The sequence below is a fragment of the Ursus arctos genome, unplaced genomic scaffold, assembly GCF_023065955.2.
Source record: "Ursus arctos isolate Adak ecotype North America unplaced genomic scaffold, UrsArc2.0 scaffold_25, whole genome shotgun sequence".
NCBI lineage: Eukaryota > Metazoa > Chordata > Mammalia > Carnivora > Ursidae > Ursus > Ursus arctos.
Genome location: NW_026622930.1, coordinates 24,236,926 through 24,377,520, shown reverse-complemented (window position 1 = coordinate 24,377,520; position 140,595 = coordinate 24,236,926). Strand labels below are relative to the sequence as shown.

The 140,595-nt window shown below is 51.8% G+C and overlaps 3 protein-coding genes and 2 long non-coding RNA genes across 8 annotated transcripts in view; 2 read left to right on the top strand and 3 right to left on the bottom strand.

Moving 5' to 3' along the window:
• The window catches only part of IRF2BPL (interferon regulatory factor 2 binding protein like), a 52,976-nt gene extending 8,945 nt beyond the window's left edge, over positions 1–44,031 (bottom strand). Inside the window, exons 1-3 of one of the 4 annotated variants that reach the window (XM_057318580.1) lie at positions 38,821–44,031; positions 7,789–8,053; positions 1,772–2,568 (exon numbers count right to left, since the gene is read on the bottom strand). In XM_057318580.1, the coding sequence (XP_057174563.1) occupies positions 40,711–43,083 (2,373 nt within the window). In that variant the 5' untranslated portion in view covers positions 43,084–44,031 and the 3' untranslated portion in view covers positions 1,772–2,568; positions 7,789–8,053; positions 38,821–40,710. Of the gene's footprint in view, positions 1–1,771; positions 2,569–7,788; positions 8,054–38,820 lie in introns of those variants that run through there. The other 3 variants (XM_057318582.1, XM_057318581.1, XM_057318583.1) reach the window with 3 other exon arrangements.
• A 27,397-nt stretch (positions 44,032–71,428) lies between these two features.
• On the top strand, positions 71,429–78,018 carry LOC130544806 (uncharacterized). Its single transcript, XR_008961423.1, has 4 exons — positions 71,429–71,626; positions 72,056–72,245; positions 73,379–77,141; positions 77,724–78,018. It is a non-coding gene; the product is annotated as an uncharacterized LOC130544806 (long non-coding RNA).
• LOC113270300 (uncharacterized) lies at positions 75,300–85,312 on the bottom strand. Its single transcript, XR_008961422.1, has 6 exons — positions 85,189–85,312; positions 79,215–79,356; positions 78,152–78,423; positions 77,610–77,783; positions 77,038–77,232; positions 75,300–76,296 (listed from the first exon to the last, which is right to left on the bottom strand). It is a non-coding gene; the product is annotated as an uncharacterized LOC113270300 (long non-coding RNA).
• A 12,596-nt stretch (positions 85,313–97,908) lies between these two features.
• On the top strand, positions 97,909–117,885 carry CIPC (CLOCK interacting pacemaker). The gene is made up of 4 exons (XM_026519443.3): positions 97,909–98,063; positions 104,476–104,663; positions 111,091–111,260; positions 114,288–117,885. The coding sequence occupies exons 2-4, from the start codon at positions 104,528–104,530 to the stop codon at positions 115,179–115,181; spliced, it is 1,200 nt and encodes a 399-aa protein (XP_026375228.2). The 5' UTR covers positions 97,909–98,063; positions 104,476–104,527; the 3' UTR covers positions 115,182–117,885.
• A 16,329-nt stretch (positions 117,886–134,214) lies between these two features.
• Positions 134,215–140,202, bottom strand: ZDHHC22 (zinc finger DHHC-type palmitoyltransferase 22). Its single transcript, XM_026519442.2, has 2 exons — positions 139,677–140,202; positions 134,215–134,480 (listed from the first exon to the last, which is right to left on the bottom strand). Exons 1-2 carry the CDS (start codon positions 140,200–140,202, stop codon positions 134,215–134,217), a joined length of 792 nt encoding a protein of 263 aa, XP_026375227.1.
• Positions 140,203–140,595: the final 393 nt, after the last annotated feature.

Genomic DNA, 140,595 nt, shown 5'->3' with positions numbered 1-140,595 from the left:
AGCTCAGGGCTGGTGAGCCGTGGGGCAGGGAGGGGGTCGGCTGGGGCCGGCGGGGCCAGTTAAACGCCTCACCCGCCTCACCCGCGGCACTACCCCGCCCGGCCGGCTCCCAGGTGGGGCTGCGGGGCCCGGAGGCAATGAGGGGATGCGGGAAAATCCCTCGGTGGCCTCTTGTCACTGAAGCCCTTCCCATGCCACCTGCCACGGCCCCCGAAAGGGTGGCAGCCCTCGCTGGTGTCCCTTCTCCCCTGTTGCAGGTTGCTGCCAGAAATCACTCCCTTCCCCCCACCCCCTTATCTCAGCTGGAAAACGGGAACCTGGAGGCTGTTAGGACCCCCACCGAACTGCATCGTGCTTAAGCTCTGGTCACATGCCCCATACAGCTTGGGAAATGCAATCCAAAGGGTTTGTAAGATTTAGTGCCCATGAGGGTGGGAGGAGGAGGGGGCTCCGGGGGGACGGCGGTGCTTTCGCTGGGGACAGTTGTATATGACCCAGCCCACTTAGGAATGCGCATACTTCCAGAACTAACCATCCCACTTTTCGGACGGTATCCTACAGAAATACTCGAACAAGTGTGCTGTCGGCAGGCAGCATTCCCGTAATGGTTAAGGGCCGTGAAATTCTGGGCAGCTGTCAAAGGGAATGAAGTAACCCCGACTTAGGAGCAGGCGCAGAGACGCCCGTGGTAGACTGATGCAAAGACACGCTACAAAGCAGTATGTAGAGACAACCCAAGGGTATTAAAAACACGATAAAAACAATGTGTATGGAAACATGTATATATAGAAAATGGTCTGAGAGGATATATACCGAAATGACAATAGTGGGAAGCAGAATTAGAGAGGAAATGGGAGGAGAGCGAGAACTTTTCGTTTTTATCTTATATTTCAATATTGTCCATATTTTATAAGAATATTTCAGTTTTGTAATTACACTGAAAAAATTAATAACAATACATGACCCTTTCGTGGCCCATGCAGCAGCTTGCCAACTGTCCCTACTCCCTTATCTGTCCCTCCTTTCCACACGCAGTCTTGTCTGCTCCTTCGACCATTTGCTATCTTTGGACTTCAGACTCCTGAGCTGACTGCAAGACCCCAGAGCCCCTCCAAACCACACGCACTAATCCCTGCCTAATCTCGGCTCCCCAGCAGCTCAAACCAGCTGCCGTCTCCTACAGGAGATGGGCAGGAGTCCTTTGGTTGATGCCCATCATAAAAAGAAGAGCAGAAAAAAAAAAAAAGAGAGAGAGAGAGAGAGAATGAGAGAGAGAGGAGCAGCTGTGGCCTTGTGGATGCTCAGAGCTCCAGGACATGGGCCCCAGCTTCTCCCTAAAAGATGTATTTCTTCCTCTCCTTCCTGACACCCACAGTGCTATCAGAGCTTCTTCTAAGAATTATGTGGGACTCGAAGACGGGTTGACCAACACTCTCACCTGACAGGCGAGGATGCTGCCTCCAGGCCAAGCCTTTGCCACCTTCTTCTCTCCAAGTGGGGTCCCTTAACAGTGTCAGAGTCCGCAGACTCACTTCGTTAACTGCTCAGTAAAGGGGTTGCAGCAGACAAGCCGCTGTCTACACCCGTGGTTCTCAGGCGTGACGGCACGCTGGAATCATGGTGGACGGGGGATTTGCAATCTACTGACATCTGGGTCCTACCCCTAGAGGTGATTTTTTTATTTTAACTGGAAGGTGGCCTCAGCCCTGGGATTTTATTATTCCCCAGGTGTTCCCAATGTGCAACCATAGCTGAGAACCGCTAGTTAATGTGATGTGATGTGGTGTGTGTGTGTGTGTGTGTGTGTGTGTGTGTGTGTACGCCTACTGTATGCATATGTAACCCATGCGTGGAAACCTAGACACACACACAAAATGAAAAATTGGATTTCCTGATACACAAAGTAACATGTGCTGCTGACATCACCAGCAAAGCAAGACACCCCCAAAAAGGTGTGATATTTAAAAAATGAAAAGGTCATCATGGGAAAGATCAGAATCTTTATTGGGCTTTCTAACTTCTCAATGTGGTTTTTCTTGTATTACACGTGCGGGAAAGGGGCCCTTACAATCCTTTCCCAGCTGAGCCCTGATCTGGCCCCACACATCCACAAAGAGGGCTCTTTGCCCAGGATTGTGCTCAGGTTTTTTGGTAGAAGCGTCCAGTCCCTCTGAGGGAAGGATAGAGCAGATTGTCACCTGATTCCCCCCAGAGCCCTGGCACGGGGCTGAGGGTCAGAGGAGCCCAGGGGAGCTGTGTTCCCAGTCCTCCGGGAGCTCCGGGCCCTGCCTCCCCCCTTACAGGAATGGTGTGACAGAAGGCAGTGCGCCCCTACATGTGCAGGTAACCCCAGGTATTTGGGGTTCTGGCCGCAGGCTGAGGTGCCCACCTCTATGACATGTCCGTGTGCGTCTGCTTGAAGCAGATGAGAGTTGGTCAACTTCCAGGTCATTTCCAAATCTAAGTTCGATGAGTCAGGTACACAAAGAGAATCCAGAGGAAGACCTTGTGAAAGTCCTATGAGGAATTGGTTAGTTGATTTTGATCCGGGCAATCAGGGAAGTCTTCCTGGAAGAGATAAAATTTGAATTGTACCTTTAAAGATGAGCAGGATTTAAGAGGGAAAGGAGAGAAAGAAGCTAGGGCTGTTCCATTTCTTCTCTCCTCCACCTTCTCCTCCTAGACCTCAAAGAACTGGGGTCTGACCCAGGAGCCTTCTGCAGGCTTGAGGGGACAGAGGGCTCTGGGAATGGCCTGGAAAGAAGGCAGAGGATCCCTCACTCTCACTGAGCTCCTTGTGTGACTATCAGCCCCACAACTGAGTGCACATATCTGGACCAGCTGGGCTCAGTCTTATCTCCTCTGACCTGGCTTTGAAGCCCTCCATGTTCTTCCGAAGCCCCCAGGCCCACCCCTCAGTGCATCAGAGCTCTAAGTCATAGCACGGAGAAATGCACTTAGGTCTTCCCTGCAGGTCTTGCAGCCAGAATCTCAACCTGCCTCAGAGAGACTTGGAGAGCTTTAAAATATCCAGAGGCCAGGACCCTAGTCCACACCTGTGGAATGTGACTATCCTGGGATGGGGTAGACGCTTCATGAAGGTTCTTCCAGGGCTGCCAGTGGCCAGCCAGGATTGAGAGCTGTGGCCAGTGCCAAAAGGTAGGGGAGAGAGGAAGGAAGACAAGATGGAAGGGAGGGGTGGGGAGGGGCAGCTGCCCAGGGGAAAGGCTCAGAGGCTCTGAGACAGGTGGAGGACACGGCCCAGCAGGGAGGGGCTTTCTAGTAAACACATGTGCAGTAGGGCAGCCCCTGAATTCTGCCTCTGCTCCCCAGGCTCTCAGGGCAGGACAAGGGACAACTGCTCACCAGCATCCGAGAGATACAAAGGCTCCCAAACAGGGCCTCCTATTTTCTGTAGTCAGTGCCTCCAAGAGAGCAAAGACTACGTCCTTTGGTCACTACCGTCACCCCAGCGCCCGGCCCATAGCAGATGCTCAATGAACCCGATGAGTCAGGTACACAAAGTATGGATGAGCTTGAAACACCAGCCCTTTTCCTGTGTCAGGAGGGGCGCAGTTTTCTCAGTCTGTGGCTTTCTTTAACAGAAGAGGGTCAGAATCGCGGCACTGAGGGGAGCTTTGGGAAAGCAGGACGGTTGCGCTCTCTATCCTCCCACTGACTCCACCTCCTTGGGGTTTGGGATTCAGGACGTAAGTTGGGGAGGGGAAAGCTGCCCATGGTTGCCCTTCCAAACCAGAAGGCTGGAGGTTGGAGGAGAGGGGAAAAGAAGGGCTGGGTGGGGAGAGGCGCAAGCAGAGAAGAGGAGCGTGCTGGGAGCATGCAGGGGCTGCCGGCACCCTGAAAGTTGTTTGATTGTCCAGAGAGAAAGGGGGAGAGCCCAGGGGAGGCCCCGCCTGGTCGCTGAGCTCCCGGGGACCTTGTTCCAGAGCTTTGGTGGAGAGGACCCAAAGCCCTATCACTCAGCATCCCACACCTGTGCGGGGAACCCCCCAGGCGCATCTCCTCGGGCCTGGAAACACTTCCCTACAGATGGCAGGAGCACAGGGTCAGCCTGTCCCAGCCTCAGGGGTCTGCCATTCCCACACACCCTGACCTCCTGACCTCAGCCTCCAGCCATGGCCCATCCTGCCCTAACAGCACACCACAGCCACCACCACCACCACCCGTGTCCTGCCCAGAGGGGGCCCACTGCCTCAAGGAAGGGAGCAACTCAGGGCTGAGAGGGGCTCTGCCAGCGGCAAGCCTCCAGGCCCGCGGTGGTGAAGGGACCACCGTGGAGAACGTGCCGGAGCTGGCAGTTCTGGGCCCCAGAGCCTCTCCTGGGAAGGGGCAGCGTCCTGGGGAGGGGAGCCGGCTGCCCGCTGCTCCAACATGTGGCCAGGGCCACTGGGATGTGGGCACAGACTGCTGGCATTGCAAAGGCCCCAAATTTCACAGCCAGAGAAACGGAGGTCTCGGGAGACTTGGCTGGAGCCCCATAGCTGGTGAGCGCAGAGCTGGGGCTCAGACCCAGCTGCCCACCTTCTGGAGCAGGGCTCCGGCACCAGCCCAGAGCCTTCGGCCTGGAGCCCGAGGGACTACCAGGTACCTGGCTGGGCCTATGAGTTGCTAGACCAGTTTTCTGTCTTTTTTTTTTTTTTTTTTTAAAGCGAGTGAGGGAGCTCTCTGACCTCTTTTTTTTTTTTTTTAAGATTTTATTTATTTATTTGACAGAGAGAGACAGCCAGCGAGAGAGGGAACACAAGCAGGGGGAGTGGGAGAGGAAGAAGCAGACTCCCAGCAGAGAAGCCCCATGTGGGGCTTGATCCCAGGACTCTGGGATCACGCCCTGCACTGAAGGCAGACACTTAACGACTGAGCCACCCAGGCACCCCTCTGTCTTTTTTTTAATATAAAGATTTTATTTATTTATTTGAGAGAGAGACAAGAGAGAGCATGGGCAGGGGGAGGGGCAGAGGGAGAGGGACAAGCAGACTCCCTGCTGAGTATGGAGCTAGAAGCTGCTGGATCCCAGGACCTTGAGATCATGACCTAAGATCATGGCCTAAGTCAGATGCTTAACCGACAGAGCCACCCACGTGCCCCTAGAACAGTTTTCTGGAACGTTATATAAATCAATTAACAGGGCCTCCAGTGCCCCCACCCAGCCTGATGCACGCGTAGGACTGAGTCACAGCTCCCCCTCCCCTCCTCAAAGTCTCTCTGCATCAAAATCCTTGGGCTGCTTGATTTTTTTTTTTTTTAAGATTTTTTTATTTATTCGTTTGACAGAGAGAGAGAGCGCACAAGCAGGGGGAGCAGCAGAGGGAGAGGGAAAAGCAGGCTCCCCGCTGAGCAGGGAGCCCAACACGGGCTCGATCCCAGGGTCCTAGGATCATGACCTGAGCTGAAGGCAGACGCTCAACCTACTGAGCCACCCAGGCCTCCTGAGGCTGCTTGAGTTTTTTAGAAAAGATTTATTTATTTTAGAGAGAGGTGGGGGAAGGGAGGGCCAGAGGGAGAGAGAGAAACCTGAGACCATGATCTGAGCGGAAGTCAAGAGCTGGCCACTCAACAGACTGAGTCACCCAGGTGCCCCTGGGCTGCTTGATTAAAATGCAGATTCCTGAACCCCATCCCAAAGTTCCAGACCGGAATGTCTGAGGCTGGAGGACCCCTCCTGCACCTCCACAACTACCCTCAACCAGCTCCCCAAATTTGGCCAATATGGGTGTCTAAAATACACATCCAGGGGCGCCTGGGTGGCTCAGTTGTTAAGCATCTGCTTTTGGCTCAAGTCATGATCCCAGGGTCCTGGGATCGAGGCCCGCATCGGGCTCCCTGCTCAGGGGGAAGCCTGCTTCTCCCTTTCCCACTCCCCCTGCTTGTGTTCCCTCTCTCACTCCGTCTGGCAAATAAATCAATAGAATCTTTAAAAAAATTTTTTTAAATAAAACACACATCCAGACCCATCCTCCAGCAATCCTGCTTCATTCAGTATGGTGGAGGTTGGGCCTGGGAACCTGCATTTTCACAAGCTTGGTCGGGAACCACTGGAAGACACTTCACCATTTGGGGCAAGGTTTGTAATGCAGAATCCCAGAAAGGGCTCGCAGCTGGGCCTGGGCCATGGTACCTGATGACTGTGTAGGCCTATGTTCCTGGGCCCATGGCTTTTGCAAATTCCTCAAAGTGGTCTTTGACCCCAAATAGGTTAAGAACAAGGAACCTTTGTTCTAGAGGGATGTATGAAGAAGAGGGAGCCCTGAGGGGATGTCCCTTTGGGTCAGATATGACTGGAGGCCTGGTTCAAATGTTCCCCTCAACGACTGCCAACAGCCGAGGCCTGCCTGAGGCCTGAGCTGAGGCCTGGCCTCCCACAGCCTTTGCATCCTCCCTGTCTCCCATCTTCCCACTCCTCGCCTCTCCTGAGCTGCCCCTCTCCTCCCCACCCCTAGCAGTTCCTTAGGATGCAGCCATGGGACCAGTGGGGATTTCAGAGGCAAAGCCAGGCCTGTGCTGTGATCACTGCGAGCTTTGGTCTTGGGCGCCCAGCCCTCCTTGCCCCTGGAAGGGAGCCGTATGTAAGTCTGTGGGGACAGGAGGGAGGCTACGCTCTGGTATCTCTGGAGACTCAGACCCAGTTAGGTTAACCCTTTCCTGTGAAGAGCCAGCCTCTGTCTCCCTGCACAGCCCTACTGCTCCAGCCGCCATGCTCCCTGTGGGAGTGGCCTTCCGAGGGGGGCCAGGGACGTGTGCAGAGACAGTGAGGAAGAAAGGAAAGCCTCACTCTGAGTGCTACCGGCCATTTCTCTCCCTGGTGTCTCCACCCCAAGAGGAGATGACCTTGTGATAACGATGCGATGCTCTTTCTGTGGCTGTGGGTGCCTACTTTGGAGAGCTGGCTGGGTGGAGGGGCTCAGCTGTGTGTGTGTGTGAGGGGGGTACAAATGCAGATGCGAACATGGATTGGACGTGCTCCCAGGGGCAGGCGGTGCAGCCCCTGAGAATGCAGCACGGGGGAGCCCAGGCCTGGGAGCAGAGAAGCTCTCTTCGTGCTTAACAGGGTGCACAGTGGGGCCAGGCCCTCCCGAGTTTGTTTGAAAGCCATCTTGAAGGAGCACACTGTCCTTCCGGTAGCCTCAGCTCCCCAGGAAGAGCAAGTGGAGGCGCTGCCCTTGACATTTTATCACACCTGGAACCCCAGCCCTGTCTGAACACAGGAGGTGTTTTGAAGTTCCCTGCGGCCGCTCTCATCTGTGAGGATCTGGTTGCAGGCCAAGGTGTGCCTGGCCTCCTGGTGAACTCGGGGCTGGCCCTGGGGCAGCGAGGAGAGGAGAAGGCAGGCTGGAGGTGGTTCTGACTGGAGGCTACCCAGGACTGCCCCTCCCTGCCCAGGGCTGGACCCTGGATTCTGCCGGGCCAGGGACCCGCACCAACCCCCCCTTCAGCCAGCTACTACACCTTCTCCCAAGACTCAATGTAGGAGTGAAAGGCATTACTTGTTCTCTTCCTGCCAATTCTTCCAACCCTTGGCTTACCAGAGGGATAGCCTCCAAATCACAGACCCCAGATACCCCAGTCAACAAGCTGGGCCCGTTGCCAGGCAGCGATGGGCATGGCTTCATTGCTGGACACCCTGCCTCACTCACCCCACGGGGCCCTCCCGGCCTGTCGGATGGCCAGCATGTTCCAGTCCCCAGCACAGGGACTGCCCGGGCACCATCACCAGGCCTGGAGGCTCCATAAGGAGAATGGCCCTTTTGAACCACCACCAGGTCCTTTTACCCAAGATTCAGACTCCGCAGGTGCCGCGGGCTCCTGAAAGCATCCAGGTTGGTCCACGGCCGCTGGGCCTATCTGCCTGGGCGCTGAGGTGCTGGTGTTCCCAGGCTTTCCTCCTGGATGTGTGCCTTCCAGAAAAGGATAGATAGCCAAGAATGGAATTTCAGGTAGTGGTGTGCGGTGGCTATGAACCTGAACTCAGGGAGATCCAGTTCCGGATCTTGAGCCGGGTCAGGTGCCTAAGCTCCTGGTGCCTCCGCGTCCTCACCTGTGAAAGGGGAAGATAATAATGCCCAGCTGGAACCTCGCAGAGCTGCCGCGAGAACGAAGGGAGTACCTGGCCCTGATGTCTGCGAGCGGAAGTACCGGGAGCCACTATTACAATCTGTGCTGTTCCCAGGACCAGATCTGTTGAGAAAGGATCCTGTCTTGACACAGCCAGTTCACAGGGAAATAGGGGGAGAGGCCATGCCCCTGGGAAGAGGGCAGGAAAGCCCTAGGGTTGTGGGGGGAGGGGGAGGGGGGAGGAGGCTGGTCATCAAACAGCTATGGGGAGAGCTGAAGAAATCTGGGATGTACCAAGCCCAATCCCACCCTTGTGCAGATGGAAAAACGGGGGGCCTTACCCACTGGTGAGTATTTACATCTTCTGAGACTCAGTTTCCCTAATTTCAAACTGAACGTGTAGCCTCTTCTCTGCCCAGTGCTCTCTGCCCTAGGAGGCACCATGGGGGTGGGGGGCAGGGCTAGTCAGGCAGAGCTGGGGTGGGGGGCCCGGCCAGTTGGCTTACCGCTGTCGCAGACCTCTGGCTGGCCCTCGCATGAGGAGGGGGAACAGTCCAGGCCAACCCTGTGGGACTATGGCAAAGGATGAACTGAGGGCAGTGGCCCCCCAAAGGAGCCCTGGGGGCTGGTTTCGCATCACCAGCCCCTGTTCTGGGTCCTCTCCTGGGTCATATTTGTGCTGCCCTAATTTCTAAGAGTTTAGACGCTCCTGTGGGGACACCAAACTCATCAGGGGAATAAAAATTCAATTCAGTTCTCACTAAAACCATTTCCTCTGTTGAAACACTTTGCACAGACATCGGAATCTAACAAATCCAGGTTTGAACCCCCATCCCACCACTTACTGGTGGAAAAACATGGAACAAACCTGGGTTCTTGGAGCTTCAGCTTCCCCATCGACAAAGTTGGGAGAGTCATCTCTGCCTTGCAGGCTTGTTGAGAAGATTAAATTAATTCAGTGATTTATCTCAACAAATCTGTACTGAGCATCTGTGGTGGGCTAGGCCTTGAGGATACAGCTAAGAATACAAGACAGACACACAGGGGCATGTGCTCATGGGGCCTTCTGACAAGTATTACCCAATTGAGACCCCAATATCAATGTTACCAGTTGTATTGAGTGCTATGGAGAAATAGTAGTCATGAGGAAGTAGTGTGAGCTCAGTTTTGAAGGTTAACTGGGTGTGTTCTATTTCACTGAGTCCAATACACTATTGATTGATGACATACTTTTATTTTGGGTAACAGGGAGAAAGTAAATGTGTGCCAATTAACCATGACATGGAACATTCTTACCCCTAGAAATGTTCTTTTGTGCTTACTGAGAACTAAAGGAACTGAAAGTTCTTTTAGACTTTCCTTCAGTCCCAGAAGGGTTTCCAATCTCCCACCCAATTTAAAACAAAAGGGTAGGGCACCTGGGTGGCTCAGTTGGTTAAGCGTCTGCCTTTGGCTCAGGTCAGGGTCTCAGGGTCCTGGGATCGAATCCCACATCGGGCTCAGTGGGGAATCTGCTTCTCCCTCTGCCTGTCATTCCCCCTGCTTGTGCTCCTTCTTTGTCTCTCTCTGACAAATAAATAAGTAAAATCTTTAAAAATAATAAATAAATAAAATAAAACGAAAGGGTAACGTCAGAAATCAGTGTGGGGTAAAATCTAAGAGAAAGGCACCGTGCTCTGCAGCAAGTTTCCCTGGTATAAAACCCCTGAGTCGGTAGCAGACAGGCTCCCAGGGGCAGGTTCCACGGAAAGCGGGCAGACAGGACAAGGGGGCTGTGGGGAGTCAGCACAGAGAAGGGCAGGAAGGGTGAGGACGGGGTCCTGGCTGTGTGCTGCTCCCTGCTGGACTCCGCTTTGGTCGAAATAGAAGAGTGGCGGAAGGAAAAAAGCCAAATGCCAAACCGAGGGAGTCGACAACATGCATCCTGCTGTCAGAGAGTTAAAAGATTCATCTTCCCCAGAAACACAGAGCACCCCCAGTTCCCAGATCTTGGTTTCTAAATACCATTCTCCACTGGGGGGAACAAACAAACAAACAACAACAACAACAACAAAAAACCAGGTCACTTTGGGGAGCCAATTCCAGGGCTGGCTCAGGGAAAGTACGAGATGACCCTGGAACATCTTGTCGTGGTAGAATGTGACGGTGTGCTAAAAAAAAATAATGAGGACATGTCAATAGGGATGGAAGCCAGGGCAAAAGGGTTTCTACTTTGGCATCATTTGAGCACTGAACTAAGTAATAAGCATTATAGATGGTAAGCCAGAGAATAAAATAACAATCCATGAGTCCATCTGATATAAAGAAATAAATGAATAAACAAATGAATGGGGGAGAAAAGAACGCCCTTCCTTAACAAAGAATGCTAAGAAACAAATGTAGGAAAAAATGATGGAATTACGAAATTATCATCTGCCAATCACCATGATATTCATTGTTTCAGGCAAGAATGATAAATGGAGAGGCGCCTGGGTGGCTCAGCTGGTTAAGTGTCTGCCTTTGGCTCAGGTCGTGATCCCGGGGTCCTGGGATCGAGCCCCACGTCAGGCTCCCTGCTCAGCGAGGAGCCTGCTTCTCCCTCTCCCTCTGCTGCTGCCCTTGCTCGTGTTTGCTTGCTCTCTGTCAAATAAATAAATAAAATCTTAAAAAAAAAAGAATCATGAATGGATGCTACCAGTAGAGGATATATTTCCACACATACACAGAGCAGAAAATTCTTCTTCTGCTATAAAGACATTAGTAGGACAGCTGGGGATGTTTGAATAAGGTATGTAGATGAGACAATAGAACTGTATCCATAAAAATTTCCTGATTTTGGTAAATGTACTGTTATATTATTATTATATAATAAATATATATAATATATATTTATATATATAATATTATTATATTATCTCATTATATGAGAATGTCCCTTTTTTTAAGAAATACAGGCTGGGGGCACCTGGGTGGCTCAGTTGGTTGAGCGTCTGACTCTTGGTTTTGGCTCAGGTCGTGATCTCAGGGTCGTGAGATCGAGCCCGGCATGAGAATCTGTGCTCTGTGTGGTGTCTGCTTAGGACTCTCTTCCCCTAACCCCGCCGCTCCACGTGCTCTCTCTCTCTCTAAAAATAAATAACTAAATCAAGAAAGAAAGAAAGAAAGAAAGAAAGAAAGAAAGAAAGAAAGAAAGAAAGAAAGAAAGAAAGAAAAGAAACACATGCTGAAGTATTTAGGGATGAAGAGGCATGGCTGTCACCTGCCCATGAGCAGTTCAGAAACAAAGTGTATCACACACACACACACACACACACACCCCACGCGCGCGCACACACACACACACAGAGGAAAAAGATATTGATAAAACGGTGACATGGTAGTAAATGGAAAACATTTTCCAGGGAAAAAAAGCCCAACTACCAATTTCCATGGTGTAAATACTGTGCCTCCGTGGCCGATTTCCAGCGACCCACAGGAAGTCACAGAATAGGAAGTCGGGAGCAAAGTCACACGAGTGGCTCTAGCATCCAGCACGCCTGTATGACAGTCAACACGGTCAAACGCTAACATTTGGGGAAACTGAGTGCAGGGGATATGGGAAGATGGGTGCTCTTTTTCTGCAACTTTTAGGTAGTCTGAAATCATTTCTGAGTCAAATGCTGGCTTTTGAAAATGCGGCTCGTACAACTGATCGTATCCAGTAAATGAATTGTGGAAAGACGGCCAAGGAGCATCCAAGTAGAGGAGCTGAGTATGTAAAGCCCGGAGGCTGGAAAGGCGCAATTCATTTGAAAACCCAAACCGAAGAAAGCCTGAGTGCTGGGGGCAGAGGAGCTGAGCGATGGGCTGGGGTTTGCAGGCCCTTTTTAGAGTTTGGGTCTTGGGATGGACAGCAGGGAGAAGTCACCCAAGCACTCTGAGCAGTGGGTGGGGGGAATGCGGCCTTAGTTGCTTTTATCACTCTGGCCCCTGGCTGACCCTCAATAAATGGTGGCCATTAATACTGCTCCGCGCTCTGCTGTCACTTCCCCTAGGGGCCTTTTTGCTCAATTGGAGTTGACAGCAGGCGGGCCCATCCGCAGGCAGGGGCTGCCGGACCCAGCCCCACCTTACCCCCTCGGACCCAGTCAGACCTGCTTTCTGTGCACACTGGCCCTCCCCCTTCTCCATCAGCTTCCTTCTGTCTGTCTGCGCTTCTAGTCTGGGAGTCCCAGAGCCCAGGGGGCCTGGAGAGGTTTGAGTTCAAGGTGGAATGAATGGGCTGTTTGATGGGAATCTCCCAGGGCAACCTCCAGGCTTGGTACAGTGTGAGTGGCTGTGGGCTTCCTTTTTTCCCGATGAATCACTGCTCTGTACGCCTGTGATTCTGTGTGCCCTCCCCCTGATGTGCCCTGGGGCCCTGCAGTAACCGGAGCTCCATCTGGGGTTGTGAGCCGAGCAGCTCCTCTTGTGACCAGCATGGACTGGCAGCGTGCTCCGTGCCCAGTATCCTGCTAGGCATTCCTGTGCAATTCCTCATCCGCTCTGCCGGCAGTGCTGCGAGGGCGCACCTTATTACGTCCATTTTGCAGGGCAGCAAACTGAGGCTTGGAAGGTTTGCTGGACTGTTCAAGCTCACACAGCTGACCCAAAGATTCCAGCTAGGCCATCTGACCCCTAAAGCCTGCACTTTCTGCCCAGAGTCCCTAGGCTGTGTCTCTCACCTGGGCATCGGTGCTGTGGGCATCCAGGCCACGTGCACAGGCAAGCTGGCAGTGACCAAGGGCTCTGCTGGGCCAGGAAGGGCTTCACTGGGACGCCCTCCGCAAGCTCTGGTTTGGCAAGGCCGGTTGCCATGGCAATAGCCGGGTTTGGGGGAGTTGGAGGCCAGCACGGCAGGATCTTCTGAATCACTGGATGTTTATTCTGTGGTGAACCCTTCCAGAGCCCTCTGGGACTGCACGTGGCCACCAGGAGTGGCTCGCAGGGCCAGGCTAAAGCATGGGTTCTCGGGGCCTTGGCGAGGGTGCCCCTCACCCGCTCCACTCTCACCAGCCCCTGCCCTGGGATCCTTTCTCACCAGGAAGACCCCAGGCTTTTGCTTTCAGCTCCCGGATCCCCAGACTGGGTTGAACCCAGGCAAGAACACAGATTTGAGGCCAGAGGGAGTTAATCCATCCTGGAGTTATTCATTCTTTTACCAGCTACTGATTGCTTGCCCACCATCCACCGGTCACTGCACCTGGTGCTGTGACCTGGGGTCAGCTTCTGGAAGCCAGACCGGCTCTGCACTCCTGCAGCTCCTCTTCCCTGGGGCTGGAAGACCCCACCCATGCTTTCTGGGTCACCTTGGGCAAGTCCCTGTCCCTCTCTGAGCTCATCTGCAAAATGGGGTCCGTCATGCCCACATTGCAGGAATGCTGGTGTGGATGAGACCCTATATTTGAAGCATTTACCAGGGTGCCCAGTGCATAGTGGGGCTAAATATACAGTTACGACACAAACGTCTGCAGGCTGCTCACCTTCCCCTCCAGCCTCAGAGGGAGCCAGGTGATGATAAAATTCACAAATGTGAGCCCTAGGCTCTGGACCCTGAGTCTCCTGAGCCAAAATCTCACTACTGACCCAGTTCAAGAGACCGGCTCCTCCACCATCAGGCATGTGACCTTGGCTTCAGTTTGCCCGTTTGTAATGCGGGGCTGTTCCGCCAGCCTTTACAGGAGGGCGGGGACGTGAGCTGATGGGCAGTACCGCAGTGGACACTTGACCATTCTGTTCGACCTCCCGGTCACCCCTGGGAGAGCCTCAGGCCACTTCTCCCAGGCCTGATAAGACTCCACCCTGGCCTCCCTCTCCAACCCAACTAACTTTTTCCCTACAATGTGGGTTTTAGCAGTTATCTGTTGATCTGATTCCAATTTGATTTTCTATGCTGGGTTACCCTAGCCAAGGGGAACGGTCCCTCCCAATACCTACTCAGGACCCTGTCCCCTCCGCTCCCCATTTTTCTCATCTCCCGTCAGCCCCGAGCTGGAGTGTAGAGGCAATAGAGGCAAGAACCAGATCATGTGACCCATCCAAGGCTGCACACCAGGCCTGTTGTCACAGAAGGGACCCTGAGGTCCTCAAGGTCAGCCTGAGAACTGCCGTCCGCAGCCTCAGCACAGGGCAGGCCTGCTGGGGACAGGAAGGTCAGCGAGGCTGATGACAGGAGCAACGTGTGCACAAAACCCACACTTAGGGAACCAGCAAAGAAGGAGAAAAACATTTCAGAATATCGTGTTTGGTATTTTGGAAATACGAAACTACGAAGCAATCATCACGGGAAAACTCAAAATGTCAGATTGCTTCCTCACACCTCCGTTGTGGCTTCGTGCTGATATTATTTTATACCGCTCCTGGCGGTGGGGATGGCCTCCTCGGTTTGGAGTTTGGGGCCTATAGAAGTCTTAATCAAGGCCTGGGAAATGGAAGTGGGCGCACAGTCTGTGGGATCCCCGTCTGTGGGAGAGAGAGGGAAAATGTCTTCCTCTAGCTTCTGTCAGACAGCAAAGGAGGCGAGCTGAAGCCTGGCTGGAGGTGGTGCTAATGAGTTATCCAGGATTTTCTTCTCTCCACTCTTGGATTTCCTGCTCCTCGGGCTGAGTGTCTGTCAGGACGGGGCCAACAGGGCAGCTGACGGCTGTCATTGTGACTGAGAGGTTGGTGGGCTGGGAGGAAGCTGTTGGGGGCGCCTGGAAGGATGACAGAGGAATGGCAGAGATGAAGAAGCTCCCAGCCAGCCCAGTCCCTGAGCTGGAAAATCTTGAACAAAGGATCCAGGCGAACCATAAAAGCAGAGGACTGGCAGACAGACAGGCCTAGCAAACACATCTCCCGTGAGGAGGTCGGAAAAGGCTTGGACCGCAGAAGGAAAGGATGCAGATGGCCAGGGAGGAGCAGGGAGCCCGGAGAGAAGGTCTGAGGACTTCTGTTCTGTTCTCTGCTTTTTTTCTCTTTCCTTTACCCTTCCTCCCTCCCTCCCTCCCTCCCTTCTTTCCTTCCTTCCTTTTTAAATAGACGTTATTTTTTAGAGCGTTTTTAAGTTCACAGCACAACTGAGCAGAAAGTACACAATTCTCACATACCCTGGCCCCACTCAGTCTCCCCCACCATCAACATCCCCACCAGAGCGGTACACTCCTTACAGTCCATGAGCTTAAGTTGACACATCATTACCCCCCAAGTACATGGTTTACATTAGGGGTCACGCTTAGTGTTGTTGCTATAAACATCTGTGTACAGGTGTTTGTGCGGACATAAGTTTCAGCTCCTTTGGGTGATACCAACGAGTGCGATGGTTGGACGGTATAGGAAAGTGTGTTTACCTTTGTAAGAAACCACCAAACTGTCTTCCAAAGTCGCCATACTATGTTGCATTCCCATCACTAATGAGCAAGAGTTCTTTTATCTTCAAACTTCTTCTTTTTTTTTTTTAATGCAAGCTCTACACCCAGTGTGGGGCTTGAACTCATGACCCCAAGATCAAGAGTCACATGCTCTACGGACTGAGCCAGGCAGGCGCCCCGAGGGAGGGGTCTTGTTGCTCCACTTCCTTACCAGCGTTTGGTGTCATGGGTGTTCCAGAACGTGGCCTTTCTCATAGTGTGTGCTCGTATCTCACTGCTGTTTGGTTCTGCAGCTCCCTCATGCCGTGGGATGGGGAGCAGCTTTTCAGATGCCTGTTGGCCACTTGCATATCTTCTTTGGGGAAGCATCTGTTCAGGTGCTTGGCCCATTTTAAAAATTGGGCTGGTTGGTTTCTTATTGCTGAGTTTTAAGAGTTTTTTGTATATTTTGGATAACAATTCTTTCTCAGATCTGTCTTTTGCAAATATTTTCTCCCAGTCTGCGGCTTGCCTTCTCATGCTCTTAAACCCCAGCTTTTGAGCTGACGGTTTCAGCCCTTGACCAAGCCAGATGTGGTACAGGGTTTAGCCTTTGCCACCCAATTCAGGACTCCCCCAATGGGCAGTCACCCAGTTGCTCTGGGTGCCCCAGGGGTTGGACGGTATAGGAACAGGGGGCTGGCGGAGACCTTGTCAGATCTGCACGTGGTCTGTCTGATGGCCCTGCCCAATCCTTCATAGGGGCTGCTCCCAATAACACCCCCTGTGCAGACCTAACTCTCAGGCTCTGCTTCAGACCCAACTGACGAGTATTGGGGAGAAAAGAAGTCAGAGCAATGGACCAGAGAGACTGGAGGCGCCAATTTTTTTTTTAAGTGTATTTATTCATTTAACCCCTACACCCAATGTGGGGCTCAAACTCCATGACACCAAGATCAAGAGTCGTATGCTTTTCCAACTGAGCCAGCCAGGAGCCCCTGGAGGTACCGATTTAAATTGGGAAGTCAGAGACGGCCCCACAGATAATGTCACCATGCGGGGCTGTAACCTGGAGCCAGGACAGCATCGTGCAGCAGAGGGGTCCAGGAGAGGGAAGGTCAAGTGTAAAGGCTCTTGCCTATGTGGCTGAGGCACAAGGGGCCAGAGGAGTGGGAGGAGATGAGGCCACGAAGTTTCAAAGCCTGGAGAGGAGGTAGGCCAGCGTCAGAAGTTTGGATTTATTCCAGATGCAGTGGGAAGCCACTGGAGGGTTTTCAGCCTAGACATGATATGGTCTGATTTGCATTTTTAAAAGCTTGCTCTGGCTGCTAGGTAGAGGGGGGATTACAAAGAAGCAAGAGGGGAAGCAGGGAGACCAGTTGGGCATTTTACTGCTTTGGTTAATATAAATATCCCAGCCGAACAGCGTCTCCCCTGCAAACAATCATGAGGGCCAGTTGCACAGAATCCCAGGCACACTCACTGCAAACCCACACACACCTCAGGTCCCCCACACTCCCAAACACCCACAGCCTGTCCTGGACACGCGTGCACACGCATGCATTCACGTTTCCCCGCACGCACAGAGGCAGAGAAAGCTCTTGCGCGTACAGGGCCATGCACAGCCCCAGCAGAGACGTTGTCACGCACAGACAAGTACACACACTCCCATTTCTGCACTTCCTTACACATGTATGAGCTACTTTCCTACACACACACACACACACACACACAGAGCTACACACATTTCTGCACAGCTACCCATATACACCATTTCCCATTTTCCAAAGAGAAGCATGTCTGTGCAGGGGAAGCGGCTGGGAAAAAGGTGTGAGGGGTTTTATGAGAGGAGGAGGTCATTGCAAACCTACTTAGTCATTGGAGAAAGAAAATGCTCCAACGCCTGCTTTACCCTAAATTGCACCTGATGGCTGGGTCAGCCAGTTAGTAGCAAGACTGCATTAAAGCCTTCATTCATCAGGTTGGGGGGCCCCCCCATCCCTACTTTGCAGTTCCTCCTCCTGAAGCCACTGTGGCCCAGCTGCCCACCCACCCCTGACTTTCAGCAGCTCTCACTGCACTTCTAGTGACTCACAGGGCCTGGGGGGTGGGTTAGGGGTGGGGGAGGAGGGCGTCTGCCCCCTGAGGCCTGAGAAGCCCTGCAGCGCCCGAGAGGTTTCTTTTCAGGGCCTCATGAGTCATGATAGGCAGAAGACAGACAGACAGACAGGGGTGAGGGTGGGGTGGGAGGGTGGTGGTGGTAGTGAGGTGGGTGGAGTAGAAGCTGCTTTGGGAACATCTGGACTCCTCAGAAAGACCTTTTCAAGACCCCATAGGACCCCACCACCCTCCCCCCCAATTCCATTCCAGCACTGCCGGGTTCTAGCTCTGAGACCCAGCCACAGTGGCCTGCTAGCAACCAGCAGTTCTTCCAACACACACCTTCGGATCTTTGCTTATGCTGTTCCCACGACCACGGGGAACAGCTTCCTTATCCTTCCAGACTCAGCTTAGAAGTCACCTCCTCAGGAAAGTCTTCCCTGATTGTCCCACCATGTTCTTGCAAGTAGACGCCCCTCCTGTGCTCCTCTCCGTACTAGCACCCACTGCACGGCCCAGCACCCACAGGGTTACGCTTGTCTGCTTCCCCATCAGGGCAAAGAGCGTGCCTGCTTGATGCGCTGCTGCCTGGCACATAGTAGGTGCTGAACAAATATTTCTTGAACAGATAAACTGAAGTTGCTCCTATGTGCCAGTGAAACTAGAAAGGAGATTATTTCTGGAAAAGATTCCTTGTTCCTTCTGCCTTTTTTGCTAGTCCAAGAACCACCCGGTGACCACTAAGTCTCCTGTTCACAGCATAGGATTCCTGTGGCCATGATTCTCTTCTACTTCTTGTATCCTCAACCAGCTCTGGTGTGTGTTGCTGGGGTAATGCCAGGCCCCCTGGGTTGGGGTGGGAGGTAACAGGGAGGGGGAGATTTGGAAAGTGGGGTGACGTAGGATGGAGAAATTCAAGTGAAATGTATATAATTCCCTGTAAAATTCTACGGGGAGAAGGTGGTGGACACAGGGGTGTGTGTTATCTGTTGGCAGGGAGAATTAGGCAGGGCATTTGGGGATGAAAAGAGCAAGAGAAGGTCCCCAGAGAAAGAAGACCTTCAACAACCTAGACGGGGCTGAGCGGTTTGCTGCTTGAAGGAAAAGGCTGGCCAGAGCACCTGCCCTGCTGAGAAATCTGGGCTTTTCCAGGAGAGGTGGCTCAGTGACTCAGGACCTGGGCTGTGCTGGCCATCTGACAGGATCCTGGCCTTTGCGACCCCAACAGAATCCCACTTCCCTCCCCAAGGAGTGAAGAAATATAAAACCTGACAGCCATCATTTAGTGAGTGTTTGTGACAGAGAAGGCAAGTGCATCCTACTGCCACTTTCCAGACCTCGCCCTGACAGACATTACTAATCAATCGTGAGTGCACTCATCACCTCCAGGCTGGGATGAGATGTCAGAATTGCTCACACAGTGCTCCGAGGAGCCCTTACCCATCAGTGGGAGCTGACACATAAGGGGGACCTCTTTTGGCCATTACTGGCCTCCTGAGTGCTTAAGTGCTTAAAAATTTATTTCATTCAATTCTCACAAGAAATCTATGAGATAAATATTAACTCTTATTTCCCAGATGAAGAACAAAGAAGGGTCAGCATGGTTAAGGAACTTGACAGAGTTCACACAGGTACTGAGAGTAAGGCTGAAAATTCAGACCCTAGTAGGTCTGTGTCCAAAGTCCAGGCTCTTGCCACCGCCTCCCCGGGGGCCTCTGCACTACGACGTGGTGGGCATTTGCTGGGCTCTGTTGCCTCCCAATTTCCAACTTCCTGTACCATGTGAGGTGCCAGCAGGAAAGAGGCGTTACCCTCAAACAGGGCATTTGAGGAGTCTTTCAGAAAGGGACTATTTGCCAAGGGCAAAAGAGGAGTACTGAAGGCCCTGGTGGGACAGGGAGGGATATGACTAGAATCTGAAGAGAGCCAGAGCTGCAAAGGAAAGAAACAAGGGGGGAAAATAGCCCCATCTCTCTCCTCCCACCTTCCCAGTCTCGTCCGGCGGGAGACCCTGGAAGCCAGAGGCAAGGGAGTTCAGCTGATGCAGCCCACACAGGTCAGCATCCTGGAATTCAGAGTATGGGGGAAAGATAGAAGGATGGAGGTCTGGAGGAACACACTGGGAAGGCCATCTAGAATGTTCCTTTCCTGTCTGGGGGGTTGGGGTGGGAGTTTCGCATCCTGAGGAGTATTTATGGGCCAGTAGTGGAAGTTTCAGTCTGAATCCAGAGACCTGGAGGACCACGAAAGCCAATGGGGTAAGTTCCAGTCCAAGGGCAGGAGGAGACTGATTTCCCTGCTCAACAGTCAGGCAGACGGAAAATTCTCCCTTCTTCTACCTTTCTAGTTCTATTCAAGCCCACCTGCATTTGGGAGGGCAATCTGCTTTACTCAGCCTAAGGATTCAAATGTGAACCTTCTCCAAAGACACCCTCACAGAAACACCTGCAGAATGATGTTTGACCAAATATCGGCATCCCGTGGTCCAGTCAAGTTGACACATCAAATTACCCGTCATCACACCACGGATGGTAGAGGGCTGCTAACAGCAAAGGCATCCGAGGCAGACTGCCCTATGGTGTGACTCTGGCAATGACGCTGACTGCCTGGCATCCCTTGGATCCTGCCCATCTTCCCAGCTCGGATTCCCACCTTCCTGCTGATGCTGTGAGCAGCCCTAAATCTCTGCTTAAGAACGTCAGCGTCCAGGGGCGCCTGGGTGGCTCAGTTGGTTAAGCATCCGAGTCTTCATTTCTGCTCAGGTCATGATCTCAGGGTCGTGAGAACAAGCCCCGAGTGGGGCTCTGCACTCAGCGGGGAGTCTGCTTAAGACTTCCTTTCTCTCTCCCACCGCCCTCCACCCCTCCCACCCCCACCCCGCTCACATGCACGCATGTGCTCTCCCTCTCTCAGTGGGAGGGGGGGAAACGTCAGTGTCCATTTCTGCTGCTTGCAATCAGCCAACCCAGGCAGGGCAGTGTGATGATACGTATAGTGGTGACCCCCTAACAGGTGCGGCAGGGGTGCAGCAGGTGGGGAGACATCCTCAGAACCTCCAGGCTCCCCTCCTAAATGTAGCGAAATCAGGCAAGCTTGCTTTGAGGTCATTTGTGTTTTCAGCTGAGCTGCGTCTGGGACACCGCAGGGATTTAATTCTACCCTGTATGCCCCACTCCCAGACATGCTTTGCTTTCAGAGGCTGAGGGAGAAGAGACCACCCTGGCCCCAAGAAAAGACCCCACCACAACCCAACTGTGGCCACTTTGGAGGTCCATAGTCGTAGGACAGAGCCTCCTCCCTGAAGGAATCCTCTAAGGGAAGGGCCCCTCTCTGCCCACTGGGCTAACACCCCCACCCCCTCAGCAGCCTCCCTCTGCCAGGGCCCCGGGGCTGAGCTTGATCTTGACTGAGCTGCCCCATGAAGGAGCAGCTGTGTTACCCCCCGCCCCCATGCCTAGGATTCGGATGTCTCTCTGGATGTTCAATATTTGCTCAGGGAATTAGAAGAAAAGCAAAGAGAAGCCATGGAGGTGACAGGCTGGTGCCTGTGGTAACTGGGCCACACCAGCCCCGGGGGTTCCAGGGAAGGCGGGAGGGGCCAGGGGCAGGGTGGCAGAGAGACCCTCAGCCCCAGGGACAGCCTGAAGACTAACAGGAGGGAACCAAGCGGGGTTCAGAGACCCGGCTGGCTCTGCTCCCCCCGCACACACTCCCTCCCAGGGCTCCAGTCTGTGGGGCATGCGTAGCTGTCGGCACACGGGTTCCCCCCCCCCCCCCCGTTCTGTAGAACTGATGCACCAAGCCCGGGGCCTGGTGCGGTGAGGGTGGTGTGTCCATGTGTCCTGCCCCCGGGAAGCCTAGGGCTTGGGGGGGACACAGCTTGGGGGGGACACAGTGCTCTTGTGAGCAACCGCAGGGAAGCACAGGCGGCTTGCAGGGGTGCCTTGAACCATCTCCTCCCCCCAGACCCCGGACCCTCCAGTCCCATGGGTTCTGAGGACAAGCCTTGGCCGGGCTCTCAAACGTCTTCCTGCACCTCTTCCATCTGCCCTTACAACAGGGTTGGAGTCCTGGGAGGGGACCTGGGGAGACCAGGACGCCTCCTTCTTGACCTCTCACTGCTCCAAATACACTGTCTATCTCTTCCCTGGGGTGTCCCTGTCCTGGCCAACAGCCTCCGGGTTCTTGGAGAATGTTACCGCTTCCCAGACCAACAGGGTGTGTGCTCTCTCCTGGGAGGTGGGGGGCGACCATTAGCCCCCGCCGTAGAGCACAGCTTTGCGGCGTATGCTGACGGGGCCCAGAGCAAGACCCCTGCCCAGAAAGGAGACCGGGGATTAGAGAACCACTGGCCCATGCTTCAGGGACCTCATCACACTTGAGCCCGTCTGTGTCTGGGCCTGTCGGCCCCCCCTTGTCTGAGGCAGCTGAGCAAAGCCCCCCCCCCCAGGCCTGCCCCTCTGCCCACCCTGCGCTCCCTGCCTCACTGGTCTTCCCGACCTTCCCAGCTGCCTCCTCAGAACTCAGCCCCAGGCTGCCCAGGACAAGGGGGTGTCTAAGCACTTGTGAGCCTCTCTCTCCCCTGGGCTCTGTGGGTCGGGAGGGAGGGACTGGGGGTGGGGGACCCAGCTGGGGTGGGGGGCAGGCTGGGGGGGCACCAGTGCGGGAGAGTCGGCCTTTCATCCTGGCTCCGTAAAGCGAAGCCCCCGGCCCGGAGCAGGCTGGCATTGGCACGCACCGTAAATCTCCAGGACGTCGCAGCTGTGACTGGATTATTTATAGTTCCCGTCTTACATTCCGAGCGCGAAAATATCACACAAAGGGAAAGGTAATGAAATCTCACCTCTCCTGCAGGTCCCTCTCTCCAAACTGCAGGGCTTTCCAGAAGCCCTCGTGGCTGAAGGAGGGATGAGAGAGGCCCGCCGCCCGCACCCCTGTCTCCTTCCCTCCCTCCTTCTGTCAGTCGCACACATTTCCCCTCACCCGCCCCTCCACTCGCTCTCAGACACACTCTCTCACGTTTTCCCTCTCTCACACATACACTTCCTCCCAGATGCAGACAGTTCTGTTCTCTTGCTCCCTGTGCGCTCTCCCTGCCGGAGCCCTTCCTGTGCCCCAGACACACCCCACACAGCCTTGCCCTTTGCCTTCCACCACCGCTGTCTCCCTGTGTGACGAACGCCCTTAGCTGGTGTATTTGCTTTTTTGCTTTGTCAAGGAAGACGCTGGCACATTAATTACCAGGCCTGTCCTGTGTGAGGCATGTCAGCCCCATGTCAATAGCGGGTGGACGTGAGAGCTTACATTCATCTTGCTCTGCCTCTAAAAGTCCCCTGGGCATCACCTCCCCCGGGAGACCTGTTCTGTGGCACGTGGCCGTGAGGACAGCGGTTCCTGGGCTTGACATACACGGACATACAGAAAACAAGGGCCACAGAACACGCCTCTCACCCCGCAGGAGGGCCCGTGTAAGGATGTGCTCTGCAAATTAAATGCTGGGCCTGGGGCGGGGGGGTGGGGATGGATTTTCCAGTTCGGAGCATGAGAAGGGCCTCCTTCTGCCTCCTGCCTTACTGTCTTGGTGTTAAGTAGGATGAGCCTGGTGTGACATTGTCCCACAGGCACAAACCGGAAGCTCTCGGAGCCCTGGGCAGGCTCTGATGGAGAGCCAAGGCCCCACCCCTTCCCTGCCTGGCACTCCCCTACCCCTTACCCAGGCCTGAAGAAGAATGAGAAAGAGACACTTCCTACTGCCTCCCAGCCTGACATGGTTCATGACTCACTTCTGTCCAGACAGTCACAGTGACTGGGGACTCCGTGTGTGTGTGTGTGTGTGTGTGTGTGTGTGTGTGTGTATGCATGCATGGGCACACACACACTTGTGCTGAGATGAGGGGCAGTCACAGATGAGGACAGTTCACCCTGGGCTGGGGGCTAGGGGTAGGGGGCCTGGGGACAGAAACCCTGCAACCCACCAACAGGGTGGCATTTCTTGGAAGCCTCCTTTTTCATCTTAAAAATTCACCTGGCTTTTTGCATTATTCACAGTCACATACGGCTGCATAAAAATGTCTTAAATGACTTAAAGTTTAATTTTTTTCTGAAATGTTTGCTTACTGTTGACCTTTCTGGAAGTCGAATCTCAAAAACACTTTGGCTTATCCCAGAGACTCTGAGGGCACAAACACTCCAGTGGAAAGATCAAGGGGACCAGTCTAGGGGGGTAAGGATAAGGAGTATAAATCTCTGGGGTAAGGATACGAACAGGGGCTCTTGGGTTTACATCTTGGCTCTGCCAAGTATTAGCCACGTTGACCGTAGCTGAATCACTTCAGGTCTCCATGCTTCAGAAACTTGGCCTGTAAAATGGGTGCGATAATAACACCTGTCACCTAGGACTTTGACGAAGATTAAATGCATTAATGTATGCAACGTGCTTAGGACAGCAGCTGACATGATACAGATGTTTGCAATTATTTTTCTGTCGAAGACCAACCCAGAGCCACCAAATCAACTGCAGGGGCTGGAATTAGAGATCACTCCTGCCTCCTTCCTGGGATGTGCTTCTGCCCTCGGCCTGTGCTGCACACCCAGCCCCAGGCCTCTGCTCGTGCATTCTGTCTGCAAGGTGCTCAGTCCACCAACGCTCTCCTCTGTCCCAAGCAATGTTCCTGGACTGGCACTCTGTATTACGAAAGACCTTCTAGAGGGGGAGACAGGAACACGCAAACAGCGTATGGACTGTGTTCAGAACAGAAGGTCCAACATGAGTAAATGTCATTCCTTCTTTCAAAGAGTTACTGCTTAGCTACAGGCAGCCAGAGGCAGACAGGTTAAAGTGGGGAGTAGGGTACAGTGTGATTATGATGACATTGTCTAGTGGCCTGGAACACTCCTGCCTCGTGTCTACATCAAGTCTCTTCTTTGACATCACCTCACCTGCAGGGCCTTCTAGAACCCCCTGTATAAAATGACAACACTCTTCCCCAACCTGTCAATCACTCCCCCTGCCTCCTCTATCCATCTTCTTGGTGCTTACCCCACCTGACATATTTGGACATATTTATTTGTCGTCGGTCTGCCCACCAGAATATGAGCTTCCTGAGGATGGGACCTCTGTTTTGCTTCCTCCCGAATCCCCCGTGCTTGGACCAGAAATTGGCAGGTATTCGTAGTCCTTAGGGATCTGTTAAATACAGGCACTGTGAGCAAATCACTCTTCAGTGTCTTGCCTTTCCCTTTGGAGAAGCAGGTAATGAAGCCCCACTCTTCCTTGCCACCTGTGGAAACGCTAACTCGAAAAGAGCTAAGACACAGGGGCGCCTGGCTGGCTCAGGGGTAGAGCACACGGCTCTTGATCTTGGGGTCGTGAGTTCAAGCTCCAGGTTGGGCATAGAGCCTGCTTAAAAATAATAATAATAAATTTTATATATATGCATAATATATACATATACATATCGAGGGAGAGAGGTAAAAGAGGGAAACACGATAACTGGATATGCCCTTAATTCACTGAAAAAATTCAGCTGAGACCAAACCCTTGCATGGCTTTGCATTCCCTGCTGTTTAACTAACGAGGAGCTGTGGCCACAAAAAGACCAGGTGTGCCTGCTGCCCGGGCTCTGCGCTGCTGCTGGCTCATCTGGTCCTGGAAGGGATGAACCCAGGCTCTGCCATGTGCCTGTGGGCACACAGCTGGTCTGGGACTGGGACTGCCGTGGTTCACGAAGACTTACTGAGAGTCCCTAAGGGGGTTGCAGAATCAATCAGGTTGTTTGTACGAGCTCAGGACCTAGGGAATGAGGAAAGATGGCCATGTAGGAGTCTGGGTTCTGAACCACTGAGCCGAGCAAGAGAACTAGAATGGCAGGTCAGGCTTCAGCTGGGCTGTTTCGGGACCGGGCAAGAGCAGGGTAAGAGGGATGAAGGTGCCCGGCAGGTGCGGTCAGGGTCTCCCATCTGAGCATTCACTCTCTGCAGCACCACTAGAATGTCCTCCCTTGACCTCTGCACCCCAGCTATGGAGGCACTGGATGGCTTCTGTGGAGAGAAAAATTTGGCTGGGGCCAAATTTTCTTCAGCTGAGCCCAGGGAAATGCTAGAGGCCTGACCCGTGCGGCAGAGGTCAACATTGCGGTATCGGAGAGATTCACCATCAGACCCAGAATGGCTTCATTCCTGAGTCATGCTTTCCCGCCAACTTAGAGCCCCTCCCAGCACTCTGGTATTCTGCACAAGGGTGGCTTCTTAAGCGTTGGACAAGTAAGACCTGGAATGTCCCCCATCCCTGCTCATTGAACTCCTACTCACTTGTCAAAACCCAAGCCAAAGTGCCCAACCTAAAACAGTGGACCCTCCACTACCAAGTTGTGTGTTTCTGGAACTCTTCCCCGATAGGCTGAGCCTCTCGACACCCATGTCGTTGGCTTATTTGTGACCACATGCCGAAAGCTGAATAAATGAAAACTGACTAGAAGACCCAGTAAAGCAAGGATAGGCCATGCTTCCTGACTCTGAGAACGTGATTACATCTCTCATTCCTCCCAAATAACCCGAGCATCTGCTCAGCGGAGGGGGGCAGGACGTTCCTGTTTGTCAGGGACCGTTCCATTTTGATGACCTGCCTCAACCAGATTGGTATCTCCTTCTGGTTATCATTCGTGCGTCCTCTGCAGGGGGCTGAGGTCAACGGTAACATAATTCCTCCTCCTCCAGCCCCGGATCCCTGGCTCCGTTTAGACACGTTCCTTATATCCTCCAATTGCCCCACAGCTACCAGGCTCATTGGAAACAAAAACCCTTGACACATGCAGCCAGTCAGCCTTCCAGACAGGTCAGAGAGCCCCTCTTTGGGGGGACTCTTGGGGTGGAATCCATTGGGAAGGGAATGTCATTGCTCCTGTCTGGCAGTAGGCCCTCGGGCCCTGCACTCTGGAAGGGTCCCTTGGTGCATTTCAGCCTGGGGCAGTGTGAGCACCTGCTCCCTTCCTCGGCAACCCAGGCAAAGTGAGCTTCTTGCTACCCCACTCCCCCAGGGCACAGGGGACAGCTCCCAGGTAAGGCAAAGACCTGGTCCATCTGCAGCCTTCTTCCTGTCGCCCAGCATCTCAGGGCTCTGGGACACAATCCACTGTATCAACAGCCTCTCAGCCTTCAGCTTGTCACTCCCCCAACTACCTTCCCTAACCCCCACACTGAGCTCTTCCTTTAGGACGATAATAACACCCACGCTCACGATCAACAGTCAGAGAGGGCTTCATAGTTAGTTCACAATCATTTGCTATCTCATTTGATTCCCTTCCTCGTGCTTTGAAGGAAGCACAATTCTTTCTGCTTCACGGAACAGAAATTCAAAGCTCTGAGTGACTTCTCCGAGATCACTAACACAGAAGAACTTCGAACCCCTTTCTGTCTAATCCCAAAGCCTGAGTGAATTCTTTCCAAACACCCCATCTCTGTACTTTACGGCTTTTTCTGGGGGGAGCCCTGAGGGAGGAAGGAAACATACAACCTAATCGATCCCCCGGAGCAATGGGGACAACGCTTGAACTCCAAAAAAGGGCAAGAGAGCAAAAGACACACATGTCAAGCTGCACCCTTAGCCCGTATCTGCCATTCCTCCTTGCCAAGCCTTTCACCACAGTGGCCATCTGTCAACACCAGCTTCAGAAGGAGGACCCGCAGCCCCTGACCTCCCTGGGGAGACTCGGAGCTGTTGGCCTGAAACCCACCGGCCACGATGGCAGGCCAGGGGAGGAGGGGCTGGAGGTGTGGGGCAGGGCTCGGCTTGCGCCCCCTGGGTTCAAATTCCAGGTCCACTTCTTCTAGTTGGGAGTCCCTGTGCCTCAGTTTCTCCCTCTATGAAAAGGCGGGATCGCAGTAGCCGTGGGCGCCATGCAGGTGAAAGGAGACCATGCAGCCCGCTCACTTCAGGCCGTGGCCTTGAAGCGGGTCCGGAAGGTGGCAGCGCTGCAAAAGCAAGGACACCGGGCGGGGGGGGGGGGGGGCGGGGACACATGCTCCGGCGCCCAACATGCCTGCGGGGAGACCTTGAGCCTGTGAGTTGACACTCTGGCTCCGAGCTTGTCTCTGGGATAGAGCTACTCACAAGGGGCTGTTCTAAGGCTCAGAGTCGGGTAGGGGAAATGCCCTGCACCTGTAAAGTCTCCAAATCCACTCATTTCTTTCCTTCTCTCCCCTGGAATGTGAAATTTCCCGCAGAAAACATTGAACTTCTGGCTTTGGTTTATTACCGAGAAGAATCCGTGGCTTCGTACAGGCCTGGACACTCAATGAATGTTCCCTTGGTGAGGTGAGGGAGGACAAGCTGGATGGGTGCGGGGTGCTGAGTGGGTGGGGGCCAGCTGAGCAAGAGAGCAGTCGGGGGAGCAGGCAGGGGATGCAGGGTGCCCCTGACTTCGTTGGGGAGTGCTGTGGAGGAGCAGACAGGAGGTAGGGGACCATCCTTTTGCCTCACTCGGGGAGAAGGGAGGCTTGACACACCTGCCATTTGTCTGCTTGTCACCATGTGGAAACTGCCTGCCCTTCTCTTTCTAGGCCTGTTTTCTCTCTGCAGAATGAAACGCTCTGAAAGGTCCCACCCACTTAGAATTTTCTAGGATGCTCATCAGCCTCTCTCTCGGGGGGTGCTCCTGATTGTGCTTAAGGAGGCCTGGTCTTCCCGCCCATGCATAGCTTTCCGCCTGCCTCCTCTACCTCCCACCACTGCACCCTCCTTGTCAGACATGTGGGGTTCAGTTTTCACCAGGGTTTACAAGCAGGATCTGGAAGAGCCAGTCTGCAGAAGAAGTCCTGGCACTTGCTGGCTCCCGCCCCAACAGGGAGGGCAAGTGGCTTGGGGCTGGGAGACCTGCCTGACAGGTGTGGCGTGCAGGGCAGCAGGCCTGGGGACTAACACAGCCCAGCCGTCCTTGGCCAGCTGGAGGGCTGGCCAGGGGCCCGGGCTGGCCCTGGCGGCTCTAGTGGGGAGGAGAGGGTGTACCCGTGGCCCGGGCGGAAGTGGAACCTTCTGGGCTTTCCTGACGTCACCTCCCCAGCAGCGACTGATTGGCCCGGGCTTCCCTCTCCCTGGGGGGTAAGGGGGGAGGGGGGAGTCTCTGGGCAGAGTGACCCAATGCCCCAGTCCTCTGTCCGGCTCTGGCACAGGGGAGGGGGCAGGCGAGGCCAGGTTGCCCAACAGACAGATTAAGCATGTGCTTACGCACCGGCAGTAAAAGGGCACCAACAGTGCTCTGGTTTGGTTTGGTTTTTTTAAAGGGCTGATTCCTAGTATTTCAAAAATAGCAAGGAAGTAGTCATCCTGGGAAAAAAATCAGAAGTCTGTTGGACTTCCTCACACTGATTTTAAGGTTTAGAGTGATTTTTCTTTTGAGTTAGTATGTAGATGGGTTGCGGGCAGGGGAGGAAGGTACACCTCAACCTCTCAGCTCTCAGGGCTGCTTAAAGGTCTTAATCCAGCTCAGGGTAAATCAAGGATCAGAAAAGGGGTGGGGACACCAGGGGGTTGAAACGGGGGCAGCATGTGACCTCAGCCCATAGCTCTGTCCCCTAGAGGGGGAGGCCCTCCGGAGAGAAGGGAAAGCTGGGCTAGCCCCGCCACTGTGCACGGAGCGAGGTCTATGTTAGAGCAGACAGGGTCTTGGGAAACTAGGGTGTGGAATGGTGGGGGGAGCAAGGGGTGGGGTCCCGCAGGGCCCCAGAACTAGGTCTGGCAGCCTGAAATTCCAACCACTGGACCAGAGGGGGGATTTGTTCTCCCTCTGCTCACTCTGGAAATGGCAAAGCTCTTGGCCAGAAGTGGCCAAAGATGGTGGAGGGGGAGCTGGCCACCCATTTCTTGGAAGGTGGTTCCCAAGATGACAGAGAGGGGCCTCCGGCCTCTTCTCTCACAGACTGCATGTTACTCCCAATCCAAATAGCCTTCTACCCCAACCACGCACTTGACAGCAAACATTTGCTAAACACCAACTGCAAACCAGGTACTTTCCTTACAGTAGCTGATTGAACGCTCGTACCGCCCTGTGATGTGGTCACTCCATCCCTCTGCTACAGATGATGGCCATTACCCGCTCAGAGCACACGGCTGGCTGGTGGCAGCGTGAGGATGAAAACCCCACTGTCCGGCATGCTTTACTCAATACTAGAGGTCTCACCCCAGCTCTGGACCTCTGGAGGGCCAAAGCCACAAACTGCCTCCCCCACCCCCTCTGGCCAGGCCATGCTGCTCTCAGCTTCTGCCACATGAAGATGTGGGCCCTCCGATACTCATTACAGGCAAGGATACAGACAACCACCCCAAGCCCGAGAACCAGGACGTGCGACCTAATTAGCAGGCCCAAGCAAAATGAAAATGTGGGGCCCCTTGTTCAAAATTATTAAGAATTTCAAGATGGCAAGAGCAAAGCATTAAACCATCCCTTTCTAAAGTGGGGCTTGGCGTCACTGCTCAGGTCCATGCCCATGAGGCCAGTCCTGCGCAGAACCCACGTTATCCCCCCGAACAAACTCCTCCCTTAACTGGGGAAATCACATTGTCAAGTCAAGTGGGTTTGATTTCAAGGGGCCATAAGAGTACAGGCCTTGGAAAGCAGACCCTCCACTGGCCTGGAGGCCCAGCCAGTCACCCCCAGGGACTCACCACCCTAGACTCTTATCTTGCAGGTCACATGACCACACAACCAGGGATCTGCCATCAACCCAGAGCGAGTGCTGTCCTAGATGGGGTGAGGCAAGTGGCCCCCGAGGACACCTGATGGTCCACGTTATGGAGCGAAGGGGAGAGGGGGCTCTACCCTCATTCTTCTTCTGACTAATTAATCTCAGCACCTCCCCCCTTCACCTGTTCCTCAGTCCTTCATGGAGACACCCTCTCTCCTCACCTGAGTGACATTTAGTGAGCATCTAGGCCCTCTGCTGAGGCGTCAAGAAAAATACTACTAATTTCACTCTGGAACAGTCCTGGCCCCTGCTCCATCCATGTCTGTACAGGTGGTAGAGGGGGCTTCTGTCGGATGTGGTAGCAGGTGGGTGTCACGGCCTCTTCTGGCCTGGGAGGAGGCTGAGGCTCACGGTGACACGAAGAAGGTCCCATAGTGACTGAGCAGAGCAAAGAAGTCCCGATGAGTGCTTCAACTCTAGCACAAGCAGCCCCCAAACCTGCTTCCGAGAAGCCCCGTCGGACCCAGGAAAGGGCCCATAGATAGAAAAACACTATACAAAAAGCCCTCCGTCAGCCCCATGCTGGCTTCCTCCCGCTGCACCCGGTTCTGTCCCAGGGGAGTCCCTCCACCTTGTGCTTTCTCTGGCCCAAGCCCTGCTCTGAGTGTTTTGTGGGCTTTTACACATTTAATCCACCCAACAGCACTATGAATTAGGTATGATTCTCATGCCCATTTTCCTGGTGGGGAAACCAAGGGACAGAGAGGTGAAGCAAGTAAGTGGAGGAGTTGGGATACAAATCCAGGCTGTCCTGCTCCAGAATCCATGCTCTTGACCACAACACGGTTCTGAAGGCACCGTGCCTGGGTTCGAGTCCTGGCATACCAGCGGCATCACATGCTAGGTTTGTAATCTTGGGCAAGCTACTTAACCTTTCTATGTCTGGATCCTTCTTCTGTAAAATGTGGATAATAACAGCCCCCACTTTGTAGGGTTATCGTGTGGACTAAGCAGGTTAGCGTATGGCAAGCACTTCGAACAGTGCCTGGCACGTAGTAAGTGCTATGTAAATGGCGACTCCTAGTTTGACTTTTCAGAGCCCCATACTGCTTCTCCTGGACGGCTCCTCTCTTGGGGTCTGTCACTCATTAATTACCATGCCCCTCCTGGTATATTCAACCCCTCCTTCTCCACTAGCCTTCCCTATAGACATGCTTCTGTCTCAGCATCAGAGAGACTCCTCCCACCTGCCCCCTGGCTGCCAAGTTCTCTGCTTCCCTTCAGAGCCAAGACTCTGGGGCAAGCTGGGTCTTCTGCTGCCCCTGCACGGCCCACCATCGCCATCCTGCACATTCTGCGCTGGCCGGGGTCTCCAGCAACCGCCCTGCTGCCTAATCTTCCTCCTTCTCAGCCAACACCCAGCCCTTTCCCCAACTCCATCCTGCAGCATCTTCTTCGGCCGGCGGGATGCTACTTCCTGTGGCTGTCCTCCCACCTCTCCCGCTACTCACCTCCTCCCCCAGTCCTGGAAGGTGAGGGTCCCCAGTATTCCACAGACCTGTCATTCTGCCCCCTTTCCCTCAGGGACCTCATCCAAGCTCACACCTCCGATACCACCCACAAGGAACACAGCCCCTCTCAACTCCTGCCCGGACCTGTCTGCAGACTCCAGACGGGCATGTCCACCTACTCACCTGGCATCTCCCCCCAGTTGGCCCATGGCACCTCAGGCCAGTGTCCAAAAGGGACCAGACCTCTTACCCTAAACCTGCTTCCATGCTGCATGCCCTGGGCACCCAAGCTGAGGGTTAGCCCTGCCTCCTTCCTCCCTGTCTGTCCCTCCTGTACCAGAGCTCGTCTCAGCAGGAGAGCCTGCCTTCTTTCCTCCTAACACCTCTGCACCCCTCCCTACACCACAGCCCTTCCTTACTTCGGCTACATCACCTCCTGCCTGGGTCCAGCGATTGCCTTCTAGCTGGTTCCCCAGCCGTGGTTCTGTTTCCGGGCTAATCTAGTCCTCACGCTACTGCCAGAAAGATCTTTTCAAACGGCAAATCAGAAGGCATCCCTGTGCTCACATTTTTCAAAGGCCCTTTAAGATTAATTCCAAGCTCCTCAGCTTAGCTCAGGAGGCCTTGCTTGCTGGTCCCGCCTCCCCTCTCCCCACACACCAGAGAAACCAAGCCAACTCTTCGCCCTTCTCCGGTGGAACCATCATCTCCTGCCTCCTAGCCCCTCCATCCCCTTTCTCTCCTTCCTTTATAGTCCCAACCTTCTGGAAGGGGTCTTTCTCAGTGCCCCAGATGGGACAGGCCCCGTCTACGCTCCTGTGGCCCCGTGGTCAGAGCATATATTCATCCCCTCCCCCTCCCAGCAGAGGGGTGGAGGCATGAAGGGGAGAAGGCACCTAAGCCAAGCAAGTATAAGGGTAGCACCAACGCCAACATTCACTGAGAGCCTTGCCGACCTGCATTATTTGTTTTCACAGAGGGGCTGGGGGGCCAAAAGAAGAGGGTTCAACCTTTCAGACAAGCAACAACCTGGGCTCTAGGTGTCTCCTCCTCTGCCATCCTGAGGCAACAGGAACTCTGCTGCAGGAACTTGGCCTCAGTGGGGAGGAGAGAGAGCCCTGGGAAGAAGCCACTGGCAGGTGGGACGGGAGATGAAGGGATATAAGGAGGCTGCAGGCTCTGACTCAGCGGCTTCCCAGGGGGAAGGGCTTGACCTGAACCATATGGGATTAAGAAAGTTGGTGCAGGCTGTCAGAGGCCCTCCCTTTCCCCAGGGTGCTGGAGGCAGCGGACTTGGCTGGCAGACACCTGCTGACCCCTTCTGCCTCTGCGGGGGAGGGGCAAGGCTGAGCACAGGTAGGAGTCAGTTATAGGGCATGGGCTGTGCCCAAGGCTGATGAGGATGCCAGCTCCCTGAGCCTCGCTAGGGCTGGCCTTGCCTGCCCCAGCCCCAGCTGAGTTGTCCCGTTCACCCAAGTGGCATGGAGACCCTTCTGGGGCAGAACCAGGCTGAAGCCCGAGATGCTGCCTGTTGGCAGCTGGGCTGGCCCGGCAGTTTAATCCCAGGTAAGGGGGGAACTCCACGGCAGCTCTTGCTCTGGGGTCCCCAGTTCTACCCCTTTCTGCCCTATCCTGAGAAGCTCCCAGGGGCCTCTCTCTCGCCCACCCCTAAAGTGATCCTAATTCCAGGGGGCTCCCTTGCCCCTAGCTAATTGGGCATGCTTGCAACTCCGTGAGTCAGGAACGGGTGGCCTGGCCCTAGCCAGACAGAGTACTGCGGGCCTGCGGCTCCGAGCAGACGAGCAGGGGCGGGCGGTGGGGTGGGGGGGTAGTTTGTAAGAGGTGGTCACGTGACCGTCTGGGCCGAGACCCAGGGGCGCAGAGTTAATTCCTCCGCGTTCACGTGGCCGGCATTCCACAGCTGCCTCTGGCTGGGTGCTGACCGCCAGCGTCGCCCCGGCGCCCCCAGCAACCCGAACCTGTTCTCGGAGGCGGCCGGACTAACCCGGGGCCCCCGGATTTCAGAGGCCCGCCCCTCACTCCTCGCAACAAAACCCAGGTCTCCCTGGAAGGGTTTGCAGAGGGAGGTGTGGGAGCCGGGTTGGGGGTGGGGGGGGTTGGGGAGCCAGTGCGGCACCTGCAGGCATGAGAGGAGGAGGGAGGCCAGGCAGGGGCGAGGTATTTACTGCTCTCTGCTTTGGTTATCTTGTCTGGGAAATGGGGGCAATAACAGTACCTCCTATGGGTATTTTCCTGTCACGGGAGAGTGATAGCAACAAGCAGCCATCATAAAAGAGAAATAGTGTATGACAATGCCTGACCCACTGTCGGCTCCAGAGGTTACACTCGATAATGTTCCTCCCCTGCTCTTTCCTTTAGTCACAGGTTCCTGGTCTGTCACCTGGGGAAGCAATTCTGCCGGCTTCACCCAGCTGTCTGTCGTGGATCCTGGGAGAGGAAGGGGACACAGCTATTGAGGAGAAAGGCTCTGGACACTGCTGTGGATACCTGGGCTTTGTGGTCACTGCCCTGCCTCTCCCCACCCCCATTCCCTCCAGAGAACCCCCCTAAACCTCACAGGGGCTCACTTAAGGAGCCCAACATACCACAGTGATGCAGGTGCACTGTGTGAGGGCCAAAGACACACACACACACACCCTTTGTCCAGAAGCCTATGAAGAATTACAGCTAGTCCCTAGCTATGGGGTTAGGAGATACCCCAGACCCAGATTGGGGCTCTGACCCAAGTCCAGTTCCTTGCCTTGGACCTTCCTTCTTATCCTTGGCTTGTCCCAGGATCTATTCCCAGGGGATATATATTATAAACCTAAGCTGCTTTGTGCATCTAATACTAAAATATACCCCAGATAACTGCCAGCAGTTCTCCCCTTGGGAAAGGAGGACTGAAGGCCTGGAAGTGGAAGGAGACTGACCAGATTTTCACTATCTTTTCATGTGCTTTGATTATCTTTTTTTTTTTTTTAAACCATGTATATGTAATATCTTTTTTTTTTTAAGATTTATTTTATTTATCTGAGAGAGAGCACTAGAGAGAGAGAGAGAGAGCAAGCACAAATGGGGGTCAGAGGGAAAGGGAGAAGCAGGCTCTCCGTTGAGCAGAGCGCCCGATGGGGGGCTCGATCCCGGGCTCGATCCCAGGCCCCTGGGACCATGACCTGAGCTGAAGGCAGACACTTAACCAAATGAGCCACCCAGGCGTCCCTGTAATATCTTTTTAAAGATTAAAATACCCTACCGTCAGCAGAGGGAAACGGTAGAGTCAAGGATTTGGACTTTATCCTGTAGGGTAACAGGGAGCCAAGGGAGGTCTCTAAGCAAAGATGTGACCTCCTCAGATGTGCAAAAGAACTAACTGCTACGGAGCCATGGCCTGGAGCAAGAAGGGTCTGCAGGCAACAGGAGACCTGCTGGGAGGCTGGGAGACTTCTCTTGAGTCTAGCCTGGACGGGGGGCCCAACCACTGGGGGTCCACATTATGGTGCTCACAGAGAGCTAAGTGTTCCTGGACCAAACCCCAAAACTAAACACAGACTGCATACAGACTGCACAGTCTCTTATATGGGGTGGATGCACATCTGGGACCCCAACGAGACAGGACAGCCAGGCCAGGCTCAAGGGTTCATTGCCACTTCTTTTCCTCTAAAACAAGCAAGACTAACAGAGAACACAGTGGCCCATGAGGCTGATGTGCCCCAGTGGGGCAATGTGCCTGAGAAGTGAGAACCCGCGTTTGCTTCCTGCCCACCTCTCTGTCCGGTCAAAGCTGAGACAGAGGTGGGCTCATTCTTTTTTTGTTGAAGATTTAATTAATTTATTTAGAGAGGGAGAGTCTGAGGGGGGGACAGAGGGAGAGAGAGAGACAGACTCCGTGCGCTCAGCGCAGAGCCCCTCTCCTAGGGATTTCTCAACAGCCCCTCCTGTGCACATCCTTGCTCACGGGCACTGGCCAGGCTCACAGAGAGGCTCTGGAAGATGAAAGAGGGCTGAGGGTTGAGAAGTAAGCTCTGAGCCTGGATTTCCTGGGCCCTAAGGGTTGGAAGTCAGAAGCCTTTTGCATGAAACAACCCAGGAATCAAGGGATAGAGTCCAGGCTCCAGGCTGCCCTGGACTTGAATTACACAACAGGGATGGCCTCGTGTATTTAACCTCTCTGAGCTCAGTTGGCGCATCTGTAAAATGGGAGTGATCACGCCTTCCTCCTAGGCCGAGTGTGCATCTACCCCGCAGGTGGGGTGCCTCTTGTCTCCTTCGGTTCCCTCTTTGTCAGCAGGGAGAGAGGGCCGGGCAGAGCAGAGTGACAGGGAGAGAGGAGAGAAGCCCCAAACTCGCTCAAGGGAAGGCAGGAGGAGTCCTGGTTGATCTTTCTCTCTCCTATTTACTTCTGTACCCAGATGGTTGCTTCTCTGTCTAAATTATCAGAAGTTTCTGATCAGCAAGGGGGGAGGTGGCGTGAAGATCCACATCTTAAAGGTTAAGACTTCACTGGTTCAGATTCCCCTCACGTTTACAGCCAGAAACCTAGAAACTTCTGAACATCCCCATCCCCATCCCCAAGTGAAATGGCTACAAGAGACCAAGGGACAAATGCTTGTTCCTAGTCCCCCAAGAATTAGTGAAAACACTGAGCCCTCCCCCGCCAGGTGCTCACACTCCTTCGCCCATCTCATCATCACTTTTCTCATACACTGTTGGAGTAAGCCAAGTGTCCTTAATTTTTTTTTTAATAGAAAAGTCCATTAGAGCTGTTCCATAACAGGGACCTAGTCCAGGTTCTGCCACTGCGTGACCATAGGCAATTTACTCCTGCTCTCCATTCTTTGGCAGCCTCGACTTCACGAGGTGGACAGACTAGACCTAAGTTCTGAACTCAGGTTCTGTGGCTGGGCTTTAGATGTGCACAGACTCCTTTAAAAATCGAGTAACACTGGTGGCATCGCAGAAGGGAACTGGGTGGCAGAGGGGCCAATGGCACCAAAAAGTCTTTACAGGGCTCTATTCGCCTTTGCACCTTCTGAATTTTGAAGCAAAGAAATGTTTATCTATTAAAAGAAATACATAAAATGGATATTAAAAAGGAAAGAAAATGTATGCAAATCCATGTGTTTGAGGGCACCTGCACTTTCTGGGGAAGGGTCCATAATGTTTATCCGATTTTTCTACCGCGTCTCTGACCTCAGAAAGGTTTAGAAAGCACTTCACTAGATGACCGTAAGGGCATTTCCAGTTCTTGTTTCCTTGATTTGATCAAGTCTGAGAGAAAACAAAAGTGAATTTCAGTAGTCATTGTATCAGCAGGCTGGGCTGGATGCACGTGAAAATGCACCCACAAATCTTACACTTGGTAACGTGGACATGCACGCCCACGGGAGCAGAGCGGGTTCATATGCTAATGCGGGACACAGTGGCCCTCTCCTATGGCGTAGTCTTCAGAGATCAAGGTCAAAAAATGACCCCCATCTGCCCATTCTCTCAAAACTCTCCTTGCCTGATCCCGGTGCCACTAAAAGAAATATCCAGCTTGGATTAGTCGTACAAACAATACATATAAGTAAATACAATATAGATTATTAAATGTTGGCCACCTCGGGTCTGTGGGGGAAGGGACTGGGATGGATGGGAAATGGAGGACTTGGGGAGATCCATCCAGGGGCGATGAAGAAACCTAGGGTCATCCAGAGATCTCCGTCTGAATCTCTGAATCCATAAGCATCCTCACGTACAGAAGAAAAAAATGCTTCCTAGGCGTGCAATGTGGAAAGCCTTGGGGAAGGGGGAATCTAGCTTGGGGATCAAAGCAAGAGCGGTATGACAACCAGACTAGCGGCTGAATGGGTCAGAGCAGAGAGAAAGGTCACATGGTTCCAAAAAAGAGAAGGGAGAGCCGCCATTTAACAAATGGCCCCCGGCTATGGTAAACTTTAATTAACTGTGCCATTATAATTCACTTCCAGCCTGAGTTCCACCCAACCCTCGCTCTCCCTCCCACTCCCTCCCTCCTCTCCCCCAGGCCTCATCGGCGCCTTTGCTGGATGCCTCATTATTACAGCTACTGGTCTCCTGCTAATGCATCCAGCAACAAGAAGGGCTGTTCTCAGCTTCTAATGACAGGCCCCTTTCCTACCTCTGTGCACTAACGCAAGGGTCTTGTAATCCTAAAAGTTCTTGAACACAACACCACAGCAATGAAGACACGGTGGCAGGCCGCCAGCCGCGGAGGGGCCCCCAGAGACAGGTAACAGGACCAACTCCCACCCGGAGCCACCGGACTGGATTCGCAGGGTCGGCATCCGGACAGGTAATCCACACATCGAAGTTCACATGCGCAGTTCCGTGCTGTGGCGGCACCCAGGCTCCTTCGTTCAATGGTGGTTAAATTACACCCGTGACACTCTATCTCTGTATTCTCAGGCTGCTGAGCTTTACCCATTTTCAGAGTGTGTGTGCTGGGAGTGGGGGTTGGGAGCACCTCAGAGGATCTTCCAGGCGAAACATGCTTGGTTTTTATTAATGAGCTTATGAGAAAAGCCAACCCAGACCTTTAAGTGAAACGCGTGATTGGTAGCCAGGCAAGGATGGGTTTTAGAATTAACTCTTCCTACAGTCTGCTATGCATTATCACCCCCAAGTTAATTACCCCTGAGGATGAAAATAGGTTTCATGACTCATAAGCACCAATACACTTGGCAGCCGATGAAAATGCATGGACACATTTGCAGGAAGCTGACACGCATATCTATTTATATGTGGGGAGATTCTTAAAGAGGTGAGACAGGCACCTCCCATGTACCAGGATTAAGAGGCTGCAGCAGATCCATCAATTGCCAGTTATCCACACCCCCAAAACACACACACACACACACACATACACAGTCATGGTTTCCACTACTTCAATGATGGTGGTGGCGAAGCAGGAACAGAAACTAAAAGGGTGTTATTAACAGCGAGTCCCAACACCAACCCAACCTCCACACCGGTGTTCTGGGCTAACCAGTGATTTGCTTTTCCCCAAACATGCCTGCACCCATACCCACCTCCCTACCCTCCTGCTCCTGCGCCCTCTTTGATGGGAGCAGGGTGAGGCACCAAGTCTCTCCCCTTATTCGCTTAATCCTCACCTGGATGGGGACTGTCCTGGCCCAGCATGCCCCCGTCCCGGGAGTCCAGGTGTGACCAGGAATGAATTTCAGATAGGTTTTGTTTTGCTACCTTCCTCCTGTTTTCTACTGTCTTCCACTTGCCACGCACAAAGTACAAGGTCCAAGCCAGGTTTGTTTGCCTTGCCCTAGCTCTGGGAGAGCTCCAGTGTGGTTTCAGCCAAGGGGGCTCAAAGCTCTAAAGGACTATTCCAGTCCTGGTCCCCTTCCCTACCCCTCTGGACCTCACAAATGCCGCCAAAAAGTTGATTAGACAAATACTTGAATTTCTTCACCAGTGAGAAATGGGTTTTATTTGGTGTCATAAGTGACCTTTGCCTCAGGAACTGGGTTTGGCTTATTTCTCTCTTCCCCCGTTCCCCACAATCATCTTCCAACCAGCGAAGTGTCCTGCCTTAAGAAATACTTATCATAAAGGAGTGTGGGGGGTGAGTGATGAATGAGGTGGCACTGCTTTTCCAATGCATCAGCTGGAAGCTGCTGGCAACTCTCCTGGCTCAGTACATGCATTTGTTTCCCTGGTGCCCACACCCCGCCTGCCTCCACTGACAGCTCCCAGCTCTGTGGCATTTTTGCTTTATATGTGCAGTAAGTGTTATTTCTGCCACATCCAAGAGGCAAAGCATCCTAGTTTTTTTGTTTTTTGTTTTTCCCACTTGCACAAGTCACAGCTGCACTGGGGATCAGCACATACTGGAGGCCACAGGGCGAGTTCCTGACAATGCCATTTGCAGCTGGGGCGCTCAACGGGGAAAACAGAGATGCAGAAGAGTAAACAGAAATTGCTTAGTCAGCAACTGTCCCGCCCCCAAGAGGTGAATGTAAATAGCCTGGTACTGGGCGGGGGGGCAGTCAGCCAGCCCAGGGCCTTCTACAGATGCCACCTCCTCAAAGGGTTTGCAAAGGCACCAGCATTTGTGTTCTATGCTGGTAGGGAAGGTGTCCCCTGTGTTGGCACTTTGTGGCCTTCGCTCTAGAAAAACACACTTGCTGACTCGGGGCAGAATTAATATCAATTGAATTTATTACAAGTTACTAAGCTCCAAGGCACATTACAGTGTTCTGTTAACTACAGAAATGTATAAAGGACAAACAGAGCAGATTCCCCATGTCTAGCATTTCGCTCTACTGTTCAAAAGCATCCGTGCATCAATAAAGCAAAAACAAAACAACACGTGAAGATCCAACACATTCAGGTCAGTAGAAACAAACCAAAACATTTTCCCTCACAAACTTGCAACAAAAAACACCCCGCCCCCCCAACACCCCCCCTTACCATTTTGCAAACAAAACAGAAAAACAAAAAACAAAACAGAACAAAATGGAACAAAATAAAGTGAAGACTTCAACTCTTGGGGCTGTTTAGAAAGAAGCTTTCACCGTTTTATAGCATCTTTTTTTTTTTTAGGCAGCAACACTGGCCTTGGCAAAAAAAAAAAAAAAAAAAAGTCATTTTCTTTTGTGTTTTCTTTTCCTTTCAGAGAGTGCATAACATTTACAAAAATACACACCAGCAGCAGTCGTTGCTAAGGGCTATTAATTCTGTACCTAGGCAAACACTCTGCCACCAAATAAATGCTAACGAAATGATGCAAATGACCAACCAATAGTATACTGCTTAACACAAACCAGCTTATCCTTCAAATGAAGAAGTTACATACCTTTTGTTTCAAAATATAGAAACATACGACGAAAATAATGTCTATACATAAGACTAACTTTTTGCAGTTTGTTATATTCACAATTCTACATCTCGGGGGGGAGGGGAGGGAGGGTCGCTGTGGGTGGGGGTGGGGCCCTCTGGATCGGAGAGGAGCTGGTCAGGGGCAGAGAAGGTGGCTGTCTCCTGGTTCAAGGGTCTCTCTCCTTTTTCACTTTAACATCTCCAGCTAAGATCGTCGCGATTTCGCCCTGCATGAAGGCCCAAGGTACATTCGACCCAACCAGGGGGCATTTCTCTCCGCTGGGGCAGTACACCTCGCCGGTGGCCCCCTGGGCCTTGATACTCTCTCTAGAGCAAGGGAAACAGAATTTGTGGCTGGGGACGGATGGGCACTGAACGAAATGCGTGTCCTCCAAACGTTCGTGGCAAATGGTACAGCAGAGGGGCCCGCTGTTGGCCATAGGGGAATCCGGAATGTTTTGGGGGTGCACTTGGTCCATGCCCGGGTGGGTGCTAGGCGGCGGGGGCGCCACCTGTAAATTCAGGTCCCCGTTCCGTGATGCCAAGCGGCGCTGCCCAGGCACGGAGGCCGGTGACACCGGGCTGCTGCTGTTGCGCCTCGCGGACGCAGTGGTGGAGTGCACGGAACTGCCGTCCTTGGGCGAGTGCGCCGTGCCCAGAGTGTCTGCCACCGACATGAGGGCGGCCATGGGGGACGGACCGTTCTGAGGGGCTGACTCGGGCGGGGTGGTCCGGTTGGAATGGGGTCCCAGGGGCGGAGGCGGCGGGGGCGGACCCCCGGCGGCATGCCCCGGCGCCGCAAAGCCCCCGGCCGACATGGTGAGCTTTAGTGCCTCGCTCTGGTTCGCCATCCACTGCTGCCTCTGCTGCTCCTCGCCCAGTTTGAGGGCGCCCTCGGCGGAGTCCGGGGGCTCGGGGGACGCCTTCCTCTTGCGAAGACTGGCGGCTGTGCCCCGGCCCGAAGGGGTGGCCGGCGGCAGGGCCCCGGTGCCCGGGGGGGCGCTGGGGGCGCGGCTTAGACTCACCAGCGCCGTGGGCAACATGGGGCAGCTGGCGTCCAGGTAGGGCTGGGGCAGCATGTCGGCGCCGGGCACGCCCTCCTTGAAGAAGCGCACGGCCTCGGGCAGCAGGTCTCCAAGGAGGCGCCAGTCCCCAGAGCCGTGCTTCTTCTCGTACTCCAGATACTTGAAGCCGGAGGAGAGACCCCGACCGAAGTCCTTCATACAGTCCTGGTACATCTGCTTGGCCACACCAGATGCGCTGGAGTACACGTTGCCTGAGCCCGTGGGGTACTCAATGAACAGCTTCAACTCGTAGTCCATGCCGGGCTTGGAGACAGCATCGAAGGCGAAGACGCGGCCCAGCAGCGAGTGGTCCTTCTTGAAACGCACCTCGTAGGGCGTGCAGCCAGCCAGCGTGAGCAGCGTGTCGCGGACCATCTTGGGCTTGTTGGCCCACTCCTCCGCGCGGTTGCGCAGGCTCTCGCTCAGCTCGGCCAGGGCCTCGGCGTTCCGCTGCTTCTCCTTCAGCTCGCGCTCCTGGTCTGTGCTCGAGACCGAGCCGGGCCTTTTGCCGCCAGCACCCACTCCCACCTCCGCCACTGACGACGAGGTCGAAGACGACGCAGAGGACGACGCGGTTGATACGCCCGGGGCGCCCCCAAGACAAGCGGGGCCCCCGGGTGCCCCTGGGGGCGCGGGCGTCGGGGGCCCACGGCTGCCTAGGCCGTGGGGCGGCGGTGGGGGCAGCACGGCGGCACTGGCCGGGCCGTTAAGTAGCGTCTGCGGCAGCAGGTTGGGGGGCACCGTGAGCTGGGGGCCTCCACCACCCCCCGGGTTGGGCAGCCCCGTCACTAGCCCACCGTGCGTCCCGCGCCGAGACGCCACCGACGCCGCGGCTGAAGATGAGTTGGGGCTCTGGCGGTTCAGCTCCGGGGGTCCCTCTTCCTGTGTCGGCTTCGGGAAGCCATTGGGGCCCCCCAGGCCGTTGGGTAGCCGCGCGGCGTGACTGCTGCTTCCCAGGCTCACCGGCGGTGGCGGGTACTCGAAGCGGCTGCGCTGCTCCACCGCGGCGGCGGCAGCGGCGGCGGCAGCGGCGGCAGCGCTCAGGCCATAGCGCTCCAGGCCGGACGGGGCCGCCAGCACAGCAGGCTTGCTGGAACCATCGACGTGGTTGAGCTGTTGTTGTTGCTGCTGCTGCTGCTGCTGCTGTTGCTGCTGCTGCTGCTGTTGTTGCTGCTGCTGTGCGGCGGCGGCTGCCGCCGCTGCTGCAGCCGCCGCCTCCTTAGCCGACAGGGCCACCGTCTTGACCCCGACGGGCGGCGGCGGCCCGGGGGAGCGGCCGTCTTGAAAGCAGCCGTGCGCCCGCTTCAGCTGGCGCGCGGTCTCGATCACGAACTCGATGCGATCGGCGCCCTCGTAGTTGACGCAACCGCGGCATACGGGTTCCGAGAAGTCCCAGATCATGGCCCAGGGCATGCGGGGCAGGTCGCACAGGTAGCAAGACTGTCTCCGGGACGAGGACACCTGCGCCGCCGACATGATGCCGGCCCTGGGGAAGGTAGGCCCCCGCCCAGGCTGTCTCCGCGGCGCCTTCTCCTCCGGGAGGACTGGCCGGCTGGGGAGGGAGTCCGGCTGCGGGGGAGGAAGGGGGGGCGAGAAAGTTCTGCCCCAGAGGCTGGAGGGAGCGCGAGTCTCCACCGCCGGCGCAGCGCCTCTCCGCGGGGGCTCCACCGCCGGGGCGGCGGACGAGTTCAGCCCGCTCCTCGCCCCCACCTCCTACTGCGGCTGTGTCGTCGGGAGGGGAGCTCAGGCGCCTTCTTCCTGGTGCCGCGGACCTGGGCTGGAAGCTCCGGGCCCGAGGGGAGGGGGCGAGGGTGCCGGGTGCTGGCCGCCGTTGGCTCTTGGCCCCCTCCCCGAAGTGGCTGGTGCTTGGAAGCTCGAAAGGGGCTGTCTCTTCCTCTCCCCTGGGGGCCCCCCTACGAGCTGCGTCCTCTCCCCGCCAGGCTCCCTGGGGCGAAGGCTAGAGGGTTCAGTGCCACCCGGTGCCCAGGTCCAATCTTGCTGAAGTCGCCGCTTCCCCGGAGGGCCGGGGGTTGGGAGGGGGTGGCAGCCGAGAGGAGCTTCTGCCCTCCGCAGCGTCGGCCGTTCCGCTGGCGGCGGCTGGGTTTGCACGGCCGGAGGGAGCCGCCGCGACCACTGCTTCCAGGACGCACGAGAGCAGAGCAGAGGAGCGCACGCACGCAGGCTCCCGCCGCCCCCAGGCCTGGCCGGCGCCCGGGCCGCCGCGGCTGGCGGCGCTCACGTTGGCTGCAGGGCGCTCGCGCGGCGCCTCGGCCCGGGTCGCATCCCTTCCCGCTCGCACTCGCCCGGAATGTGGGGTTGTGATTGTTACTCTACGTTCCGGAGGCGCGTCTCGGCGCTCCCGCTCGCGCTGCGGCTCGCGCTGTCCCCGGCTTGGCCGCGCGGGATGCCGCCCGGGCGGAGCGCTGACGTCACCGCCATGCTCTGCACCAGTTCTCCCCCCTCCCTCCCCTTTACACTTCCTCTGTCTGTGGAGCCCACTTGTTGCTCGGGAAAGGCGCATGCGCGGCAGGGCGCCCAGATTCCTCCCAGTCGGCCCCGCCTCCGCGCCTCCGCCTTCCCCTCCCCCCTCACCGTGTGTGTACAACAGCTGAGGCCCGGCGAGCTAATGCTGGACGTCCTGGGCTGGGGGGTGGAAATTAAACAGACGATGACCTTTCCTTTCCCCGCCCGGTTTTCCCAAGTAAAAACGCATTTAAAAACCACAAGCGTCATTTCCGATCTCGCTCCCCACCCCACCCCAAGCAGTACATTTAAATGTCCAGTTTCAAGATTTTCGTTGCGAATTTCATAGAGGGAATTACTCATTTCGTCTGTAATCAAACCTCCTCCCTCCCTGCCCCCCGCCCCCCGGTATGGATGTTGCATTCCTTGCTACCACTGATGCCAGAGCACCTGCAAAATTAGCTGTTTTCCATTTGCCCAGAAACTGCCTTTTCGATTTGTTTTTGTGCTCTGGTCTAGGAACCTGAGTTTCAACGACAGAGCTAAATGAATTCAGGGTGAGCTACTCCTCCCCCCAGTCGCACTCTAAAAATTTTGGCTGCATGTCTAAAGAAGCTACGAGCACCCGGAGGCCTTTAAGGAAAAACAGTCTACTGGCTGCGCACAGCTGCAGTTGGGGGCAGGGAGGGAGAAGGTGCTGGAGAGGCCAAACAGGTGAGTGGTTTTTCCGGGTTTGATAAAAGAAGGTGGGGCAGCATTTAATGATATTGCTATCTCTTTATAAAGCTGGGTGGCAGCTTTCAAAAATTATTCCTCACGTGCTGTGATTTCATTCCGTGGTGCCCCAGAAGGCTGAGCAAGGCCATGATTTCTTTTCCGTTAGGGGACCACAGCTAATCATATTGCTTATGGTGGAACAGATACGCTGGTCATAGCTGTAGTAACGGCAGTTCGACTGATTCTTGTATGTACTGGGTCTCCTCCCCCCACCGCCATGAAAATTGAGATAATGCTGGGGAAGGCTGGAGGAGGGGAAGCAATATAATCGCATTTCAGGTTCTGGAGTTTGGTGGACCAGGTTGGAATATCTTCTCTATCACTTACCGGCTTTGTGACCTCGATGTAGTTACTTTCTTTCGCATTCTCTCTGTTCTCCATCTGTAAAATGGGATCATATCTCGCAACTTACTAGAATTGTTTGAGATTTCACTTTGTTTCTTGTCATAATAGGAGGTAACTCACCGAACTGCAGTGAGCCAGACACTACTAGGTGATTTTCTTGCATCATCATTAAACTCTCAATATTATCTACAAGGTAGATTCTATCATGAACTCTGTTTTACAGGCTCACAAAATAGAGGTTAAATAACTTGCCCAAGGTCACATGGCCATTAGAGATGGAGCTGGGATCTGAATGCAGTAAATCTGGTTTGAGAGGTAGCTGTGACAAGCTCAGGTTCTCAAAGGTAGTTCGTAGTGCTCAAAATTTCCATCAGTCCCCCCATTCTTCTGTTACATACAATCTCATGTAAAGTGCTATGCAAATACGCCTTTAGAACCATCCCCCATCCTTCCCTTTCCAAACAGGTTGTGCCAGTGGGTTCTTACACATACAGAAGTTTTGGATCTGTCACTGCCACAGACTAAAACAAATACAGCGTGGGGTGTGTGGAGCATACTGTCAGGCCCACAGGAAGAGGACAGTAAGTGTTGGTTATTATAAGTATTGATATTAACGTTGGTACTGTTGCTAGTTAAGGTGTGAAACTCCCTTGTAAATTGCATAAAATGTAAATTGCATAAAATGTAAGGATCGGCACTCTCATCACTATTACCTACTAATTGTAATAAAGTTCAGTTGAAAAAACAAGAAGTATTTCTTTTCATTTTGACACTTGACCTTCAGAGCCTGTTCTCCCATCCAGCACTCCTCAGCACGCGGTTCTCCCACTCATTCTGGGGTCATAGGTGCAGAGGAAAGGGAGGTTTAAGGATAGGGAGAGAGGGGGAAGGAAGAGCCCTAGGGAGCCCCTCTTTCATCTCAGAGCAGCCAGATTTCTGTTATTGCAAAAAAGTGAGCTCACTGTGCACCCCCCAACAATAATAAACTTTCCCTGGCCGACTGGCTCCCAGCAGTGATTGCTCTGTAAAGAGCTGCCTGGAGCATTGCCTCACCCTTCCAAACGTCAGCCCTCCCCACACCACAGCTACCCTGGAGTGAGTCAAAACAGAGGGCTGGGAAATGGAGTGACATCCCCACCAGCCCATGGCTCCAGGCTCATTAGCTTTGGCTAGGCTGCTTCACCCATTTCTTTACATTAATATTTATTCAGCCCATCCCTTTATTAAACCAAAAATACTGAGGAACAGCAGCCTATTCCCAACCATCTAGCCAGGCTGCTAGAGAAAGCAAGTTGGGAGTCTATGTCACAGTGTTATGTTTGGTATGCGCGCACATATGTCTCCATCTCCCTGTCTGTCTCTGTCTTCGCTGTTACTAAAGGAGAGATATATATACACATACATGCCGGGTGTCTTCAGACACACTGAGTTAGAAATAAACATGCATTTAAACAAACTTCCATTACGGTCTCATAATACTTTTAAAAAGCATAGCTCTCTTGATTCCCTTCCCCCCTCCAAGAATCACCATCGTTTATGGTGATCAGTTTTGTCCTAACTGCTTGTCTGAGATGTCGGCGTTTGGGGATGTCAGGGACTGTGAGAGGCAAGAACATCAATGTTTTGGAGGTAGATTTTCCCCTCAAGGCGAATCTCATATGACAATACCGTGTCCACAATATGAGAAGGAAGGAAGTGGGGAGTGTTCAGCCTAAGGCATCAGGTGGAGAGCTTCTGCTTCTTCTTCGAGGTGGGGTCTGGGAGACAAGCAAAGCCCGAGGTTCAACCAGGTTCAAGGGGGAATCGCCTCAAGTCCTCCCAAAATGCCCTTCCTGAGGTGATGTCTCCCTCCAGCTTGCCATCTGAGCTGGCACCCTCAGAGAACCCGTCCACCCCCCCAAACTGGAGCAAAAGGTCAGCTCTCCTCTTGGCCTTTCCAGAGGCTACAGCACAACCCTAAGGGTGAGAAGGTCGCACGCAGGGTGTCCACGCACTTCTAAGCTCCTGCAGTCTCCCTTCTGATCCCCGAGCCGGTTTGTGGCAGAGATGGGTCGGGCTGGGGGCTCTTCGGCCAGGCATCCCTGCAGCCAACTAGCTCGGCCTTCGAAGAGGCCCCGGCTGAACCTCGCGTCACCCCTGCTGCAGAAGCCGCACGGCCAAGCGCTCTGGCAGGAGAAAGGCCTTTTTTGGTAACGCTGCGCCTGGCGGTAAGCAGGACCCCGTGAAAACAAACGTCTGGGTTGGGCCCTCCTCCGGCCTCTCCAAGGTCCCCCATCCCCGCGAGCCAGGATCCCCCCCGCCTCGCCCGCCCCGGGCTCTAAGGGTGGGAGAATCGGTCGGCACGGTAATTTACACATTTGCTCCCGGGCGGGTTCTGTGGCGGAAGTATTGGCCTTTTCCTAAAGTATTAATTCTGGTATTTAAAAAAAAAAAGTATTAACTTAGGCCAGGGCGTAGGGTTACGCAAGAGCCACTCGAGCGTGAAAGCCCAGGAACAACGTGATTCGCTGAGAACCCCTGGGGAGGGGAGGCTGCGCCGCCAGCCAGGACCTGCCCAGCCTGCGGCGCGCGGGCAGCCCGAGCAAAACTGGGTGGAAGGAAAAGGAGGACGTAGTGGTTGGTGCTGGCACAGCGGCCACAGCGAGCGATCAGATCTCTGACTGCTTTCTTCCTGAAGGGGCGGGGAGCAGGGAAGGGAAGAAAGGCAGAGGGAGTCGCGTCTGGTTCCTGCCTCCTCCCCGCTTCCTCTTTGCCAGCGTGCCAGGGCACGGGGGAGCCTAGCGCTGTCCTCAGCAAAAGCTGGTGTGTGTGTGTATGTGTGTGTGTGTGTGTTTAGGTCCAAAAATAAAGAAACCCTGGAATGAGCCTCCTAGGGACCTGGCCCAGAGGGGAAAAAAGGGGAAGCGCCAGACAAGGGTGCTATTCACTGACCCGCTTGAGTTAAACGCCCGCACCCCAAGAAGGGGAGTAGCTGAGAATGAGGGCTTGGAGAGCGAGGGTGAGCGGAGAGCTCGGCGGGGCAGCTGCCAAGGCCACGGGCGCGCAGATCCTGGACCCTCCACCCGGCCCCGGGTGCGCATGGGCCTCAGCAGGGAGCAGGAGCGCCAGTGGGTTCCCACCCGCCCGCACCCGGGCTGGGGATTTCCACTGCCCGGCTTCGGAGACCCGTCGCCGCCGCCGCTTTCCTGCTGGGGGCCGCCAGTAGGCGGGGCCTCAGAGCGGGAAGCCCTCCCTGAGGCCTCCCAGTCCCACGGTCAAGTCTGGTTCAGACAGGCAGCCATCGCTGCTGTCACGGGTTGGGCTGGATGGCCACGATCTGCAAATATGTTGACTTGCCTGAGCGGGGCGGTCAAACCCTAACTCGGGAGAGGGAGGGGAAAGAGGGCGCTTACATTGCACATATTTACATTATGTTGTTCAACTTGGACTTGGCTGACCCTAAATAGCTGTCTGACCTTGAGCAAATCACTTGAACTTCGGTTTCTTAGTCTGTAAAATGGGAGTAATTTCACTGCCTCCTTTGCCCGCCTCCTCGGTGGTATGGAAAATGCAGTATTATAATGGGCTTCATAAAATGTAAGAGATACGAACAATAAAATGACCAACATTTGTCTGGGGCCCTGAAGTGCATTCCCAGACATTATCTCACCGATCCCCACAGCGGCCCCAGGAGGTAGGTGTTACTTTCATCACCCTCCTGTATAGGTGAGGACAGCAGGCCCAGAGCTAGTTCGGAATTACTGGAAACCAGGTTCTCTTGGCTTTAAACCCAGCATTCCTTATTCTGTCCCACCAGTTGCTAGCTTTTTTGGGGGGTGTGGGGGTGTGGGGGGAGTCCCCAGATGCCTCTAAGAAACTGCAAGAAAGTAAAATGCCTCTCCCCGCAGGACTTTGCAGGTTAAGAATGTCACTGCTGTCCCCATAGATGCAAAATGATGCACAAATTAATACCACTAATTTGGGAGGTAAAATCAGTCGCTGGTCAGCTTTGAGCAAAATGGTGTAACCATGCTTCCTGGCATCCCCTGAGACTTTTTTTTCTCTCTCTCTTTCTCTCTCTGGGTTTTCTAGGCAGGGGTGATGGAGGAGAATGTGAAGCTCTAAAACACAACGAAGTGTTAGGAACCTTACTGAATATTCCTTACCTACCGTTACAAGGAGGACAGCTGCGTTGTAAGTGTCCACCGCTGAGAGGGACCCCAGGCTGAGTAATGAAGGGGAAGGAGGAGACTGGAGAGGGTGATTTTATGGTGGAAGGAACCTCCTTCCAGACCCACAAGCCATCTCATACAAGAAACAACCCTTTATTCTCACCTAATTCAGGTAACACTGACTGTGCACACCCACCCAACCTGTACTGTCCTATCTTTGGGCTAGAGGTTGCTTCATGATTCTGGCTGCTGCCCTCAAAACACGTCTGGCCCGGGGGCGCCTGGGTGACTCAGTCGGGTTAAGTGTCCTACTCTTGATTTCAGCTTGCGTCGTGTTCCTGGGGTCATGATCTTGGGATCATGTGGGATCGAGCCCCTGGAGGGGGGCGCTCTGCGCTCAACAGCGATTCCGCTTAGGATTCTCTCTTTTCCTACCCCACTCCTAGTAAGTAAATAAATCTTAATACAAAAACAAAAAACAAACAACCGACAACAAAAAGAACCCCACCTCTAGCCCAGGAGAGGTCTACACCCCTTGACAACCAAACCTGGCCTAGGCATCACTGGAGACAGAAATCGAGGGAGCGAGGGGTCCCCCCAACCCTGATCCATCTAGAGGACCACCGTACTCTCATGCTTGAATTTCCCTCTCTGGCCAGACCCAGAGGATCCCAGCCTGACACGTCCCCAGCGGGTGTGACACTATTCTCATCACTTACTTTTGTTTCAAAGCTGAAACTGGGCCACCAGATGGCCTGGTGGGCTCCCATTCTCCAGCTCCTTGCGCCCTTCCATTTGCCGTTAGTTCCGTTATTCAACTATTCTGTTAGAGCTCACTTTCTCTCTCAGTCCTGGGGATCTAATGATGATCCAAGTCCGATTGGCTCCAGCCCCAAATCTAGAAACCTCCATTTCCTCCAAGATGTCCTGGTTTCCTGAGGTCATAGCGTAAAAGTCCTCAGAGGCAGTGCTTGTACACCACTGCCCCGGCCTCATGACTGACTTAGAGCATTCTATTTCTTCTTTCTGGGCCTCAGGGGCCTCACCCATTGAGTGTGAGTGTTGATGTTAAAATTTGTTCTCCCTGCTTCAGGGGCTCCCTATGAAATTCTGTATGTTAAGGCATAGGGCTATAGAAAGGTGAGTCGTTGTCCCCAATCTCTTTTCCAGCTCTAAGCCCTTCTCAGAAAAATAGCTGGAAATCAATGGAGGCCTGATGCTAAGGTCTGCCCACCCTCTTCACCCTGGCCCTGGAAGATTTCCTTCTGGGGTGGCCAGCCTGGCATCTCTGTTCTTCGGGCAGACATTAAGCAGTGACTGCCCCTCTAAGAGCCAGAGTGAGAAAGCAGGAGGTCAGGCTGTCTTCTCTCATCTTTCCTAGAGGGACGCGGATCTCCCATCCCCAAATCCCTGGTGTGCTGAAGCTTGGAGCGGTTGGATTTATTTGGGGTTTTTACTTTTTTGTTTTGGTCAATTTGGAAAGAAAAGAGGCAATGACCTCTTCTTTAAAAAACAAAACTAGGCAGGAAGTGTGCTGGGCCTGAGTGGCAGGGACTAAGGGTGTAATTACAGGGTTTTGTTCAGCATTTTCGTGTAATTAAATCCAAAGGAAAGCGAGCCTGGCCCAGGCTTCTTGGATGCAGGGTGGACAAGAGGGGTGTGTGTGTGTGGGGGGGGGGTGCCTGCGCAAGTGCGCGTCTGTGTTGGGGTGGGGAGGAGAGGCAGGAGGTGAGAGGTAGAGTTGTTTTTCAAGCTGAACAGAAGGGGGTTTCTTGCCTTTATTAATATTTTTACATTTCTTTCCAAAATGCAGCCGATTATTCACCTTGTATTCGGTGCCACCGCACTCTCCTTAGTGACATTTCCCAGCCGTGCACAGCCTTCTCGGCACCGATTTCTCTTCACCCGGAGACTCTCCCCCATCCCCACTTTCTCATATTGCTGCTTTCTGCCTGGATGCCCACACCATAAACCCACTGCAAAATCCACGGCCAGCTTTCTTGCCTACAGTTTCGGTACCAGCGACCTCCGATGCAGGCAAATCATCCTTCCTTTTGTTTTGAACATCTTCTGGCTTTCCCTATTCCACTTTGCAATACTTCCTACCACCACGGGCTCCGCCCAGCCTTCCCGGCGGCTGCCTCGGTTTCCCCTGGCCAGACGCACAAGAGCCCGTGGTCTGCAACGCCCCGGGCACCCTCCCCTGGCCTCCTGCTCCCTGAGGCCTCGGTGTCCCTCCGACATTTCCTGGACATTGTGAACTGGCAGCAAGAATGGATTCACTGTCTGCTCACATTCTTAAGGGCAGGAAACCTGACCCACCCCAAAACCACGCGCTCCAGAGGAAGGGCACTTGCGTTTTCCGGGAGGGCGGGCCTCTTCGAGAGTTAGCTAGGCTGGCCTCTGCACCCCCTCCTCTCCTCCACGCCCCCCTCACCTCCCCCCGCCCCCGCGGCCACCACGCCCCAAGATTACCCCCTCAATTTACGCCCCCTTCACCTACTCTTCCCAGGAACAGATTGTTTATCAGAATGGGCAGCCAAGAAACCTACTCCTGTTTCTGGCCTCTGCCAGAGATTAATCACACTTGGGAAAGGCACAAAACTTGACTGTGTTGGAGCCGGGGTGTGTGTGTGTGTGTGTGTGTGTGTGTGTGTGTGTGTGTGTAGGGGTGGGGGGGCGGTAGTTAAAAGAAAAGACCAATAATTTTGATATTTGACAAGCCGATCAAATGGGTGCTACCTTTCCCCTGCTTTCTTTTAGGAAGTCAGTACAGAGGACTGAATTGCATTTCAGCCCCACCCCTTCTACACCCCCCCCCACCCTCGCCCCCTATATTCCCCCTCCTCTAAGTCTTGGTGTTTGATGCTTTAATAGTACTGACTGGCTTTTAATTCTGATTAACATTCTCAGCTGGTGTGTGTGTGTGTGTGTGTGTGTGTGTGTGTGTGTGTGTGTGTCGGGGGCTGGAAAGACACATTCACAAACCTGACCGCCTGACAAATCCCCCCTTTTCATCCTTCTCTTTGAAATGACATCAAGATGGACTGGGGAGGGGGGATGCAGAGAGGAGGCACGGAAAAAAAGAGGGAGGGGGAAGCAATTTATGTGCTTTTCTAAGGCAGCTAGTAAAATTCCTAAGGGAGAACAAATGCCAAAATTGACTGTCTTGGTGTATTTTAGACCCACTCGTTGGGGTGAATCATGTCAGGGCTTTGCACTGGACCTGGAAGCCTGCGACAGGCACACAGAACATCCGGTGGCCCGGAGGTGCCCTTCTGAAAGAAGCAAGAGATAGGTATTTGCTCTCGCCAGATTCCTTTCCATCAGGATTTTTTTTTTCTCTAATTCACTGCAAGATGGATTTAAAAAAAACTGGGGCTGATAAAGAAAAACCAAGGATAGAAAACGCCCCATAAAACATGGCCCCCAAAGGGAAGGTGCAAAACCCATTTGATCCAAGATATAGATATCTCCACCCTGGATTTTTTTCCCTTTGCTTTACAACTCTGCAGACATCAGGTTAGCAAAAGGTAATAAATAGTCCTTGCACAGCAGGGTCTGGACTAGTGAAAACAGTTTACTGAAATTAATGGGCCTCGCTTGAACCAAAACCTCCACTTTGGAATTAATGCCAGACATAGTTTTCCTGAACTCTATCCAACCGCCTAAGCGGCAGACAATTTTCGTTCTATTTGTACTGGAAAATAAAGCCCGGGCCCTTGATCTCAGTGTAGATTATAATTAAAAAAAAAATATTCAGCACAGTGAACACTATGCCAATTTCCAGTTTCTGCTAGCAGAAGCCCTTGTGTTCTGCGTGACGGTCAGAAGTTATCTGGTAAACTTTCCATTGAAAACCACCTCCGAACTCCCTCCCCATCGGTGGCCTCAGAGCTTTCACCGTGACACCCGAGAGATTCAAGGAAAGCTCCAGAAACAGGCTCAGTTCTCAATAACAACCCTCTTCCCCAGGGCTCTTGGAAAGGCTGGATCTGAACAACGCTGCCTGCATGACCTCCATTTTCCACCCTAAACGAAGCTCCAAAGCACCCAACCGAAACCCACCCCTACACCCCCCCCCTGCTCAGGGTGTCTACCATGCTGAAGCTGCTTTTATTTTTATTTTCATTAATGTATTTTTAAGGGTGAAAGGCGCGGGCGCACGCGCGCGCACACATACACCACCCCCACCCCCCCACAGGCTCACACCCAGTGGTTATGGCAGGTACAGCGGAGACAGGGTGCCCCGACTGTCAGTGTCTGATCCCGACCTGCCTCATTCCCCGCACCCCCCTTATTAATAGAAGCCCGGTCGTAGGCAGCCCGCGTTCTGGTTTTCATTGTACAGCCTGCACTGGTGACACAGGACATGTGGAAAATTTTGAGAGCACTGCGGTGAATGGCGTGGAGGGGGGAGTGTGAGCAGGGGGAGGGGAGGAGGGAGGAGGGAGGGGAGCGAGTTACTTTTTAGCTTCCGCTAAGTACTTGGCAGCGCGCCAGGCCCGGAGGATTCTGGGAAGCGAAAGCCTCCCCAGTATAAACTGCCAGCTTTAAGCAGCCCTGACAGTTCTGCTCCTTCCAAACTTGGCAGCCGTTCAAAGTGCTCTTTCATTTGAAATGCTGGAAGCCTGCCATGTGCAATGCAGATTTGCTGTGCCTGTGCGCAGAAGGAACTGATAAATGCCGTTGCAGTTGCCATGGGGACAGGAGGCTATCAGAATGGCCTTGTGATCCGCAGCCTCTCAGCGCGGCAGGCTCTCGCTCTGCCTCCTGCCCCTCCTCCCTCTAGTCAGTGAGATGGTGAAATAAATGTTCTGGAAAAAGGTTAACCCTGGCTGCTCTGGTTCCAAAGCCGAGAGAAGGTTCACCTCGAAGCACTTCCCGGGCCCTAAGTGGCAGCCGGACCGCCGGCCTCAGCGCGGTCCTAGGCGGGTCACACACACACACACACACACACACACACACACACACACACACCCCGCTCCTAGGATCCCACACACCCCGGCCCTGCTTCCTGCTCCCTGGGGGCTTTCACAAAGCTGTGTTTTTAATAGAGCTTTTCAGCAAGCCCTAGTGTAAGTCTTTGAGTCATCAAAACCCGGATGTAAACACAGCAGCCTTACATTCTGCACGGTTTGCGTGTATTTTATCTTTTTAATAATATTTTGCTGGCAACTTAAAACTGCAAGGATGCCAGACAGTTAGCCAGCAGCTTACATCATGCAGCATCCATCTTAGGGAGAGTGGCTGCCTGCCCTGTCCTGCTCGCTCTCTCGCTCTCTCTCTCGCTCTCTCCCCCTACCTTGAGACGGCAGGAAATGTGGGTCTTTCTGAAGCCATTTTATTGCAGGAGAGGCACAACCGAGTCCCCGAGAACCCCGGGTTTAAGAACGATCATGACATCACCTTGGGCAACAATAACCGTCGCTGTGTTCCTGTCAGGGACGAGACACTGAGGTGAAACCGATCTGTCATTGACACTGAGTGAGGGCGCACCGGTCCGGATGCCCCCCCCTCCCCATTTTGCACAAGCTGCTCTTTGAAACACGGCCTGATTCAATGTACAGAAACAAAATAGCACATTCAGATTTGGTACATGTTCAGGTCTCTAATGCCAACTCTCCGGGTGGCCTGTTTAATGGGGGAAAAAATGAAATACTCCATTCCAGCCAAGGCCCAGGAAGGCCAAAGAGGTTTAGGGATTTATTTACATTGAACGGTATTCCTCCTCAACCCAACTTGCTCCTTCCTGAAGGTTTCCTGAACCTAAACCTTTCGTTACCATCCCAGGACGAGAACATATTTTTCCTGTGGGTTTCAATATTTTCTGCTAAATATATTTCAACCCACTGTTTATCTAGGGTTTCAGCTTTCAGACCTTTATGTACTTTTGACACCTTGAGGCTGTTCCGCTGAAAAATGGTGTATGTTTATTAAAGAGGACTTTATGTGCTGGGCGTTAGGGCGGGGGCGGGGGTGTGAGGGGGGATTTTCTGTTTGGGTCCGTCTGTATAAGGAAGGCTTCAGGATGAGATCCAAGTCAGAGGCCTGTTTGGTTTATGAAGCCCTTTGGACAAAGCGGGCCCTACATAGCTCACACAAACCCTGAATACCGCAGAATGTTGAGCCAAAGGAACCATTTCTTCATAAGCGCTCAGCTGACACGGAGGCCGGGACAGGGGAAAAGACGAAAAATCCAAGTTCCTGGAGCTTAGCCGCAGTTTCTTTTAACCCACCTCTCTCTGGGTGTCTGCTCGTGATTGTCACAGCGATTTGGGCCAGGGCAACGCACTCTGTCTCGCTGGAATCTCCTGACTTCAAAGTAGCCCCTTCCAAATAAATAAATTAATCAATAAGAGCCATCTGCTTCACCTTGACAGCGGGCTCAGAGCTTGCAGGGGTAGTGTTAAACACGATTTTTAGGAGCAGTTGGCCCTCGAGACATTTCGAGGTGGGCTTTGGGTTGGAATTAAACAGGAGGTAGGGTTCGGATCAGGTGATTCAGAAAGCCCCTCTTTCTCTCCCTCTCCCCGCCCCCCACCCCAGCCACCACCTTCCCCAGACAATCCAGGCAGCTGGGTTTTTGGCTCTGGCAGCTGCTAAGCTTTGGCAAGCCAAAAGCACATTTCGTGGCGGTGATTCCTTTCCCAAGTTGACGGACATGTTTCTGCACTGAGTGCAAGGGATGTTTCCTGACTGTGCGCATGAATCAGAGGCTGCATTTTTCATCCAGGGCTTCTGGTGACAGTTTTAAGCTGGAAGAACAAAGCAGATTACGATGAGCCTCTATCATCAGGGTCCAGGAATAAAGAATCCACCCAAAAAGCTAGCCACATATAGCTTGGATGTTATGATTTTTTAGGCTTCAAACATGCCCAGAGCAGCCCATTCCCCCGGAAGGCGAGGCCCCCTTCCACGATTTCAGACACTGCCCTTCCTCTTTCTCTCCATGTCCTTGTGGTGCTTGCTGATTTGTTGGCTTCAAAAGTTCTTCCTTTTTTTCAGCCTTCCTCTCTTCCAAATGGGAAGATTTGCAAAAGCCATCTTGTGGCCCTAGAGTGCCTTCCCAGATGGAGGCCAGCTCCGAGATCCCAAACAGCCTGGCCACCGCCCGTGTCCTGCTCTGTGACAGCAGGGTGACGACAGGGGGACTCGGTGGTGCAGCCCCTCTGTACCAGGGCCCAAGGAGCCAGCTTCCCAGAAGTCCATGGATTAGGAAGGTCTGTCGGGGCTGCTTCAGGAGCTGCTGGGGAACAACTCCCTTTTGTTTTGCTGTCTAGCATGTGACCAGAATGCTGCCAGCTAATTTTAACCCCACCAAAGTACTGCTGGAAAAAACCCCAAAAAACAAACAAATAAAAAAACCTATCTTACATCTGGAGAGAGGAACGCGGTGGGCTGGAGAAAAGCTTTTTCAGCCTGTGTTCCTTCCTGTTTCAGTTTCCAGACTTGCATTATCGGTAACCTGAAAAATGATGAGTTTCACCAAATTCCTGGATATTGCACAAGAGGACAATGAGTCTATTTCGGGTGCTGTGATTGTGTCTGGCACAGACCCTGGAAGCCATTGTTTTCGGGAGGGAGACCGCTTTGGGGTTTCCTGGTGCTTTCCTTCTAGGGTCTCAAAGCCCCACATGGTATGGGGGGTGGGGCGCTCTCCATGGCAACCATGCCGGCTGCTCTCTAAAAGGACTTGGAGTAGAAGTGGGTGGTTAGGTCAATGGGGTGGGGGCGGTGGCCTTGGTGGCCCTGGAGGTGTTAAAAAGGTGGATCCCAGGGAGTGTTTGAAGTGGGACCGCAGGAGCAGGAAGAAGGGAGAGGGTTCTTTCACAATAGCTGGGTGGCCCCCTGGGACCCGGGCCACCAGCTCTCCAGCTCAATTTCCATATCCGCTTTCAGCACCAGGAATTAATGGAGGACTTCATGGGGTTCCTCAGCCTGGATGCTGGATTCTCAAAGCATTCCCACGGCGCTTAATTGTTGCTGTCCGGCTGGGTGGCGGCTGGTGACGCTAGTGAAAAGGTACAGAATCTCAGGAGCCGGGAAATGAAGCGGTTTGGGCAGGACAGCGGGTAGCCAGGTAGGCAGCTGCTGCCAGCCGTACTGAGATGGTGTCATTAACCCGAGGGTCTACAGTGTAGCCCCCGTAGGTCACATGATGGCGACAAGCCTGAGCCAGGGGAGAGGCCCCGGAGGCTGGTGCACACTCCCGGCCGCCACGAGCGCGTGGTGGCAGTTGTTCTGACAGCTGCTGAGGGCTTCAACTGCCTGCAAAGCCATTTGCTCAGGCCTGCCCTGTCTGGCCAACTTCTATGGATTTAAAGGATCCTCGCTGGTCTCTGAGCGCCCCCCCTCCATCTCCATCTGAATGGTCAGGGGCAGACACCCTCTCTGGGAGGGCAGGGAGCCTCCCGGAGACTTTTAGTCCCTCCTCTGCCTCCCCACGGCTGCCGTAACCTGCCCGCAGTCCTCGAGATCGGCTGGCAAATTCCTAAATTAAGGTTCTGTTTACTCTGCTGTTCCAAAGGCTTGTTTTGAGCAAGATGTTGTGCTTTAATTAAAAAGACGAGAGCTCATGAGTAAGTGAAAATATTTTTGAATCTTCACAGAAATGTCTGAATTTGGTGTCTTGTGTTTCACAGTGAGGGGGGTCAGGCTGGTCAGCACTTTTATCTGAGGGACCACTGAAAACTCTTGCTGCAGGGGCGCCTGGGTGGCACAGCGGTTAAGCGTCTGCCTTCAGCTCAGGGCGTGATCCCGGCGTTCTGGGATCGAGCCCCACATCAGGCTCCTCCGCTATGAGCCTGCTTCTTCCTCTCCCACTCCCCCTGCTTGTGTTCCCTCTCTCGCTGGCTGTCTCTATCTCTGTCAAATAAATAAAATCTTAAAAAAAAAAAAAGAAAAAGAAAAAGAAAACTCTTGCTGCAAGCTGACAGCCCGCTCTTCTGCACCGTGGACTTAGGAAGGGGACCCCAAGTCAAAAAAATGCGTTCCTGCTGCTTCTGTCTGCAGGGTTAACCGGCACACAGGTGTCATTAGGACACATTCCCCATGTACCTTTCCAGCCAGAGGCTTCCGAAATGTTTCATAATAGCTCCGCAGCTGGAATGCAGCTGCTGCTGGGTGGAGCAAACATGACTCCTTCTGGGTCAGCAGGGTGAGGGAGGGCAGGGAATCTTGGAAGGTTGGGGAAAGTCCTTCTTTCTGAAGCCAGAGCTCAGGAATGAGTGGGGCCTCTGGTGTGAAAACTTTCCAGATGGGGGAAGGAAGGGTAAGTTTTTGCCCTCTGGGTAGATTCCAAAAAATCGCTTTGGGGAGGCCAACTATTTTGAAATTGCCTTTAAAGCAAACAGCACACAAATGTTTAAATTGACCTGGAAAACCCTTCCTTTTTCCTTTCCCTACAATCCAAGTCTGTTCCCTTGAACATTAATCAACAGGAGCGTTTGCCCAAGCTTCTCTCCTCCCCCTACCTCCTTTATTATTATTATTATTATTATTATTATCATCATCATCGTTGGTTCGGAAAACTTTTGGAAGTTTTCCCAGGCTGGAGCTATAGAATGTTTCCAGGAAAACGCATAAGGAGTGTCTGTGTTTTGAGTTTCTCTGGAGGGGACTGAACATGCTTTTTAGAGAGACTGAACTGGGGGCAGCCAGGTCTTATACAAGAGTCCAGCCAAGCAAAGGGGCAGACGGTGGGGAAAGATCTGCACGCGTCCGAAAGTGCCACAACAAAGGTGTGGTTTAGCTGGCCTGCCTGTGCTCGACTTCTCCCAGCCTCTCATTATCACGGTTGCCTCTGTGTGGGTCTGTGCTCGGAAGTAGCCCAGCTCCAGCAGATATGCTGAGAACTGCTGGGGGCCAGGCTTTGAACTTCCTTCTAGCAGCCCTTGTAATTTCTGTCTAAAGAGCGAACACTTGAGATTTAGATGCAGAGGAGCTGGGAGTCAATTCCCACCCGGCAGGTGGGAGCCCCACCCAAGCGTGGAATGTAATAAGGCAAAGGTGTCCTGGGGCTGGGGCTGCCAAGGTGGTGCCAACCCCCAGCTCGCTCCAGCGCAGCTCCACTCGGGCTCAGAGACCCACACGCACAGCTGCGTGCACGCATGTATCAGAGACATCTGTACACAAAGCCAGAAAGTGCGTCCATGAGGCCAGAGGGCAATGGGGACTCGCAGCACCCCTCGCTGATGGATGTGGTTCTCGAAAGCAAAAGCAGCTGGGGTATCCTGGAAATACATCCCATTCAGGCTGGGTTCTGGGAAAAGGAGGCAGAAGCTTCCTAGGAAGGCTGCCCTGAGTGCAAGCAGAGCTGGCCCAGCTACTCTTTCAGTGGGAAGGCTGCTCCCCCCTGGGTCGGTCCCCTGTGGCCATGAGGACCCAGAGACCTCAGGAGGGGAAGGAATAAGCAGAGGCTGGCAGTGCTGGCAACGAGAGGACGTAGCTCCTGGCTCTCCTCGCCCTGTGAGCCTGAAGACTATTTACCAGTAACGTTGATCTGGTTCCTGCAGTAAAATCTCTCCTTTCCACCCAGGGGACACACTGATTCCAGAAGGCATCTGCCTCCCAGCAGGTTGGGAGAGGTGCTCCACAGTCCAGGCTTGGGAATATTAATAGCAGCGATGATAGACAGACTAGCATTCATCAGGCACCTCTTCTGTGTCTGGCGTTGTGCTGAGTGTGTTAATGCATTCTCTCTTCCAACCCACACCTCAGTCAGAGGGTTCAGTTATTGTCCTCATCGTCTAAGTGAAGAAACAGAAGCTCAGAGAGGTTAAGTAACTTGTCCCAGGACACACAGATAGTAAGTGGTGGCCGCAGTGGGAACTTAGGGTTGCCTTACTCTAGAGTCCTTATCAGACCTGGGTTCGAATCCTGGTCTGCTGCGTGTGATAATGTGACTTGAGCCAACCTCCAGGCTTCCTCATCAGTTTTCATAAGTTAAACATCAAATATTGGCAATTTCACATAATTTAGTTTAAACCTTCCTTACAAGGTTTAAATAAGAATTAAATAAGACAGTGCAGGACTTAGCAGAGCGCCTAAAATGTAGCAAGCACTCAATAGAAGCTAGCTTTTAATAATTATCTCAAAGTCAGTACGTTTGTTCAGTATGGATACATTAATCAAGCTATTCATAGTCTCCGGCTATGCAAGTTTCTGCACATCCCTATACAGGCACCTTGGTCCCAATTACAGTTGGACGTGGTGCTGATACCAGGGAGGCATCATTCTTTGTCAGTGACTTCTCTTAACTTATTCTGGAATCCACATATCCGGAGCACACACCTGTGTCTGAGCCGTGGGTTCTTCCCTTCTGCATTGTCCACTCACATTCACTTGGACTCATCAGGGGGTTCCAAGTCTTCAAAATCATTCACATTTGATCACTTTACTTTCCTGCTTCAAAATCTTTCAGGTGCCTAACAGAATCCAGGCAAACTCCTTAGCTAGGAAGGCAAGACTCCTGGGAAACTGCCCGTAACCCCCTCTCTGCCTCTTCCTGCCCCTTGATTACTCTCTGACCACATTAAATCCCCCTTTGTTCCTCAAACACAGTATGACTTTTCAAGCCCATGCCTTTGCGGGGCTCTTTTCTCTGCCTAGGAGAAATGTTTGCCCCCTCTTCTTCTTTGAGCAAACTTCTATGCATCTCTCAAAACCCCACTCAGTTTTTACCTGTCCTGTGATACTGGCCTCCAGCATTTCCTGGCTCTATACTTCCATGGCAATCTGCATATATTGCAAAGATTTGTACCTGTCTGTTCACACAATCCCTCATCAGGGACTCTCTAAAGTTCAAGGCTAGGGCTTACCAGTCTGTCCCCAAAGTCAAAGTCTCTAGAAGGCCTTAGACAAATGCAAGTCAAATGAACATACCTGAATGTAAATTCTTATGATGTAATTTTATTGACAGTGAAATAGTATATGAGTGTATGTGGCTATTTACACCGTCCCTTGTTCCAGCAAGAATTTGAGGTAGATGCAGTCTACCCATCTTTCTTACTCATAAGCACATAGAGTAATGCTTGGTGCATCCTGTAGTAGAAGGAGCCAGGGCTTTGGAGTCAAACAATCCTGGAGTTAAGTCCTAACGGCATCTTACTGTAACTTACTCACTGCTTCATCTCTCTTAGCCTCAGTTTTTCCATCTGTAAAATGGGACATGTGATAACTGCCCACATGGCAGACCTCTGATGGTCACTCCTGCTTTTTTCCTTAATGCTCTGAATTTTTCTTTCAGGAGTCCACCCACTCCTGAAGGTGCCTTGGGTGGGAGGGGGAAATTCTAATCAGTCTAAAGTAATCTTGGGATGCCATTCCCCTTGCCAGTGATTCATGTTTGATGGTTCTGCAGCCCAATTCTGGTCAATGAGATGTGAGGAGGGATCTTTCAGGTGCGTGTGGAGCGTTGTTCTAGGATGTACTCCCTTGCTCTTAAAACATGAGAGGAAGTAATTATCCTTTTGAGACTCTTTTTTTTCTTTTAAGATTTATTTATTTATCTTAGAGCACGAGCGGGAGGGGCAGAGGGAGAGGGAGAAAGAGAATCTCAAGCAGGCTCCGCACTGAGTGCAGAGCCCAATGTAGGGCTCAATGCCACGACGCCAAGATCACGACCTGAGCTGAAACCAAGAGTCCGGCACTCAACCGACTGAGCCACCGAGGTGCCCCAGTAATTGTCCTTTTGCAGCCAGATGTTATGTCTGGAATGATGATGGCTGGAGCAATAGCAGCTACCTTGTGATGACGATAACTAGCCAAGCCAAGACGCTAAAGGTGATAGAATGGGAACATGGCAAGAACCTGGGTCCTGACAGCACAATTCAGCAGGTGGAGGCATCTACCTCTGGACTATTCTCTGCGATCATCAGTTCCTTTATCGTTCATTGAGGGACCCCAGGCTCAATCCAGGATTGTTGAGGTCACTGTTACTTGCAGCCAAAAGCGTCTACTCCCCGGGTTGTCGTGCTGACTAAATAAAGTTTGTAAAGTACCTGAAGTTTATAAAGTGCCCAGCACATAGTACGTTCTTAAAAAAGATGAAAGGCTTTCCTGCTGAGACCTTCCGAGGTGAATGCATGAGCAGCCCCAGGAGCTTGGCAGATGGTAATCACATTGAGAGCGGATCAGAGATGGGCGGGTGCTGGGATGACAGTGAAGATGGAGATGATGATGAAATTCAAACATCGTGTTAGTAAGTGTCCTGATGGAACTTCTCTGGGCTGTCACAGTGGTTCCGCTTTGCACTGCTGGGGCCTTTTCTAACCCCGGTCAGAGTTAAACCATGCACAACACAGGCTTTTCTAATTGTGGGCGGCCACACTTGCACGATCCGGGGTGGTCCCTCTTAGCCTGGGGCATGGAAGCCCTGCTGCAGGATGAAGGCTAGAGTGTAATTTGTAGCTCTAGGAGGAGCCAAGAGCTGGAAGCAGAAGGAACATGCCCACACGATGGAAAGCGCGCACCGCATCTGACAAAGGCACACAGAGTCCGTTCCCCTCCCAGCGCACCCAGAGAAGCCTGCAGACGTCCGCGGCTTCGGGAAGACCTGCCTTGGGGGGCCCACCTGGCTTTTGGCCCGCAGACCAGGCCACAGAGTTCTGCTCCGTGCCAGCCCCATAGCCCTTTCGAACCTTGTTCCGAGAGAGCTCGGCCACACCAATGTCCGCCAGACTCGAGTCCACCCGGCCGCGTGGGCGGCCCTGGCAGCGGGGGACAGGCGCGGAGTTTGTGCAAGGGCTCTGTGGCCCCTGCAAGAGGCTTGTGGAAGAGGTGGTGGTGAAAGCCAGGAGGGAACCTGGAGGAGGAAGGGAGCAGAAACCACAGACTCAAGGCAGCCTCAGTGCCTTTTCAAAGACTGTCTTCACCTCAGAAACCTGTTCCAGGCCTCCAGTCCTTCCAGCTGCCTCCTGGCCATTTACTGCCTGCTTGCTTGCCCCTTCTCTGCTTCCCAGCACTGCCATTCCATCCCATCCCCCATATGCTTATGGAGAAGACTCTGTAAGATGCCATATTCCTGCGAGTAGCTGGGGCGGGGGGGTGAGTGAAGTACAAACATTAACAAGATTAGAGTAGAAAGGACCTCACAATGGTTTTCAAACCACCTTTACCACCTCACAATCTTCCCCTCTGAAAGAAAAAAAGAGACAGCTGCAGCCTAATCCGGGCAGGGGCAGGGCCCTGTCCACTGTAGCCAGAGGCAGGCCCCACGGACAGAGTTGGAAAAGCACTGATCTAGACTGTAGGGGAAACTGAAGCCCAGATAAGTAAAGCAACCTCCCTGAGACACACCGCATGTCAGTGGTCCGCCAGGTTCAAGTGCAGGTGACTGAGCTCCTGGCCCAGGGCCCTATCCTGTACACTGACCCCCACCTCTCAGCACCTGTTTCAAAGATCAGCCAGGGGTATGAGGCAAGTGGACCTGGACTGGAAGGCATGTGCCACCGGCTAATGAGAGCACCTGGTTCTATTGCAGGGAGAGAGCCTGTGGGAAAGAGGGACAGGAGGTGGGGCCGAGAACACGGTGGGCAGGATGTGACATGGAGCAAGGCCTGGATGTCATGGGAAGTTGGGTGGTGGGCAGAGGGCAATTCCAGGCCCTGGAGAACACAATCAGCTAAAGCCTGAAGAAAGCCTCGCAGTTCAGAGAACCGTTCCAGCCGTGGCTCTCTCGTTACCAGCCAGGTGACCCTAGGTCCGTGGCCCCCCTGTCTGGGGCTCCTTGCACAAAGAATGGCAGAGGGTTTGGGCTAGCTGGTTCTACTATGACATGCTGTGACGCCTCCCCTCCCATGGGGCTGCTTGAGCCCAGTGTCACCACCCAGGACGGTCTTCAATGTGTGCCAGGAGGCTGGGAGGGACATTAGGAGGAAATGTCCCTGGGTGCCCCTTGAGAGCAGCCTGGAGCTGGCCAGCCTGCTCAAGGGGCCCACCCAGAGCTTTGGGGAACAAACCACAAGGAGGCAGGAAGCCCAGGGAGACCGGGAGCATAAACCATTCTTCTTCTGAGAAGTATTCTTTCCAATCCAGCTCCCTCTGGAAGCCCAGACCTTAGCCTGTACCCCCTGTCCAAGTCCACCACCCGGGAACAGAAAGAGGGGACCTCAAGGGTAGGGGTCACAAGCTACTTACCAGCCCCAAACCTCAGTATTACCATTTGTAAATGAGGTAAAACTAGCACCTGGTATTCTCATTTATAATATTGATCATTTCAGTAGTTTGTGTGACGAACCGAGCTAATGCTTGTCAAGTGCCTAGCAGGGCGCCTGCTGGAGGAACCACTCAGTCCATGTCAGTCCCGTACATTGCCAGAGGGCTCCCTGCTAGGAAGACCACACAGTTTAAAGGCTCTTGACATTAAACAGGCTGGTTCGTCCAGGGCCCCTGTATGTCTCACACACCGCTCTCAATCCCAGGAGGGCAGAATGTGCCCAACGCCTGGGGAGGTTGTGGGAAGCCCACTGGAAACAATGTGTGCACGCCCCCTGCCGGCTGGGAGCAAAGGTGCAGGCCTCTGGGCTCAGGGAGTTTGGGGGTGAAGCAGGGGGATCCTTGTTAGTACAACCGGCTGCTGCCTGGGATACTGACCCAATATTCACAGAACACGCTCCAGGTGTTACCAACCAGGCTTTCAGAGGGATGCATGATGAGTGACAGGTAAACTAGGTTTAAACTGGAACCAACTAATTCTGGAGTCAACCAGACACAGGTTCAAGCTCAACACCTCCCCCGCCCAGAAACCATCTGTACTGGATACAGCAGTTGCAAAGTTCCTTGCATCTTGGGCTGGTTGCGTGTGGAGTGACCTTGGACAAGGCATAGAGGCCCTCTGAGCTTCAGTGTCCTCATCTGTACCACACAAGGCTGCTTTCCTCTTCTTCCCAAACCAGAGGGAGGAGACACGGTCACGTAGGGGAGTTGAAAGCAGTCAGATGTTCTGTCAGGGAACCTCATCCCTTTGAACCTGGGCTGTCACTCATTTGGCTCACCCGGAAGGGACCCTGTGATGCTGCGGTGGCACGCCAAGCTCCCCAGGTTCTCCCAGCCACCGAGTACCCTGGCAGAGCCTGCGTTCCAGGCCCTTCTGTTGGAGATTAATAGTGGAGCCTTAACCTCTCCTGTGAGGCCGTTGGACTGGATTGGGCAGGATCGTACAAACAGCAAATCCAGGCGTGCGAGTCCCCACACTGCACATTCCAGGCCACCCCTGGTTATTCCTCCTCGAATTACGTGGACTGCTTAGCCTTTCGGTGTCAGTCGGCTGAGGGCTCTTTGCCCTCCTGTCTTTTTTTTTTTTTTTTTTTAAAGATTTTATTTATTTATTCGACAGAGAGAGACAGCCAGCGAGAGAGGGAACACAAGCAGGGGGAGTGGGAGAGGAAGAAGCAGGCTCATAGCGGAAGAGCCTGATGTGGGACTTGATCCCGGAACGCCGGGATCACGCCCTGAGCTGAAGGCAGACGATTAACCGCTGTGCCACCCAGGCACCCCACTTTGCCCTCCTGTCTACCTGTTTTCTCCCAGACCAACAGACAACTTCTGCCACTTGGTATGGCTGCAAGCGTTTGAGAAGGATAGGAAAATACATTCTCAACGATTTGCTTTGAGAGAGAGGGAAAGAGAGAGAGAGAGCAGGGTGGGGGTAGGGGCAGAAGGAGAGGGAGAGAGAGAATCTTAAGCAGTCTTCACGCCCAGTGCAGAGCCAGATGCAGGGCTCGATCCCATGACCCTGAGATCATGACCTGAGCCAAAATCGAGTCTGTCGCTTAGCGGACTGAACCACCTAGGTGCCCCCTGTTCTCAATGAATTTTTATTAACTCCCATCACTACCACAATCAGCAATTTCAACTCCCAGGGGTCTTTACTACACACACACACACACACACACACACACACACAAACACACATACAAAGCAAGGGTGAACACTGGAAACCATTCTAGAGAGATGCCTTTTTTTTTTAAGATTTTATTTATTTATTTGACAGAGCAAGAAAGCACAAGTAGGGGGAGCAGCAGAGGGAGAGGGAGAAGCAGGCTCCCTGCTGAGCAGGGAGCCTGATGCAGGGCTCAATCCTAGGACCCCAGGATCATGACCTGAGCTGAAGGCAGCCGCTTAGCCCTCTGAGCCACCCAGGCGCCCCTAGAGAGATGCTTTAACACCTGTGTTAACACAATCCAAATTGTGTCCAGTTTATTTATTTATTTATTTATTTATTTATTTATTTAAAGATTTTATTTATTTATTTGACAGAGATAGAGACAGCCAGCGAGAGAGGGAACACAAGCAGGGGGAGTGGGAGAGGAAGAAGCAGGCTCATAGCAGAGGAGCCTGATGTGGGGCTCGATCCCATAACGCTGGGATCACGCCCTGAGCCGAAGGCAGACGCTTAACCGCTGTGCCACCCAGGCGCCCCTCCAGTTTATGTTTTGAGGATGTGTTTATGTGCCTTTGCATTCATTCACATAACAAAGTTTGATTGAGCTATGGTTGCAAGGGATTGGGACAATAGCAGTAAATGAAATAGACACAAATTCTTGCCCTCAGTGGACTGTGTGTGTGTGGGGGGTGGGGTCATGGGATAGAAAAGTAAATTAACAAGTGGCATAGCCATGTTTGATGGTTATGTGTGCTATGGAGAAAGCCAAAGCAGACAAGGGGTTTTGTATGCCCCAGGATGGGGGACAGTTTTAAATGGCATGGTCAGGGAATGCTATGTTAAGAAGGTGACACATAAGTAATGTTCTAAAGAAAGTGAGGGAGTAAAGCATGTAGTTACTTTGTAGAAGAGAGTCCCAAGCAGAGGGAAAAGCCAGTGCAAAGGCACTGGGGCAGGAGTGTGCCTGTTGACAGAGAGGCTGTCCTGGAGACAAGGGGAGGAATGAGACATATATCAGAGAGAGAATGGGGAGGGACACAGGGTGTCAGGCTTTGAGGGCCATCGGAAGGACACCAGTGTTTACTCTGAGTGAGCTGGGAGCCATGCAGGGTTCTGAGCAGATGAGTGACATCATCTGCCCTGCATTTGAATAGGCACATTCTTTTTTTTTTTTTTTTTTTAAGATCTCATTTATTTATTTGACAGAGAGAGAGAGCACAAGCAGGGGGAACTGCAGGCAGAGGCAGAGGGAGAAGCAGGCTCCCCTGGCATCCTGACCCGAGCTGAAGGCAGACACTTAACCGACTGAGCCACCCAGGTGCCCTGAATAGGCTCATTCCGTAGGAGGTAAGGGTAGGAGAGCAGGGGGACCAGGCCGTGGGAGGGATGTAGGCAAGGGGCATGGTGGCTGGCGCCAGGGTGATGGTGGCAAAGTCGGTGAGAAGAGGTTGGCTTCTGGAGGTCCTCTGAAGATAGGGTGGTGGGCGGTGGGGGGGGGTGAGTTAGATGAGAAATCATCCATTTTGATTTGTACAAATATTTCCCTCGCCTATTTTGTCATTAGTCCACAAGGTGTGTGGGGAGAGGGACTAGTGTTCACACACACGCATGCTTGGAGAAGCAGCAAGCTACAGTGTCCTCGCCAGTCTTCGCCCCACTTCTCAGGTAACAGTGGGGTTGACCAGACCTCCCTCCCAGGCGTGCTGTGAGGACAATGCATGCAATGCACTTAGCCAGCTCTTGCACTCAATAAAGAGAGGCTGTTCTTGTTAATAAAGGATGATCGAGGGTCCCCCGCACCCTCTTTCCCGCCAATATGATGGATTTCAGCCCTCTTCTGAAGGTTCGGAGATGAGCACCTGTCTTGTAGGCAGGGCATGACAAAGCTCTACTTAGAGAAATGGCGTGGACAGAGGTTAATCAGGGTAGGCTTCCCTGAAGAGGAGCTGGCCTCACTGCCTCTCTTTTCAGGTGAAGAAATCAAGCTTCAATGACTTGAAATAACTGGTGTGAGGTCACAAAGCTAGAAACTGGCAGAGAAGGGCTTGTGTCCGTGCTTGTCTGGCTCAGAAGCCACCCTGGTGACAAGCCATTCCCATTAGAGGAGAATGACGGCCATTCATGCGAGGACCTGAGACAATATGATCCGCATGGCCGTCATTTAGTCAGGGTGGAGCCGGGTATGGGAACCATGCCACCACCTTGCTAACAATCCTACGTTCTTGGTGTGAGCGTGAGTGGTGTGCCAGGCCCCGTGCACAGGGGTTTGGACGCATGACCTCACTTTACCGTCATCTTACAGATCAGAAAACAGGCCCGACAAGCTTCCGGATCTCTCCTGTGAGTGTCTGCACTGAGACAAGAACCCAAGTGTTTCAGTAATCTATTGTTGTGTCACAATCAACTAGAAACGTTAGCGGCTTAAAACAATAATTTGTTCTTTCTCATGATTTTGTGAGTCAGGAATTTGGGCAGGGCTCGGCTGGGTGGTTCTCGGTTGTTGAGCTCCCTGGAATCACTCACTGGGCTGTGTTCAGCAGGCTGCGTGATGGGGAGGGAAGGACCAAGAAAGCTTCATTCACATGCCTGGCGCCTCAGCCCTCCTCCACGTGGCCTCTCCAGGTGGCCAGCATGTGGCTTCTGGGTAGTTGGATTTTAACATAGCAGCTGGTTTCCAAAGGAATGAAAGCAGAAGGTGTCAGGCTCCTTAGGGGCTAGCCGCTCTGCCGGTCAAAGCAAGTCACAGGGTCAGCCCAGACTCAGGAGGAAGGGAAACAGATTTCTCCTCTTGAAGGCTGTGGCAACCCGCACATACTGGAATGGGAGACATTTGCGGCCATCGTGGAAGACAGACTACCACCCCCAGCCTCCTCACCGCCTTTCACCCAGGCCCTGGGTCTGACCCAGGGCTCTCTTATTTCCGGGGACTCCATGAAGCCTGCTAGACCCCCGCCACAAGGCCCATGCCCGTGCTTTGTCTTACTGGGCCCTCTTGCCCAATGATACCTTCATGTTCTGGGCCTGGATTCACAAGAATTTACTGTATCTTGTTTCCTTGAGGGCAGGCACCAATTTTTCCTACTTCCTAGGGCCCCAGCACCTGAGTTAGCCTAAGCTCGTTTTTTTTCTTTTTAAAAAAAAAAATTTATTTATTTTAGTGGGGGAGGGGCAGAGGAAGGGGGAGAGAGAGTCCCAAGCCGACTCCATGCCGAGTGTGGAGTCTGACATGGGTCTTGATCTCATGTGGAGTCTGACATGGGTCTTGATCTCATGACCCTGAGATCACGACCTGAGCCAAAACCAAGAGTCAGATATTTAATCAACTGTGCCACAGAGTTGCCCCATTTTTTTAAGTAAGCCCTATGCCCAATGTGGGGCTCGAGCTCATGACCCCAAGATCAAGAGTTGTGCACTCTATGGACCAGCCTAAGCTTGTCTTGTTCTCAGGAACCTACGAGAACCTAACACTTGCAAATCGTCAACCACCTGAACAAAACTGGGTCAGATTCACCTTTGCAGACCCAGCACGGGGCCTTTCCCAGAAGAGCTTCCCAAACGGGACTTTCTGGCACCTGAGTTCACGTGCTTGGGCCTGGAACAGAGGAAGAGCAGCTCCCCGGGAATGTGTTTAGGAAGGCAGGACACCCTCCCCACCCCCCCAGCAGCAGAGCTGGCATTTTGACAGATGTCCAAGTGATTCCTATGCCTGTTACGGTTTGAGAGGACTCAGGTAGTGGTTCCCAAGGTAGAGAGAACAGGACAGGTTGGGAGGACAGATGCCAGTTGAATCCACTGCGGTTGAGCCCAGACATCAGAATTTCCTTCGGTGTTCTTCCAGGGTCAAGAGTCACTGGTTTAGAGCATTAGTTCTCTAAGTGTGGTGTGTGGGCCATCGGCATCCAAACGACTTGGGGGCATTTATCAACAGGCAATTCCTGCCTCCTACATGTTTCGAAGTCTAAATCTCCTGGGGGTGGGACCCAGAAATCCGCATTTTTAACCATCTCTCCAGGTGATGTGAATGCATACTGAGGCTTGAGACCCTCGGTTTAGGGACGAGCGTGGGCAATGAGGTTTGCAAATGCTGCAAGTAACAACGTGCAGAAGTAGGAAACAACAACTCTCCACGCTCCTACTGCCTGGAGACAACGGAGGCCCCTCGGCACCCACTCTGGAGACAGGAAGGAGCCCCCCTTCTCCAGGGAGGCCGCCCCCCGTTGCGGCGGGCGGCTGTGATTTGGGTTCCGTTCTGCTGGCAGGGTGGAGCCTGTCATCTGGCCCGGACAGAATTATTGCTTCAAATTACATGGTTGATTATCAATTACTTGTGTCCGTGTGAGAGCATGTGTGCGTGTGTGCATAAGTGTCTTTGCAAGTCATTAAGGGTCGTAATTCTGGATTATCGTTGATTAACGAGAGGGAGGCCTGGTACCTCCAGCAGCCGGGATGGCAGCCCCGCAATTATGTCCCAGCTGATCAGTAATTGGCGCATCGCAAGATGATTTCTCTCTCTCCGCTGCCTCCTCCCAGCCTCTCCTGCCGGCTCCGCAATTAGCGCCATTGCTCATTCCCTTCCAGCCTGGGCTGAGTTCATGGGCCTGCTTTCTGGCAGGCGGCCGCTCTCGGGCTGGCGGGTGGTGGAGGCGGCGGTGGCAGAGGCACAGGGGTGGGGGCATGGAGCTGGCATGGGCTCGCGCTTGCTGAGAACTGCTGTGCCTGTCCTATCATCATTCTTCCCAGGGAGCCCGGGAGCCAGGCTCTACCTCCCTGCCCCAACTCCCAGGGCCTGGCTGGGGAAACTGAGACTCAGAGAAGGAGAGGGACAACTTAGAAAACAAAACCTCCGGATGCCTGGGTGGCTCAGTTGGTTGAGCATCTGACTCTTGATTTCTGCTCAGGTCATGATCTCAGGGTCGTGAGATCAAGCCCCATGTTGGGCTCCACACTCAGCACAGAGTCTGCTTGTGATTCTCTCTCCCTCTCTGCGCCCCTCCCCACCTCAAATAAATATGTAAAATCTTTAAAAACAAATCCAAAACCAACAAGTCAGAATGGTATGGCAACCTGACTTCAACCCCCTGGGGCCTAAGCAAAATCAAAGACATACCCTCCTATCATCACTCCCATCCCTGGGAGGCTGTAAGGTGGTTGGTTGTCTCAGTTTTTGTCCTACAGAAATTGCAAACCGATGCTCCAGCTCCCAGGGTGGAGGAAGGCCGTTGGGGAATGTGCGGTGTTCATTAAGGCGGCGTCATCGCCTGCCGGGATTATGGCAATGGCCTCCTAACTCTTCTCCCACCTCCACGTTGGGTCCCCAACATCGATCACGCGGGAACAGAGGGACCTTTATAACATCCTGTTGCACACTCTGCACGATACCCTCCCTCCATCCCAGGTAACTCCCCGTTGCCCTCAGGATAAACTCCGGGTCGCCGGTCCTCACTCCAGCCACCCCCTCTGCCCCAGTGCAGACCCCTCGGCGCCAGCTCCCTCCACACCCCCCGTCCTGTCCTTTGCCCCGTCCAGCCCTCTCCCTGGATCCCCTTTCCCTCCTCCCATCTTCTTTCACCTGGGGCACACACCTGCGGGGAGGCCCTGATACTGCTCACACTTGGGCTCCGTTCCCGAGAAAGGGTTTCTGCCCTCCCCGGGAACCGGCAGTTAGAGAAGCAGAAACTCAAAGGACGGCTTTACAGGGGTTTCAGGGGATGGGGAAGGCGGGGCTGTTCCGGAACCTTCCACATAAAAGACTCTGCAGAGCCACCAGGCAGTTTGTTTCTGAGCCTTGCAGCTGTCTTGGCCATTTTCATTTTTATCTACTTAGGGTGGTCAGCAGGTCATGGCAAGCGGGAGACGTGATGCTAATGACTCCGGCTCCACGTGGCGACCATTCAGGAAAAAGCTGCAATGTTCTCTCTGCCACATTAATCAGAGAAACACATCAAGAGCTGTTGCATGGAGACAGCTTTCCTCCCAGTACCTGCCCTGCATGCTAATCACCACCCCTCCTGGCGGTGAGTCAGCTCCATGCCAGGCGGGCGGTGAGGGAAGGCCAGCAACGCCAGCTCCATGCAGTGGGGAGCAGCCAGAGGGGTGGGAGCCAGGCCCCACACCCAAATGCGCTGCATAGGACCATCGCTGAGGCCCCCCGGGCAGGTGGGGATGGCAAATCCTAGGAGAGTCAATCCAAATGTAAACCCTGGGCTACTTCCTAGAGTCTAGTTCTTACCCAAGTCTACCAGAGAGAATTCTCCAGAAGCTGATCCCTGGACAGAGTCCAGGGTTAAACCAAGAGGGACCTCACTGCCAGGCACTTTGATAACAATAAGACGTAGTTTCTGGCAGAGCTTCACATGTGCCAGTCACACCTGCAAGCACTCTCTACATATTACTCATTTAATCCTCGTAAAGCCGTATGAAGTGACTACTGTGACTATTCCCACTGTGCAGATGAGCAAGGCGACACAGAGGTTAAGTAACCCATCCAAGGCCACACAGCTAGTAACAACAGACTGGGTTTGAACCCCAGCAGCCAAGCCAGTCCCCTCCACTGCCTCTCAGTGCTCTGCTCGAGCTCAGAGTCCCCTGAGCCCCTGGGAACCGTGGAAAGCCTCTGAGTGCCTTTTGCATGTATTCATTAATTCACTCATATGGCTACTGTTTGGAGAGCACCTGCTACGTACAGAGCACCTGCTACGTACATGGCGCGGTACCAGGCACAAGAGAGACAAGGAGAAACAAAACAGGCGCGGCCTTCAGAGGGAAACTGGCATCCACATAATATTTCCACAAATTCCTAGTAATTACAAAATGTGGTAAGAGTCATGAGAAGTAGCAGGTTCCATGAAAGCATATAATGGGAGACCCGTTCACACATGAGAGCCCTCATTAGGTCTTGCAGGTTTTCGGATCCCCCTTCTATCATCCCGTCCACAAATACATATCAATCGTTTGTACGGGCTCCGTGCATCAGGACACGGTGGTGAGCAGGACAGATACCCTCATCTTCAGGGGCGGCCTGGGGGGAAGCCGGAGAAATACAAATGTTCCAGAAAAGGAATTAGGGCTAACTGTGAGGGTTCTGAGTGTTATTATTATTGTTGTTGTTGTTGTTGTTTCTTACTAAAAAATACTTCATTTCCTTAAGGGTCTCTTGCAGGGAGAAAGCAAGCAAAAGAAAACGCAGTTGGCTAGAGACGTTCACGTTGGCTTTGCCCACAGCTGCTACCGCGCGTCCTCGCGGGCCCTGGTGGTGGTTGAGCTCGGCCGTGCACCAGGCCCTTCGCGTCTCTCCGAGGATGGGCTGGCCACTGGCCACTGCCTCCCCCACCCCCCGCTGCCCCACCTCTCTGTGGGGGCTTTTCCACAGATGCCCGGGAATTCCCTGCCTATAGAAAAGACACCCCTGCCTTCCCTCCCCGTGTGGCGTCCTGCAAACCTGACAGAGAGCTATGGGAGGCCACAGGCTTTGGAGAAAGATAGGGAGCAAAAAGAGCATTTTTTAAAAACACGTCTCTTTTATTTCCCTCTTGGCCTCCATCAGCTCCCCACCTGGCATATGAACTTGTTCTTCCCTTATACGGCTCTGAGAAAAGCACCATATGGCCGTTCATCAGGCCCACGGGCTGGTTTCCATCCAGCCCACTCTGATTTCCTCCCAGGCTGGGGTCTGCAGAATGACCCGCCCTTCAGGACGCCTGTGGAGGAAGAGAGACAGGAACGGTGAAGACATACAGAGCTCGAACCGCCGGCCAGGAGTTGCTCTGGGTCCTTGCGTGTGGCGATGCCATCATCATCCCTACTTCACAGATGAAGACACTGACACGGGGAGATGTTCGGAGACATCCTCTAAGTCACATGGCTGGTGATGGCAGAGCCGGGATCCGAGCCGTACTAACCATCGGATTTTGCTGATTTGCTATCATGGAAAACCCAATCTTGGCTAAAGGGTGTTGGCAGGGTTAGAAGAAGGGTTAGAAGAAGGGGTCCTGCCCATGTGGACAGGAGAGGGGATGCCAGAGGAAAGACGGATAAATCCATGAGCCGGGGCAAAGCCTAGCCGGCCCTCCCTCCAGGAGAGCAGGGTCCGAGCTCAGTGAGTGAAGCCAGCACAAGCCAGGAGAAAGCCGGGAGGCTCTGGGAGGCAGCCCCCTTGCAGAGCTGGCCAGGGAGCTGCAGGGAGCCCTCAGAAGGCCCTGGAGACTGGTTTCCCCTTGCGCTCCTCGCCTAGGTCCTTCCCACCGGCTCCCCCCATCACTGCTTTCTCTGCTTTCCAGGAGTGAGTGACAAGCCCACCTCCTTGAAGCCTGCCGAGCTGCGAAGCTGCCCTGGGGTGTGGTGGGAGCAGAGGGACCAGGGCACAGATCTCAGCTCCATGTTTGCTCTGTGGCTGTGCGGCCAAGGAGCGCCCACCCGCATGCCCGTGAGCCTCACCGACAGGGTGGCGTGGTGCAGAGGTGTGAATGAGCTAAGTGTCAAGAACGTAGGTAGGCTCCTGGCACAGAAGAGCTGCGTGATCCATGCGTCCTGCCCTCATTCCCTGTCCCTCCTTCAGGAACAGGAAGGAGGAAGCAGAGGCTCCCGGGCGACTGGGGTTGGGCCGATGATAGGCCTAGCAGACACATAGGGCCTGGCTTGGCAGCCCCCCCACTCCGCCCCCCAGAGGAAGGAGCTATATTTGACATGACTCCACCCTTCGTACCCCCTCAGCCTTGTTGGGCTCCTCCCCACGTGTCTCCCCTGCTGCACGGCCCGCAGAGGAGGGCTTCACACCTCCACGGGTTGTCTCCACAGTGTCTCCTGGAAAACATGAGCCCACAGGGCAAGACCCGGGTCCCAAGTCCAGGACAGATGTCGGGCTCCTGTTGGCCCTCTCCCTTGTCCCAGGGGCCTTTGGATGGAGTCCAGGCAACACTCAGCTCTCCTACCCAGGACTTCCCCCTGGAGAGGAAACAGTAAGGGACATTGGAGGGACTCACTGTCCCCAGAATTACGGCTAAGGAACAGGAATTTGGTGACGGCTGTGGTGTATGAGTGAGTCAGGCAAGAAGCACACAGGAAAGGAGGGCACTTTTCTTTACACTATTTATTTTTCTCTCCATTAAAGAAAAATGTGAACGCAGAGGTAAAGAGAAAAAAGTGAAAGTTCCCTTGATTCCCATCTCTCATCAGTTATCACCGTTTTCCCCAGCAGGAACCTGCACTAGCACTACGTGGTGTGTCATCACAGGCTTTTGCCAAGCATTTACATGCACACACGCACAGACACACACGCGCGCACTCACGTGTACATCCATGTGTACAGGGGTATGGTGCCAGGGGCTTTGTTTTTCTTTGCTTTTGCACAAATACTACCCTGTTGACCACATTGCTCTGCAATTGTCTCCCCGTAACAGTGCATGCTGGACATTTTCTCACGTCAACATATACGGAGCATCCTTGTTGGTTGTTTTTTTTTTTTAAACTTCTGCACTATATTGCACATGGATGCAACACTGTGGATTCAATCACGCCCTTTCCACTCACACCCTCACTCGGGGTCCCCGTTGCTCACCTAACTCTGGGGAGCACGAATCAAAAGTCTTTTCTGGTAAATGGTGGCCCCGCACAATTCCAGGGGACGCCCTTCACATTCAGAATGCGGCAGTCCCTCCCATCCCCCATGAACAGATAAGGTGTCTCTGGTTCTTTTCCACGCACACGATTCTGCAGCCAGCATCCCCGCCCGTGCCTCTTGGCGCACATGTGTGGATAGTTCTCGAGCCGTTGCTACCTCAAGGTGGAGAGGGTGGGCAGAAGGGCACGCGTCCAACGTTTGACAGACCCTGCCATGATGTGGGGAGGGTGGCTTACAGCCTCCTGTGCCCCGCTTGGCCACACCGGTCCCCCTAGCACATATCCATCATGTGGCTGCCGGCCGGCCAGCGGCTTCCAGGAAATCAATTGCAAAGACAGGCGATTGTCATCAGCTTGAACACTGGAAGCCATCCAGGGAGTAGACTCAGTTGTAGGAGAAAATCATACTGGGCTCAAGACCGCTTGTAATGGAGACCCCTTGGTGACTTTCTGGAGGAGTTAAAAGAACACAGGCAGACACACTCATTCTTGATCATCTACCACCAGCCCAACTGCGGGGAGCACAGCACTCCGCCCTTGGAAGCTGCCCCTTCTTAGCAGCCGCACGGGAAGGGGGAGGCCTGGTCCAGGGCCCAGGCTACCGGCGTGCCGGCAAGGCGGCCCACGGGGCACCTGCTCCCCTGAAGGGTGGACCCAGATGTCCATCGGGTCCCCAGCTGCTCAAGGTCCTAGTACCTGTCCCCTTCTGCTCGCTGGAGACGTGGTCTGGCAGCCAGGCAGTGATTCTCCAGTGACCATCCCCTCTCCACCTATTCCCCGGGGCCGGGGTCCTGCAGCTGAATACAAGCGTCTCTCCCCGACCTGCACAAACACAGGTGTAGGCACCACTACTTCGTTCGTACAACCCGCTGGAGACCTTGGCCCTGCACCCCCCAGGAGGAGGGGGGGCCTCTGCCAGCGCAGTAAGTACGGGAGAGGGAGGTGCGGTATGGACAGGTCCAACATGTTCCTGAACTGGAAGGGTGACCAGAGCCTTTCCCTGATTTCAAAGGAGCTCTGTGGATAAGCGTTCACCCTCTAACCCCCTTTCCCGTTACTTCCTCTCTAGATCCCAGCTACCCACACCCACACCTGGCCCTGCACAGAAAACGTAGCCATAGCTATGGACTTGGAGAAACATACATTCATCTTCTATGCACAGCTGTCCCCCAGCTCTCCAGGCCCACTTACCTGATGATGACAGAAGTAACTCCGGCTACCATCGACTGGGTACTCGCGGTGCAGGGCACCAACTGCTTTCCATATGTGATCTTACATAATTTTCACTTGATAAGGTAGGTACCACTGTGATTTACAGGAGGGGAAACAGAGGCTCAGAGAGGTTAAGTATCTTGATCCAGGTCACACAGCTGGTTAGCGCCAAAGCTAGGATTAGAAACCAGGTCCTTGTCAGACTCCAGAGCCTGTGGGCTGAAGTGCTGGGCAACCTTGGCTCCCACTTACTTCACTCGCACTCCCCTTCCATGCAGCTCTGTCCTCTGTTTATCCCCCCTTCCCTGGTGCTCTGCTCTGCCAGGGCCTCAAGTGGTCAAGATCATCAGGGTTCTGTTGGGAAGGCAGGTCCTTATTCTGCTTGTCTCCAACCTCCCCCAACTACCCAAGGACCGACGTCCAGTCCCAAGCCTCGTGCAGGAGCCTGGGTCATTTTTGCTGCCAAGGAGAACCGGGCAGGGTGACAGGAGCAAGTTCCAATCACCGGTTAACACCCCCAGGCTGGTAACATCCATAGCGATGAAGCTTACCTGCTGGCCTGAAAAGACGTCCTCGTATATTGCTCGATTGAAAAAGGCAACAAAGCAGGGCTTTTTTTCTTTTTCTTTTCTTCTTCTTCTCCTTCTTCTTTTTTTTTTTTCCAGTAATCTCTCCGCCCAACATGGAGCTCGCACTCACAACCCCAAGGTCAAGAGTTCCACCATCTGAGCCAGCCAGGTGTCCCAAGAAAGCAGGTTTCAAGCAATGTACAGCAAGAAAACATTTTATTGATGAAACAAAAGTATTCTCTATGTATCAAAGCATAGAAAAGGGATATTTGCCAAGTTGCTAAGAAATGACTTTTGTTGTCTTCTCTGGCTTATCTGTGTTTTCTACTTTTTTTCAATGAACATAGATTATTCACAATATTTTAAAAAGCAATAAAAACGAATCAATCCCAGGCTGATTGTACCTCTCTGGGTCCCCGTCCCTACCTCCAACAGCTCTCCAAAAAACCCCGCACTCCCTAGTCCTGGGCATTCCCTTCCCTCCCATCGTTTCCACATCTGAGTAGGGGTGGGCGTGCTCCTACCTGCACCAGGTCGACCAGGGGGAGGTGTGAAGGCTGCACCCCTCCCTAGACTCCTCTGCTGACCACCTCAGTCCAAATGCACAGTGCCCGGAGGCCCTCTTCCCTCTCTCCTGCTGCCTTTTCACGGAGGAGGAAATGCTCTGCTCTCTACCGCATTGCTTGCTTCTCAGGCCGAGGCCGACTTCCTTGAGGCCAAGGAGCTGGGAGGCCAGGCCCTCCAGGTCCTGTGGATTTGAGCCCAGGGCAAACAGCTCCTCTGCAGAGAGGTGATTCTGCCAAAATGAAGAGGGAAGGGAAAGACATCACAGAGCGCCAGATCATCGGGAAAGAAAGAGCAATGCCTTGGGATGGGGCTAGGCTGGCCCCTTCTAGCAGACTCTGAGGAAGCAAGGGAGGAGATGGGAACGGGGCTTCCCGAGCATCTACCGTGTACATGCGGGGGGCCCTCCACAGACATCTCGGCCCTCAGAACGGCCTTCCCTTTGTGCAGGTGAGACCCCTGGGCCGGGACTTAGATCTCTCGTGCTTCACTTCCAATCAGAGCAGGCTCCTACCCATGATTCTGGATGGAGAAATTCGTGTTGGCTGACAGCCTCTCCTCGCCTGTGTTAGCCACTGCCCAGGCTCCCCGAGAACCAGGAAGACCCCTCTGCTCAGGAGCAGGGGCTAGGAGGAAGCATTTTTCTGAGGGGCTGGCTTTGGGAGCACCTCCTAGTCTAAGGATGAATTGCTAATTCCATTGTTCCTGCCATTAAAATAGCAGAAATCCGAAGGCAGCCTATGGGGCCTAGAGAGTGGCCTAGGGCTCAAGGGAAAGGAGCAGAGGCCCTCCACGGGTCCCCTGAACCTCCATCTTCAAATCACATTCCCAGAGGGGGCCGTCCTAGAGACCCAGAAACCAGGCTCCTGTCCCCACCCAGCCTCTTACACACACTGGACAGATGTGGGATTGGCACACCTAATTGGGAGGCAGGAGACCCTGGTATTCCTCGAGCTCGGCACCTCACCACCTGGGTTCTCCAGGCCAAGTCACTCCTGGCCACCACACCCCCCTTCTACTTACACTGGGTTGCGATGTCAAGAACTGTTTCAAAGGGTGTTGCTGAAGTCTGCTCAGCCCCTGAATGGGAGTCTGCTATTGAGTTCCATGCCCTGAACATTTTGGTTTGGCGGCAGGTAGTCGAAGCGTGATTGTTAGCGACATCCTGTGGACACAATGGGTAACTGCACTCACCTGGACGGAAGCCACAGGGTGACATCCAACTTCCCTCATTATGTGGAGAGGAGCTGATTGCAATTAATCACACTCATCACCTTACACAGGGAGCTGTCTTGGAGCTGGAAAAGAATCCCTCTCAAAAGCAGAAAACAACCTTCCAGCCACAAATTTCATCAGCCTCCAGCTTTATATCTGTTTTCATTTAAATTTGTCCCTTTTCAAATACTGACCTGATCGAAGAGTCTGGTGGCCATGGAGGGACAGTGATGTCAATAATAACATTCAGAGAAGAAAAGCATTATGGGCTGTTTACTCTATTCATGAATTCCATGCATTATCTCATCTGATCTTCCCGACAACCCAAGGAGGTATGTGCTCTGATACCCATTTTTGGATGAGGAATCAGCAGCTAGGAGCATAAGGGGAAGCTAGGGGGCAAACCTGGGCAGCCGGGCCTCAGACCCCATTCTCTTTGCACCACTCTTTGCAGCCTCACTGCCTGTGTCTACCCCCCATGGTAATCCCCTGAGGCTGGAGAAAACCCCAGTTCCTGGGGCCCTGGCTTTAATCCTCAGACTGAATGCCCCCGGAGTCACCCTCTGGGGCAGGGAGAGGCAAGTGGACACGAGTCGTGTTAGGGTTTGACAGGCCTGGGTTGGAATCCCAGCTCTGCCTGTCGTTAGCCCTGTGACCTTGAGCTCGGTCCTGAATTTCACTCTCCCGAACTGCCAAATGTGGGCCCTGATCCCCTGCCTCGGAGGGTGATGTGAAGATTACAGAAATCACTTGCTGCTGAGTAAATGCTGCAGAAAGGACCGCTATTCTTACCTGCAAGGTGTGCAGGTGGACCTGTGGAGGGACCAGCCCGGTTGACTCCTATAGGTGGCAAAATCTGCTCTAACCGTTCTAGAAAATACCAGTACGGAGGGCTAAGGCAGGGGAGGGCCAGCCTTCTCACCCTTAGGCTTTTCAGAGTGAGTGGCTGATGTGTCATGGTTCAAAGGATCCCCAAAGGGAGGGACTTAGACAAGTTGGTACAGCAGACACAAGATCCGGAGACTTTGGGCTCCCATCTTTCCACAAAGACACTATTATCCAAGCAACAGGGTCCCTGCAGGATTCGAATCCTGGCCTCCAAGTGTCTGCAGAGACCCTGGTACTGTGAACCAGCATCTGTGCAGTTCGGGAAGCACAACCGAGAGCGGAGGGGGGAGGTGGAGAGGCTACTTCCGGCTTCACTTCCCACTACTCTGTGGACCCTGGAACTTCGTGCTCTTCCTGCCTTGGCAGGATCTCAGTGCTGAAGGCTCCTCCCCCTAATGTCCCCATGCCCCCTCCTCCTCGGGCCTCTGCAGATGAGGGCAGTCTTTCTTGCCCCTAACTGCCCACCAGCAGGGGGATGGCCATCATGGTGGTGGGCCATGAACAGGACTGTTCCCACCTACGGCCCCAGCCCCTAACACGGTGTCCAGCACGTGGAAGGTGCTCCCTGGTAAAGGAATAACTGGGACATCTAACCACAAATGGTTGAAGAACCCACGGGTGGAAATGTCCCCAAAGAGAATGGCACTGAGGCCCCTGACCATTCTGAGCAATGTATGAGGCTTCCATGGTGCCACGCTTCCTGTTTCAGGTTGTCCCAAGGCCCCAGTATAATAGACATCAGTCTTAGTTATCTATTGTTGCTTAACGGATTACTTCAATAGTTGGTAGCTTAAAATAATAATGAACATTGGTCCCCTCACAGTTTCTGGGAGCCAGGAACTGGAGAATAGCTTCCCTGGGTGTTCCGTCTCCGGGTCTCTTGGGAGGCTGCAGTCAAATGTCAGCCAGGGCTGCCGCTGTCCGAAGGCCTGCCTGAGGCTGTGGGACCTGCTTCTAAGGCTCCTCGCTCCTGTAGTGGCAAGTTGGCGCCGGCTGTTGACAGGCCTCGGTGCCTTGCCATGCAGACCACTCCATGGGTCTGCTTGAATGTCCTCACGGCATGGCAGCCTGTTTCCCTTAGGATGAGTGAGGTGAGAGAGAGCAAGGCGGAAATCACAACGTCTTTTTTTAGTCTCTCAGGGTTGCTGTGACAAAGTACCACCAACAGGGTGGCTTAGCACAGCAGATATCTTCTCTCTCATGATTCTGGAAGCGAGCAGTGTGAGATCAGGGTGTCAGCAGGAAGCACGATCCAAGACCAGAAGTGGGGAGTCTCGATCCTAGTTCTAGCTCTCCCACCAAAGGACCTAGCAGAGAATCCTTTCTTGTCTCTTCCAGCTTCTGGGAACCCCAGGTGTTCCTTGGCCTGCGGCTGCATGACTCCACACTCTGCCTCTGTCTTCACATGGCCTTCTCCCTGTGTCTGTCTGCTCTCTGTCTCTCTTCCTAGAAGGACACCAGTCATTGGATTTAGGGCCTGTCCTAATCCACTGTGCCCTTGATGACACCTGCAAAGACTTTCCAACTAAGGTCACATTCACGGGGACTGGGAGTTAAAGCTCCAACATGTGCTTGTGGGGAACACAATTAAACCCACGCAGTGACCTAGCTTAGGAGTCATAGACCATCGTGTTTGTGATAGCAGGTGCTTGGTTACAAGGGTCAGCCCTGTTCAGGGAGGGAGGAGCCCACACAAGGGGGAGAAAATCAGGAGGTGAGGACAATTGGGGGCCCTCTTGGAGGCTGGCTCTCCCCGTATCAGAGAGCAGACCCCATGTGCAGCAGTTACAAAGGAAACAACGGAGAACTGGCTCATAGCACTTGGGCCCCTCAGCCTATCATGGATATGAAAAGGGTCAGAGTGTAGAGAACAGCAGGGTTTGGACATAGAAACCTTCTACAAGAGTAAAGTGTCCTGTGAGTCCCACCTTTAACAGGGTGGGCGCCCTACCACCGTCATCGCCAGCCTCGAGCTGGGGGCTTCCATGTAACCATCCGGAGCCCTGGGCCCCCACAGGCCTGTGCCAAGAGGATGCATTATTCTGGGACTGGGCCGGGGGCCCTGTGAGTGCTTCCCAGGGACGAGATGCAGGCTGTGGGAGAGAGGTCCAGCGTGGGTTCATTTTAAGCCCTGTAGCGCCTCCAAAAGCAGTAAAGAGATCTTAGCAGGAAGAAGCTGGAAGGGGTTGCAGATTGCCTAGGGGCCGAAGATGTAGTTACCAGCGGTTTACCTGGAAGGGAGATGCAGATGGGACCCTTGGGACAGAGCCTCAGAGATGGGGATCTCTGAAGAAGCCGGGGGGATCGGGAGATCGCCCAAGAAACAGCTTTCACCATCTGTTGTGCCCAGAGGGCTGGCAGCTCCACTGTGACATACGAGTTGCCCTTTTCAGGGCCCCTGGGTGGCTCAGTCAGTTAAGCGTCTGCCTTCAGCTCAGGTTGCGATCCCAGGGTCCTGCTCGGTGCAGACCCTGCTTCTCCCTCTGCCTGCCGCTCCTCCTGCTTGTGCTCGCTCTCTCTCTCTCTAATGAATAAATAAAATCTTAAAAAAAGAAGAAAAAAAAAAAGAATTGCCCTTTTCCCCTGTTCTCACATACCCCCCGCCCCCGCCCCAGTCCTTCCCACTCAGACCTTGGAAGCAACCAGCAAGGAAGGGGAAGCGGTCAGGTAAGGAAAAGACAAAAGCCTGCCACAGCCCCCTCCCTGCAGGCCAGCAGCCCTGACTACAGACCTGAGAGCAGAAGGATGAAGATTTCTTTTCTCTGAAGGGAGACAAGTGTCATTTCTATGACTGGATGCTTTTTTGGGTTTTTTTAAAGATTTTATTTTTAAGTAATCTGTACACCCAATGTGGGGCTCGAACTCATAACACAGAGATCGAGTTGCAGACTCCAATCGCTGAGCCAGGCAGGCTCCCCTGTGACTGGATGCTTTTCCTCTCTCAATGGATCATGGGTTTTGTGACATAAAATGACCTTACCTTACCTGAGCCTAAACAGAAGGGGCGTGTCTCCCTTGCTGAGCAGCTCACGTGGACGGCGAGAGGCAAGAGTTGAGTGGTATTTTGATTACACCCCATATTCAAGGGGTTGGCTTCACTGAACTCAAACTTTCTCAAGGGAAGTTGGGTCTTCCATTTCCCACCCCCCACCTCCAATGACAGAGCCTTGACCCACAGGGAGGTTCCTGCAGAAAATGTTGTCTCAGCTTTTGTCCAGAATTGAAGAATGTTTACTACTTTTTTCCTTCCTATCTGTCTGGAAGCGACACCAAGAACAACAAAAAAAAGGGACTCCTTGTCCCCAGCAAAACACCCACACCCTCTGAATTCTTCACCCGGTCTTGGCCTGACTTCACCCTTGGAGGGGGAGGCGAGGCCTGAGGTCTGCAGGCTGCATGGGCTGGAGGACGGGTTCCTGGGAGGATACAGCTCCGCCTAGAAACAAAAGCTGTTTTTCGAAAGCTTTGTGCAGTCAACTAAGTGGGGGAGGGGTCTGGGCAAAGCCAGACTGAACACCAGGGGGGACATTTCTGCTAAAAAAAAAAAAAAAAAAAATCTAAATTCCCCAGGGTTGCTGGAGCCGTGATCTGATCAGTGCTTTAAGGGTCTTATTCATTAGTATCGGGGAAAAAAATCATCAAGTTGCCTCTGCAACCCCTCTCTCATCGTCCTTGCAGAAAGGTTGGGTAGCTCCGTCCCTTTTTAGGAGGCAGGCTTGTAGAGGAGGGCAGACCGTGGAGAGAAAGTACCAGGACCAGGCAGGAGCTGGGGTTCTGCAGAAAGTCCAGAGTCTTCAGAGCACTGGTCTGCAGATCAGACACCCACCAGGAAGCTCTCAGAAAAGACCCAGCTGAGCTGAGGCGTGGGCTGGAATGCAAGTGGGGATGGGAGCCTGGGAAGCAGAGGCATTCCACAGTCAGAGCTTCTAGAAAAGCCCGCCTCCCTCAGCACGGAGGACACAGGGAGTAGAGAGACCCCTGGTTCTCTAGATTTCAGTAAAAAGCATTTATCGTGCTAAGGATAACAGTGGTATTTCAGACCTAAACAAGCCTCGTTTTTTCAGTCTATTAGAGAGAGAGCTCCAACACTCTTTAAAAGACGCCAAGGCCTTAAATAAATCTCTTTGTCACAGGCCACCCCTTTCTCTCTCCCGGGGGCCAAGAAGCACTCATAACCCCCACTAGGCAATGGTTGCCCTCTTGGATCAGTTTCCCAAAGAGCTTAATTGGGACCAAGTTGCTTCACTCTGCCTGGAGCTGACAAGCCCTGGAGGGTCTCAGGGTGAGGCCTTCCCTGGTGAGAACACAGCTCTTTCAGGAAGCTCAGTTTCCCAAGTGTGTTTGGACTGGGGAGTAACTCCAGAGTGTTTGAACTCTGCATGGGGTTAGCGGGGCTTCTCAACCTCAGCACTGACGACATTTTGGGCTGGAAGATTCTTTGTTGTGGGGCCTGCCCTGTGCTTTGTAGGATGTTTAGGATGCGGCCTCCACCCACAGGATGCCAGTAGCATCCCCTCCCTCCCCTTCCCCTCACTGTGACAATCAAAACTGTCTCTAGACATTGCCAAACCTTCCGGGGGACAAAGCCATTCCGGGTTGAGAACCACTGGCTAGAACAGTGTCCATTCGGCAATTAGACAGCTAAGGGGATCCGGGGCAGAGCTAGGCTACACATATCCCAAGAGAATTTTCCTCACTCTACACCAAGTCTTCACGGCCCTCGTATCAAGGCTTTCTTGGTTGCACTAAGTGACAGAAAATTCAACTCTAAATGACTTAAAAGGGGGTGGATGTCATCTCTCCTAACTGAGAAGACCAAGGACCTAGGCATAGTGCTGGATCAGGCCTAGTTTGACCCAGAAACTCAAACAATATTATCTGGACTTGGATGTACCTTTATCTCTTGACTTTGCTCTTCCTCACATTCTCTTCGCGTAGGGGCAAGATGGCTGCCAGCGCTCCAGTCCTGTATGTTCTGGTTTGAGACTTGCGGAGGGAAAAAATGCCAAGTGTTTTTCTTTATGCATCCCCAGTGAAAGTTTCATTGCACTTCATTCCTCTGAGTGGGTCACAGGTCCATCACCAAGTAATACACTGGGGAAGGTGATGACCTAATTGGCCAGGCTATAGTCACGCGCCTGCCTCTGGATCTAGGAAGAGAGTCAACTCTGTGTATAGGACCTTGAAGATGGAAAAGTGGGAGTTCCCAATAGGAGAATCAGGGTACAACTAGAGGAGAAGAGAAAGGATTCTGGATGGCAAAAAGCAACAGATAGGTACCAGCCTTCATACTGAAAAGAAGCTCATTGTTGTGAAATACATCAAGGTGAGAGGTAACAGTGTAAGGAGGACTTTGTTGAATGGTAGTACAAACTTGTGCCACAACCATTGGAATCAACCTCCAGGTGACAAACTAAAGCTTTCTTACACGTCTCTAGGACAAAGTGACAACTGATATGGTTCATTCAAATGGGTTCCTAAAATGGAGACTACTAGAGTTTCACCAAGATTCTTCTTCCCCTTCCTCCACAGTAACACAGTTGTAATTGGGCCCCAGTTGCCCGGCTGAAGACAGCATTTCCGGGATTCCGTTGCAGCTAGGTGTGACCATGTGACTTAGTTTGTACTATATGAATAGAAGGGATGGCCAGACCTATGCCTTAAGATGGTGGGCCTGCCTGATCGACACTGTTTCCCCTTCCCTTGAACCAGAACATGAACTTGCCTGAGACCCAGCTTTGACCACACAAGTGAGAAGGATGCCCTAGGAGATGACAGAGGAGGGTGTGAGGAAGCTGGATCCCTGAATGACCGCATGGAGCATAGCCTCCTTCCAGTCCAGAACAAGTAACCTAAGTGAGAGAACAGTTTCTGTCTTTTCTAAGTCACTACTATTTGACAATCAAGTTTTCTTCATATTCTAATATTTTTGAAATTCACTATGTTGTTGGCCATACACAGCGCTCATCAGGGACCACTTTAAGTCAGGCCCCAGGAAAATATGTCATGGGTCTCCTGTCTATATAACAAACTAACTTAGAATCTGTGCATTACAAAATGCATAAGTTCATATGCAGTATAGTGGTTTATCAATGAAGATTCAGAATAATGGGTAGAGAAGACCTGCTCAGGTGTTTGTTTATTGTTCAATCAATGCACATGAGGGTTCCTTGTGGCCGGGCACCATCTCTTCATGTTGAGACCCAGAAACCATCTCTTCGTAATTTGGTCTCAGCCACTATGAGAAAACGGTAGCAACGTATCATCACGTTGACTAAACACTGAGCACCTAATCATATCTCTTTTTTTTTCCCTGTAATTTTATTTTTTATTTTTTTTTAATGATTTTTTATTATATTATGTTAGTCACCATACAGTACATCCCCGGTTTTCGATGTAAGGCTCGATGATTCATTAGTTGTGTATAACACCCAGTGCACCATGCAATACATGCCCTCCTTACTACACATCACCGGTCTATCCCATTCCCCCACCCCCCTCCCCTCTGAGGCCCTCATCTAATCATATCTCTTAAGAACACTCATGCCAATGCTCTGCTTCAGCCTTGACCTGCCTTTGTCACAGACTGTTGATTGCTTGATGTTATGGAGGCTTCCTCTCTGTTCTGGAAATTGCATATTGTGTAGAAGTGACGTCTTGTGTTCATTTGATAGAGTTTCCATGTATTTCCAGCTGCAGGCACCCTCACTGGCCAACGCTAATGTTGAAAGAGGAATTTTAAACAAGTAACAGTGGTAACAGAACATTTGGTTTTGAACTTAAAATATACTTAGACCATAAAAGTCAGTTTCTATAGTCAGTTTCTGTCACCATTTGAAGATGTAAAGTGAGTTGCTGACTTGTTTTCCAGACTTTGGGCAGGACCCATCGCCAAGGAGTCCCATTTTCCAAGGCAACAGTGTGTGGGTCAGGTGCCTACAGACACCAACCCTCGCCCCAGTCCTAGAGAGCACTGTGCCAGCCACACCTGTGTACACGCACACGCAGCAGGGGAGTGTCCTCGCTGCCCCCCTCCCCCGCCCCCTGCTCCCGCAGTGCCCTGGGTGCTTCAGGTCGGAGGCCCTTATGTCCACATCATCCAGCGGGGCAGGGCCAATGGAAGAGGATGTGAGAAAAGCCCAGGAGGGGAGGGGAGAGGTGTGATGGAGGAGAGCTACAGTATGGCTAGCTGGCAGAACATGGGAGGTGATGCCCCCTGCCCCCCATGAGGCCAAGACCTTCACCTTGGAGGCTGCTGAGAGACCATGAGACAGAGGGACAACAAGGTAGCCATGAATGGGTGAGCCATAGGCCACAAGATGTGCGAGATAAATATTATACTGAAACAGGAGAAGGGACAAGGTTCTAAGTGGGAAATGGCAACACGTCAACAGACCCTTTATATCAAAATCAATTTAAGGCCAATCTTTAAAAAAAGAAAGAAAGAAAGAAAGAAAGAAAGAAAGAAAGAAAGAAAGAAAGAAAGCCAATCCATCTGCTACTGTAATTCTAATCATCATCCGACCCAGAGAGCTTTAAAACTTCCCCACTTAGATGGATCCGGCCCAAAGTTCGGGAGATGGGTGAGGGATGCCTAGGCTGAGAGCAGTCTTTGCTGCTGAGGTTGGGACTTTGGCGGAGGCCACTCATGCTACAAAACATTGTTAATGCCAAAGTCATGACCATTTAGTGACACCCGCTGGACTTTCCAAGGATATGACACAATATAGCCTGCCTTTTGTTGTCATAATATATTTTTGTGCCAATGGTGAGTGGGTTGCAGACGGGAGCAGGAGCTCTGCTTTTCCTGGTTTCAGAAGTTCTGTTGTTTGTCACTCCCTGCATATGAAGGATCCTTCTGGTAAGATCAAGAAAGTGCCAGCATCAGACTTGAAGAAAAGTGTCCATGGCTTGGAAAAAATCCCAGGCATAATAGTGAAACACTCTTTTAAGATATGCTGCATCACCAGTGCTCTTGGTAGGAAGAATGATATTGTTGGGGAAAACTCAGCAATGATTCTAAGATGAGCAGTGGTTCAGAGGAGTTGGCTTCCAATGGCAAAGAGGATTTGACCGATGCTAGATGTCAGTGAGCCCACGCACATCCATCTAGCCACCATCGCCCATTCTCTCTGGTTCTAGGACTGGTCTCATCAGACCGAATTTTCCACTGTAACTTAAGACAAGGTAGTACATCAGGATGGGTTCTGTCAGTCCCAGGCCTCATATTTGTGCTGGAGACATAAGGTGTCATGATGTGTGGGCACAGAACCACTCCCAGGGAAGACGCTACAAGCCTATGAGAGCCACAGCGATGGGACTGAGCAGCTGTGATTTCTTCTAGCTTTCCCTCTAGAGAATAACAGATACTTTACAGTTTGCGAAGCATTTTTATTTATATTTATTTTATCCCCTTCCATTGTCACAACCCTGGGAAGGAGGGCAGACATCATCATCACTCCATTTCATAAATGAGAAATAGCAGCTCGGAGAGGTAAAGGGACTTTCTCAGGGGACTCTGGCTTGTCAGTGACAGGGCCTGGATTCAACTGAGATCTTTAATGCCACACCCTGGGCTCTGTCCGCTGAACAGTGAGGTCTACTTTTAGGGCCATCCCATTTCTATTTTTGTTTTTTATATTATCTGTATCTAAATACATTTGACTCTTGAACAATGAGGGGTTTAGGGGCGCCGACCCCTGCACAAAGTATCTGAGTATAATATAATTTTTTAAAGATTTTATTTTTATTTATTTGTGAAAGAGAGAGAGAGAGAGCACAAGCAGGGGGAGCAGCAGGCAGAGGGAGAAGCAGGCTCCCTGCTGAGCAAGGAGCCCGATGGAGGGCTCAATCCCAGGACCCTGGGATCATGACCTCAGCCAAAGGCAGACACTTAACCTACTGAGCCACTCAGGCTCCCCTGAGTATAACTTTTGACTCTCCCCAAATTTAACTACTAATAGCAGTACTGTTGACTGGAAGCTTTACCAGTAACATAAACTGTTGATTAAAACATATTTTATAGGGGGCGCCTGGGTGGCACAACGGTTAAGCGTCTGCCTTCGGCTCAGGGCGTGATCCTGGCATTGTGGGATCTAGCCCCACATCAGGCTCCTCCGCTATGAGCCTGCTTCTTCCTCTCCCACTCCCCCTGCTTGTGTTCCCTCTCTCGCTGGCTGTCTCTATCTCTGTCGAATAAATAAATAAAATCTTTAAAAAAAAACATTTTATATATTGTATGTATTATATACTGTATTCTTACAATATCGTAAGCTACAGAAAAGAAAATGGTATTAAGAAAATCTTAAGAGAAAATATATTTACAGTATTTTATTGCATTTATCAAAAGAAATCTGTGTATAAATGGATTCACACAGGGGCACCTGGCTGGCTCAGCTGATAGAACATGGGATTCTTGATCTCTGGGTTGTTAAGTTCAACCCCCATGTTGGGTTCTGAACTCCCCCCCTCTACCTGAATTCACTGCTCTTCTGTCCGTGTTCCCAGTCTCATTACAGCACTTAACAGAACCGATCTGTGACCTGTGTAGGGGTAGACACTGTGTGTTATTCTTTACTGTGTCTCTAATCCTTAGGAGGCACATAGCCCATAGTCAATGTTTGTTGGTTTGATCATAAGTGACAAGATGCCTTGGGATGAGAATATGTTAGTACTCAGTAGTGTGACAGGTATTCGCACTTCTGTGGACTGGGCAGAGGAGCTAGGGAGAAGGTGTGAGGATGGAATAAAGAAGCATAAGGCAAATATCGACACAGTGTCTGCTTTGTCCAGTCCTCCTGTCCCCTCTGTCCCCTTTCTTCTGCCTGACATTGGGTCTGAAAGCAAAGGTCAGGCGCTCCGTGCGAACACAAGAGGTCTGAATGATTTCTTGACAATGGCAAAGGATCTGAGGGAACAAGATGGTGGAGGCAATGAGCAAGACGCAGGTCCTGCACTGGGATCCGGAGAAGGTGAGCCGGAAACCGAAGCGTGCAAACAGAAGGTGGTGGGGCAGAACTCTGGCGCCTCAAGAGCTTCCTCTTTTCTTTGTGGATTCCGGATATAGGCCACTCAGGAGGGGTAGCTAATGAGTGTGCGCGGGACTGTCTGCCAAAGCTGTCAGGAACAGTTACTTTGCACCATGCCCTGGTACCTTCCCGAGGAAGGTGGGAAACCAATCCAGCAAACACATCAACTCCAGGGAGAGGGGCTACTCAAACCCCAGGCTCTGTCTAGCAACCATCTCCCCACTGGGAAAGAACTCCCCTCAAGTGATTGGAAGACTCCCTAATGCAAGATCTGGAACATTCTAAAGTCCCTCCTGAAGTGGAGGGAGGAGGATGACATTATTGCAAAGTAGGCAAAGAAAGGCAAGGGGCTTCTTTTCAACTGGAAGGTGCAGAATAGAGGTGGGGAGGCTGTGAACACCTTGGCAGCAATTATGCAGAAAGCCTGTGGTATAGACGCGGGGCAGCATCACCCCACCCAACAACACTGGCAGTGTCAGACTCCAACAAGAGCGGTGTAAGAGCTGCTAATTACTGAGATTCCAATAAGAGCTATGTCTTAGAAGTGATTTTGAACTGATTGCAGCTTTTTGAACTGATCGTGGCTATAAGCTATAAAGGAAGGAATCTAAATAAAAGTGAAAAATTCCTTTGATCAAACACAAAGGAACTCTTCCAAATAAAAATACCTTTATTTTCCATACACATCATAGCTGTCTGTTTCACACGTGTAAACAAATGATTTATACACATCTACTAAACACAGAAGTTCCTTGAGACAGGGACCACACTTGTTCTTCCTCTTAACTCTTGACAGTTTCTAGTATAGGATTCAGCGCACAGAAGATGCTTACTGAATTGAATTTAATTGAAGTAATCGCTGTATTAATGATTTGATCAGATAATTGTCATTTTTTACGGTAATGGGCTACTGTAAAAGGAATTCTAGGGTAAAACAATACAAAAGGCCATTCTAATAGTCTTAAATCCGGGAAAACATTCCTATTTTTCTAGAGGCCCAAAAGAAATATGCAAATACAGTCATTCTTGAAAGCCAGCCACCCTACATTCCACAACAGACACCGTGTTGATTGTGCTGCGTTGCTAGGCAACCACTCGGTAATTCCCTGTGTAATAGAGATGAACCTGTCATCTGCTTTCTTGGCTGTGTGTGACATGAAGAGACAACAGGTAAAGGACAGCCAAGAACACCTGCACCTGGGTGACACAATCCCTCCTTAAGTGTGATGACACAAGAAAATCCCCATGCCCTGTCAGAAAGTGCTGGAGGGAGAATTTCGTTCACCTATTAGCACAAGACAGCCTGGTGAATTCTCTTGGATTTACCCTGTGGGTAAATGCTGTGGGTTATCCTGTTATCCCCATCCAGAAAGCAGGAGACCAGAAGCACTATAGCTCTGCGTGCGGATCAGGAAGGGCTCCAGATCAGCGGGTCCCATGACTCCAGCTGGGATGAGATTTTACCAGATAAAAGCAGCCTTTTAAGTCTTAAAAGGGACACTCAACATCTCAAAGAAACCGAAGTTGTGGGTGAATAAACTGCGCTTTTTTCTACCTGAAGAAAATGCTCTTAGTAATTTCTTTGTCTGGACAGGACTTCCCAGACCTTTTAGGCAAATGAGTTGCCTTGTAAAGGCTCCAGTGAACTGTAGGTATTGACAGCATTGTCTTTGAAATAGGCTGAAAACCCGACGAAGAGCTGGAGAATGAAAAAGGAAATGTCTCAAAGCTTCTCTAACATTAAGAAAAATGGAAATCAAATTTAAATGCCACTTCCAATTTGGAAGGCTAAGAGTCCTCATCTTTCTCGTATGACGTTTTAAAAGGACCACCTCCCAGATTAAAAAAAATTTTTTTTTGCCCACTCCTTACTCCCATAAATATATTTGAAACTTCTTCAGAAATTGTTTGCTTTTCAGTCTCCTGTTTGAGACTGAATTTTGAGATTTTGGACTCTGGAGAGCGAGCAGATTCTGAATCGAGATGAAGTCAACCAGATAGTTTTGATGAGCAGCTGGGGAAGGCTTCAACCGAGCATCTGGTGCCCATTTATCCAACCTCTGGTGATGCTGACTTAAACTAGCCCAGCTGGCCAACCATGCTTTGCGAAGCTTGTCACAAGGACCAGCCCTGCCTAGCCGGTGCTGGAAAAAGGAGTGCTCATGTGTGACGTTGTGGGCTTGTCTCTGTCTGCAAAGGAGAGCCGCTCACTACATCGGTCACCTCTCTTGACTACTGGGTTTTAGAAGGTTCTTCACAGAATTCCAAACAAAGTCAGCCACTCCAATAGAGCCAAATCAAACGTTAGGGAGGAGGATTCACCGGCATTGTTGAGCAAATGCCCAGAACAGGAGAGACCTTGACTCTGGCAGGGTGGGGGTATGGTAAGAACAACAGAGGCTCTGGAATTTCTTCGCCAGAATTGCTAAGTGTTGAGGAAACCTGTCAGCAGCGACCTTCACCCGCCTTTGAACAAGCCGCAGTGATAGATACTGTTCTGTGCCAAAGGTTTGGAGGTGGGGCAGAGCAGAGGGTGTCAGGGAACTAACGAAAGAAAAGCTCTCCAGTCTCGTCTTGCACCAATGGCCATATAAGTGACCCCCTCCCCAGGCTGGTGCAGGTTTCCTTTTCTAGAGCCTTGTCGGTGATGTGTGAGTGCATGGTCAAATTTTCAGGAAGCAGGGGTCCCACTAGTGACAACTTGGTTGAATACTTACTGTGTGGTGTTTTTTGCTTTGTGGGAGAAAAACAGATGTAATCCCTGCCCTAAAGGTGTTTAGACTGCAGTGGGGAAGGCAGATAGGTACCCAAGAAATTGCCATGCAAACCAGTCTAGATCAAGCCACCAGAGACGGCACGTGTTTCATCTGGGGAATAATTAATGTCTGTGTAGAGGCTGGTCCTGATCTTGGGCTTTGTAGCCAGCTTCCTATCACTAAAGTGTCGGGTTCCACTGAAGGGCCCCGGCCCCCTTCGGCTTTCTGCTGCCCTGGCCTGCATTCCCTGCCTGCTGGCAGCCCCATGCTGGGGAACACAGCTGAGATCCCAGGGCTATTTACAGAAGGAAGAGGAGCCCATAAGGCAAGATATGAGATGTGGCCCGGGAGAACCAACAAGTTAAAAACCAAATGGTTTTACACAAAGGGGAAATTGAACAGCTTTCTGGGTCATCGAGTGAAAGAGAAATTGTGAGTGTATGTCAAAAACTTCATATTCAGTGTGGGGAGAGGACACTTTTAAAATATTTCCGCTATAGTGGCACCTGGGTCATGATCCCAGAGTCCCGTATTGAGCCCCCTCCCCAATCAGGCTCCCTGCTCAGTGGGGAGTCTGCTTCTGCCTCTCCCCTTGCTCCTCTCTCTCTCTCTCTCTCTCTCTCTGTCGTGTGTGTGTGTGTGTGTGTGTGTGTGTGTTTATGCTCAAATAAATAAAATCTTTAAAAAATAAAATATTTCCACTATAAAGATTCTAGGTAGACCTAACAGGTAAAAGACAGCTGGTGAGAGGTTTGAAATCAGCATTACCTTCCGCCCCCACCCCCCAACTATCTCTACCACGGGCAGAGTAGACCAGATGGAAGTGTTGTCTGCAAAGTTTGCCTTTGTGGTGTGCAGTCTCCATTCCTGGCATCCTTTCCTGCACAAGGGCTGTACCTAGTGCCTTCTGGCTCCCCACTGGCCTCCTCCTCAGCACAGCAGGAAAGGGTGTGGTGGTACCACTTCCACTGTAATATGGAGGCAGTCTTGCAGATGGCTAAAAGCAAGGACTGTGGAATTCAAATCCTGGCTCCACTCTTTACTACCAGCCACCCTGGCAAGTGACATGGCGTCTTTACCTTAGTTTACTCCTCTGTAAAATGAAACTAGTGATACCACAACCACCTCATGGGACTCTGTGAGGATTAAATTAATAAATCTAGGCAAAACACTTAAGACAGTGTCTGGCAAATAGTAAGCACTCTGTGTTGGTGGTCCTGAGAAAAAATTTGTCTTGGGTTCTAGACTAATTGCATGTCAAGCAATTTTACTTATGAGAATTTCAGGTACAGGCGGGAAGTTAGAGAGCTATTTGGAAGGGGCTGCCACTGCCCCTGAAACCAAAGCCGTGCCTGTATATTACTGTCCTGATCACAACCTAAATGTTATTCTTTGCTGCTCCTGCTCTTTCAGAGCCTCTGAGAATGTGAGCCCCAAACCAAGCTGGCTGTGGGGGGCCTAGTCACCGGACTGCTAAGGAAAAAAGGAGCATGCATTCCACTTTCACCCACTTCTGCCCCTGCCAGCCTGGGATGTGTAGATCCCTCTGCCCTCTTCTCTCACTGAATCCTGGCTCTGGGACTCCGAAGCGCACATATACCTACCATCCCAGCAAGCCTCTTAACACACTGTGACGTGGTCAGTGCTAATACTGCCAGATTCAGACTAGAGGCTAACTATTTTACAGATGACCAGGCTAAGGTTTGGAAAAATAAAACAGATGGTTCTCAAACGCTGGTCCAAGAACTGATGCCAGTCCTTAGGGTGATGTTTTCACTGGTCCTCAGGAAAACTGGAAAAATAAGAATCATGCAATGAATTTTTCATAAAGGAGAAATTATTTAATTTTTAAGTCATGAGGTGATGGCCTATCTTCCTTTCTGTGTATATATGGGGGAAGACGTTAAAATGCCCTTCTTTTAGGGACGCCTGGGTGGCTCGGTCAGTTAAGTGTCTGCCTTCAGCTCAGGTCATGATCCCAGGGTCCTGGGATCCTGGGATCAAGCCCCGTAACAGGTTCCCCTGCTCACTGGGGAGTCTGCTTCTCCTTCTCTCTCTGCCCCTCTCCACTGCTCATGCTCTCTCCCGCACACACTCTAAGAAATAAATAAAATCTTTAAAAAAAATTTTTTTAAATGCCCTTCTTTTATAAAATGGTATTGAAAGAAGCGGGGATTTGAAACTCGATCTTTTGAATACTTTCACTGATATTACACTATTTTAATTACTTTAAAATAGTTCTAAACTAACTTTAATTTTAAATTCAACTTTAAATATTAAAATAAGTATTATACAATTATTTATAAGTATTTTAAATTATATACCATATCATATACTTGAAAATTTCTTCAAATGAAACTCAGCACAAGGTTGACTCTTCATGGTACCCTCATGCAGGATTGAAAATGCAAATCCTCGCATGGTTGGGGGAGTTAACAACTTAATGAAAGAGGCTGGGTGGAAGCGCAGCTTCTGGCTCCAGACTGTGGCACTCCGTGACAGGAGAAAGGAAAGAAGCCAAGTTGCAAAGCCTTGAGTGTACCATTTAAGGGAGCAGGTCTCCCCCTGCTGGCAGTGGTGGTGGCAAAATGAGTCTTTAACCACAACGTGTACTGAGGACTCCAAATGGAAAAGACTCTACAGCAAGAAGACGCTGTGCTTGGAAACCCACTCTCCATCATAGGAACCTTAGCCTGAACATGGGTGCGACAGTAAAGATTAAAGATGTCATGTCACCAGGAAACTATCAACCAAGATGCTGATTTACAAACCCTGGCAAATTAACAAAGCCAGGAACAAAATTTTTTTTACATTGGTATGGCTATATAAAAATATTACCCATTTTAAAAAAATTACCCATTTTCATGAATTGCTTATTTTATATCATTAATGATAAAGAATCATACTCAATAAAAATCACACCTATCAGTAAATTGGTCTGATGCACTTGGTTCCATTAGCAAAGTTGCCTTTGAAGTTCAAGTTATTGATACAGCATGGGTCTCTGCTCATAAGATAGGTAAAATCAGGTAAGTCCGGCTTACTTGCACCTTTATAGGACTCAAGTAATCCTCATGCTTTGGCTTATTTCATTTATTCTCTTTTGTCTGGTATGCATTATGCCCTCATCTACTTCCATTATTGTAAAACGAGCTTTTCTTAAAGCTTTACCCTCTCTTCCTTCTCCAACAAACAACTGAAGGCTATTTTTTTCTTCCTTCATTTTATTAATTAGATTATGTTCAGAATCCCCTGGCATTGACCACATTCTCATATAGTTTATTAGAGCATGTCTTTCCCGTATCAGATTCTAAGGTTATCTGAAGATAAAAACTCTTTTATTTCACCCCCAAAAGAAGCAGTAGGGTTAATGGTTAAGATCTTGGACTTCGTATTTTGTGTCATCATGAGCATAAACCTCAGCGCTCTCATCTATCAACTACAAACCATACTAGCACCAACCTCATAAATTTGCAGAAGCATCGTTAAGACAATGCATGTAAAGCTGCCTGGCTCTTAATTACTTGGTAATTGTTAACTATTGTTTTCATTCCCTCCATCCCCTCAACAAAAGCTTTACATGCTGTAGGCATTCAATTATTTGTTGGTGGGGCTTATGCTAATAAATACATTCATATGCAATAATGCATTAGCATTATCTGTGTCTAGAGGACTAACGTGATTAACCATGACCTAGCAGTGCTTACAAAGACTTAGATTACCAACACAGGGCGATTTCCCCATCCCGTGATCTACATCAGCGCGGTCGAATACAACTCTGTGTATACTGACAATGTGCTATAATCTGCGCTGTCCAATAAGGTAGCCATTAGTTATATGTGGTCATTAAGGGTTTAAAACGTGGCTAGTGCAAATGAGAAACTGAAATTCTGTATTTTGATTAGTTCAATACTCCCTAGTGATTAGTGGCTACCGGACTGGCCAGGGCAGCTCTAGAACTTGCCTCCACCTGTCGGTCTCTTCAAATTCACCCGAGAAGGACGTTTTTCTAACCTAATTAGTAACCCTCACTCATCCGATGCTGCAAGAGAATTGATCCCAACCCCTTTTTCTTTAACTATTACAGGTGTGCTCATTGTGACACTTCACCAAAATCTGGCAGGGGAGACAGTATCCACATTAAACCAGGCAGCTCGGACAGTCGCACGGGACAATGGGAGTCAGACATCAAAGAACGTGAAACCATCCAACAGAAATACTGATTGTGTCCCTGCCTCGTGGAGGGCTGTCTGGAGACGTAGCCGGGAATGCCAGCCAACCGCCGCGGCAGGCGTGGCGAAAACGTGAGCTGCCGGCGGGGCGCTGGGGCACGCCTCCGCCAGGCCCAGACCGCGGCGAGGGTGCCCGCCCGCCGTCCCACGCCGGACGCCACCGCCTCGGCCTCACGTGCACGTCAGCAGGCCTGTTCCGGTCCCCAACCCTAAGGGTGTCTCTGCGTACAGACCGAGAGAGCCATTCCCGGCCACCCCTCACCCGCTCCCGCAGCAGAATCACGCCTCCTACCCTGTCTGCTAGAAGCCCGCCCACCCGTGGCTCCTCAAAACCCCGCCTCGAAGCCGTGCCCCGGCGGCTCTTCGCTCAAGGTCCCGGCACAAAATGGCGGCGAGCCCGGGGAACCAACCATAGAGACGCCCGCCTTCCGCGGAGAGAGCGCAGGCCTCTTAGGGACGTCCGCCCCTCCCTGAGAGGCGTGCCTGCCTCGCCTTCCGGTGGGGAGGGCCCTTCTAGGAGAACCGTCGACAGTCTCCATGGTGCCGGGTCATCCGAGCCGAGTCACGTGGCCGGAGACCGCCGCCGCGGAGGCGGAGGGAGGAGAAAGGGGCGGGAGGCGGGAGGTGGGAGCTGGCGGAGGGAATAGCTTGAGACGCGGCGCCGACCGGGTTGTCATGGAGCCGTCGGGCCGGGCTCGCGCATGCGCCGCCTGACCCGCGGGGCCGGTCGTGGAGAGGCGACCTCGGCCCTAGGTGAGAGAGGGAGGGTTGGGCCCGTGGGCAGAGGGTTCGCGCGGGGAGCGTGGAGAAAGGAGGCAGGAGTAGGGGAGAGAAGGGAAGCGACGTAGGCAAGAGAGAGGACAGGACTTTCGGGGGTCAGAGGGCCAAATGGTGGGAGCGGGAGGCGGTGCGTCTGTTTCCCTTTTAGTTGGTTGCTTTTGCTGCGAGGGGCGCGGCTGCGTGGGAGAGGGGATCTCGGGAGACTGGGGGCTGTGTGTGGGGAGGGGACTTGTATGGGGAGCGAGTGGGGTACGCAGTCAGGGCGGGTGAGCCCTGGTCTAGCCCTGCTGGGCGTCTGGGCAGCGGCGGAGAGCCCGCAGGCCTGCAGGGCTCTGAGAGAGGGGCAGGTAATGGGCAGGTGAGTGGGGGCGGGGCAGGTAACCCGGTGAGCTTCCTGGGCCTCCTGCTTGGAGGTGGACATAGTGCCCCGTCCTGGGCCCGGGACGCAGGTGTGCTGTCTTTTGTAGAGACCTGCTGTCACCCACTTAGCTGGTTATTTCTCCTGGGTGGCCAGCTTGCCAGGTATGGTGCCAGGGCGTGGGGAGGTGGGAGAGAAGGTGTGCACAGTGCCAAATAAGGAGTTAGTGGTTAGGGGGTGCGTTTCGGGGAGTTCTGTTCCAGGCCCGGGGCACAGGCCGCAGTCAGGCTCCTTGTTATTGCCCAAGTCCTGGCAATTACCCATTGCCTGGGCGTTTGCCCTGGGAGTCTGGTGGTATGCCAGTCACAGCACGGTCCTAGGGTCTGCCCAGTTCTGCCTTGCTGATCTGGCAGGCTGGTGGATGCCTGGAGGGTGCTCCTGCTGGCTGGCACAGATGCAGCGTGGGCCAGTGCGGATGGGGAGGTGGGCACTGTTACTGTGAACCCTTCTGGAAGCTGGGGATTTGGAGAATTTCTCTAATCTTATCTCCTCTTTGGAAGAGGAAAATGGAGGGAGCCATATCTGGTTCCAAACAGAGGACATTGTATAGAAATGGGGTTCAGGATCTTTGGCATAAATTTGCAGCCAAGTTGGAGAATGGAAATGGATGCAAAGGGGAAAATGAATATTTGAGATTTAGGTTTGGGGGGGGGGTCTTCCCTCTGTTAAAGCACACAGACATTTCCCCAGAATGGTATCTCCCGCATGGAGACCAAGACAGAATAGCTTCAAGGAAAAGCTAGTAATGTATTTCCAATTCTAACTGGGATTACTCGTGATTTTCTGGGTGGTAAGGTCTTAATTTCTATGGCCTTGTGCTTTTTTGTGTTTAAGCCTCTGCTTGGGCTTTCACCTCACACCTCTGTCCGTGCACGCATGTTATCCACGTGATACATTTTAAAGGGAACTTGAGCTCTGGGGAAAGTTGCCAAGAGTCTATAAAAGGAAAGATCTGAGAGCAGCATTTCAGATCCTTTCCTTGTAAACCTTGGGTCTCCCTTTTGTCATAAGCCTAAATCTCCATGAAGATTGTTTGTGGGTTAGCAACCTTTAATTCCGGTTGATGGATTTATCCCTGAGGTTTCACCTTAGAATCAGGGGTAGATGAGATACCTGTTTCCCGCAAGAGACCAGACCTGGAAGTTAGATCTTGAGATGACCATGGTGTTTGGAAATGCACAGTCTTGACCTTCAAGCTGTTCAGGTATTTCAGTGACAGCTAAGCTGCTAGGCTGTCAGCGAGACTCAGCAGGACAGAAGATTTGTTGGAATGTATTATTCTGTTGAGCAGTCACACATTAGTTGTTGGGGGTTGAGGTTGCAAAGATTTAAAAAAAACTTTTGAGATTGAGGAGATAGATAACTAGACTCTCATGTAAGGAGTGTAAAAATAGAAGAGCCAAGTGCTGTGGAACACTTGCTAGAATTTTATGTTATACCTATTTATATAAACTTCTCTATTTATTGATTCACTTTCCATTATGAGTTTTATGTGTACTATTCCCTCTGGGAATGTTTTGGACAATGTGTCACATATGCACGTAGAAGAGGCCCAGTTAGGGTCGATTCTGACAGTCTTGGGGAGCTGAAGTTGGGGTCCTTTCAACAGAGAGTCAGGCATGTGAGGATCTCAGATGTTTGTAAAGCAGCATTAGTGGTTTCCAGTCTGTGCCAGGAAGCAGGAGATGGCATGGTGGGTAAGAGCTTAGTAACCCGTTTTCAACCGCTAGTCAGCTTATGAGCATCTAACTTGATTGTCAAATAATATTGAGGAGGAAAAAAATCTTGAGGTTTTCAGACTGCCGTTTGCGTGGCTCTGGGTTTGAGAGCGGTGGTGGTAAATGCCATCACTGTGTGCTTTTCTCGTGTCCTGGGCCTCATATGCCACTGTGCCTGCGTGGGTCTGTTGTTCACTGCTGAATTGATGTCCCCAGTGCCACTCCCGGGAAGGCGGTGTGTCTCCTCTCAAACAAGAGAGGTCAAGGCAGGGTATGTAGCCCTTCGTTGTCCATCCCATCTTCCTAAGACACTAAGGCTTTCTGTTGCTTAAAAAGAACTTTACTTCGGACAGAGGCTTTCATATTTTTAGTCACTTCCACATCCAAAGTAGTCTGTTTGCTCTTCTAAAGTGGATTATGCGTTCTTTATTTCCAACTGCCACCAATTTAGGGTTTAACATTTTTGCATCTGTTCTCCCTTTAACCTATTAGTCAACGTTTGTGTTTTGATTCCACAATTATGCACATTCTCAATGAGCCAGAAAAGTCCCGTGTATCTTCTGTAGTTCTGTTGACCATACTTTAGTAACGGTAGCAAGACCTTTTTTGTTGTCTTATCAAAAGGACTGTAGACTAAATTGGGATGCTTTATCTAAAATACCCGTAAAATAATTCATATCTAGTAAGATAATGTGAAAACTTTGCCAAGCACTCAATCAGTTGCAGCGAACATGAGAGCTACCTTCCTGACCTAAGTCAACAGCAGGGTCAGACTTGCCTGAGTCTGATTGTCCGTCCACCAGCTGCACCTCCTTCCGTTTGAAGAAGCTTCCTGTGGCCTTTCGATGGTATTACTCAGGAAGATGAAACTGTGCACATTTGTTGGGTTCCATACAAAAGGATCCTGATTTAATGAGAGATACAGTTCTACATTTTGGTCTCCTTTTTAAACTGGATTATTCATGCTGTCAGATTTCATAGCCACTCAATAGAGGCACTGCTTCTCCATTGTGCTATGCGAGATGAGGCAGTGCCATTGTTTATCCTTTATGCACATAGAACTTAACTTGTGACCAAGAGTGCTTCGTTTGACATGGATTGAATGGGGAAGCCAGTCCCCTTGAATGAGTTAGGTAGGCTACCAAGTAATTTTTACTTGGAGTTGTGTTTAAAATTCAATCTCATTCAGATAAGTTCCCTTTAGTCCACTTCTACTGCATGCAAAAGTGTGAGCAAGAAAACAGGGTTGCTCAAGGATGCTTGTAAATATCCTCGTCTTTAATTTTATCTTGAATCGCTCCTCTACTTCTGGAGTAGTCGATGTTCTTCACTATATCCTCTGCTAGAGAAGTGTTCAGACTTGGCATTTCAGGGTATTCCAAATACAGTGCCCTTTGGCGGGGCGCTCATGTTTCTCTCCACTCAGAAGGACAATGGATGGAGTCGTAAGTGGACTGTGAGTTAAAACATTACCAGGCATTGCTTATACTGAGTATCTTGGTCCATTCATGCTCCTGTAACAAAACAGCACAGACCAGGTAGCTTATAAACAACACAAATGTATTTCTCACAGTTCTAGAAGCTGGACGTCCAAGGTCGGGGGGCCAACACAGTCATCTTCCAGGTCACAGAGTGTTCACTGTCCGCCTGTGGTGGAAGGGGCACGGGATCTCTCTGGAGTCTCCTTGTAACGCACTAATCCCATTCTCGAGGGCTCCACTGTCATGATTTAAGCACCTCCTAAAGGCCCCACCTCCTAATACTATCCTCTCTGGGGGTTAGGATTTCAATATATGAATTCTGGGGGTACACAAACATTCAGACCTTATTGCCTACCCAGTTTTCATCGTCATTGCCATTTTCCCTGTCCTCTTTATCCCTGCAATAGCCTTTGTGTTCTTATCATGCTATCCTTAGCCACTGCCATTCCATGGGGACTCACATGGCCTTGTTAAAATATCTGGAATGTTCTCAGCCTCTGCCAGCCCTTAGAAGGGTTCATTTGTCTCATTCTTTGCACTGTTAGCCAAGTTCTGGATCTGCTGTGGGCTTGTTGTGTGTCACTGGGGCAAGTCTAGGCTTCTTTAGCTTCTCTGGGATCCTGACTTGTACATGTGACAGCCTCCCCAGCACCTCCACTTGGATGACCACAGCCACCTCTCTCTGCATGGCCAAGATTAGACCGGCCTAACCACGCCACCCAGTCCCTCTGTGCCCTTCTTGGGCTGCCTAGTCTAGGAAATGGTCCCACTATCTACCTCCCAACATGCAATCACCAACCCCATCAAGTCTTCCTTCTAAATATATCTCCAGTCTGTTCCCTTCTCTCCACCTCCACTGCCACCATTTTAATTCATCTGGGCTACCGTGGTAGTATCCGAATGAACCCAGTGCCTCTCTTGCCTCTCTGCATTTTAATCTGAGTCCAGCATCTAAAATGCTTTGAAAATGGTGATTGATCATGTGTTATACGGCACTGTCCATCTGGCCCCCACCAATCCCTCTAGGCACAAGTGCATGGCCTTCTACTCCCCCTGCACTGTGCTCTGGCCTCCCTGGCCTCTCAACTCTTTGAATGTGTCAGATTCTTTGCTCCTTTAGGGCCTTCACAGGGCCATGTCCCACTCATCCCCCTTCCCCTGGCTAACTCCTCTGGATCCCAGCTACATGTCACTTCCTCAGGAAAGCCTTCCCTTGCCCAGTACCCCCCACCCCAGACTGTTAGCCCCTCCCCTTCACAGCAGTTATCAAAAATAGTGATTAAGTGGGGCGCCTGGGTGGCTCATTCGGTTAAGTGTCTGCCTTCAGCTCAGATCACGATCCTGGGGTCCTGGGATTGACCCCCACATCTGGCTCCCTGCTCAGCTGCTCAGCAGAGAGCCTGTTTCTCCCTCTCCCTCTGCCCCTTCCCCCACCCCACTCATTCTTTCTCTCTCTCTCAAAATAAATAAAATCTTTAAAAAAAAATAGTGATTAAGTAATTGTACGATTACTTGATTAGTATCTGTCTGGCTTTCTAGACCATGAGCTCCAGCAGGCTAGCGACCATATCCCTTCTGTGCACTTTGTATTGGCCCTAGCACCATGCCTGCTTCATAGCGGGCACTGTATAACTCACTCCTTTCTTTCTTCCTTCCTTCCTTCCTTCCTTCCTTCCTTTCTTTCATTTATTTATTTATTTATTTATTTAAAGATTTTATTTATTCATTTGACAGAGAGAGATACAGCCAGCGAGAGAGGGGACACAAGCAGGGGGAGTGGGAGAGGAAGAAGCAGGCTCCCAGCGGAGGAGCCTGATGTGGGGCTCGATCCCAGAACGCCAGGATCACGTCCTGAGCCGAAGGCAGACGCTTAACAACTGAGCCACCCAGGCGCCCCTCTTTTTTTTTTTTTTTTTTAAGATTTTATTTATTTGACAGACACAGCGAGAGAAGGAACACAAGCAGGGGAGTGGGAGAGGGAGAAGCAGGCTTCCCGCCGAGCAGGGAGCCTGATGCGGGGCTTGACCCCAGGACCCTGGGATCATGACCTGAGCCGAAGGCAGATGCCCAAATGAGTGAGCCACCCAGACGCCCTTGGATAACTATTTCTAAATGACTGTCACTTAACCTGAGCCTCAGCTTCCTCCTCTGTAAAATGGAATAGCAACTGAGGAGGACATTTACAGCAGTCATGTTGTGTGTGGACTTGTATAGAATCAAAGCACTACTATGCATGATCTTATTTGTGCAGAAAAGTTCTTTTTAAGCCAAAATGTAGCCTGCACATATGAGGAGCTGTGTTGACTCTGTTCGGTACCTCATCCGAAGCCGTGAAAGGTTAGTTTGAGCAACTCTACTATGGGCGGTGGTACCAGGTCCGGAGCCTGCCAGTGCATGCTGGGAAGGCAAGCCTTGTCCAAGATGGACATCACCTCTCGCCCCTTCCTCGGGGAGGGGGGGAGTTACCCCTTCCAAAAAGCCTAATCAAGTGTGCCTTTGTTAGCAGTTTACAAAGCTTCTACTGAGCGTTGTTTGTGTGCCCTGAATTTGTAATGGAATTTGAGGGCAGGAGAGGACAGTGAACCTCCTTTTGGGTGGAAACCATTCTCCTGTGTAGCCAACTTAAAGCCTGTGTAAGCGGAGGCCTCTGAGAAAATACGGAGGAAGTGGGCGAGGCCAGTGTTCTCTGCCCTCGCTTTGCTCACCAGCCGATCACCCGTGTCAGCTCTCCAGGCACTGTCTTCTTACGTAATTGTTGTTTCTCCCAGGGCAACCCAGATGCAAGGAGGACCGATGAAGCCACTTCTAGCCCGGTGAAACATGGAGAGGAAAAACCTGTCCCGAGAGAGCCCCAGAAGACTCTCGGCCAAGCTGGGCAAAGGCACAGAGATGAAGAAGGTGGCTCGTCAACTCGGCATGGCCGCTGCTGAGTCAGATAAGGACTCTGGATTTTCAGGTTAAAGATACCTTATTCCTTCCACATTGCAATGAATGATTTGCCTGAAAAACATCCTCCCTAAAACTCATTTGTGTGATAAATGTGGGAAGCTTTCATGTACGTGATAAATAACTACCTGATCTCTCAAAATGGTAATTCTGGAGCCATGTGGGGGGCTACCCGTCAGAGTCACCGGGGCTTAGTTCTGAAGGAATGATCAGCCGTCTTTTTTCAACTCAGACTCTCTCAGCTTTAAATCTTACATGTCCAACTGTTGCACGCGGTTACTGGAAAAAAATACTTAAATACTCACCATTCTGTTGTCTTAGCTCCTTTTCCAGCTACATTGCTGGAAGAAAAGTATGACTGCGCGGGGTCACCATGTAGCAAATGAAACAAAAGTAGCATGTCATTTAAGATAACTGTTCTCGCTAAGAAGGTAATTTTGCCATGTCTAAAAACAGTTCCCCCCACAACCCATCCCTGCCAGGATCTGTGCATTTTTGTATTTGGACTATGAGACCCCTAGTACAGTTCCAGACTGGAGACTCTGTTAGAGACAAGCAAGTAGAACAGTTTTCAGGTTTCCTCACTAGCTCATTTTAAACCTTATCTGAAAGGGCTAGCTGCCTATACAGCAAATCTTTTAATTTTGTGCTGGGTGCTTTTATTTCCAGGTTTGAGGGTAATGGCTTAAATGTGGCTCTAGTGTCAACGTCTTTGGCCAAGAGGATGCAGAGAGATGATGCCAGGGGATTCTGGCTGGGTGAGCATCCTGAGAGTAGAGCCCCTCTCCTAGAGGAAGATTTATGTTATCCTGCTTCACAGAGACTAATCAATCCATTTTGTTGATTTATTAATTTATAGTGAGAAACGCAGCTGTGAGGAAAATTAGAACTCTCTCCTCGCTAGATTGGTGTGTTTTCTCCCTGTAGGCATGCTGCATGAGAAGCCAAATTATAAATAGACTGTTGCTCAGAGAGGAACAGAGTACCAACTGATCGAAGGATTAGAGTAAGGACAGTTCAGGGAAGGAGGGCCAGCTTGTTAGCCCTTTGGGTTTTTCTTCTCTCTCAGCGTTGTTCCCCAAGCTTGACTCATCGTAAGGCTCATCTGAGATTCTTGTTAAAAACACTGATCACCAAAAAAAAAAAAAAAAAAGACTTATAAGCTCCTATAGAGCAGGACTCTTTGTTTACTGATGTAGCCCAGGCACCTAGAAGAGTGTCCAAGAAGGTTCTCAATGGAAACTGACAATAGAAATAAAATGCAAAGTGACATAAAAAGGGAAAAATAGGGGCACCTGGGTGGCTCAGTTGGTTGAACATCTGCCTTCGGCTCAGGTCATGATCTCAGGGTCCTGGAATCAAGCCCCACATCAGCTCCCCGCTCAGCGGGGAGTCTGCTTCTCCCTCTCCCTCTGCTCCTCCCCCCTCCTCGTGCTCTGTCTCTCAAATAAATAAAATCTTAAAAAAAAAAAAAAAATACCAACCACCACCACCCAGGTATGTCCTGATTCCCCTGAGGTCATCAGTTGTTAAAGGAATCTCATCAGTGTTACTCATTTAGTTAGCAGAATGCCTTCTCAAACTCACAAGGAAGTGGGAGTACCTACTGAGTAATAATAATGATGTTAACATTTATATAGAAGTTACCATAGAAGTTCTGCATAACCAATGGCTGGTGGGCAAGCCAGCCCCTGATGTATAATGTTTGCCCGTTTCCGTGGTGCATACGCTCTCACCAGGACCAATTGATGTCAAGCTACTAATGCCATGTTATCAAATGTGGGGAGGGGAAGATTTAGGGAATTAGAAAAGATGTATACTGTTAGTCCGTATGAGCTGGTAGGAACCAGCCACAGCACATCGTGGCATGGATCATGCTAAGTAGTTCACAGAAAGTAAATCATAACAACTATCTTGTAAGAAAGTAACTATTATGTTCCCCATTTTACAGATGAGGAAATTGAGGCATAGAAATATTACATGATTTCCGGGGGCCTGGGTAGCTCAGTCTGTTAAGCATCCAACTCTTGATTTCAGCTCAAGTCATGATCTGAGGGTCGTGGGACTGAACCCTGCATCAGGCCCCTCCTTAGGCTCCGCTTAGCGCAGTCTGCTTGTCTCTCTCCCTCTGCTCCTTCCCCTGCTCACGCGCACGTGCACACACTCTCTCTCTAATAAATACATAAATACAATCTTTTAAAAATTTTTTAAAATGTTTTTTAAAAAGAAAGATTACGGACACCTGGGTGGCTCAGTCATGAAGCGTCTGCCTTCGGCTCAGGTCGCAATTCCAGGGTCCTGGGATCGAGCCCTGCGTCCGGCTCCATGCTCAGCGGGGAGCCTGCTTCTCCCTCTCCAGCTCTCCCTGGTTGTGTTCTCTCTCTCACTGTCTCTCTGTCAAATAAATAAATAAAATCTTAAAAAAAAAAAAAAGATAGCGTAATTTCCACGATCAGGCAACTGGTCAATGGTAGAGATGGGATTTGAGGCCCAGGATGTGTGATTCCAGAGGCCCTACCGTTGACACTATAGCCCAGTACTTAAGTAGCAAGCTCTGATGAAATTCTTTAGATCCAGCTCATTTATTCGTTCAGTAACCTATCAGAAGTAGTCAGTGATGGGGAATACACTTTGGCTGAGATACTCACAGTTGTTACACTGGAGTGAAAATACTCTGTGTGGGGACTAAAATAAATCTACATGGGTGCTTGGGTGGCTCAGTCGGTTAAGTGTCTGCCTTCAGCTCGGGTCATGATCCCAGGGTCTTGGGAACGAGCCCACATCGGACTCGCTGCTCAGCGGGGAGTTTGCTTCTCCCTCTCCCCTCTGTCCCTCCCCCACTTGCGCTCTCCCTTGCACGCTGTCTCTCTCTCTCTTAAATAAATAAATAAAATCTTTTAAAAAAAATCTACATTTGGTGTGGCTGTCCACACTTTCTGGTGTTTTCTATGAGACAGCCACAAGATTCCCTTGCTTTGGCATTCCGTATATACCGACCTTTGGCCCATACTCATCAGGGACTGGGCTAAGATTATGGTTGAAATTTGGGAGGGGGGCACATGAGACGTGTGCAGTTCCTGTTATCTGAATGATAAGAATATTGCCATGGATTAAGCTGAGGTTATTGTAGTCAGACTTTTATTGGTTGGGATGGTGTATGAGTTTGCTAGGACTGCCATAACAGTATCACAAACCGGATGGCTGACACAGAGCGTTTATCATCCCACAGTTCTGGAGCCTAGAAGTCTGAGATCAAGGTGGGGGCAGGGTTCATTCTCTGAGGGAGAATTAAAAAAAAAAAAAAATACTGATCACCAGACTCTCCTGGAGATTACGATAGCGAAGATCTCCGGGAGGGCCTGAAAGGTGGGTTTTGTTGCCTTTTACACATGTGTCTGGTCATTTCTGTGATCAGACTGGTTTGGGAAACATTGTAGGCCTAATGTCTCTTTTTTTTCTTTTAATATCATGTTTGTTTTTCATCTCTTCTTCATATCACGAAGGTAATACGTGCTCATTGTAGAAGCTTCGAAATTTAGGAACATGTAAACAAGAAACTAAACATTATCCGTAATCCTACCACCCGTTATTGCCAGGATGCTGGCGCTTCGGTATGCCTTCCAAAGACCTCAGCCTTGTCAGGCCACTTGTTTGGTAGTATGTCCCAAAGTCTGGATAGTTCTTCTGACGGGCGCCTTATTCTCTCTGTCGAAGTGCTTTAAGAAGCACTGTGTTGTTCACACATAAGGTGGGATTAAAAATCATCGTCCTGCCCCAGAAAGCGGCCCCCGTGAATGCCTCCGGCCTCTCCTGGGCCAGGGGCCAGGGAGGGCGTTCGTCAGTGCCTGAGTTATCATTCCAGCGACCTTGAAACGTGATGGGGTTTGTAAAACCAAGGTAGTTCTTCCCACTTGAGTTGTTTTCCCAACTTTATGTTTTGAAAAATTTCAGATCTACACAAGATGGAACGAATTTCACAGACGTCTTGCATTCAGACCCACTGAGTGGTATCATTCTGCCATATTGTCTCATCTCTCTGTACACATACACACCTCTTTCTGTTCACACCTATAGATCTATATATAAACATATGTACTTGAGTACGAATCTCCTGAAAGAATAACATTTTTCTGTATAATTACAACATCAGTGTCATAACCAAGAATTTTCACATTGATGTCGTTACTAATTAGCCACAGTCCATATTCAGATTTCCCCTCTTGTCTCCATAATGTCCTTTATAACTGTTGGTCTTTTTGTCAATTTGTTCAGTTGAGGATTGTGCGTTTCATTTAATTGTCCTTTTTAGCCTGATTTAGTTTAGAACAGCGTAGAACAGTGTCCTCATCTCTCCTTGCCTTTTCCTTCCTCCCCTTCTTCCCTTTGTTTTCTTTAATGACGGTGACATTTTTGAATGAATGAGGCCTGTTGTAGAATGTCTCACACTCTGGGGCGCCTGGGTGGCACAGCGGTTAAGCGTCTGCCTTCGGCTCAGGGCGTGATCCCGGCGTTATGGGATCGAGCCCCACATCAGGCTCCTCCGCTATGAGCCTGCTTCTTCCTCTCCCACTCCCCCTGCTTGTGTTCCCTCTGTCTCTGGCTGTCTCTATGTCTGTTGAATAAATAAATAAAATCTTTAAAAAAAAAAAAAAAAGAATGTCTCACACTCTGGATTTTTCTGGTAGTTTCCCCACTACTAGAATCAGGATAAGCATTTTCTTTTGACCAGAGGACTACACTCTTGATGTTACATCTTTGCCACCGCAGCACATAATGAGACTCCTAATTTGTCTGTTGTTGGTGATGCCCTGGCTGATCACGTGGTTAAGGTAATGTGTAAGCATGGATTTCTTTATTGTAGAAGTACCCTTTTCTCTTTATAATTAGTACATAATTTATGGGATGATACTTTGACACCGTGTGACTATCCTGTTTCCCAAAAACTGTTGACCAGTGGTTTTAGCAACCACTGACGATCCTTACCTGAATCGGTTACTCCATTCGTGGCTTAAAAATGCTGATCTGGTTTATCATCCCGTGCACACTTTATTAGCTGACACTTCTGTAGAGCAGGGTACCGCTGTGGTACCTCCTTGAGTACCACTGTGGATTCATGGAATTCTTTTGTAATTCGGTTTGTCAGTCCTATGTAATTGTCCCACATTTGGCCAGTGGGAGCTCCTTCTAGATAGTTCTGTGTCTTTTCGACTTGACCCCATTTGTGTTTGAGCACTTCCTTGTTTTCTGGGACAATAAGATGTCCAGGCTTATCTTGTACTTTTCACTGCCAAGGACTTGACTGGAACTCACCTGTTTCTCCAAGGATCCCTGTTTTTTCTTTTTGTGCAGAGTGGCGTTTAGAAACCAAGATCCATGCGCTAGACACGCATTTTGCTTCTGGGCTCCTTTGTCTCTGCCCCTGGTTCTTCACTAGAGGTGCATATTCGGAATCCTTGAGCTTTATGAAAAATCCACTTGCCTGGGCACCAGATAAGTCGTTCAGTAGATTGGGGGGGGGGGCCCACATCTGTAAATTCTAAAAAACATCACTGGAGATTCTGATTAAATGCAAGTGTTGACAGTTACCCTCATTTCAGTTATAGTCCCATTTCCGCTCTGCCTCAGCCAGACTGCTCTGAGAGTCTTGACGAGCCCTTAGTGTACTCCCAGACCCGCACCAGCGGGGTCAGAGCAGTCTCTCGGTTTACTCTAGCAGGTGGCTTATTAAGTCCTTTTCGTATGCATTTCACATGGGGCAACCTCATTTTCTTTACCTCAGAGAGTAGCTTTCTATCTCCCATCGTGTAGGATCCCCAGGAGGCACCCTCAGCGTGCACCTAGGGTACCAACACCTCTTTCGTAGGAGGGGCTAACAGACACATTTTAAATTTCGGCTTTGATGAGCATACCCAGAATTGTGCACTTAGAAAATATAGGGTGGAGCTATTTAAATTTCAGCATGGATATAAGTTTTGAAGTTTACAGGTTGGTTTTGTTTTTATTATTATATCTTGTGGTGCCCAGAGCGTCTCGAGGTCTAAATCCTGCCGCAGGTCACACACACACGCTCCCCCTCCCCTCTCAGCAGCAGATTCTTGAAAGTAATGATCTGACTTTGAAACCTTCACCCTGTCTTTCCAGTAGACTGAAGATGATCACTTTCACATAAACCCTGATGGATGCAAGCTTTTGTCTGTAGTAGAGTTAGAAAGGGAGTCTGCTGTCCTAGGGCAGTGATTTGTAATCGTTTGTGGTAGGTGGGGTCATGGTGGATTCCGTTGAGAATACAGTGAAAGCTAAAGACCCATTCAGAAAAATTCACAAAAACATATATCACAAATGTTCATTCCATTTCGAGAAGTCCGTTAACTCCTTAGAAGGTCTGCTTAGCCCCTAGCCTAGAGCCTATGCAAACTGACCATTCTTCTGCCCAGCAGATGGGAGCTCAGAGTGTCTGAGCTCGGCAGAGCAGATGGAGTCCGAGGACATGCTGAGCGCCTTAGGCTGGAGCCGAGAAGACAGGCCAAGGCAGAACTCCAAGACCGCGGGCAGTGCCTTCCCCGCGCTGTCCCCGATGGTTGTCATGAAGAATGTACTGGTCAAACAGGTGAGGAGGACTGCTGTCTCCTGATGTGTCTGCACGTTAAAGTTCCTGAGCTCCCTGTGTACAGTGTCTCTCCCTCTCCATCAAGGAGAGATTTTAGAAGCAGACCACTGGAACCACACTGATGTATGCTCTATACAGTGTTTTCAGAAGGAGTGCAGTAATCATGACCCGTGTTCCCATTTTCCAGACAGTAGGACTGCTTTATTTCTGTATTCCTGGTTTGTCCAAAGGGACCCCAGAATTCTTTAGTCATGTATAAAGGAATGAAGCAGAAATGTAACTTCCATGGTACATTCTAACATGTGACAGAATTGAGGGTAGAAACAGAAGAATCTCTTTTTGAGTTGCCCTTGAACTGAGAGATGTAGGATGTATTTATTTGAGCAGTAGAGGCAACTTCCGTGTTCTCTCAGAGCCATGTTGTTAGTGAGAAAGCAGCTCTTTGGTTTGGGTATGGCTATCCCAGTAGAGTCCACACGGCATTGTTGTGGAATTGAAAAATGCCCTGGTTCGGGCTTTTTTATGTAACTATGCATATGATGTGATTATTGTCTGGATTTGAAAGAAAAGAAGATTTTAGAAATGAAAATGTAAGCTCAGCCCAGCATTTGAAACAGAGAATTCAGTCGTACGAACTTGGCTAAAGAACACTGAACCTTACCCTTCTTTGCTCTGAAGCATATCGGTTCTTGCGTGAGGCTGCTTGCAGCTAGTGAAGTTGGAAATCTGGCTGTGTGGTGTTGACCTTCCCACCTTAGGTAGAAGAACCTGGCGAAAGTCTGACAGGAACCCCTAAGGTCTGAACTGTTTACCTCATTACTACAGAGGAACACAAACTGATTTTCACCAAGGCAACCTAATGACTTGGGGGAAAGAATTTGAAGATTTTTCCTTGGCAGAGGAAGCATAGTTGTCCCTGTTGAAGAGAGGAAATAAAGACACAAGATGGAGCCCACATGAGATTGTCCAGTCCCCCCCCCCCCCGTGCCACTTGCTTCTTGGGTTTTTGGGTTTTTTTTTCTTTTCCCTCCCAGCTCTTTTTCTCCCTGCCTTCGTCTCCTGCTCCCTTCTTGCTCTCTTGTGTGTCTGTCTGTGTTTATGTGCCTTCTTTGTTGGAGGCGAGGCTGGCAGCTCCTGAGGGCTGAGCAGCCCGCAGTTGAGGAATGAGTAGGCTTTTCCAGCAGAGCGGCGTTCTTTAGGACAAAGACCTCCGGGAAGGAAGGCTGCTAGGCTCGATCAGGAGCTTGGAGGCTCAGGGGCAGGCTGACCTAGAGGAGCAGTCCAGGAGTTTGGTTTTGTGTTTTCAGACATGCTTGAATCCAGCACATTCTAAAATTAAAATAATTGTACACTTAAAAAAAAAAATCTCTGCATATTGTGTGATGTCTTGATTATTGCTGCTTGCTTTTAGGTGTTTTTCTTGTGAGGGTCTGATTCCCTCTCTGCCACCGAACCGTGTGGTCTTGCCCATCATTACTTAACCACCGTGGACGTCAGTTTGCTCATCTTTCACATGAAGGCTTTATGTGAAATGATTCTGAGAGCCTATCCAAGCCGAAAATCCTGTCCCGTGTTCCCTCAGATGATTTCAGTGTGAATAATACATTGTCAAATCCAATGATTAGAACAAATAAGCAGAGTATCTATGAGGGCAGTGGGCATACAGCAGCATTATTAAGAACAATCCACTGAAATCATCTTGGGAGAGCAATGAGTTAGATAGTTTCTGGATCCTTTTTCCTCGTAGGTCTTGTCCTTATGGCCTAAGTGACTAGGGGGCTAGCCCGAAGTTTGGCTCCTGACTGAGTGGGCTAGGCTGGTCTCTACTTCAGAAGACCCCTAATTTGGGGCCTCTGACAAGGAAGTGTGGTCATGAGGCTGGGCACTGCCTGCTTATGCACATCCCAGGGTGTGTTCAAACACCAGCCGGCCTCCAGAATGGGCTCTCTGGGTCATCCTGGCCTTTGTACAGATGAACTGTAGTTGAACTTGGCCTAAAGTTCCTAGCCAGGCATCCAAGAACCTGAAGTGTGTGCAGTATGGTGTGCAGATGCGGGAAGAGAGTCCCTAGCTTCAGGTCACTCAAATGACCCCACTGAGGATAAGAACCTCTGTCGGGTTCTCTCTTGCTAGCCTCATCTACATGCATATCTTCGGGACCGAGTTGGAACTGGACTGGCTTTTAAATACTGGAGACAAGTAGCCATGCCCTTCTTTATTAGACTTCCATCTGAATCAATACTTTAAGAATAAAAATGTGTAATCGAGGGGTAATGTAACAAAAGCAGAGAATAGTGAATGGTTAGGATGGGTTCGAGAGTCAGACCGAGGATGGAATCCTAGCTCCATCGCTTAGGAGCTTAGAGGCTTAAAGCAGGTTATTTCCACTTTCCACTGAGCCTCCATTTCTCGTTTATGAGAGGAAACAGTATCTCCTCATGGGCGTTAGGGAGGTGAAGTGAGAGCACGCACTTACACCGTCACCCGGTGCCCACCCATGGTGGGCACTGCGTAAGCACTGTTCTCTTGAATGGCTTTCTGGTTACTGGGTGTCACCGACTTAAAAACAGGGGCCCCGACAATATGTACCTCTCTGATCGAACCTCATTTTCAGGTGAAGGAGGTCCCCGATACAACTAAATGAAGACAGACTTTGGTGTAAAGACACATTTATGGCCTTGAGCACATTTCAACTTACGTCAGGACGTTGTACTGTCCATGTTTTCATTGCCTCCGTTGTGACCTTAACCCTGTCATTACTTCATCTTCCTGCAGTTTCTCTTTCTGAGAGATAACACTTGAATAAAAATAATAGAGTTCCTTCAGTTTTCCCTTAAGAAAGGTTAAAAAAAAAAAACAACCCCAAACCACTGATTTCAGACTCAGGTGGATTTCCAGGCCACTTTTCCAGTCATGTTCTTGAGAAGGACTACCCGTATGTGAGGGAAGCTCTGTACCTGACAGAAGCTTCCAGCGCCTCTCCTCGGCGGGTAACGGCAGCGTGCTGCTCTTCTCCTTTGTGTGCAGGGCAGCAGCTCATCCCAGCTCCAGTCGTGGACCGTCCAGCCCTCCTTCGAAGTGATCTCGGCGCAGCCGCAGCTCCTGTTCCTTCATCCACCCGTGCCGTCTCCCGTGAGCCCGTGTCACGCCGGCGACAAGAAGTCGGACTCCAGGAACTACTTGCCCATTCTAAATTCTTACACCAAAATAGCCCCCCACCCAGGCAAAAGGGGCCTTTCCCTCAGCCCAGAAGAAAGAGGAGAAAGCGGGATGCAAAAGAAAGTCTGTGCCGAGAGACTTGAGCCGAGCCTGTCTTCCAGTGAGCCGACCAAGCCTGGCGCCGTGCCCCCCAGCCCCCCGGCGCCGGCACCCCCCGGGGCCAAGCTTGCCGAGGACTCCGCTCTGCAGGGCGTGCCCTCCTTGGTGGCCGGTGGGAGTCCACAGTCCCTTCAGCCGGTGTCCAGCAGCCACGTGGCTAAAGCCCCCAGCCTGACCTTTGCCTCCCCCGCCAGTCCTGTCTGTGCGTCAGACAGCACGCTGCACGGCCTAGAGAGCAGCTCTCCGCTCTCGCCGCTGGCGGCCAGCTACAGCTCGCCCCTGTGGGCCGCCGAGCACCTCTGCCGCAGCCCCGAGCTCTTCGCAGAGCAGCGGCAGAGCAAGCATAGGCGCTTTCAGAATACCCTGGTCGTCCTGCACAAGTCCGGTCTGCTGGAGATCACGCTGAAAACCAAGGAGTTGATTCGCCAGAACCAGGCGACTCAGGTGGAGCTAGACCAGCTTAAGGAGCAGACCCAGCTGTTCATCGAAGCCACCAAGAGCAGGGCTCCTCAGGCCTGGGCCAAGCTGCAGGCGTCTTTAACCTCGGGGTCTAGGCATACGGGCAGTGACCTAGAAGCATTCTCCGACCCTCCAGACATGTAACCCAGAGAGCAGATTTTCCTGTTACTTGAGTGGTTCTTTTTAACTCTTTGGCTGTTTCTAAATCCTGTTTCCCAAAGCTTATGTAAGAGCTTTTCCTTCCACACTTAAAACTCTTGGGCAGTTCACTTAGGAAGCCACATGCCAGTACCTGGCCACTGTCTTAACCTGTGGTCTGTACACAGTTTACATGCGGCCCCGTGCCTCTGAGGACCTCAGATGCGGAGCGCCCTCGAGTCCCCTTTCCTTAGCCTGCAGGTGCTTAGATGGGTCACGGGGCGAAGCAGGAGAGATGGTTGTGTGGGGCTCTTGGGGCTGTCACCTCCCACCATCCCACACACTCACTGTGATCAAGGGTACAGTGGGTGATAGGGAGGAGCACGCAGAGTGACACCTGTCAAGCCAGGGAGTAGGTGACAGAAGGATCCCTTTGTGGAGCTTCCCTTGAATGTCTTAGTCACAGAGAGAGAGGAGGCATGCTTGCATTCGTTCCACAAGGCATCGCGCCATCTGGGCAAACACTAAAGTGCCGCGGGCACAGGTTGGGCCGAGGTCGCAAGCGCTTCATCATGTGACGCTCTGGCTTCCTGAACTGGAAAGTCAAGGGGAGAGGGTGGCACCATTGAACTCTTACACTTTAATCACAAGCCAGATTTCTCTTCACTTAAACTGGTAGGCAAAATACTTCAGATTTGTAAAGTATGGAATGGATTCAGTACCATCTGGAATTATAATTGCTGAATTGCTTTTTTGACTTAGACTCTGAAGAAAGTAGACATGGCCAGCATCTCTTGGTTGGGAGTTGGAGGATTCTGGAAATTTATGCTTTTCCCCCCTCTCTCGAAACAATGCAACCTGTTTTATGTGTGAAAATCTCAAAAGATAGCTTTGTGGCTTCTGAGAATGTAAGTTAACCCTGCTGCCACCTTTTTAATCCCCTTTTGTTTTTGTAAAAGAGGAAAGGAGTGATCACTAAGCTTGATCAACTTTGAATTAAAATCATCCTGAGGTCATGACGTTGAAGTGCCCAAAACGTTGGAAACCAGCCCAAAACGTTGGAAACCATCCTTCGTACTGATTTTCTTTGCCTGTCCAAAGTTTTCATTTGTCGCATGTCACAGTGCCATGGAGCACTGGCGGGGCAGAGTCTTCTGCGTTTCCTTCGTGCACTGGATGTCGGCAGCAAAGCCAGAGGTGTGGGTTTGGTTATTTGAAGTTCGTCTAGAAATGGAGAGTGTGGTCCAATTTCCAGATGATACCGATTCGTTGAGCTTCATGGTAAAGGTAAATGGGATTTCTGAGTAGTACCATTTCAGACTTTTTATCTCATTAAAAAATGTCATCCTCTTGAAAATCTCCGTACAAATTACCTTAATAAGAAATTCTGTATGACCAGTTTCACCTTTTCTGCAAAGAAAAATGCTCTGGAAGTTTCACCAAGGCCAGAAGTTAATGCTCACATTTACCTGGTAGTTACAACTGTCACATGGTTTTTAGATTTCCGGGCTTCAGATCGCCCCCACTTTGTTATTAAACATGTATGATTTAGATATGACCAATTCAGACCTGGCTTGGTAAAATCTCTGCACTCTCTGATCAGTGCAGAATGATGATCTGCCATGTGCTTTCTGAAGGAGTTTCAAAATCCCAGCAAATGTGTCTTTAAGCAGACTCTCAGCTCCTTTGAATATTCTCCTCTTGGCCCACTCCCTCTGCCTGCCCTGAATGTGTGTGGTGCTACGACAGCTCTGCTCTGCACACCATGCTGGGAAGCTTCCTTTTTGGCAGCAAGTATTTGGCAGCAAAGCTACAAAGACAGGTGCACTCAGAACAGCCCGGGCGCCAGTCATGAGTCTTACTGAGCGTCAAAAATCTGAACATACTTGCTGAGAACCAAATTTATTCCATCGGAAAAACCCTCTGTGGAACTATCAGCCTCTTGGACTCTTCTTCCTAGATTAAGATTTGCATTTCCCTTCCTGTTATGGTAAAAGATGATGAAAGCCACCATTGATCCACACTGCTGAGTGGCAGGGGAAGCAGCACCTCCCGGCTCCTCTCTCATCGTGTGACTTCGTGCTGGAAGTCTCTCTAGGCTGTTAGCATGGGTGTTCTTTCCCTCGTGGAGCTGTGAGCAGATGAAGCCAAATAGGGAAGCTAGTTCTTGGAAGAAGAGGTCCACTGAGGCTCCCAGACACTCGGGGCCAGACGCCAGATCGGCAAATGGAGGAACCTCGGAGTAGACCAGAAGGAGCTCCGTGGGTTGCACGAGGCTGTAAGTAGCGATGGTCTTAGCGGGCATGATTCGATCTGGTAGGAAGTACCGTGGCAGAGCCACTGTTTTCTGGAAGTGAGAGGCGATTCTTAGTTCAGACCAACACTTAAAGAGAACTTTTGCGATTTTGTTGGCGGGGGTGAGACAAGTCTAGAAAAAGCTGCTGATGGAACTGGTTATGGGAACGGAGTTTAATAACATTTGTAATTTATTACACTCGTGGCTTTTTATTGATTATAGTATTGTCTGACTTTACTATGATTCCTTCAACAGAAAAGTAACTCTAGTGCATATATTGAAGTGTTTTTCCTGCTATGACTTCTTTAGGGTAGAGATTTATTTACCAAATGTGAATTCTTTTGAGGAAGTATGAAGTTTTGTAGAAATTGACTGTGAAATGTCAGAGAAAAATAAAAGTCCCTTACTTGAAAACTATTCGGCCTTTTTGCTTTATAAGTGCTTGAAAAAACGAAGGGAAATCTAGAGTAGGACAGTCGACCCTTGAACAGCATGGGTCTGAAGGGACCACTTCTCCATGGATATCTGTTGAGAAGGACGGTACAGTGCTACACATGTCGCTTCCTTACGGTTTTCATAACTTTTCCTTTCCTCCAGCTTAGGTCATTTTAAGAATGCAGTGTATCATACATAGAACGTATAAAACAGGTGTTATTCGACCGTTTCGTTCTGGTAAGTCTTCTGGTCAACAATAGGCTTTTTAGTATTTAAGGTTTTAAGGAGTCCAAACCTATGCTTGGATTTTTGACTGCGAGGGCAGTGCGGCAGGGGGGTGGGGGTGGGGGGGGGTGAGTGGGGAACCCTAAGCCCCATGTTGTTCAGGGCTCAGCTGCATTTGAATTAAGTTTCGAATATATGTACTCAGGTCACTTGGGAATGTTGGGATTAGATACTGAACTGTATGAACTTGAAATGCAGGCTATCTTAAGGCAAACGCATAGTCCAGTGTTCCCTGGTGTCTTGGAGGTTTACATTGGGTAGGTTGGGAGGACTGAGAGTCGGATACAATCCAATGATTTCTTTCTTCAGATCTGACACTTTTACAAATGTCGAAACTACAGTTGTCTTCTGGATAAACTAATGCCACATTAAATGAAGTTCTTCCTACCACAGAGGTCCTTAGCAAGGGCAACTCCAGGCCTCCCTCCGTGCTTCTTAGAGTAGATTCCTAATGCTCTGCTCTTCCCTGCTCCCCAAGGCCAGTCCAACTGCCACTCCCCCGATTTTTAAGACACTGGAAAAATAAAAGCTTTTCCCAAGGTAAAGGCCTAGAGGGTTGTCGGAGTCTAATTCTTACAGCATTATTTCCGTCCTACACAATTTTCTAAGTCTACTTAAATGAAATGTCAAGATAGCTAGGGAGGGCCCCTCCTGAAATCGAGAACCATCTTCCCAGAAGAAGTGGCATCCAGAGAGGCAGACCACACAAAGTGGATCTTGAGAGATTAAGGGGAGTCGGTTTTTTGGGTTTGTGGCCCCGGCCCCTTGGCCTGATCCCTGTACGGGGAAATCCTTGTCCGCCTAGGACTCCTGTTTGATCCACCCCGTGGATGGCATCACGGCAGACTGTAGCCTGGTGCAGCGGGGTCTAAAGACCTGCATGCCCCTGTCCTCTCTGTTCCTCATAAACTGGGTGGCTTTGGGTAAATCAGTGAGCCTCTCTAGGCATCACTCCTGGCTGAATAACGAAGGATCGGAATTTGTTCTTCCCACGGTTCTTCCCAGTCCTCACTATTTGAAAGATCTCTAGCTGTGTTACAGGTGAGCAGATTTAAAACAACCTGGGGTGTCTACCTACAAAGTAGGTCCCTAGTGCTTAATTTGAAAGCGTTGTGTCGGATTTTTAACTTCTCTGTAGCTCGAAGGGAAGCATTTTGCCAGTCCATATTGGTTTTGCTTTTCTTGTGATCTCCTGGCTGCAGCTAACGTGGACTTGCCAATTCCCATATAAAAGCCTGCTCTCAAAGAATTATGAGCCCCACAGGAGAATCGTTTGGGGTTAAATCAAATCACGCCCTTCCTACTCAGTCATTTGCAAACAGCTCCCTCCTTTCATTGGAACTGAAGGATAACTGGTCGTATATGTTGGAGGGCATGTCAATTAGCTTGCATTCCAGTCCAGATTCCTCCCCCCGCCCCACCAGGGAAGATGTTTCTGCGAGTGTTAGAAGGAGGCTTTTGGTTGACTTAACATTGTTTTTAAGGTACATGGGCACAAACCATGTAAATGAGGTCCTACTTTTTTTTTTTTAAGATTTTATTTATTTATTAGAGAGAGAGCATGAACAAGGGGAAGGATAGAGGGAGAAGGAGAAGCAGGCTCTGCACTGAACAGGGAGCCCAATGTGGGGCTCGATCTCAGGACCCCAGGATCACGACCTGAGCCGAAGGCTCAACCAACTGAGTCACGCAGGCGCCCCGAGGTCCTGCTTTCTGGGGACTTTGTTCTGGTCCCAGGCTTCCAGGAACCACTAGCAGGTGCTCTGGAAGGAAGAGAGGTCCGCCTGGACGATACAGTACAAGCGGAAGGGCGGGAGAAAGGGGCAGCTGGAAGCAGTCTTTATCTCTGCAACCTCAGTTTCCTTTATCAGAGGAGGGAGGGATCCTTGCTGCCCCCTTGGCATCCCGAGATTACAGTGAGGTGAGGAACAGGGAGGCCTCTACAGTGTTTTGAAACTGCTCCACGCAGCGAGCCAGTCCCCTTGCGCACACACCCAGCAACCAACCCCCCGGGGGTTGTCATTTGCTTGGAATAATGAAGACTATCTTCTACCAAAATCTCATTTCCAACTACAGGGAAGACAGCAAATATGAACCCAGCCTTTGGTTCCCCGGAAGGAGGCATCCTGTGGGTCCCTGGTGTCCTGTGACCACTCTGGCCTCTTCCACTCAGAATTCCTGCTTGATTCTTAGAGCACGTGGCTCCCCGCTCCCCGCCCCAAGGATGGTTATGCAAGCCATTAGAGAATTGCTTGGAAGAACAGTCTGTATGGCTCCTGCCTCAAATTACGGCAGCTGGAGAAGATGAGCAAGAGCGAGAGAAGCCTGTGGAGCAGGAAGTTAACGCAGCGAGTGGGTGGGAGCCGTTAGGAAGGGAAGGGGGGCCTGAAACCTGGAAGCAGGATCCCGCAGCGGCCTGAGTGCGGGAGCCGGTCCTTCCCAACAAGCAGCTGGAGGGCAGGAGTGAAAAGAGCGGCCTTCAGTGTTCCTAACTCACCTTCTCTCAGAATTTCAGGGACTGGGAGGTGGGCTCGCTTCTTCTGGTAGCGGTCTCTGTAACAGGTGGGCATCTGTTTTTCAACCCCCCCCAAAAGCCTTTCACCACTGCGGGGGCAGATGGGAGCCCTCAGCCTGGAGCCCACCATCCTTTTGGGGCTTTTGGTTGCGTGGCAGCTCCTGGGTCCAGGCTGAGAAGCCATGAGCCGCGACTACCTGTGGGTGGCAAACCCTAACCCCCCCACGGCAGCTGGCTGGCAGTCACCCATCTTTCCCCGTCCCTTGTACAAATTCATAATCTGTCCCAAAGTCACAGGGAGAGAAGACACTTAAAGATGCCCACAAATAAAAAAAGTTGCACCGTCCATGGGCCGTGAATCAAATTTGACAAACGGTTCCTGGAGGCCTAGGGGTCCTAGCCAGTGTTTCATTCGGGCTCCCCTCTGCTCTCCAGCAAGGCTCCAGGGCTTCTGGCTCGGGACTGGGCTACTCAGGAAATGCAAATGAGTGTTCACTGAAGCAACACACACGGAGGAAAGGCAGTGAACCACCAAAACAAACATCCCAGGGTTCCCACCGCTGACCACCAAGTTCAGGCATGGGGTAGACGGCGGGCTCTCACTGGTAGTTTTCACGCTCCGGCGAACCTGGGGACCAGAACACCTTGAAGGGGAAAGAAAACCTTTTCCAAAGCCTTTCAGGTGATCCTCGTCGAGTCGAGATGTATTTGGAAGTTGTGCATCACAGTCTAGGCTGCTTTCATTCGTGAAGCGTTTTCGGGGCATGGGTTCCACTGTGAAGCCTTTAGCTAGGAGCTACTACTGTCGCTGGTTGTGCCAGCAGGTTGGGCCACGGTGACGGGACCGGCTTCCTGGCCCCACCAGGTGCAGGGGCCAAGGCAGCGCGGGAGCTCCCACTCGGTGGTAAATGTCTGGCACACTGATGTTCTGAGTTCATTTGTTTGTTTGTTCTTAATTGAAAAGGGCTCTGGGCCCCCAGGGTCAGAAGTGAGCCAACAGGCACTGACAGCACACGGCAGTCCCACGGCAGTTCCCACTTTGGGAGAACTTTAAAAATCCTCAAACCTGGGGTCTTCACTGCTCCGTTTGTCACTCCTCCTCCTCGCTCCCCCCAAATTTGTATTCTTCTCAAAGCCTGATCATTTCTACTTCTCCTAAAAGTTTTCATGACTGCTGAAGCTTAGCCAAGACATTGTCATTGTCACTTCAGAATAACAAACAATTATGTCCCAGGTGCTGACCTAGTTGTAGGGTGGTAAATAAAACGGACATGGTCTCTGCTGATATTCTCGTGGGAGGGTAGCAATGACCATCAACTAGTCAGTCACGCCTTTGGTAGCGTGGGTCTCACTAGGTCTTATCCAAAGTTGGGCATGTAAGTCTGGGCAGGGTGATAAGTCCTACTTGCTTCTACTTTTTTATTTTATTTTCTTCTTTATTTTTTAAAAAATATTTTATTTATTTGAGAGAGAGAGATAGAGATAGCAACAGAGATAGAGAGAGAGAGCACGATTGGGGGAGGAGACGGATCAGCAGCCTCCCCACTGAGCAGCCCGATGCAATAGCGGGGCTCAATCCCAGGACCCTGGGATCATGACCTGAGCTGAAGGCAGACGCTTAACCGACCTAGCCACCCAGGTGCCCCCTACTTTTATTTTAAAGATTAACACTTTGATAATCTTTGGGTTTAGCCTCCTTTGTGTAGGGCAAGTGTCCTTAATATTAAGCTACTAGCTGAGAACAGAAGTGTTGATACAGGCATATATACTAGTTAAGTTCACCCCAACACCCAGGCACACTAGCAGAGAGTTCTCAGAAGTGGATTACCTGTTTGGTGACTCACCTTCAGACTTTTTTTTTTTAAGATTTTATTTATTTATTTGACACACACACAGAGCACAAGTAGGCAGAGCAGCAGGCAGGGGGAGAAGCAGGCTCCCTGCTGAGCAGAGAGCCCACTGTGGGGCTTGATTCCAGGACCCTGGGATCATGAGCTGAGCCGAAGGCAGACGCTTAAGCAACTGGGCCACCCAGGTGCCCAGACTTTTTTTTTTTGTAAAGATTTTATTTATTTATTAGAGAGAGAAAGAGCACGAGTGAGGAGAAGGGGCAGAGGGAGAGAGAGAAGCAGACTCCGTGCTGAGCAGGGAGCCTGACTCAGGACTCAATCCCAGGATCCTGAGATCATGACCTGAGCCGAAGGCAGACAGTTAACTAAGACACCCAGGCACCCCAGACTTCTTTATTTTTTTAGGATTTATTTATTTATTTATTTATTTATTTATTTATTTATTTATTTGAGAGAGCAAGATGAGGGAGGGCAGAAGGAGAGAAAGATTCTCAAGCAGACTCCCGGATGAATGCAGAGCCCAACATGGGGCTCGATTTCACAACCCTGAGAGCACGACCTGGGCAGAAATCAAGAGTCAGATGCTTAACCGACTGAGCCACCCAGGCGCCCCTGGGTTTTTTTTTTTTTTTTTTTAATTGAAGTATAATTGACATATAGTGTTAGTTTCAGGTGTACATCATAGTGATTCAACATTTTTATACATTATGAAATGATCCCCACGATGAGTCTGGTTACCATCTGTCACCGTATTTCCAGACTTCTGAGCTCACCCACGATAGCACGTGCATCTGCATTCTGCCAGCTGCAGCCGGCGCGAACGTTTGCACAACCCCCAGCACTAGCACCTTCTGAAGTTCTGCACCGTGGGCATCTCCCTTGCCTCACCCTAGCACCGCCCCGGCAGCACCGAACACTAACGAAGGCCCAGGGCCTGCAGAGAGACACATGAGCTTCGGGCCCTGGAGCCGTCAGAGCTGAGCCAGGAGACTGGAGACGGGACTCCCGGGGAAAGCAGCAGCACAGGGGGTGCGGCCGGCTGCCTGAGGCCGCCTACAGAGCAGACCCAGGAGCTCTCCAAGGCCTCACTAGAAACGGAACTTCCGGCGAGTTGAGATTTGAGCCCAGCCTTGGCATATGGTGCAGCTTGGGCTTGGATGGGCCGAGAGGGGCCAGCGAAGGACAGAGCAAAAGTAGAGGCATCATGGTGGGACGGAAATATCATGGCTTTGGGTCTGGATCCAGTTGATTTCTGTGTGATCCTAGCAAGTTAGATAACCTCTCTGGGCTTTGTGTCCTCATGTGTTACGTTACTATCTCCTCTTAAAGATTATCGTGCCGTGATGTATGAAGTATCTCGTACAGTGGCCCCACGTGGCAGGTGCTCGAGACACAGTAATCGTAAGATTGTTACTGCAGGGGAAACATGCAGTTCCAGGAGTGAGGACAGGGCCAGCTGGGCTGGCCCTGGTTCAAGGTCAGCCTTTCACTTTGTACTTAACAGTGGTACCAAACCGGCCTGCTCCGGGCTGCCGCCCCCGCCCCGCTGCACCCAGCACAGAGCCCCTCCCTAAGGACACACCCTGCAGAGTATTTGGCAAACAGGCTCTCCCCAGCCTGTCCCAAGCCTCGCCCCTGTTCAGAGCCACACAGCCAGGGGGTGGGGAGCCAGAGAGGAATCTGGAGTATTGACTGTCGGCCCCACCCTCACCAGGATCCTTAATCTTACACCCGGCATCAGGCGAACAGCAAACTTCGGGAAACCGCCTTGCTCCCGCTACTGCCCTCAGGCACCCCCACTGCCCTGGCCCTCTAGCCTTGGCAGCACGTGTGGGGCAGCCTCTGGGAGCTTTTCAAATCCAGATGCCCAGGCCACACCCCAGCCGAATTCTAGTAGTCTCCAGGAAGTAGGACCTTACCCTCCCCCACCCCCATCAGTTATTTGTAAAACTCCTCAGGTGCCTGTGCAGTATAGACAAGGCTGGGACTGCTCAGGGACTTCCTATCATGGGACTGATGTTGGGATTGGGGCTGGGGGGAGGAGGGACTAGGGTGTGTACTAGTGTGTGTACCAGTGTGTGCTAAGGAGGGGCTCTGTGCTGGGGGCAGCGGGCCAGTTTTCAGCTCACTGCCCGTAAGTAGAAAGTGAAAGGCTGATCGTGGACCCAGACCAGCTCAGCTGACCCGCTGCTCATTTTGGGGGCACTAAGTGTGATCAGCGTGGCCAGTAATGGGGAGCCAGTCAGAAGGCCCAGCTGATTCAGGGTCTTCGTGTTGATCAGATCCCCAGCTGGCTCCGGCTGGCAGTCACATCTGAGAAGCACCGGCAGCAGCTTCCACTCGAAGCTTACCGTGGTGCAAGCTCATTGATGCCTCCCAGCCTCAGCTATGGGCACCCCCTCTGGCAAACAAGAAAATGCCCACCATTCATTCAACAAATCCTTACGGAGTGCCTCCTGTGAAGGAAGCTTCATGCGAGGGGCTGGCGATCGAACAGGGGTTTCCCTGCTGCCCAACAACTCACGGGCCCATGGGGTGTGATGTCAGTGTCATGACTTACCAGCTGTGTGTTCCCCGGCTACTTGCTGGGCCTCTCTTAGGTCCGGTTTCCTCCTGTGCAGATCGGGGCAGTGGTCAGGATTAAGCGAATTTCCATAGGCCAAGGACTCAACGGCCAGCCTGGATCTGGCACCCACGAACTCAAGAATGGTTGCTATTGTTACAAATAAAAATACCACCAGGTGATAGGGAGGCGGTGGGGTGGAGGCACAAGGTGCCAAGGTTGTGCCTGCAGGGGTGGGGTGAGGGGGCGGCAGGGATGAGATTGTGGTCGTGAGCACTAAGCACCTCCCAGGGATTGATGCACCGGGGAGGGGGCGGCATGTGGACAAGGCTGCCCTGTACTCCCTGACTCCATTTTCCTGGATGAGTCTCGGGTCAGACCACTGTTAGCAGACGAGTCTGAGCCCAGATCTCGCCCTTTTGCTCTCCGAAGCCCTGTGCGGCTCGGCGAGGCAAGACACCCAGCCGCCGGCCCAGTTCCGGTCTTAGTTTGGCCGGGTCGGCTCCCGCGCCCACCTTTGCGGTGCGAGAGCGGGCGCGGGGAGAGTCGGGCGTGCGGCCCGGCGGCGCCCCCTCCCGGAGGCGCTGAGTCACTGCAGCGGGTGCCGAGAAGCCCGGCGACTCGCACGCTGGGCCCCGGCCCACCCGCCCGGGCCCCGGCGTGCGCGGGGTCCCGGGGAATCCGTTTAGGGGCTTCGTGTTCCTCGGAGCGCACCATTGTTTCCTGTAATTTAATTTTCTCTCCTGAAAGCGTTGCTAATAAATCCTTTCTCCGGCGAGCCGCCCGTCCCCTCCCCTGCTCCTCTGCTGCTTAAACTACCCAGCCCGAGCGCGGGAATTCTCCGCCTGGGCTGCGGGCGCTCAGGTGGAGGGATCTCGATGCTCGCTCACCTGGCCGCCTGCTCGGCTGACCCCCTCTCCACCCGGGCCATGCGAACCGTCCTTGCAGCCTGCTTAAAAGCAGGCACAGCCCCTCCCCTGCTGCTGGTGACCTCTGCTGGCTGGGAATCCAGCAAAGTCTACTTCGCGTCATTTCGTCTCCCCTTGTCCTTCCGACTTTGAATCCTACCTCTCGCCGCTGCTTTTTCTCTTCAGTACTATTCCGGCCTTCTCCCTCCTCGCCCACAGCACAACACGCTAAGCAGGTTGGCCAGCGGCCCAGTGACTCGTGGAAGGTCACACGGCCTGTGTAGGGGATAGCTGGGACTAGACTCTGCTCTCCTGAAGCTGAGCCTCTCAGGAGTCACAAAGTCAGAAACCTCCAGGGGCCAAACAGGCAAAGGAAGAGTGTGGGGTAGCCCTGTGTGGGGCAGTGGGGAGAGGTGGGGTCTGTGGCAAAATAGAGTCGCTTGTCCTTTTGGAGGTCATTCAAACAATGTGCCCCACTGAAGGCCAAGAGTGTCCAATTCTGGGTTAAGTCTAAGGGTGAGTCCAGTGTGCGACGATGGCAGTGACTTGCTCAGAGTAACAGGTGGCCTCGGTGCCGTGATCTAAGATGCCACTTCCTGTATGGGGAGATGCAGCCCCCTGCTCAGTTCCGCCCATGGAGGTCTAGTTCCTGCCACTCCTCCTGCCCCGTGCTGCAGAGAAGTGTCCCAGGCCTGCATCCCTCCCACTGCTGGTGCAGGGCCCCCTTCCCCTCAGAGTATGGGGGGGACACCATGCTCCCCTACTCTCTATCCAAAATCCCCTATGCAGATCACTTCTGCAATTCTCAGCTAGCTGTCAGGCAGAGAAAGAAGGCAGCTCAAGCAAATCACAGAATTTGAAAGGAGCAGTTTGGGGGACCAAAGCTATTTTTAAGGAGATATTACTGGCGGGGATTTCAGGCATCACAAGCAGGCCAGAAAGGGGGCATTTGGGGACAGGGACTTCAGGAAGAAGCCCATACACAGGACGGCTTCCTCCCTGGAAGGCCTCACAGCCTGGTTGTCTGTGGCTCTCTGCTCAGGGTTCCAGGTCACTGCCCTGTTTCCTGCCTGCAGAGCTTTGTGCTAATGCTGCCCTAATTTGGGGGAGGGGAATTAACACAGGCTTCTGCTTCAGCAGCCCTCCCTGCGGCCCCTCCGGAGGCCTCTCTTTTCCCATAGGTCATAGATGAGCTTTGGCAGACGCTTTCCCCCTCAGAGCCTGCTCCATGTTCGGGTCTTTGGTGGCCCCCCTGCCCTGGTCTCCAGGGGATGGGTGTGGAGACCTGCCGGCTGTGCTCAGCCCTCTGGCAGTATCTGGTCCCCTCCTGCAGGCACCCTGACACTGTCGGGGGGGGGGGGCGGGCAGCATCCCAGAAATAGCCCAGGCCTTTTCCCCCTGTCTAGACATCATCCTTGAGACCCGGGGCAGGGTCCTCAGCCTGGACTGTCCTCAGACATCCATGATTAGCCTCTAGAAAAGCTGCTTCATCCTGGGCAAGTTGCCCATAATCATGGGTCTGGGAGGGACCAGATACTCTTCAAGGTTCTCAGGGTCCTGCGGCCAGCCTGTTCTCTCGCATAGAGTCATCTAAGCAGCTGACTGTGGGCTCTGTGAAGGCAGAGGCTGAGCCTAATTCCTTTCTCTGTGTCGGCCAGTGCCTCTTGAATAACAGGAGCTCTGTACATGGTTAAATGAACGAATCAGTCAATGAATTCATGAATGAAAACTTGACTGTTACTTGTCAGCAGGGAATTTATTGGATGTCCACAATAGTCCACAATACAAAGACAGTCTAGCACCTGGGGTAAAAGGATAAACTCAGGAGTAGATAGCCTACGTTCAAATCCCAGCTCTGGCACTTACGAACTGCAAGGCTTTGGGCATCTGATATGGCCTCCCTTGGCCTCAGTTTTTTTACCTGGAAAATAGTGGTAATGAATAAAGCATACCTGGAAGGGTTGCTGTGAGGAATAAATAGCTGCTGTAGGTAAAGCGTGTACGACAAGCGTCTGGCACGAAGTGGATGCTCAGTAAATATTGGCCATTATTACTTATTATTACACACACATCAACAATAGTGTCAGTGCGCTATACCATCTGCTAGGTACCGGGGGAACCAGAGGACTCCACCATCCATTCCCGCTCTCCAAGGTTCAGTTGGGAGACAAAACCCATACAAGAGGGAGGGTTTGCGGGGGCTGGACCGCAAACCTGGTCAGGGCTAATGGAAGAGGCCTGTGGGGGCCACTAGGTGGCGGTGTGGAGAGAGGGTGTTGCAGAGGGCCAAGGGAACAGAGGCGCTTCAGTCAGGATGAGAGCTTGTACATCGTGAACGCTCACCCCTCTGCATGAGCCCCCTGGTAGTCATCTTGGTAGAAACAGCTTCCTTCTAACTCACTTGCCAGAGTTGTGTGGGAAGGAAAGTGATGGGGAGCTCTTCCCAGAGGCTCTTCTTTGATGGCCTCTCAGGGGTCTCTGATGTTCCCAGTTGAGTTCTCCAACAGCTTTGTACTGAACCCCTAGGGAATGAACGTGACCCTCTGCCTTTGGTCTCTAACCTGGAGGACCCTGCTAATCATTAGAAAAACTGACATCAGTTTGTGCTCGACTCTTCCAAGCAGAACAACCTGTAAAGTGATGAAAGGGAAGAGGCCGGTCCACGGGGAACATGGCTTGAGAACTAACCTCTTCTCCGACTGTGATGGTAGGATGCTTACTCAAGCCCCCATCACTCCTAAATGGAGACTCCCAATTCTCAGAAATCACGTGGCATCCCTGCCCCTGCACAGTCCCTCCTACCCTCACCCCCACCTATGGCCCCGCTTTCCAGTCTGGCAACTTGCATTCATCCTGTATGACCCTGACGTCGCCTCCTCTGGGAAGTCTTCCAGCCTACCTGCTGAGTGAGTGCTCTCCTTCTCCAGCACCCTGTCCTTCTTCCTCATAACTATCTGCAATTGGTCCTCTTCCCTGTGAGCTCCCTGAGGTCAGGTAATAGGTCTCATTCATCTTTGCATTCCTGGTTCCTGGCATCATGCCTGGCATGGAGTGGGCATCAATGAATGTCTGAGGAATGAATGGAGGAGTTGGGCCAGCACCATCCACAGAGAGAGGAATGAGGATAGAAGCAGAAACCAACATCAGGAGCAACTGAGCTACCCCAGACCCCCACCCCACCAACAGGCTCACCCTGGTTGATGACCAGGTCTAAGGTTCTGCCTCATGTCTAAAGCATCTCAGATAAGGCAGGGGCAATGTATCCTAGCTCCCTGCCCAGCCCCTCCTTTTCTCCCCAGCAGGAGGAGCTGCCTCCCTGCCCCTGCCCCCCACATCCTGGAGAGCACTCCCAGAGGAGGGAGATGAGGGGAGCAATGAGGCCCCGTGCAGGATACTGAGTACGGTATCCTGCATGGCTGCATGAGTGGAGTGACAACACATGGAGTGACAAGGACAACCATGTTCTTGGGAAAGGACACTGGCTAAAAGATGGCTGCTGGGACCTACAGACTGGCTTCTTCATTATAGCAGATGGGGGGGTCAGGTCTTCTCAAGGACTTACGACCCCTATTGCCACGTGCAGATGGTTTCCCCCAGCTCTGGCATCCAGCACGAGCTTCTGGATGCCGTGATGTGCAGATTGTCCTGAATCTTTTCTTCCAACACGAGATTACAGAGTGGTTAGTTAAGAATGATACCATCAATCGCAAAACAATGGGCCATTGACAGAGGTGAGTGATCCTGGTGACCCTGAACCCCAGGGTCATGATCTTCTCCCCACTCCAGTGCTCCTGATGGCCTTTTCTTTGAGGTCACCTTGACCATCCTGTCTCAACCTTGAGGATCATCTTGGGCCTTCTCCCCCTGGACCCCTCCAAGTCATGCTCCATGTCTGTGAAGTGGCTCTGACACTTCCCTTCCTTACCAGCCTACAGCCAGTATTCCTACCCAAATTCTGATTAAGTCAGCCTCGGCTCATAACAAATGCCTCCTCTTGTGTGCTCCCCTTTCCAGTCTACCCACCAAAGCCTCACTTCCTGAAATCTAGCTCTACTCACATAGCTCCCTTGTTCACAACCTGCAATGGTTCCCCTATCAACTTCACTCCAGATCTCTTAGTTTGGCATTCAAGGCCCCTTCTGCTCAGGTCCCAACTCTAGATTTAACTCCTTCTGCCCCTCTGTGGTGTCCCCTATGCTCACCGTCCCATGATCACTCCAAGGCTCCAGTCCTGTTCTCTTTTCCTGGAAAGCCCCCTTGTCCATCTCTGCCTGCTCAAATCTCATCCACCTCTTCAGGCTCCGCAGTTGACATGGAAGCTCCCTGGTCCCTACCCTGGGACAGGCTCTCTTTCTCCTCTGCACTCTCCCAGGAACCTCTCCAGGATGTGAACCCCTGGAGGACAGTGTTGTCTCATCTGTCTTCCAGCCCCACAGTGTGCACAGAACAGAAGAGATGTGGAGTGAGCAAATGAGCACAAAAATCTAAGCATTCGTTTGGTTAATATTTACTGAGCACCTACTATGTGCCTCGCCCCTGCTAGGCATTCAGGATACAATGGTGAAAAGGCAAGAGTGTCTGCCCTGCGGAATTTAAGCAGCCCATGCTCTAGAATGTGCTGAAGATTAGCCACACCTCCATTTATCCCCTCCCTGCCACCCCCTCCCCCCGTCCATCATACCTAAGGTCTGCCTTCTTGGTTGCTCACTGGCATGTGTCCAGGGAATGCAGACCCATGTACAACACTGGCCTTGGCTGAAGGTTCTTCACCAGCCCAAGCAGAACTAGCACTTTGTAATTATGTCCTCCATTAGTCCAGGCCTGCTTGTCTTTAGAATGCATCAGACGTCATGCCCATTCACCCACTCAGGGACTGCTACCTCCCTGCAGGACCCAACCCCCTCTCAGCTGCCCCCAGGACTGGGTAGCCCGGAGTCTCCGAGTGTTGTAGGGGCTGAGAGGTCAGGGAACCTGCTTGATCCTCAAGGGTGCTCAGCTCCGGCTGTGATGGAGAACCAAGTGGCTTCTCCTCTTCATTCTCTCCCCACCTGTCCTCTGACCTGGGAAGGGGTGGGAGAGGAGGAAGAGTGGGAGGAAGCGGAGGAAAGTTCCCAGATTACACATTCTACCCCTGATCCCCATGGGTCCACAGATCCCAGCATGTAGACCTGCTACCAGCCCCAGGGTAGTATCCACACATTTACCAACGACACAGCACAACCCTGCTCGGTCACAAAGGACACTGGCTGATGGGCTGGAGTAGGATCCTGGGGGTTCCATGCAGGTTAACAGCCATTGCCTTTTTCATCACTGGATTCTGAGGTGAGCCAGGGGTTCGAGGGGAGGGGCAGGAACAGCTGGGGCAGCGGGGGGCAGGGTTACTCAGGGAGTCTGGACAATGATTATTTACCTACTAGAATAGAAGTATTTTTAATACTTAAAGTATTTCAACAGCTATTAGGACCGCGTCGGTGCATTCCAGCCTTGCCAGCCCTGCTACCAACCACAGTGCCCGTGTGATCACATCAAATCCAATTTAACACCACATATTTTATTGATGTCTTCATCAACAATACAGGGCCATGTGTACAAATGCTACTCCAGTCCCACACCTGGCAACCTCCCCACCATCACCACCCACTGACCAGTCTGCCAGGAGTCAAACCCTGCAGGTCTCCCTTTTATTTCCTTTCCCCATGTCAAGCCTCACAGTGCTGAGCCTCCAGGAGACTGGGAATGGCATGGCTAGCTTCCAAGCTTGAGCTCTGGGGTTGGGAGAGAGCCAAGGCCTGGATTGCCCAGGGCCTCTCTTCCCGTCCCTTCCACTCCCACTGTTTAATATGGACAGAACTGGGGGTGAAGATGCTCCCCAATGACTCTTGTGTCCAGTCAGCCTGGGCTCCTCTTCCGCCTTCTCTGCAAATATCCTTCCCTTCCAAGTGACCTGCCCTGCTGACACCAAGATGGCAGAATAACCATTTTTCAAAGGGTGGGAGTCAGTGCAAGGGGGCAGTGACAATATGCCCCTGATGGCAGAGAGCTTGTTGTCTTGCTCATCATTTTTTGTTTATTTGTTTCAAGTTTTTATTCAAATTCCAGTTAGTGAACATATAGTGTAATATTAGTTTCAGGTGTAGAATTTAGTGATTCATCACTTACATATAACACCCAGTGCTCATCACAACAATTGTGTCTTGTTCATTATTGTATACCAGTGCCTGGAAGAGACTTGGCACATAATTGGCATTCAATAAATATATGTAGGATGCATGAATGAATGAATGAATGAATGAATGAATATGGGAGTATGAGCCAGGGGTGCCATTTCTACATTAGCCCTACAGGGGGCGTGAAGGCAGGACCAAGGTAAAGTCCTCCAGAACTCTGCTCAAGAACTCGGGGTGTTGTGTGGCAACACTTGGAGTCGCTGTGGCCACCAGTTGGACACTAGGGTGTGGGCTTCAGCCCTGTTGCCTGCATGGATGGCAGACTGGCCTTGGGAACCAGTCAGAAGGGGCACTTGTGTTGTCCAGACTCCCGAATATGCCCCAGAGATTTGATCCTCTGGGTCCCAGAACGCACAGCTGTGTCCCCATCCAGAGCCAATTCGATAAGCAGGGCTGGTCTCACAACTGCACCCCTATATTCTGATCTCCCCCATTCCTGAGCTTCAACTTTCCCAATCCCACCTCTCAGAGCAGAACATGACCTTCCAGCTCCGCCACCACTACCCCCACCTGCCCCTAACACTGCTCCATCTCCCTTTCCTCAAATGCCAACCCCCTCAACTAGCATTAATACCCAGGTTGTCCTGTCTCCTCAGAGATTCCCTCCTTAGTAGCTAGTAGGGTCCTGAAAGTTTGCATCATGATTTTCAGACCCCTCCATGCCTGCTCCCCCCTTCATGAAACCAAATAATTCACAGGCATCTCTATAGTTCTTGCTTCTAGACCAGCAATCACAAAGAGGATGCTAGAATCTTGGGGGTGGGAAAGGATCTTCCCTTTCCTGACTCTGTGCAGAAATTCTCTCCATGGCATGCCTGCCAGATGACTGGCCAGTCCCTGCTGGAATACCTCCAGTGGGGCACTCTTTACCTCCCCAGGGAGCCATTCAAACACTGAACAGCTTTAGCTGCTAGAATGTCCTTCAGAAATGAACACACTTGCTCCTCACATTCTCTTTCCCCAAATATCCCAGTGCCCAACTTGTGTGTGACCTCTCTCCTCCCCTCCCCTAAGCATTCTCTATCTATTTCACAACAAAAATCCTCACCATCTTTCCCCCTCTCTCCCTGTCTCTCTCTCTCTTGCACACACACACACACACACACACACACACACACACACACACACACACGTCCCCGTCTGTATGGTTATGTAGTCACATGCTTCTCTCATTTGTCAGTATTACTCCTTTCCTTCTTCCTTCTTCCTTGACTCCCCAGCACCTAGCAAAGACCCAGAGGCTAGAGAAAGGCAGGGAAAGCTGGAAGAGTGTCAGGGAAAGGAAGCATCCAGGCAGGCCCCAGACTGGATTGGGGTGGCCAGCTGGGGCAGGCTGGACAGGGGACAGCACCTGGACATCCCTGGCCACTGGCTGCTGTCTCCCTGGCCTTGCAGTTTGGGGATGGGGCAGTAAGTTACTGAGTTTCCCTTCCACTGCTCACAATTCCACAGAGAGGACATGAACACACCCCTCCTTTCTCAATCTCAAAATCAGTTGGTAGAGTCAACTTGGCTACCTCTTACACATGGTAATTTTAAACATTTTTGCCAGCCTGTGGGTCCTGGGGAGCATCATACCAATAGCAAGAATCCATTCTCCACTCTTAATATGATCTGAGAGCAAGAGTTCTAGCTGATAGCAGTGATGATATGAGACATGGGAGAGAATGGATGAACAAGGCAGAGGGAGGAAGCAGGGGCTCCAAGGCGAAGGAACAAAAACAGAGGCCTCCTAACAGTTAGCTGGCTCCTGGGAGCCTAGCAATGCCTGGGTGGCCATTTTTCCTTCTTGCCACGATCCACCAGCCAACACTGTTCTCTGTGAGTCACAGACCAGGGGTGGATGCTATGACCTTACCAGCTCAAGGTTGTACTGGGTCATGGGTGGAGACAAGAGTGCCATGGTCTTATATTCAGGAGGAGTCGAGACACACACACAGAGAAAGGACGGGAATGCCTGCTACTTGTCGCGCTGCTTGGAGCTCTCACCTCCGACATTGAACATGGGGATGAGCAGGCCCAGCAGCCACCTCTTCCCGAAGACCTCCTGTAAGTTCTTGCGCCAGGGCCGGGCCCTCACGGCCACCCCCTTCCGCACCTGGTGGCGGGTCTGCCCCCGGAGGATCAACAGCAGCTGATGGCAGCAGAAGCCCGCGCAGGCCAGGCCGATGGCGAACCAGAGGTAGAGCATGAGGATGACGAACATTTCAGAACCGAGGACAGCTCCTGCAGGGGGCGGGGAAACACCAGACTCGCTTTAAACCCAGGCCACGTACTGAACTGCGATCCATGCAGGCGCTTTCCGCTAGGGAGAGAGCGAGATTGAGACTGAAGCTCTATTTTGTAGCAATCTCAGCGCTGCAGCAGTGAGAGAGAGGAAGGATGAACTAGTTGACCTAACTTTTTCTTAGTGCCAGAGAGGGGATCTAGGGACGGGGCAGTAGAAAAGGAAGCTTCTCTGGGCAGTGCCTAGACTCTAACATTTCCTCAGAGTCAGAGATGCCGTCTCACTCTGCCTTCTCTTTGTGGTCTGGAACCAGGGAGAAGAAGTTTTCTCAGGAGGTGAGGGGGGTGAGCTGAGGATGCTAGAGAAGGAGCTGGCTCCTGGGCAGTTGCCTTGACTGCAGCGCCATCTTCCTATGGAGCTGGGAGCACTGGCTGGGAGGACTCCCGAAAGTGACAGCATGATGGAGAACAGGGTCTAGTCATCAAGAAGAATAAAGCACAAGCTCCAAGGGCAGTGCAGACCATTGACTTAGAGAATAATTCAGTCATTAATGTTAACAAGAGGACAATGTGTCCACTAGAGCATTTGGCCAGAGCTGTCTTGTCAGTCAGAGCTTGCTAAGGCTGGAAGAGGCCCCCAAGGTCATAGTCCAGCTCCTTGCCTTGGGCGTGACCTCTCCATACCCCTCCAAATCAACACTCTCTATTATTGGTTTTAAACACCCACTGAGTAAGAGATCCCATGTTCTTGTTCAGATCCGGGATGGTTAGTCCATGCTAGCTTGAATCTCCCAGCTCTGTGGTCTTGTACAAGTTTCTTAATCTCTCTGAGTTGCAGTTTGCTCATTTGTAAAATTGGTATAACAATAATGATTCCATAGGATTCCAGTAATCCCTGCATGATTCAGGGAAATGGTGTACACTAGCATTGTGATTCACACTCAGTGCAATGCTCTTTGCTGAGGGTCATTCACAGATGAGGAGACTACATCCAAGAAGGGCTAACATTTAACTCCCAAGACCATCAAGCTTTCTCCTTCTTTCCAGGGCTAGGAGTCCTGGATGGGCTGCAGCCTTGAAAGCCATGGTAGGGATACCTAGCTTGACTTGCCCAGCAGCTAGGGCAGTGGGTCCAGGAGAGAACTCAAAAGCCCTCCTCAGTCCCTCTCTCCCTGTAGGGCAAGCCCACCACCACCCCTTCCAATGAGATGAAGGTACCCACTCCAGAGACCCTACCTTATAACCTATTCAGCCTCTGCAAATCTCAACCACATGCTTCTCCAGCATCCCCTGGTTCCAGCCCACCTCTTCCCTCATCTCCCCAGGCTCCAATTTCCAGACTCCCAAGGTCTGGGCTTTTAAAACTTGTCCAGTCTGAGCAGCAGAGGACTCAGCAGCCAGGACAATGTGGACCGGATTCAGGTTTGCTCATTAGCAGCCTCCTCTTGCCCTCAGCCCTGGGAGCTTGGATAGCAGTTTCTCCTTACAAAGTTGGAGACCAATAATTCCAGCTGCCCAGGGGATGGAAAGCTCACTCCAGCTGGCATTTTGAGCAGCCCCTCAGCTGGCATGGGGGTGGCAGCAGGACAGGGCTTACATAGGGCTGTTCCATCCCTCTGACCCACTTCTTCCTTGTCAGCACAGGCAGCCATGTGCAGGATGAAGGATCCTGGGCCCAGGGTGCCCTTTGGGCTCCAGGAATGCTGACCGGCAAAGATGGCCCTCGAGCTGGGATGTGAGAACATCAGAGCTGTCAAGTTCAGGGCCTGCCTTGCAACTCAGCCGCAGGGATAAGCCTGGGCTGATGGAAGCTGTTTTCCATAGGCTTTTTCTGGCACCAAATCAAGACATGTGGAAAAGACCTTGTGGCCTTTTCCTGGCCCCTTACAGCAGCTACAAAAGGCTATTCTGGGGACCTGCTTTCTCTTGAAGTGTTTGAAGTTGCTCAGCCTGGCTGCTTCAGCTCCTCTGAATTATTTAATAATAGTTCTGCTTCTTTTAGAAAATCACAGAATTTTCCTAAAAGGCCTGAACGGTCACACGATCCAATCTTTCCACCCCTCCTTCCTACCAAGCATCTGTAACACCTTTGACAGATTGTCACCCAGCATCTTTAATAGACATCCAGGGACAAGAACCTCGCTCCCTCCCAAAGTGGCTCATTCATCAAAAAGCAGCTTCAGAGGCAGCTCCAGAGAGGCCGTGCAGTGCAGCGGATGGAGGTTGAGCTCTAGAGGCTGAGCCCTGAGTCTCAATCTCGGGTTGGAGTCACACTAGTTGTGTGGCTTAGAAGCAACTTAACCTTGGGGCGCCTGAGTGGCACTGCGGTTAGGCATCTGCCTTTGGCTCAGGGCGTGATCCCGGCGTTATGGGATTGAGCCCAACATCAGGCTCCTCTGCTATGAGCCTGCTTCTTCCTCTCCCACTCCCCCTGCTTGTGTTCCCTCTCTCGCTGGCTGTCTCTATCTCTGTCAAATAAATAAAATCTTTAAGAAAAAAAAAAAAAAGAAGCAACTTAACCTTGTTGAGCCTTGAGTTCCAGAGCCTTTAAAATGGATATGAAATACTTACCTCCTAGACTTGTTGAGGGGGTTGAATGCAGTGAAACCTGCATGGTGGGTAGCACGTGATAGGTGCTCAGCAAATGTTAGTCCCCTTTCCCTTTTCCTGGACATTCTGGTGGCACCCGCCATGCTGACACACTTATCCAAATGCCATGATGCAGGTCAGATGGTGTCTCCGTCTCCCAGATGAGACAAATGAGACTCAGAGAGGTGACACAACCTGTACCAATCCCCTGAAGGCCAAAGAGAAGACTGTTTCCAATATCAAACTGGCCAATCCCCCGCCTCCGTGGCCTGAGCTGCGGGCCCACGCTTGTAGCCATGCTGTGCTCTGCTGGCAGATCTGACTCGGGGCAGTCCCGCAGCTGTGGACAGCTCCACGTACGAAATATCTTGTCCCTTCCCATTCCCTCCTGTCCACCTGCGCTCCTGGGCAGACAAGAGACGGCATGCCCACAAGCGTTTGGGTTGAGACCAGAGGGAGAGGAGATGGGAAGGGAGAAGCTGAAGGGGTGAGGTGCACGTGTGGGTGGGGAGTGAGGAGGGCTGGCCCCGGGGGAAGAAGAAAGGTCAGCAAAGGAGGAAGATGGATGGGATGGGAAAGTTGGAGATTAGAAATCTTGGCCTCCTTTTCTCCGGTGGAGATGGGGAGGAGGTAAAAAGGGGTGGGACTCATCCTTCTGCTGCAACACGGATCTGGGCCCCAAGGTAGACGCTGACTGGCTCTCTTCTCCCCCAGATCAAAGCAAGAGCCCCTCTTCCTTTCTATCCTGTCTCCCAAACCTAGCACATATGGACAGGCCTCAAGCCCAGGTTTATCGCAAATCAAACCATTTCAAGATTCTCCCTTTGGAACCATTCATTTTGATGTGATGAAACTACTTGGAAAAGAAAGTGTAATCAGGCTCTCTGGCTCTCCTCATCCCTCCACCTGCCTGTGCTCACACTCCACCCCCTAGCCCGCCCACCTACCCTCCCCCGGCCTGGTTATTTTGGTCCCAGCAGCCTCCTGTGCCCATGCCAGGATCCAAAAGGCCCCAGAGCTCTGAGTTCTGGGCCGAGCTTAGACATCAGCCCTCAAGGCGACCCTACAGCTGGGGCTTTCCTGGGCCTCTGAATTCCCACTGTCTGATGGCGCAACAGTTCTACTCCTGCGAAGAACCAGGCTGCAGTCCCAACAAAGACCCAAATGATGGCTTTCCCCAGAGTGGAGCAGAACTTTTGTGAGTGGCCAGCCTAGGCACATCAAGACAATCTTGGGCTCTCAATTGAAGTAGCCACAATGTCTTTCTTTGTTCCCGAAAGGTCACTAGGTAAAGAAACGTGCTGAATTGGGTTGTTTCAAGACCTGGGAGGGGCGGACAGAGGCTGCGGGTCAGTAGTAGTAAGATCCTGGGCAAGCCATTTAATCCCATCTGAGCCTCACTGTCTTCATCCGAGAGATGGAGATAACAATCTCACACATACACATACATGCATGGACGCTGCCAACTGTAAGATCCAAGTCAGCTGGAGTCCAAGGCCAGGGTAGGGACGGAATGGAAGGAAATGAGGTAGCGGGAAATTTCAAGTCCAGGTAAAGTGGTAAGAACTGCCACCAGGAGCCAGGTCCCTCTAGGCCAGGAACCAAGGAACTCTCTCTGGGGCACACTATATAAAGTACAGTCCCCACAGCTGAGTGCCAGTGGGAAGGCCCACATATCTGGCTCCTGCAAGTGCCGGAGCCTCCCTGGAGGGTCAAATCCCACGCCAGTTCCACAGCTCTGTGATGTGAAGATGGCGCCCTTAAACACGGCTGCATCTCCAACCAGGGTGCCCCCTGCTCCAAGCCAGCTGCAGGCGAGAGAGCAGCCTGGTGGGGGCAAACATAGTGGGTAGGAAGGCAGGGCTTCGCCTCCTGCGGGGGCTGGCCTGGCACCCTGGTCGGTCTGACTGTGGTTGGCTGGCAAGACCTCTGGAGGACAAAATCCTTGGGGGAATGTGTGAGCAGGACTGGAGTCAGGGAGAGGAAGGTCTTGGCGTGGGTGTACCTCACTAGCTGCGTGGAGGCATGGTCAGCACCCGGTCCCGCCTGGCACAGACCAGGTGTATTGCCTGGATCCTCAGGAAATTCTATGCACAAATGGTTAGTGGCAAGCAAGGAGGAGATGATGAATGAGGATGGGGGGTGAAGAGGGAGGCGGCCAGGAAAAATACAGTATGCCCAGTTAACTTGAATTTCAGACAGATGACAGAATTTTTATTTATTTATTTTTTAAATTTTATTGATTTATTTTAGAGAGAGCTCGCTGGGTGAGGGTGGGTGGCGGAGGGAGAAGATCATCGAGGCTGAGTGCAGAGCAGGAAGTGGTGCTCGCTTTCACGACCCTGAGATCATGACCTGAGCCAAATCAAGAGTCCACCGCTTAACCTACTGAGCCATCCAGGCGCCTCGGGAACAGGATTTTAAAAATTTAAGCATGCCGCATGCAATATTTAGGACAGACTTCTACTAAAAAGTTACGCGTTGTTTATCTGATACCTTAGGATTTAACTGGGCATCCGGTATTTGTCTTTGCCAAATCCCACAAACTTGGGGTGGGGGTGGAGGGTCCTCATGTAGGGCCCAACCTGCCGGCCAAGGCCCACTCACCCGAGAAGAACTGGCTGATGGAGGTGGGAAGGAGCGTGAGGAAGGCCAGGGGGTGGGCGAAGGAGGTGGAAAGGGCCGCCGAGATGTAGGCCAGGCCGGCCACCGTGGAGTAGAGGCAGGCGAGGGACGTGTAGAGGCAAAAGAGGACGAAGTTGCGCATGTTTCTGCTGCCGATGCAGTTGCCCGTGAAGAAACAGTGATGGTCGTGCCTCAGGGTGACTCTGGCGCACACTCGGCAGAAGTGCGTGCTGGGCGGGGGGCACGGGGCCCTCCTGGCCGAGGGCCCCTGGCAGGCGTCCAGGTCGTCGGGGGAGTTCTGGATGACCAGGACGTAATTGCCCAGGGCATTGGTGGAGAGGAACAGGAAGAGCGCCCCGTGGAGCAGCGCGGGAGGGAAGAGCCGGGCGGCCGCGGGGTCCTGGCGCATGCTGGGCAGAAAGAGGAAGAGCTGCAGCGCGAAGGTCACCAGGGAGATGCACAGGAAGTAGGCGGGGGCCACCACGTTGAGCAGCCTCAGGGCCAGCATCCTCGATTACATTCCTAAGGGGCCCGGGGTGAGAGGAAGACTCACTGCCGTGTGTTGGGAGGGCACCGTCCGTCGGTACCAGCCCACCCAAATCCAAGCTCCCCACCCCGTCCCTTGGATCACCCCTCCTCTCTTCCCTAAACCAGGACCAAGCAGGTATGAGACCCTGAGACCGAAACGGCCTCTGGGGGTCAGGCCCTACCTCCAGGTGTCCGCTCCCTCGGTTTCTGAGCGACCTCGACGCCCTGGAGCCCGGCAGTCAGACACAAGGAGGGCGAGGGCAGGGCTTATTTGCTGTCTGTAGGGGATGAGGGGCATGGGGCTAGGGCTCAGCTCCTTTATGGCAGTGGAAACGAGCCCAGGTTTGGGATTTCTCCTTCAGACCCCCTCAGA

What these genes read in the sequence shown, in the direction of transcription:
- ZDHHC22 (XM_026519442.2), bottom strand. Translation starts at nt 140,202, where the DNA reads ATGCTGGCCCTGAGGCTGCTCAACGTGGTGGCCCCCGCCTACTTCCTG. An exon ending in CATCAGCCAGTTCTTCTCGG is followed by an intron (nt 134,481 to 139,676) that starts GTGAGTGGGCCT and finishes CGCCCCCTGCAG; the next exon opens with GAGCTGTCCTCGGTTCTGAA.
- CIPC (XM_026519443.3), top strand. Translation starts at nt 104,528, where the DNA reads ATGGAGAGGAAAAACCTGTCCCGAGAGAGCCCCAGAAGACTCTCGGCC. An exon ending in TAAGGACTCTGGATTTTCAG is followed by an intron (nt 104,664 to 111,090) that starts GTTAAAGATACC and finishes TCTGCCCAGCAG; the next exon opens with ATGGGAGCTCAGAGTGTCTG. An exon ending in AGAATGTACTGGTCAAACAG is followed by an intron (nt 111,261 to 114,287) that starts GTGAGGAGGACT and finishes CTTTGTGTGCAG; the next exon opens with GGCAGCAGCTCATCCCAGCT.